General features: G+C 46.0%; 2 protein-coding genes and 1 long non-coding RNA gene across 7 annotated transcripts; 2 read left to right on the forward strand and 1 right to left on the reverse strand.

The window, feature by feature from the left end:
* The first annotated feature begins 25,390 nt into the window (after positions 1-25,390).
* Positions 25,391-28,554, forward strand: LOC140453933 (uncharacterized). Its single transcript, XR_011952527.1, has 3 exons — positions 25,391-25,722; positions 26,704-27,050; positions 27,782-28,554. It is a non-coding gene; the product is annotated as an uncharacterized lncRNA (long non-coding RNA).
* Positions 28,555-46,690: 18,136 nt separating this feature from the next.
* Positions 46,691-80,269, reverse strand: LOC140453934 (uncharacterized). Its single transcript, XM_072548789.1, has 6 exons — positions 78,878-80,269; positions 75,209-75,338; positions 58,456-58,692; positions 56,312-56,474; positions 55,901-56,020; positions 46,691-48,708 (listed from the first exon to the last, which is right to left on the reverse strand). The coding sequence occupies exons 1-6, from the start codon at positions 79,982-79,984 to the stop codon at positions 48,522-48,524; spliced, it is 1,944 nt and encodes a 647-aa protein (XP_072404890.1). The 5' UTR covers positions 79,985-80,269; the 3' UTR covers positions 46,691-48,521.
* Positions 80,270-86,223: 5,954 nt separating this feature from the next.
* On the forward strand, positions 86,224-119,169 carry LOC140453935 (tudor domain-containing protein 10-like). Of its 5 annotated transcripts, none has more exons than XM_072548790.1 (13): positions 86,224-86,434; positions 89,358-89,388; positions 90,782-90,876; positions 92,813-92,865; positions 95,315-95,385; positions 98,427-98,583; positions 100,311-100,350; positions 104,882-104,951; positions 107,094-107,241; positions 108,934-109,073; positions 110,845-110,999; positions 116,574-116,647; positions 118,927-119,169. In XM_072548790.1, exons 1-13 carry the CDS (start codon positions 86,359-86,361, stop codon positions 119,023-119,025), a joined length of 1,209 nt encoding a protein of 402 aa, XP_072404891.1. In that variant the 5' UTR covers positions 86,224-86,358; the 3' UTR covers positions 119,026-119,169. The 5 variants fall into 5 exon arrangements, with proteins under 5 accessions (XP_072404891.1, XP_072404894.1, XP_072404895.1 ...); XM_072548793.1 differs by having other exon boundaries at positions 100,311-100,344; positions 118,927-119,168; XM_072548791.1 differs by having other exon boundaries at positions 86,244-86,434; positions 116,577-116,647; positions 118,927-119,168.
* The last annotated feature ends 5,712 nt before the right edge of the window (positions 119,170-124,881 follow it).

Raw genomic sequence — 124,881 nt, forward strand, 5'->3', positions numbered from 1 at the left:
CAAGCAAACAAGAACAAAGGACGCTGGAAATCTGAAACACAAACAGAAAAGCTGGAGAAACTCGGCAGGTCTGGCAGCATCCGCAGACAGAACACAGAGTGAATGTTTCGGGTCCTGCCTCACATCGAAACCACAGTAAGTCGAGGCCCTGGGGATGGGTCTACGGGTTTACAAACCCAGCAGCTCAAGGGAGCAGCAGCTGGGAGAGAAGAGGGGGGCCCGGTACTGAGGGGAAAAGCTAGGATGGTGGGATCCCAGTGGTCAGCTCGGTTGGACGGAGGGGGTTTCAGCAAAGAAAATTCCCAGGAGCTACTCTGCTATGAGAACACAGCACTTACACCATGGTTGATGTTTCTCTCCCCCACATAATGCAGTCCGATTAATAAGTAGAGTGTAGAGAAACACAGGAAACGCAAGCTCAATTCGTGCAGGTTGCACATGACTGCAGGCCAGCTGTGCGGGAGGGGTGTATTTTTAGATGGGCAGATTTCACACTGTTTTGCATCTTTCATTGAGACCAGGTCTCTTCTAAAGGACACAGTTTCCATCTCCTTATTTAAAGGAGGGGTGTTAATACGTCGGATGTGATTCAGAGGAGGTTGACGAGAGTGACATCTGGGATAAGCAGGTCGTTTTTAGATTAGATTAGATTACTTGCAGTGTGGAAGTAGGCCCTTTGGCCCAATAAGTTCCACATTGACCTGCCGAAGTGCAACCCACTTAGACCCATTCCCCTATATTTACCCCTTCACCTAACACTACAGGCAATTTAGCATGGCCAATTCACCTGACCTGCACAATTTTGGACTGTGGGAGGAAACCGGAGCAGCCGGAGGAAACCCACGCAGACATGGGGAGAATGTGCAAACTCCACACAGAGAGTCGCCTGAGGCAGGAATTGAACCCGGGTCTCTAGCGTTGTGAGGCAGCAGTGCTAACCACTTTGCCACCGTGCCGTTGTGAGGAAAGATCAGACAGACTGGGTTAGGAGTGTGAAGGAAGGATGACAGGGGTGATGTGAGTAACATGTCTAAGATCCTAAATGGTATTGAAATGGTAGATGCCTTCATAGAGACGTACTGCATGGAAACAGACCCTTCAGCCCAACTCATCCATGCTGACCAGATATTCTAAACTGCTCTACTCCCATCTGCCAGCATTTTGCACATATCCCTCTAAACCCTCCCTATTCACATACCCATCCAGACGCCTTTTAAATGCTGTAATCATACCCTTCTCCAGCAGCTCATTCCATACACGTACCACTCTCTGCATGATAAAGTTGCCCCTCAGGTCCCTTTTATATCTTTCCCCTCTCTCCCTAAACCTATGTCCTCTAATTCTGGACTCCCCCACCCCAGGGAAAAGACCTTGTCTATTTATCTAATGAATGAATAATAACGAATGAATGAATAAAGGCAAGCATACCAAATGCCTTCTTCACTATCCTGTCTACCTCAGACTCCACCTTCCAGGAAATATGAACCTGCACCCCAAGGTCTCCTTGTTCAGCATCACTCAGCGGGATCCTACCATTAAGTGCACGAGTCCTGTTCTGATTTGCCTTTCCAAAATGCAACACCTCACAGTTATCTATAATAAACTCCATCTGCCATTCCTCAGCCCACTGGCTCATCTAATCAAACCCCTGTTGTACTCTGAGGTAACCTTTTTTGCTGTCCACTACACCTCCAATTTTGGTGTCACCCGCAAACTTATTAACTATACATCCTAATATTTATATACATGACAAAAAGCAGGGGAGCCAGCACCGATCATTGTGGCGCACCACTGGTCACAGGCCTCCAGTCCAAAAAGCAACCACTACACTCGGTCTTCTTGCTTCAAGCCAATGTTGGAACTGAATGGCTAGGTCTCCCTGGATCCCACATAATGTAACCTTGCTGACCGGTCTAACATGCAGAACCTTGTGGGAAGGACGTTTCCTGTCATGGGTCAGTTCACAGCCAGGGGGCCAAGTTTAAAAATAAGAGGTCACCCTTTGAGGACGCAGATGAGGGAGGTTTGCACGACTTTGGAACTCTGCTTCGGACAGTGCTGGAGGTGGGGGTGGCTCCATGTTTTTAAGGCAAAAGTAGATTTATTCCTCTGCTTGACAAGAGTCTAAGGCTGTTGAAGGCTGGGGGGGTGGCGCAAAGGAAATGTCGAATCCGAAACACAAACGGATTAGTGACTGAATACCAGAGCAGGCTCAAGGGGCTGAATGGCCTCCTCATTCTTTGGATGTGCTTGTTTGTGTGGTTTTAAACCTCGCTGAGCTTCCCTCACTGGAATACCCCATCCGCCCTGCATCCTGCAGTCGATTACACGCTTGGCATTACCCCTTCAGAGTGCAAGACCCTCACCCCGACTGCTTCAAGGACCCCCCAACGGAATAGGAGGCTCAAGACCTGACTGGCCTGGACAGCGCCATCACCCACAGACTAGGCAAAGGGTGCCTGATCTTTCAACCATCTTCCCTTCCCACCTCGGCCCAGCACAGGGCTTCTGCACACCACGCTGGCTGGCAGAAGGACGTCACCATGTTGTGCACTCCAGACTTCCACAAACTCCGGCCAGCGTCACGTGCTGTGGGGCCTCAGGGAAGTCGGCACAATCAAGGCTAAATCACTCCTCTCCTCCCCCCGCTCCTTAGACTTGGAGGAGATGGCCTGGTGGTATTATTGCTAGGCTACTAATCCCAAAACTTAGTTAACGTTATTGGGACCTGGGTTCAAATCCTGTCACGGCAGATGGTGGAATGTGAATTAAAACATAGGACTGTACAACCCAGAATGCTGTACTGAACATAATGCCAAATTAAACTACACCCTTCTGTCTGCCCTTGGTCCATACCCCTCCATTCCTTTCATATCCATGTCGTAGAGTCAGAGATGTACAGCATGGAAACAGACCCTTCGGTCTAACCCGTCCATGCTGACCCAGATATCCCAACCTAATCTAGTCCCACCTGCCAACACCCGGCCCATATCCCTCCAAACCCTTCCTATTCATAGACCCATCCAGATGCCTCTTAAATGTTGTAATTGTACCAGCCTCCACCACTTCCTCTGGCAGCTCATTCCATACACGTACCACCCTCTGTGTGAAAAAGTTGCCCCTTGGGTCTCTTTTATATCTATTCCCTCTCACCCTAAACCTATGCCCCTCTAGTTCTGGACTCCCCGACCCCAGGGAAAAGACTTTGCCTATTTATCCTATCCATTCCCCTCATGATTTTGTAAACCTCTATAAGGTCACCCCTCAGCCTCCGACGCTCCAGGGAAAACAGCCCCAGCCTGTTCAGCCTCTCCCTGTAGCTCAGATCCTCCAACCCTGGCAACATCCTTGTAAATCTTTTCTGAACCCTTTCAAGTTTCACAACATCTTTCCGATAGGAAGGAGACCAGAAGTGCACACAATTTTCCAACAGTGGCCTAACCAATGTCCTGTACAGCCGCAACATGACCTCCCAACTCCTGTACTCAATACTCTGACCAATAAAGGAAAGCATTCCAAACACCTTCTTCACTATCCTATCTACCTGCGACTCCACTTTCAAGGAGCTATGAACCCCCCCCCCCCACTCACCTTAAACGCATGCCCCCTAATTTTAGACATGGGAAAAAGATTCTGATCATCAATCCTATCGGTGCATTGCATAATTTTAGAGGCTTCTATCAAATCTCCCCTCAGTTTCCGCTGCTCCAGAGGTAACAACCTGAGTTTTTCTAGCCTCTCCTGAAAGCTCTTACCCTCTAATCCAGGCAGCATCCTGGTAAACCTCTGCAGTACCCTCCCCAAAGCCTCCACATCCTTCCTGTAATATGGTGACCAGAATTGAACGCGATACTCTAACCAAAGTCTTAGAAAGCTGCAACATGACATCCGGACCCTTGTGCTCAATTCCCCGACCAATAAAGGCAAGCATCCCATACACCTTCTTTCCCAATCTATTGACCTGCGTGGCCACTTTCAAACAGTTATGGACTGGAACCCCAAGATCCGATTTTTTAAAAGTCTAGTGATGACCATGAATCTATTGGGCGGCACGGTGGCACAGTGGTTAGCACTGCTGCCTCAGCGCTAGAGACCCGGGTTCAATTCCCGCCTCAGGCGACTGACTGTGTGGAGTTTGCACATTCTCCCCATGTCTGCGTGGGTTTCCTCCGGGTGCTCCGGTTTCCTCCCACAGTCCAAAGATGTGCAGGTCAGGTGAATTGGCCATGCTAAATTGCCCGTAGTGTTAGGTAAGGGGTAGATGTAGGGGTATGGGTGGGTTGCGCTTCGGCGGGGCGGTGTGGACTTGTTGGGCCGAAGGGCCTGTTTCCACACTAAGTAATCTAATCTATTGACAATTGTTGGAAAATCCCATCTGGTTCACTAATGTCCTTTAGGGAAGGAAACGGTCATCTTTACCTGGTCTGTGGGTCTGTGACTCCAGACCCACAGCAATGCTGTTGATTCTTATCTGCCCAATAAATGCTGTCCCAGTCAGGGACACTCACTCTGTGAATGAGTAAAAAAAAGACTTAGGGTCTCGTGAGGCCTCTCACATCTACCCACGTTTGGGAGTGTTCTGAGGGATTGCAGTCTAACATCTTGTCTGTGAAAGTGCAGGGAGTAGGGGGTATGGGCTGGGGAGTGGGATTAGAAATTTGCAAAGAGAGGGGGGGGATGCTCTGGGGGAATGCTAACCCTAGTTTCATTTCTGAAGGCTGAAACCGGAGCTCAGGGGACAGATTCGAAATGACAATGCCCCAGGCTGCAGCTTTGAACTCGAGAGAGTGTGGAACAAGTGAATGTTCCAGACTTCAAAAACATTCCACAGAAGGCTGCACATCAACCAAAACAACTTAATTAGTGTTAACCCCCTGAGCACCAGCCTCAACAGATACTGAAGCAATCTGTGCCTAAATGCACCAAGGCCTGGACAACATAGGCGGGGGTGGCTCAGTGATTAGCACTGCTACCTCTCAACGCCAGGGACCCGGGTTCGATTCCAGCCTCGGGCGACTGTCTGTGTGGAGTCTGCACATTCTCCCTGTATATTCTTGGGTTTGCTCCGGTTTCCTCCCACAACCCAAAGATGTGCAGGTCAGGTGAATTGGCCATGCTAAATTGCCCGCAGTGTTAGGTGCATTAATCAGGGGTAAATGTAGGGGAAATGGGTGGGTTACTCTTCGGAGGGTAGGCGCAGACTCATTGGGCTGAAGGGCCTGTTTCCATACTGTTGGGAATCTGATCTAATCTAATATGCAGGCGTGGGCTGAAAAGCACGGCAATAACAAGTGCCCGGAAATGACTCTCTCAGGTCAGAGAGAATCTAGCCACCAACCCGTGGCATTTGATGGCGTTACCATCACCGAATCCCCCACTATCAGCTTATCAAACCCGAATTGCATTAGCCAGAGTAACAGAGGGCTCAAAAGAACTGGTCAGAGGCTGGGAATCCTGCAACAAAACCTCATTTCCTGTTTTCTTAATGCCTGTCCACCATCAACAGGACACATTATCAAACATTTGAATGGACATCTTTCATATGAACGTTGATCTCTGTCTCTCTCTGCACCTTCTCAGCAGCTGTGATGCCAGATCCTGCACTCTCTGAACTGTTACCCTGTTATCCTGATATAGTACTGTCTGCTGACAAAGCAAGACAACACTGTTCACTGTACCTCAGTAATAAATCAAATCAAGAGCAGATGAATGCGCGGCTGAGGAACCGGTGCAGCGAAGAAGGATTCACATTTTTGGATCATGTGACCTGTGTTAGTGCACCTGACCTGGAAGGGGACCCATATCCTGGCGGGGAGATTTGCTACTCAGGAGGCTTTAAGCTAGTAAAGGCAGGCCCAAAGGGATAGTCAGAAAAGAGATCAGTCTGAGGCTGGTAGAGTTGAGAAGAGGAGCAAGTCAAATACTCTAGGAAAGCAAGTGCAAGGCAGAGAACGAGGCAAGACTGATAAATTGAACTGCATTTATTTCAATGCAAGTGACCTTGTGAGAAGCTAAGGAAGTAATTGCTGGGTGAGACAGTTGCATCTCCGTCAGCCACAGCTGTGGTGTCGGAAGACTGGAGATTGGCTAATGTGGAAAGGTGGTAAGGAAAAGCCAGGGAACTATAGACCGGTTAGCCTTATGTCAGTGATGGGTAGGTTGTTGGCAGGGATTCTGAGGGACAGGATGTACATGTATTTGATTAGGGAGAGTCAACATGGCTTGGTGCATGGGAAATTGTGTCTCACTAACTTGACTGGCTTTTTTTAAAAAAAAGATGACAAAGGAGATTGATGAAGGCAGAGCAACGGACATCATTTGTATGGACTTGAGCAAGGCATTCACCAAGGTTCCTCATGGTAGACTGGTTAGTAAGGTTAGGTCATATGGGATCCAGGGTGAGCCAACAGGCAGCAAGGTAGCTCAATTGTCAGCACTGCAGCCTCAGCGCCAGGGACCCAGGTTCGATTCCAACCTTGGGCAACTGTCTATGTGTGAGGTGTTTGCACATTCTCCCTGGGTCTGCGTGGGTTTCCTCCGGGTGCTCCGGTTTCCTCCCACAATCCAAAAAAGATGTGCAGGTCAAGTGAATTAGCCATGTTAAATTGCCCATAGTGTCAGGTGTATTAGTCAGGAGTAAATATAGGGTAGGGGAATGGGTCAGGGTGGGTTACTCTCTGGAGAATCAGCGTGGACTTGTTGGACCGAAGGGCCTGTTTCGATACTGTAGGGAATCTAATCTCATCTAACCATTTGGCTACAAAATTGGTTTGAAAGTACAAACAGGGGGTGGTGGTAGAGGGTTGTTGTTCAGACTGGAGGCCTGTGACCAGACAGTGTACCACAAGGATCGGTGCTGGGCCCACTTCTTTTTGTCATTTATATAAATGATTTGGATGTGAACAGAGGAGGCATGGTTAGTAAGTGTGTACATGACACCCAAATTGGAACTGTAGTGAACAGCAAAGAAGGTTACCTTGAATACAATGGGATCTTGATCAGAGGGGCCAATGGGCCAAGGAGCGGCAGATGGAGTTTAATTTAGATAAATGTGAGGTGCTGCAGTTTGGTAAGGCAAACCAGGGCAGGACTTGCGCACTTAATGGTACTGCGATAAGGAGTGTTGCTGTACAACGAGACCTTGGGGTGCAGGTTCATAGTTTCTTGAAGGTGGAGTTGCAGGCAGACAGGATACTGAAGGCAGTGTATTGTACGCTTGCCTTTATTGGTCAGTGCATTGAGTACAGGAATTGCGAGGTCATATTGCGGCTGTACAGGTCATTGGTTCAGCCACTTTTGGAATATTACATGCAATTCTGGTCTCCCTGCTATAGGAAGGATGTTGTGAAACTTGAAATAGTGCAGAAAAGATTTACAAGGATGTTGCCAGGCATGGAGGGTTTGAGCTCTAGGGAGAGGCTGAATAGGCTGGGGCTGTTTTCCCTGGAGCGTCAGAGGGTAAGGGGTAACCTTACAGAGGTTTATAAAATCATGAGGGGCATGGGTAGGGTAAATAGACAAGGTCTTTCTCTCAGGGTAGGGGGTTCCAAATCTATAGAGCAGAGGTTTAAGGAGAAAGATTTAAAGGGGACCTAAGGGACAACATTTTCTCACAGAGGGTGGTGTGTGTATGGAATGAGCTGCCAGAGGAAGTGGTGGAGGCTGGTACAATTATAACATCTGGATGGGTTTATGAATAGGAAGGGTTTAGAGGTATATGAGCCAAATGCTGGCAAATGGGACTAGATTTATGTAGGATGTCTGGTCAGCATGGACAAGTTGGACTGAAGGGTCTGTTTCTGTGCTGTACACCTCTATGCGTCTCAGTCAAGAGTGTGATGGAGTACTCTCTACTCCCCAGCGCAGCTGCAACAACACAAGAAGCTCAACACTGTCTAGTACAAAGCAGCCTACTTGATTTGTACATCCATGAACACTCAGTCGCAGCAGTGTGTGCTGTCTAGAAGGTGCACTACAGGAATTCTCCAGAGCATCTTCCAGCAGGTGTATGGGAACATCAGAGCGGAGAGAGGGTGCAAGAGCGATAGCAACAAAAAGACCGAGAATAAGAGAGGGTGTGTGAAAGAGAGACACAGGTGTGGAGGCGTGTGACTGAAAGTGAGTGTTTGCATACAGGACAGACGGATAGATTTTGAGTGAGAGACAGTCAGAGAGAGTGAGAAACAAAGAGAGAGAGAGAGAGAGAGAGAGAGGGGGGGTATGTATGCATGTGTATGGAGATCTGATGCAATTCCCTAGACACTGTAATTGCTAAAGAAAACAATGATACTGAGTGGAAGGATTGCAGTCTGACACTGACTGCAATCAGCACCTCCAGTCAGTGTAGGCCACAATGCCAGGGTCTGGGTGAATGGCCTGTCCTACACTTGGAGGCATACTCTCGGGGTGCTCCATCAAGCACAGATACAGCATTAGTGCTTTCCACACATGGGCACACTGCAGGCAATACAACACTTGCATCAAAAACATATCAATTCAACCTCTCACTTACAATTTCTCTTTCAGTAACAATCTGGGAGGGTGGGGGGGGGGGGGGGGGGGGGGGGGGGGAGACAGCATGAAACACTAAGCACAGACAGCAAAGGGTTAAAAAGCTTGTTTCTGTGTGTGGGGTTGTAAACACCAGCAGGTTAGCTGCAGACAGGCCATTAATTCTCATGTGATGCTGGCTCTGTACACGCTGTTCCTCTGCTGTGCGGAAGGAAAAGGTACGGCAACCAAAAGGCTACACGCCAAGAGACACTCATGGAGGGTCTGTCTCTCGGTCAGTGAGTTGGGCACCAGGCCTCCTCGTGCTCAGAAGCTCAGGGTGATCCAGCCCAGCTCGCCAGTGCCTGTCCGGAGCTCTCACACAGAGGTGACCTTCTAACAAGCGAGTCCTGTGCCCTTCCCCTTCCCACTACCCCCCCCACTCTCTGACAGTCGCAGCTCACCAGAGTCCTTCCTGGATCACGGTGACCACAAACCGTCAGACACTTCCTCTGCTCCATGCAGCTACTAACACAGAAACTGACAGTGGGACAGCACTGCTACACACAGCCAGGGAGACACACCAAGCTAACAAAACCCTTCCCAGGCTCACTCCCTGGTCTCAAAAAGGACAAACCTGGGCACTGTTCTCCTCAGTTGAAAGTCAATAACCGGGGGGGAGAAGGGGAGAAGACAGGTGCTTTTTGGTGCAATGCCTCTACTTCTGCACCAGAAGATCCATGTTTCACCCCCCCCCCAGTTTATTGACATCCTTTGGTACTTTTTTCAATTTAGTAACATCCTATCTGTAGCAGGGTGACCAGTGCTGTACACAGTACCCTGAATGTGGTCTCACAAACATTTTGTACAGTCAGAAGGGAAAAGTCCCCATATTGTTGGGCTAAAAGGACAGCCCCCCATTAAAAACTGTCCCTTAGTTCAGAGGACGGAAATGAGAACAGAAAATATTGACTACACTGACTCCAGTGAGCTCTGAACTGTACTGCCTGGGAGGGTCGTTGAGGTGGGAAACCTCTCACCCTGCGAAAGGCACTTGGATGAGCATTTGAAGTGACATAACATTCAAAACGGTGGTGGAAAAGTGGGACTAGGGTTGCTTTAGAGCATTGATAGGCAGCGACAATGGGACGCAGGGTTTCTTCTGCGATGTAGGAGTCTACGATTCTGTGGAGAGCTACTCCAAGAATCCCAAATGCAGCTCAACAAGATTGGGATCGGATGGTTAGGGGGTTGCTTTTTTTTTGGCCAGTGTTGATGTGATGGTGTAGCTTTGCTGCAGATCTTGGTGACTTGTCAGAAAGGGCTGGCCCTAGGCCAGGACCAGTTTGCAGTCAGTCTGGTTTACGGTTACAGCACGGGCACTTCATGAACCTGGCAAACTTACTCCCCCAGAGCTAGTCTCAGAGGTTAAGACTGATATCAACAGTGGGACTCTAGTCAGCTTGCTTTCATTAACCACTTGTTCCAATACTGGCTCATTACAGGCACAGTTTAGAATGCAGAAAATGATTACTTTCTGCCCGCTTTCACCAAGGGAAATGCAAGTACCGAGGAACCTCGATTATCTGAACGCCTCAGACAGGGAGTATTTTATTCAGACAACATAGTTTAGCCAAGCATCGGGACCTTGCGATCTTGTCCGGATAATCCAAAATTCGGATAATTGCATGCCGGATAATCGTTATCTTCCAGAACTGGAGACCTAAATGGTTAGGGAAGATAAAGTCACCGTACACGTACCAGACCATAGGGCTCCTCTCTCACTGGGGACAGAGGGGGAGGGAGGCAGAGACTGAGCGAGAGAGAGAGCTGAAAATGTGTTGCTGGAAAAGCGCAGCAGGTCAGGCAGCATCCAAGGAGCAGGAGAATTGACGTTTCGGGCATCAGCCCTTCTTCAGGAGCTGTCGTCAATCTCTCCCCTCAGCTGAACTGTGGTGTCCCTCAGGTTAAATCAACACAAGTTATCTCTCTCGCTTGCTCTCTCTCTCTTGAATGAGAAGGGAGCCCTAGGGCCTGGTAAAACGATGGTAGCTAGGGAGGATCAGGTGGTTAAAGGAAATTAGTGCAAGAAAGAAGACCATAATGAAGAAATTAATCAAGCTGATAATTGATAAAATCCTTAGATCCGATGGCATGAAACAGACTACAGTTGGGAGGTGGAAGACCTGGTAAAATGGTGCACTGAGAACACTCTAGCTCTCAATGCCGGCAAAACCAAGGAACTCATTATTGACTTTCAGCAGGATGTTACTCATGCCCCCCCTACACATTAACAGCACAGAGGTGGAGGGAGTGGAGAGTGTCAAGCTCCTGGGAGTGCTCATCCATACTAAGCTTTCTTGGACTCTCCATGTGGACGCACTGGTTACAAAGGCCCGACAACGTCTCTTCTTCCTCAGGCAGCTGAGGAAATTTGGCATGACGGTGATTACCCTCGCCAACTTTTATAGGTGCGCCATCGAGAGCTTTCTGTCTGGAAGTATCACTATCTGTACCATTCAAGATCGGAGTCTGTTGCAGAGAATGGTGAACTCAGCCCAACATACTGAATGGACTCACAAACTGTTAACATTCGCCTGTCCCTGTGTTTTTGTTTTTGCCACTGTTTACCCATCATTGACTATCTATGCTACTTAACTCATGATCTGCCTGTATTGCTCACAAGACTGTGCCTCGGTACACATGACAATAAATTCAATTCAATTCAAATTGCTGAAAGCGATGGCCATAGAGATAGTTGATGCATTGATAATTATCTTCCAAAAGTGATTGATTCTCAAATGATTCCTGTGGATTGGGAGGTAACGAACGCAATGCCACTCGGTCAGAGGCTGCGAAATCTGTTCTGAGTAACTGACCTCCTGACTCCCCAAAGCCTGTCCCACCATTGACTAGGCATGAGTCAGGATTGGGATGCACTCCACCACACTTGACTGGATGGGTGCGACTCCAACAATAGAGTTGTACAGCGTGGAAACAGACCCTTCGGTCCAACTCATCCACGCCGATCAGATATCCTAAATAAATTTAGTCCCACTTGCCAGCATGTGGCCCATATCCCTCTAAACCCCTTCATATTCACGTAACTATCCAGATGCCTTTTAAATGTTGTAACTGCACAATACTGCAGAAGCTTGACACCATCCAGGACAAAGCAGCCTGTATCACTGGCACCACATTCACAAGCATCTACTCCCTCCACCACTGACGCTCAGTCACAGCAGTGTGTACTATCTACAAGATGCACTGCAGAAATTTACTGAGGTTCCTTAGACAGCACCTTCCCAAACACTGCATCCAGAAGGACAAGGGCAGCAGATACAGCCTAACACCACCACCTACAAGGTCCCCTCCATCCCGACTTGGAAATATATCACTCTTCTTTCAGTGTCACTGGGTCAAAACCCCACAACCTCCTCCTTTAATAGCATCATGGGTGTCTCTATAGAACATGGATTTCAGTGATTCGAGAGGATTGCTCGCCACTGTCTTCTCGAGGGCAACCAGGGATGGGCCATGATCACCTCCCTTATGAAAATAAAAAAAACTAATTTACAAGGGAGAGAAAACAGGGAGCTACGGACCCTTCAACCTTACATTAGCACAAGGGACATGCTGGAATGTATCATCAAGGATTTGATAAATAGACATTCTGATAATAACAATCTTTTTGGACTCAATCAGTATGGATTTTGTGAATGTTTGATGACCTTGAAATTATGGATGTGCCGAATAAAAATGATAAAGAGGAGCCAATGGACGTAATATGCTTAGATTTTCAGAAGACTTTTGATATACCCCCTCATGAGACTAGTCAGAAAAATTAAAGCACGTAGGAGATAGGAGGTAAGTACTGGCATTGATTAACTCAGAGAAACACAGAGTCGGGTCATGGTCGTGTTGGAAGGTTCTGACTAGTGGGGGATCACAAGGATCAGTACCTGGGCCACAGCTGTTCACAATAAATATCAGTGACTTAGAGGTAGGACCAAAATGCAATATTTCTAAATTTTCAGATGCTACAAAGCTGAGCGGGAATGCGTGTTGTGAGGAAGGCAGCTTCAGGAGGATTTGGACTGGCTTTGTGAATGGAGAGGCAGGAGACAGACACTATATAATGTGGAAAATGTGAGGTGATCCTCTTCGGTGACAAACAGATGTGTGGAGTACTTTTTAAATGGGAAGTGTAAATGCACAGTGAGACCAAGGGGTCCTTGCTGATAAGTCACTGAAGGCCAACGTTCAGGTGAAGCAAGCTATCAGGAAGCCTGGTGGAACGCTAGCCTTTATTGTGAGAGAGTTTGAGTACAGGAGTCGTGAGTTCTTGCTTCAATTGTCCAGGAGCTTGGTTAGACCACACCTGGAATACAGTGTGTGCAGTTCTGCTCTCCTTATCTCAGGGAGGACATTATTGCGAGAGAGGAAGTGCATCAAGGGTTTAACAGACTTGTTCCCAGGATACTAGGACCGTCCTGTGAAAAGTAATCAGCAACATTGGGCCTGGTAGTGGAGGGGGCATTGTGCTGGGTGCCAGGAACATTTGGGAGAAATCCAACCTTTGTGTTCTTTATGTACAATCTCTCAGTGCCTCCCACATATACACACTATCACAAGCACTCAGTACAACACGCTGTCTATTACACAAACTGCCTATAGCCTTACTACAGACAAACAACCTTCAGCAAGAGATTTCAAACTGAGGAAACCAAGCCAAAACATATCTAGCACTGGAGGGACCATCTTAAAGTTTGACCGAAGAGCTAAAATCGAAGGCAAGCCATGATGAAAGGGAAGTAGAGAGTTGACAGAAGAAATTCTGCATATATCTCTCTCACACATTTGAGAGAATGACTCATACAAACAATAAAAACCACTAGTGGTTTCCCCAAAGTACACGCATCAGGACATAGTGAGCCATACATTACAAAAAAAAAGGCGAATGTGAAAACGACAAGGAGAGCGAGTGCAAAAATTCAGAGCTCATCCCCTCATTCCTTCCTCTCTCGGTTCATGACAGGGAATGCAGGAAATCTGACTTCAAATGTTCAAACATAGCTCTGGTGCTGAAAAATCATATATACACACACATCCGCCCCACCAGACAGCACGCCTCTCTACATCAGAGACCAGCTTTGACCTGGCGGGTTATTACTGGCTGATTGAAGAGTATGACGCACCAGACTGCGAGTGGTGTGCGCGACTTCCAAGTCAGCAGGCAGAGACTGGACACGAAGCTGAGGCCAATCCTCCACACTGACAGTGCTAGTACTGAGTGGGGGCCTAACCAGAGACCGAAATAGAGGAACAAATTGCAGGAATGCTGAAAGGCTGCCTCTATTTCTCTCTCTCTTCCCCACAGACGCTGCCAGACCTGCTGAGTTTCTCCAGCAGTTTCTGTTTTGGTTTCAGGATCAGCAGCATTCCGCTGTTTGCATTACAGTTCTCCCCAATGTCCTGGGGCCAATGTTCACCTCTCTGATCAAAGTCACTAAAAGGAGAGAGTCTGGGTAATTACTGCATGGCGGTCTGTGGGATCTTACTGAGCACAAACTTGCTCGTCACAATTCCACAGTAACTACAGTCTCCCTGCACATGAGGCACCTGGGATCACCCGAGCCCACGCTCTCTGGTTGAGCTCTCCAACCTTAAACATGTCCTTCCGTAACACTTTCACAAACCAAGTTAATCAACGTGTTGCAACAAGGGGAACACGAGGGGACCGTTCCAGACAGGGGAGTCACAGATAAGCTGGAAGTTCAACACTACACGGGTGGTACCTGGAGGAAAACGTGGAGTGAGAGTGGGTGAAACAGGGAGCCGGACAGGAGTGAAGCAGTCTCAGGTCCATGAAGCACACGGCTGGTTTGCAATCCCTCTGTCCACCAGGTCGTCGCACACCAGCACCTGAACGGAACAGAGAGCAGGTCAGGTCAAGTCAGCGTGTTTCTGCCAGGTTGAGCAACTTACCTGGTCAGGTAGCTACTGGCCTCATGCCCATCTTCAAAATAACTTCAACCAGCGACCGGGGGGCGGCCAAGAGAGATAGAGAGGAGGAAAGGAAGAGCGGTAATGAGAGAGGGAGAGTCAGAGAGACAGGAGGAGAGTAAACGAGAAGGGGGAGGAAGGACGGAGTCAGGGGAGGGAGAATGGGAAACGAGAGCGAGTCAAACAGGGAGGAAGAGGGGAAATGAGAGAGAGTTGGAGGGGGAAAGAGGGGAATGAGAGAGTGGGTGGGGAGGAAGAGGGGAAACAAAAGAGAGAGAGAGTTGGTGAGGTAGGAGGGTAAACGAGAGTAAGCGTCTGGGGGGGGGGAAGAGTGAGTGAAAGAGAGGTGAAGCGGGAAACGAAAGTGCAGGGGAGGAAGAGGGATAATGAGAGAGAGAGACAGACACAAAGAGGTTTGAAGCAGGAAACTAAAGAGTATGTGGGGGAGGAAGAGGGGTAATGAGAGAGAGCGAGCGAGCGAGCGCGAGAGAGCGTGTGTGTCGGGGAGGGGGTGAGGAGAGAGAGAGAGATAGTGAGAGTGTGTGTGTGTGTGTGTGTGTGTGTGTGTGTTGGAGAGGGGGCGAGGAGAGAGCGAGAGCGAGAGCGAGAGCAAGAGCGCACGGGGGAGGGGGCATTCCTGATTGTTGATCTAAGACAGTAACTCGGAAGTACATTCTCCTTGCTCTGACTTGCAGCCCACAAGAGGAAACATCTCCACATCGACCCCATCAAATCCCTTTCATCACTTTGAGGATAGGTCACCTCACAGCCTTGAGGCCAATTTCAGACGTTCTGGATTGTTCTAACCACTTGCGGGTCTGATACCATCACCCCCACGCAAAAGATCAAATCACACAAAACTTTCTCTGCTTTTAATCCGGCCCAGGATCACACAGCCAGAGCGTGTATGAAATATTTCTTTCCCTCGTCCAGAGGCCTCTTCTGGATTACTGTGTCCAGTTCTGGTCACCCTGTTATAGGAAGGATATCATTAAACTGGAGGGGGTTCAGAACAGATTTACCAAAATGTTGTCAGGACTGGAGGGTTTGGGTTAGAAGGGAAGGCTGGATAAGCTGGGACTTTTCCCTCTAGATAGATGGAGGCTGAGGGGTGACCTTATCGAGGTTTATAAAATCATGAGGGTAAATAGCAAGGGTCTTTTTTCCCCTCGGGTAAAGGGAGTACAAAACTACAGGGCATTTTGATTTGTTCAGGTAAGAGGAAGAAGATTGAAAAAGGACACGAGGAGCAACTTTCTTTTTACGCAGAGTGTGGTTCGTGTGCGGAATGAACTTTCAGGGGACCCGGGTATGATTATAACGTTTAAAAGACATTTGGATAGGTACATGAAGAGGAAAGATTTGGAGGGATATGGACCAGGAGAAGGCAAACAGGACTAATCTTTGCGAGAACCTTAACGGGACTAGTTTAGATTGGGAACATGGTCGGCGTGGATAAGTTGGACCGAAGGGTCTGTTTCCATCCTGTACAACTCTATGATGTATCCTTGTACATATTGCAATCATAAAAAAAGTCTGTCTAAACGGCCTGTTGTGAGTGTCAATCCAGGCTGAGGGTAAGGCTGTATCTCATCTGTGAGTTGGCACAAAAGTCTGACATGCTTTTGTGGCAGTAAGGAGGGACAGGTTTGGAAGGACATTGGCTAGGCCACTGTTGGAATATTGCGTGCAATTCTGGTCTCCTTCCTATCAGAAAGATGTTGCGAAACTTGAAGGGGTTCAGAAAAGATTTACAAGGATGTCACCAGGGTTGGAGGATCTGAGCTACAGGGAGAGGCTGAACAGGCTGGGGCTGTTTTCCCTGGAGCGTCGGAGGCTGAGGGGTGACTTTATAGAGGTTTATAAAATTATGAGGGGCATGGATAGGATAAATAGACAAAGTTTTTTCCCTGGGGTAGGGGAGTCCAGAACTAGAGGGCATAGGTTTAGGGTGAGAGGGGAAAGATACAAAAGAGACCCAAGGGGCAACTTTTTCACACAGAGGGTGGTACGTGTATGGAATGAGCTGCCAGAGGATGTGGTGGAGGCTGGTACAATTGCAACATTTAAGAGGCATCTGGATGGGTGTATGAATAGGAAGGGTTTGGAGGGACATGGGCTGGGTGCTGGCAGGTGGGACTAGATTGGGTTGGGATATCTGGTCAGCATGGACGGGTTGGATTGAAGGGTCTGCTTCCATGCTCTACATCTCTGACTCTAATGAGGTGATTGAGGGCTGGAGCACAGAGTGACGTCTCTATTGTAATCCTATTTTCCAGCCTGGAAGCATCTAGCCTCTCTAGTGGACATAAAAGATTCTAAAGGATTCCTTATCCCCTCAGAAACAAACTCCTCCCCAGTTGCTCCTATCCAACCTCAGTGCAACAGACAAACTGTTCGTCACCACATTAGAGTTTGTGGAAGCTCACTGGGGGAAACTGGCTGTCCTGTCTTCTCTGTCACAGAAGTGACCACATTTGTAACTGGTCTGCTTTTATTTACGGAGAAATTTAGGGGTATTAAAGGATTCCTTAACATGCACTTCACCATACAGAGAGAGGACCAAGTAACATATAGAGAAATCAGGGAGGATTTTAAGCAACATCTGAAAGGAGGTGGCATTGACAGGCAGAAGGGTTTAGGAAAGGAATTCCAAAGTATGGGCTCCAGGTAGTTAAACCACAAGGATAGAACAACAGAAATCTCGGATCTGTTCCAGACAAACACACAAACCTCCAATGAATCTCTTCAGAACATACAATGTCTGCACACTGGCCACAATCTGTATTCCAAAAAGGTTAAATCGTCTATTTGTCTTCCTCAAACTACGGAAGTCCTTGCTTGATGTTCCTGGAATGATGCTCCTTTGCAAGACTGCAAATTGGCACACCCCAAAAAAAAAAACAAAACCCCTACTTCCCACCCATTTCTATCTACTCTTACCCTCAACCTTACTCCATTGCCTTATCACCCCATCTTTATGCTTCATGCATCCCCTCACCATTACCTCCCATGCTTCTCCCCTCATCTTTAACCCCCACACCATCTTTACCTCCCAATCCTGGCCTCCCTATTAACCTTGAAGCTTCCCGCACAGTTCCTTTTATCCCATCCCACCTACATTTACTTTAACCCCATCTTTTATCCATTTCACTTCACCATCCTTTCCCAAAAACCTTTACTGCCATCCTTCCCCCCATTTCCTTTTACCTTCCCTCCTCCTTTCATCCTTACCCTTCCCTAATAATCTTCACCCCATCCTTCTCCCATTCCTTTTTACCTTTGATATCCCCACTTTATGCCCATCCTTCTCTATTTCCTTTTACCTAGCTCCCTCATCTTCCCCAAGTCTTCACCCCCTTCTTCCCCACATTTCCTTTCGCCTTCTCTATCCCAGCCTCACCCAATAATCTTCACACCCCAATCTTCCCTAAACATCTTCACCCCATGTTCCCCTCAATTTACATTCCCCATCCTAACCCCACATCCACTACCCCACCCTTCCCCAATAATCTTCACACCCCTACCCTTCCTCAATAACCTTCATCCATACCCATCCCCAATCTTCCCTCTAATTTTCCCTAATTACTCCACCCCATTCCTCCCTAATAATCCACCACATTCTTTTAACTTGTCCATCCTGTTCCTTCAACTTTCATAGAAACGTACAGCACGGAAACAGACCCTTGGGTCTAGCTCATCCACGCCAGCCAGATATCCTAACTTCATCTAGTCCCATTTGCCAGCACTTGACCCATATCCCTCTACATCCTTCCTTTTCATATACCCATCCAGATGCCTTTTAATGCTGGAATTGTACCAGCCTCCACCACTTCCGCTGGCAGGTCATTCCATACGTGCACCACCCTCTGCATGAAAAAGTTGCCCCTTGGGTCCGTTTTATATCTTTCCCCTCTCACCTTAAACCTTCTAGTTCTGGACTAGAGTGAAACGACTTTATCTATTTATACTATCAATGCCCCTCATGATTTCATGAACCTCTACAAAATCATTCACTTCCATCCTTCCTCAATAGTCTTCATCCCCCCCCCCACCTTATTATGTTATCTTCCCCATCTTTCCCTCCACATTTCACCCCATCCTTCCTCAATCATCTTCACCACCCCATCAATCTCTAATAATCATCACCCCATTCTTTCCCATTTCTCTTACTGTTCTCATCCTGTCTGCCCCATCTTTCAATAACCTTTACCCCCTCCAACATTTCCTAATAATTTTCACCTTATTCTTCCCCAAATTCTTTCTCCTTCCTATCCGACCTCAATAACCTTCACCCACTCTTCCCCCATTTCGTGTACCTTCTCCCTCCTACATCAATAATTTTCACTCCCTCCAATGTTCCCTGATAATCTTGAACCCAATTTTTTTTCCCCATCCTTCCTCAATAGCCTCCATCTTCCTATCATTCCCAAATAATCTTTCCCCATTTCTTGTACCAACCTATCTGCTCTTCCTCCATTATCTTCTCATTTTACCCCGTTTCTTTTATCTTCCAAAGCCTAACCCCTCCATCCTCCCTCAATAACCTTCACCCTCTCCATCATTCGCTAATAATCTTCAGCCCATTTCTTCTACCTTCCGCGTTCTACACCCTCCATCTTCCCTCAATAACCTTCGACCCTCATGATTTCTGCATAATCTTCCCCATTTTCTTTTCCCTTTCCCAAACTTCCTCAATAATCTTTACCCACCCCATCATTCCCTAATAATCTTCACTTTTTTTTTAAAAAGAGTCCCTACAGTATGGAAACAGGCCCTTTGACCCAACAAATCACCAACCTTGCGAACAGTAACCCATCCAGGCCCATTCCCCTACCCTATATTTACCCCTGACTAATGCACCTAACACTATGGGCAATTTAGCACGACCAATTCACCTAACCTGCACATCTTTGGATTGCGGGTGGAAACTGGAATACTCGGAGGAAACCCACACAGACACAGGGAGAACATGCAACCCCCACATAGACAGTCGCCTGAGGAGGGAATCAAACCTGGGTCCCTGGTGCTGTGAGGGAGCAGTGCTAACCACTGAGCCACCAGGCCACCCCAACCTATCCCCTCCATCCTCCCTCAGTAATCTTCAAACTCCCCCAACATTTCCTACTAATCTTCACCCCACTTCTTTTACCTTCCCCATCCACCCTCAATAATCTTCACCCCCACATCATTCCCCATCCTACCCCACTCCATCCTCCCTCAATAATCTTCACCCCCACATCATTCCCCATCCTACCCCACTCCATCCTCCCTCAATAATCTTCACCCCCACATCATTCCCCATCCTACCCCACTCCATCCTCCCCCAATAATCTTCACTCCCAAATCTTCCTTAATACCCTTCCCATTTATCTTACCTTCCCTTTCCTACCCCTCTCCATCCCCCTCAATAACCCTCACTTCCACATCATTGTCTAATAACCTTCCAATTTCTTTTACCCCACTCCATCCTCCCTCAACAATCTTCATCACCACATCATTTCTGAATAAGCTTCCCATTTCTTTTACCTTCCCCATTCTAGACCCTCCATAATCCCCCAATAACCATCACCCCCACATCATTCCTTAATAATCTTCCCACATTTCTTACCTTCCTCGTTCCAGTCCTTCCATCCTCCCTCAATCTTCACCCCCACATCATTCCTTAATAAGCTTCCAATTTCTTTTACCTTCTCCATCCTACCCCACTCCATCCTCCCTCAATAAGCTTCACTCCCACATCATTCCTAAATAATCTACACCCCATTTCTTTTACCTTCCGCATCCACCCTCAATAATCTTCACTCACACATCATTCCCCATCCTACCCCACTCATCTTCACCCACACATCTTTCCCAATCCTACCTAAATAATAATCTTCACCCCCACATCATTCCTCATCCTAGTCCACTCCATCCTCCCTCAATAATCTTCACCCCCACATCATTCCCTATCCTATCTCAATAATAATCTTCACCCCTACATCATTCCCCATCCTACCCCACTCCATCCTCCCTCAATAATAATCTTCACCCCCACATCATTCCCCATCCTACCCCACTCCATCCTCCCTCAATAATCTTCACCCCCACATCATTCCCCATCCTACGTCGATAATAAGCTTCACACCCACATCATTCCCTATCCAACCTCAATAATAATCTTCACCCCCACATCATTCCCCATCCTACCCCACTCCATCCTCCCTCAATAATCTTCACCCCCACATCATTCCCCATCCTACCTCAATATTAATCTTCACTCCCACATCATTCCCCATCCTACCCCACTCCATCCTCCCTCAATAAGCTTCACCCCCACATCATTCCTAAATAATCTACACCCCATTTCTTTTACCTTCCGCATCCACCCTCAATAATCTTCACCCACACATCGTTCCCCATCCTCCCTCAATAATCTTCACCCCCACATCATTCCCCATCCGACCCCACTCCATCCTCCCTCAATAATAATCTTCACCCCCACATCATTCCCCATCCGACCCCACTCCATCCTCCCTCAATATTAATCTTCACCCCCACATCATTCCCCATCCTACCTCAATAGTCTTCACCCCCACATCATTCCCCACTCCATTCTCCCTCAATAATCTTCACCCCCACATCACTCCCCCTCCACCCTCCCTCAATAATCTTCACCCCCACATCATTCCCCATCTGACACCACTCCACCCTCCCTCAATAATCTTCACCCCCACATCATTCCCCATCCTACCCCCCTCCATCCTCCCTCAATAATCTTCACCCCCACATCATTCCCCCCTCCACCCTCCCTCAATAATCTTCACCCCCACATCATTCCCCCTCCACCCTCCCTCAATAATCTTCACCCCCACATCATTCCACATCCTTCCACCCTCCCTCAATAATCTTCACCCCCACATCATTCCCCATCCTTCCACCCTCCCTCAATAATCTTCACCCCCACATCATTCCCCATCCTTCCACCCTCCCTCAATAATCTTCACCTCCACATCATTCCCCATCCTTCCACCCTCCCTCAATAATCTTCACCCCCACATCATTCCCCATCCTACCCCCCTCCATCCTCCCTCAATAATAATCTTCACCCCCACATCATTCCCCATCCTACCCCCCTCCATCCTCCCTCAATAATAATCTTCACCCCCACATCATTCCCCATCCTTCCACCCTCCCTCAATAATCTTCACCCCCACATCATTCCCCATCCTACCCCACTCCATCCTCCCTCAATAATCTTCACCCCCACATCATTCCCCCTCCACCCTCCCTCAATAATCTTCACCCCCACATCATTCCCCATCCTACCCCCCTCCATCCTCCCTCAATAATAATCTTCACCCCCACATCATTCCCCATCCTACCCCCCTCCATCCTCCCTCAATAATCTTCACCCCCACATCATTCCCCATCCTACCCCCCTCCATCCTCCCTCAATAATCTTCACCCCCACATCATTCCCCATCCTACCCCCCTCCATCCTCCCTCAATAATCTTCACCCCCACATCATTCCCCATCCTTCCACCCTCCCTCAATAATCTTCACCCCCACATCATTCCCCCTCCACCCTCCCTCAATAATATGCACCCCCACATCATTCCCCATCCTTCCACCCTCCCTCAATAATATGCACCCCCACATCATTCCCCATCCTTCCACCCTCCCTCAATAATCTTCACCCCCACATCATTCCCCATCCTACCCCCCTCCATCCTCCCTCAATATTAATCTTCACCCCCACATCATTCCCCATCCTTCCACCCTCCCTCAATAATCTTCACCCCCACATCATTCCCCATCCTACCCCCCTCCATCCTCCCTCAATAATCTTCACCCCCACATCATTCCCCATCCTACCCCCCTCCACCCTCCCTCAATAATCTTCACCCCCACATCATTCCCCATCCTACCCCCCTCCATCCTCCCTCAATAATCTTCACCCCCACATCATTCCCCATCCTACCCCCCTCCATCCTCCCTCAATAATCTTCACCCCCACATCATTCCCCATCCTTCCACCCTCCCTCAATAATCTTCACCCCCACATCATTCCCCCTCCACCCTCCCTCAATTATCTTCACCCCCACATCATTCCCCATCCTTCCACCCTCCCTCAATAATCTTCACCCCCACATCATTCCCTATCCTATCTCAATAATAATCTTCACCCCTACATCATTCCCCATCCTACCCCACTCCATCCTCCCTCAATAATAATCTTCACCCCCACATCATTCCCCATCCTACCCCACTCCATCCTCCCTCAATAATCTTCACCCCCACATCATTCCCCATCCTACGTCGATAATAAGCTTCACACCCACATCATTCCCTATCCAACCTCAATAATAATCTTCACCCCCACATCATTCCCCATCCTACCCCACTCCATCCTCCCTCAATAATCTTCACCCCCACATCATTCCCCATCCTACCTCAATATTAATCTTCACCCCCACATCATTCCCCATCCTACCCCACTCCATCCTCCCTCAATAAGCTTCACCCCCACATCATTCCTAAATAATCTACACCCCATTTCTTTTACCTTCCGCATCCACCCTCAATAATCTTCACCCACACATCGTTCCCCATCCTCCCTCAATAATCTTCACCCCCACATCATTCCCCATCCGACCCCACTCCATCCTCCCTCAATAATAATCTTCACCCCCACATCATTCCCCATCCGACCCCACTCCATCCTCCCTCAATATTAATCTTCACCCCCACATCATTCCCCATCCTACCCCACTCCATCCTCCCTCAATAGTCTTCACCCCCACATCATTCCCCACTCCATTCTCCCTCAATAATCTTCACCCCCACATCATTCCCCCTCCACCCTCCCTCAATAATCTTCACCCCCACATCATTCCCCCTCCACCCTCCCTCAATAATCTTCACCCCCACATCATTCCCCATCTGACACCACTCCACCCTCCCTCAATAATCTTCACCCCCACATCATTCCCCATCCTACCCCCCTCCATCCTCCCTCAATAATAATCTTCACCCCCACATCATTCCCCATCCTACCCCCCTCCATCCTTCCTCAATATTAATCTTCACCCCCACATCATTCCCCATCCTTCCACCCTCCCTCAATAATCTTCACCCCCACATCATTCCCCATCCTACCCCACTCCATCCTCCCTCAATAATCTTCACCCCCACGTCATTCCCCATCCTACCCCCCTCCACCCTCCCTCAATAATAATCTTCACCCCCACATCATTCCCCATCCTACCCCCCTCCATCCTCCCTCAATAATCTTCACCCCCACATCATTCCCCATCCTTCCACCCTCCCTCAATAATCTTCACCCCCACATCATTCCCCATCCTTCCACCCTCCCTCAATAATCTTCACCCCCACATCATTCCCCCTCCACCCTCCCTCAATAATCTTCACCCCCACATCATTCCCCCCTCCACCCTCCCTCAATAATCTTCACCCCCACATCATTCCCCATCCTACCCCCCTCCATCCTCCCTCAATATTAATCTTCACCCCCACATCATTCCCCATCCTACCCCCCTCCACCCTCCCTCAATAATCTTCACCCCCACATCATTCCCCATCCTACCCCCCTCCACCCTCCCTCAATAATCTTCACCCCCACATCATTCCCCATCCTACCCCCCTCCATCCTCCCTCAATATTAATCTTCACCCCCACATCATTCCCCATCCTTCCACCCTCCCTCAATAATCTTCACCCCCACATCATTCCCCCTCCACCCTCCCTCAATAATCTTCACCCCCACATCATTCCCCCTCCACCCTCCCTCAATAATCTTCACCCCCACATCATTCCCCATCCTACCCCCCTCCATCCTCCCTCAATAATCTTCACCCCCACATCATTCCCCATCCTACCCCACTCCATCCTCCCTCAATAATCTTCACCCCCACATCATTCCCCATCCTACCCCCCTCCACCCTCCCTCAATAATCTTCACCCCCACATCATTCCCCATCCTACCCCCCTCCATCCACCCTCAATAATCTTCACCCCCACATCATTCCCCATCCTACCCCCCTCCACCCTCCCTCAATAATCTTCACCCCCACATCATTCCCCATCCTACCCCCCTCCATCCACCCTCAATAATCTTCACCCCCACATCATTCCCCATCCTACCCCACTCCATCCTCCCTCAATAATCTTCACCCCCACATCATTCCCCATCCTTCCACCCTCCCTCAATAATCTTCACCCCCACATCATTCCCCATCCTACCCCCCTCCACCCTCCCTCAATAATCTTCACCCCCACATCATTCCCCATCCTACCCCCCTCCATCCTCCCTCAATAGCCACCCCCCTTCTCCTCCACTTCCTCCTGCCTCCCCGCCACCCAATCCCTCCTCTGCCTCCCCCGCCCCCATGGGGTTCACACTTGAGCCCCCCCCCCCCCAGATGAATGGGGCCTAGTCCCTGAGGCCTTTACTACTCCCAGCCCAGTCTGGGTCAATGTGAGGTACAGTACAATTTTAAACATTAATTAAATCCACCGCCCTCACCTAATAAAACAGACGGTAAGATCAGTTACAATAAACTTTAGACCTGGGACTTTCCTCCTTCAACCACTTTTCTCCATCTTTTCCTCACCAGGCGCTTCCTGTTTATTTTAAAAAAATATAAAAATTTCGGCCCCCCCCTTTCCCCTCCCCCAACACCAAACCACGCCCCTCCCCCCTCTCTCACCCCGCGAGGCCCGACCCCGCCCACCCGGAGGCTAGCGACGCCGATTGGTCCGGCCGACCGTCCATCTGCCGGTCCGGGGGCGGCCATTGGCCCCCGGGCGCGCGGTTCGCCGCGTCACCGGAGATCCCGCCCACCCCGCGCGCGGCGGCGGCCTGGATTGGGCAGCCGTCAAGTCGGCAACGCCCCGAGGCCTTCGACGGACGCCTCGCCGGCGGTGGGTTTCGGCCCACTCAGGCGGGCGGCGGCGCTTGATTGGCTGAGACCGGGGCGAGCGCGGCGCCCCTCCACCAACTGCGGGTAGTCGGCGGCGTGGGGGGGGGGTCGGGCGGCGCCGATTGGCTCAAACCGGCAAGACCGCGACGTCCATCAATCTCTCCCCGGCTAGCCATTGGCCCGGAGTCAGGTGGCCGGACACGCATGGCTGTCCCACCCATGCCGGAGATGCACAGCGTCGATTGGCTGAGACTGGGGAGAGCGCGACGTCCGTCAACTGCCCTCGGACCAACCCTGGTGAGAGGGGGGTCTGGTAACACGACAGTCCCGCCCATTCCGGAAACGGGCGGTTACAGATTGGCTGGGATTGGGGAGGGAGGGATGTCCATCAACCTCCCACGGACCCGCCATTGGTCTATGGGCACGTGACGATGGCCGGTTGGGGACCCGCCTACGAGCTGATGATACTGCTGAATGGACAGGTGACACGTCCATCGAATTAACACCGAGGGAGCCATTGGCTCGCGTTCGTCAGTGGGTCGCGCGCCGTTGGCCCCACCCACCGGCCGTTAGGGAACTGTCGGACCGAATTCGCACAACCTGGGGTCCGTCTACTATTGCGCTGGAAAACCCATTGAACAGTCTTTCACTGTTTATTTTATTTTTTTCCCTCCGTTCTTCCCGCCCTTCCTCCGGTTCGGGATTTTATTTTCTGGTCGCCGAGCACCGCGTTTCCACCCCCCCCCGTGTCATTGTTGACCCTACCTGTCCATCAGGGCCTAACCCCGCCCCCCCTCGCATGGACCCTGCGCCCCATTGGCTACACGGTCCGCCGATCACGCGTGAGCCCGCACTCTATTGGGCGGTGTCATGCATTAGTCCCACCTTCCACGCCGCGGCTCCGAGACGCCATTGTTTGTCAGGCCCGTCCGTCGGGCGGTAGTCCCGCCTTACCACGGGCCGATCCTCCTCCCCATTGGCTGCCTGTCAAGCATTTACCCCGCCCCCGAATGGCGGGCGCCAAGCCAAATGGATTACGGTCCCGTCACGAGCGTCGCGACCCACACCCGCCACGATCTGATTGGCCCTTCCCGCCGTCAATCGTCACCCTGAGCCAATCGCAGTGGGTGGCGGTGGCGGGGGGGGCGTGGCGGTGGCGGGGGGGCGTGGCGATGGCTCCGTTTCCCCTCCCCTTTTGACATTCCAACGGCGGAGCTGATGGATCTGGTTTCAGGTCAATTACACAGTTTTTTTTTAATCTTGTCTATCTTGTTGTAGGCAAGGATACCCGGAGGCATGGTGCATTGGGGAAACCGAGCAATGGCTACGGCAATGGATTAGATTAGATTAGATTACTTACAGTGTGGAAACAGGCCCTTCGGCCCAACAAGTCCACACCGCCCCGCCGAAGCGCAACCCACCCATACCCCTGCATCTACCCCTTACCTAACACTACGGGCAATTTCCCACGGCCAATTCACCCTGACCTGCACATCTTTGTGACTGTGGGAGGAAACCGGAGCACCCGGAGGAAACCCACGCAGACACGGGGAGAACGTGCAACCTCCACACAGTCAGTCGCCTGAGGATGAATGGGCACCGCACAACAATCAGCAGACAGGAGGGTGAGAAACAAAGCTCACACACTTCAATTGTTTCAGTCCGAGACAAAATCTGAATCAGCAGCGTCCTTTGTTTTTACGCTTGCAAGAGGGTGTGATGTCCAGTGCCTCTACGGCAGAGGACATACACACACCAAATTCAATTCATGCACAATATTTATATAATTTGGTTTCTTTTGTTTTACACTTCTCCTCCCCTGTTTGCATTTTCCACTTCCCTATGACCGGCCCCCATTACCCCTGTTTATCTCTTGCCTTATCCAGCCTTGCCTGTGACAAAATGCTTATTCCTGGCCTCACGAGGCCGTCTGACCTCATCCTGCTGTAGGTCATTGTTAGGCATATTCTTTCTTCATCATTATCTACCCCCTTCATCTGTGCCTTTCCCGAGGCCGTTCTGATCCCTATGACCCTTTTAATTGTGGTTTGTTCCTGTGTTTCTGTAAAAGTGGGAAACAGATGTTTATACCTACTGTTTGTACAGGCGTATCTAGCTTAACTTCATCCCCTCACAACATCTTATCTATTTACCTGTAATATCTACCATTGTTTTGTAATCAAGTTTCATTCTGGCATACAATTTTAGCTAATACAAAAACAATTATATATTTCCTCCACATTGTTTCCATTCTTGTTGATCAGCTCTTGACTAAAACAATTACACACTGGTGTGAGTTCATTTACTTTGTAAAATGAAATTGCAGAAATAACGTTATTTCTCCCACATCCCACAGGAGGGTTCCCTCCCAGTTGGGGAACACTTCAGTGGTCCAGGACATTCAGCCTTGGACCTTTAGGTGACCATCCTCCAAGGTGGACTTCGGGACAGGCAGCAGAGGAAAGTGGCCGAGCAGAGGCTGATAGCTAAGTTCGGTACCCATGGGGATGGCCTCAACCGGGACCTTGGGTTCATGTCACATTACAGGTGATCACCATTACACTACACACACACACACACACACACACACGCACACACTCTCACATACACACGGACATAGGTACACACAGACGCGCACACAGACACCCACACACACCCTTACAGACACACACTCCTACACATGCACCCCCTCACAGACTTAAGACACTCTGCACTCGCTACATGTGTGGTGAATTTGTACTTGCAGAGTTACATTGCACTTTGCTCAAAAACTGCATGCATTCATGTAGAACTCTGTTATCTCACCTTTTAGATTAGAATCAATCTAAACATCAGGTCATAGACAGAGAACACAGGGGGCTAACACCTTCAACACATTGTTTAGCTATCACCATTGTTAACAGCTAACCCAAGAATGCAACTTTTAAAAAAAAAGGGTTTGTGATTTACACATGAAAGAAGTGAAACTGTATTCTAACAGATGAAAGGCTTAACAGACAATCAATTTTTCAATGTATAATTTCAGTTACATCACACTGCAAATTTTTGCTATAAATTCTGTGTTACGATCGAGCCCTCCACTATCACCTGATGAAGGAGCGTCGCTCCGAAAGCTAGTGTCCTTCCAATTAAACCTGTTGGACTATAACCTGGTGTTGTGTGATTTTTAACATTGTACATTTTATTTAACATCAACATCTTTGTCTTTACAAATAGGCAATAGACTGACTTTGAAAGTTTGTGAGAGTTGCTCTGGTCACTCTGCTCAGCTTCTGGTGTTTATGATTCCTTCAGCGGGGAGTCATAGAATCCGAACAGTGTAGAAGCAGGCCATTCAGCCCATCGAATCAATGCCGACCCCTGGAGAGCATTCTCCCCAGACTCATTCCTGTAACCCTGCATTTCCCAGGGCTAATCCACCCAACCTGCACATCCCTGGACACGAAAGGCTAATTCAGCATAGCCAATCCATCCTAACCTGCACATCTTTGGACTAGGAGCGTCACAGTGGCTCAGTGGTTAGCAGTGCTGCCTTACAGCACCAGGGATCCGGGTTCAATTCCAGCCTCGGTTGACCGTCTGTGTGGAGTTTGCACGTTCTCCCCGTGTCTGCGTGGGTTTGCTCCGGTTTCCTCCCACAGTCACAAAGATGTGCGGGTGAGGTGAATTGGCCGTGCTAAATTGCCCGTACTGTTAGGGGAATAGGTCTGGGTGGGTTGTTCTTCGGAGGGTCGGTGTGGCCTTGTTGGGCCGAAGGGCCTGTTTCCACACTGTAGGGAACCTAATCAAACCAGAGTACCTGGAGGAAACCCACGCAGAGACGGGGAGAATGTGCAACCTCCACGCAAACAACTGCCCAAGGTCCCTGGCGCTGTGAGGCACTGAGCCACCGTGATGCCCATCATAAGGGCGTAGGAGCAGAAGTGGTGTATTCACGTCATCGACTCTGTTCTGCCCCTCAATGAGCACTTACCGGTTTCGAAAATAGTCAAAAATGAAGCAAAGAACCACAGAAATCTGGACAAAAACCAAAACTGCTGGAGAAACTCGGCAGGTGTGACTGCAGCCGTGGAGAGAAATCAGTGAAAACATTTCGGGGTACGGCGACTCTTCTACAGAGCAGTTCTACTGGTTGGAGTTTCGAGAATTAGGCAGCGTAGTCTGACTGTTCAGGAGAGATATTAGGAAGCACTTCTCCACAGAAAGGGTCAGTGGAATTTTGGAACTTCCTTCCACAAATAGAAGTTGGCGCTAGATCTGTTAGTTTCAATCTGACATCGTATACGTTATTTTAATCCTGTAAAATTTTATGTGTTTCTGTGAATGGCAATTTTAACAGAAAGGTCTGTCCCTTTTGACCCTGATTGTGTCTACACCACCAGATTTGTAAAGACCTCTTAATAAAGTTAGGTCACGTGAGTTTGGGGAGAGCCCTCCAATTAAAATAGCAATTGACATAACAGAGAGTGGTTGTGGAGGATTGCTTTTTGGTCTGGAGGCCTATCCCCCAGCGCTGTGCCGCATGGATTGGTTCTGGGCACTCCACTGGTCACAGGCCTCCAGTCTGGAAAAACAACCCTCCACCACCACCCTCTCTGTCTTCTACCTTTGAGCCAGTTCTGTATCCAAATGGCTCCTTCTCCCTGTATTCCATGAGATCTAACCAGGGTGTTGTTGGGTATGGAAGGTTTGAGTAATAAAAAAAGGCTGGATCGGCTGGGCCCTTTTTGTTTACACTGGAGTGTAGGAGGTTGAGAGACAACCTGATAGAAGTTTATAAAGGAATGAGAGGAATAGATAGCGTTAATAGTAATTGTCTTTTTCTCTGGGGTGTGGGATTTGAAGAGCAGGGGCACATGTTTTAAGGTGAGAGAAGTGAGAGTTAAAAAAAGACATGAGAGGCAATTGTTTTACACAGAGAGTGGTGCAGGTTGGAATGAACTTCCAGAGGAAGTAGTGGATGAGAGGACAATTACAACGTTTGAAAGACATTTGGATAGGTCAACGAAGAGGAAAGGGTTTGGAGGGATATGGGCCAGGAGCAGGTAGGTGGGACTGGTTTAGTTTGGGATTGTGTTCAGCATGGACTGGTTGGACCGATAGGGCCTGTTTCGGTGCTGTATGACTCAATGATTTTGGACTGTACTAAAAATGGATGAGGATACTGCTTTAAATCAAGGCTACACCCTTATGTGTGGACAACACAGCAGAAACATACAGCTAGGAAGAGGAAGCATCTCTCTCTCTCTCTCTCTCTCTCTCTCTCCCCCTTCTCTGTTTCTCTCCCAATGTATAAAATGTCAAACTTTCGGAACACAGCCCCTTCATCAGATGAAATGAAAGGGAATTTATGTAAATTCTGTGTCTGTGTGCTTCCCCCTCACTTCATCTGACTAAAGGGCTATGCTCCGAAAGCTTGTGATTTCAAATAAACCTGTTGGACTTTTGTGGGGAGCATCACCAGCCTCGGAGTCACAGACGGGGTTCGACAACAGGGTTTATTGTACCAGGAAATACCGGAACTCTGGGGAGAGAAAGACACCGACAGCACGGTGGTCAGCTGCCAGTCTTCTCTCAACCCAGAGCACATGGCAAGAAACTTTTATACATTTTGTAATAATAGGTCAGTGATGAGGTTATTGTCTTTGTAACATGGTTTATTTATTGTGAACATTGTAGAATCGTTAATAATTTTGATGCAGTCATTGTCAGTTCCAGCACAGACATTGTCAGTTTCAATGTCTGCGTGGACGTCCATTGCTATAGCAATGGGCGCTAATCGCTTTTCCTAAGAAGGATGATTACTGCAGCCCTGGCTGTTAGCACTGTGTATTAAGTCCGTATCAAACAGTTAGCATTTCTATCAAAAGTGTTGGCTGGACCCAGAGACTTCGGCGGGCAGTGTACGCTACTCGTGCATTCTCTCCCACACCCGCCTTAAACTAATCAACTGGGTTGTGAGAGCATTGTGCTAACATTCTGGTGGGCCCAGGCAGTGTCTGTATTTGCTCTGCTGACTCTTTCCAGATTGCGGTCCGGCGGCCATCTTGTGTGTCAAGTTGGCCAACCGATGGCTCAGCGGCCATCTTGTGTGTCCATATGCCTAGTGTAACCCTGCCCCGTGCCATCTCCCACTTCACTCCCCCCTTTGTGGTCAAGGAGGTGACTTCGGAGATCTCCCGCAGACCACCCAATTCACATGTAGAGGTAGGTCCTCCTGAGGGGAATCATGGAGTGCCAGTTTCGTTGGGGACTCTTATGTAGAGACATTCGCTGCTGGTACAGTTCTCGTCAGTAGCGCCCTACAGCAGAGTTTTAAACACCCATGGCCCACACAGAATACCAGCATGAGTGCAATGAGGAGAATTATCCCATGTGCCGAATAGGGTCCCCAAGATTTACCTAGCAACCAATTTAGCCAGCTATTTGTAATTGTGGCTCCCTGTCAAAAATTAGCTAGCTGCTCTCGGATATTCTTGATGGCTTCTGTAATGCTATAAGAGTCACCAGTAACATGATTGATACGATTGTCACCAATAATTATACAAATTCCCCTTTCTGTGCTCATTGATAATCCACTGCGCAATGCGTCTGCTGTGTGTCGAGTCTGAGTTCAGCCAGCTCTGTATTAATTGCTTCCAGAGCTTTTGCGGTACTATTGCCTCGGATAGTCAGGCCACATACAAGGTAATTTCGGTTTTTAGCGCCCCCAAAGATGGAGATCCCAGGAATCTATATCCACAATGATGACCCAAAATGGTGGGAACCTGCTGGTCAGCACAGAACTCCTGGCTGATGGAGTGGCTCACTATTCTTCTCCAAACATGGCCCCCGCTGAGGCATGGTACAGAAAGGGGTGCAATTGTCCCGACTGCGAACAGGTTTGGGAGCTCTGGAGTTGTGGTTCTGTTCGCCGAGCTGGGAATTTGTGTTGCAGACGTTTCGTCCCCTGTCTAGGTGACATCCTCAGTGCCTGGGAGCCTCCTGTGAAGCGCTTCTGTGATCTTTCCTCCGGCATTTGTAGTGGTTTGAATCTGCCGCTTCCGGTTGTCAATTCCAGCTGTCCGTTGCAGTGGTCGGTATATTGGGTCCAGGTCGATGTGCTTATTGATTGGATCTGTGGATGAGTGCCATACCTCTAGGAATTCCTTGGCTGTTCCCTGTTTGGCTTGTCCTATAATGGTAGTGTTGTCCCAGTCGAATTCATGTTGCTTGTCATCTGCGTGTGTGGCTACTAAGGATAGCTAGAAACGTTTGCAACACAAACTCCCAGCTCGGCGAACAGAACCACAACAACGAGCACCCGAGCTACAAATCTCCCAAACTTTGAGCTCTGGGGTGTCTGACACGTAAGTGCCTTTAAATAGCAAAACAAATCCCTTCGCTGCTCGGTAACATACATTGTCCTGTCTTTCCATCTGTCTGTCCATCCACATCGTCCCTGATCCCCTGGGTGCCCCCCCCCAAGCTGGTGAGTATTGAACGGGTATGTCCATGTGACAGAGCTGACATGGGTGCCATTGCACTGACCACATATGAATTGTCTGCCCGCGGTCACATTCAAGCAAGCCTGCTCACTGCAGGTGCAGGTAAACTGTCCCCTGGTGACCATACAGTGCTGATAAGTGCAGTGTGACTGGAATCTTTGAGTCATTTTTGGGAACCAGGGCAAAAACGCATACCCACCTCTGCCCTGTGAAGCACATTGGGTTAATTACCAGGTTTTAAATGGGTCTTCCCCTCCCCAGGCTGGGGGGGGCCTGGCGCCATGGGCCGGTGGTCCTGTCCAGCTGCACACATCTACCCTGGAGTCCCCATTTATATTTTCCTATCTGCCCTTTACACGGCCCTCCCGAGGTGTCTACTCAATACAGGTCACAAGGGATCCACACTGGAGTGGCCGCGAATAGGGATTCTACTGATCGCGCCAGTGGGTAGCAGACAGTTCGGTCCCCAGGCAAACTCAGGTGGGTTTTATAGAAGAGGTTATCCTCAAATCCTGACATGCTCCCGACAAGTCGCAACACTTAAAACACAGTGAAATACGTACAGGTTTGCAGTTAAAATAAAGTTATCGGTCAATGTCTTTGTTTTCGTCAGGGGGTGCAGTCGTGCTGCTGTGTGGTTTGTTGGGTTGTGTTGTCGGTTCTCCCTCCGGGATGACCATCTTGTCCACCATTTCCTGTCCGTGCCTGGGGAATGGCCAATGGCGTGAGTTTGGTCGCAGGAGCCTCTAAGCGGCTTTAGTTGGGTCCAGTTCTTCCATGTGCCTTTTCCTTTAATGTCTGGGCAGGCCGAGGTGTCCCACTTATTACACCGTCGTACGGCCCATTCTATTTCGGGGCAAAGACTGGGTTTGTCGGGCTGTGCTCACGCCGAGCTTCCTGCAGTTGGGACCTCGGGCAAGATTCCGAATTCCCCTGCCCCGTCCTTTTGTTTTTTTGGCCTGTTTGCCGATTACAGATTTCAGCATCCCTTTCAACTGGGCGCTTAATTCTATCGCGGACCGCCGAATTTAGTGGGCCCACATGCGATTATTGACACTGGCAATTGCATTGCTCGGCCGGTCATTAATTCATTTGGTGTTAGCCCGGTTCCCTGATGGCTCTTAATCTCATTAGTACGGCTGGCAGCACTTCAGCCCATGTTCTCCCTGAGGCTTTGCATAGCCTCAGCTAAAGCATTTTTGAGTGTCCTATTCATTCCCTCTGGGGGCGATGGGGGATGTGAAATTTTTGTCTAATGCCGAGTAATTGGCAGACGGTCTTCATGAACTTGTCTGTAACATGCGTCCCTCGGTCGGAGTCGATCTGGAGGGGTATTCCCACCCCCCCCCCCCCCCCCCCCCGGATTAACTCCTCCCGGAATATTCTGGCTGCAGTGGTTACAGTGTAGCTTTTGGTCAGGAATGCTTCTACCCACTGGGTGAATTGGTCTATGATGACCAGGCCAGTACGTTTTCCCACAGGAGTATGGTATTGACCCTATAAAATCTACCTGAAGGTGTTCCCAGGGTCCCCTAGGTCTGGGCTGGTGTCCCAGCCTAACGTTTATGGGTCTCCCTGGGTTATGTTGTGCCCAAACCATGCATCTGCGGCAGTACGTGGCCACATCTCTCCCCGTTCCCTCCCACCACCACTCTCTCCCTAGGCTTGCTATCATGTCCTCTCTATCCGTACGGGAGAGCGTGTGGTGCTGCTCTGTGTACGTGCTGGTGCTGCCACCTTGCCTGTTTGTCTCCAGACACCATCCTCCCCTTTGATTGCTCCCTACAGTCTCCATTGCTCTCTCTCTCATCCTGCAGGGTGTCCTCCTGGAGCTGCCGAATTTGGATAGCGTCTTTTGTTAATTCAATAGTGGCTATTGCAGCCTCGTCAATGGTTTCTTGTTCTAGGGCTTTCTGAGCTGCTGCCTGGTTTCCTTTGAATTTTAGCCAACCTGGACTCTGCTGGATCCTTGTGATGGGCTTTTATTTTTATTGCTACAGCCTCTTTTGGCCTGCATTAGCGCCTGCATTTTTAATTGGTGTACGATAGGGGTTCCCCTCACTGCTCCCCCCCTCCTTTTACCCCATACCACCATGTAGTCATGGACTACACCAAAGGCATATTGACTGTCCGCATATATATTCACGGTTTCTCCTTTTCCTAGTTCCCATTGTTTTGGTGAGTGCTACCAGTTCTGCTCCCTGTGCAGACGGACTTCCATCAATCCTTCCCAAACATAACTGTTTCTAACTTATCGTTTACCACAGCCCATCCAATCGGGGCGACCCTGCTACGTATTTTTGTGACCCGTTCATGAAGAGGGTCTCCTCGGCTGTTGTGTCTGGGCCGGGGGGGGGGAATATCTTTTACTGGTCCCCCTATCTTCATCCCCATCTATATTCACACAGTTGTGCGGTTCCCCTGTGTCCAGAATTCCCTCAGCTGGGTTTTCTCCCATATCCCTAACTATTGCCACGGACCGACTTGGGAGTAAAAGAACTGCCTCCCACATTGCCTTTCTCATATTGGAGACAACCCTCAGTTTCCCTGTGTTTAGCGTCTCTACTTGGGTGTGTTTAGTGTGGAGGATGACATTCCTTGTCATCACTAAGGGCTCGCTGACTCTAAGGGCCCAAGCAGCACAGTCTAATGCACCTGGGCAACCCCGGTGACGACTGGCCCTTCTGTATTTGAGTAGTATCCCATGAGCTGTCTCCTGCTACCATGGTCTTGGGTGACCACCGTGGAGTAAAACCCTCCCTCGTTATTACAGTGCACATGAATATCCTTGCTGGGATCTGGCAGCCCTAGCCCGGTGGGGGGGGGGGGTGGGGTGGCGGGAGCCGATATGAGTTGGGTTTTAAGCTGCCCGTATACCTCCTCCTGTTCTGCCCCCCCCCCCCAAGGTTACAGGTTCCAAGGCGGGCCTGCCTCCTTTAACTTACATCTGGTTCAGTTCAGCCAATTTTGCGAACTCGGGTGTTAAGGTCCGACTGTAGTCGAATAGCCCCGTGACCTTTCTGACTCCCCTGACGGTGGCAGGTCGCGGCCCCTGTTCGATTGCCTTCTTGAGGTCGTTGGCCATTTCTTTGAGTCCCTGGGATACGAGGCGTCTCTGGATCCTTTTCCAAATCGTGCCTTTGTGGGGCTAACTTCTTACCCTGTGGCTGCCAATTCCTGCAATACTAGACATAAAGCTTCCTGGTGTCCTGACTCGGATTCTGCGGCAATTAGGATATCACCTACATACTGGAGGGCAGTGCTGCCCTCTGGTAAATCTAATCTCTTCAGAATGTTGCTCATCACCCCGTGAAAAACAGTGGGGCCTTGGCAGGCGAGTCCAAGTGTACTGCCTGTCCCTTACTGTAAAGCGAATTTGTTCTGGGACTCGAGGTGTAACGGGATAGAGCAGAAACTGTTGACTCTGTCTAAAACTGTAAATATCTTGTGCTCACCATTTTAAAATAGTGGCGGGCTGTGCTACAATGGGTGCAATTTGGGGGTGACCTTATTTAGTCCTGTATAATCAATGGGGAGCCTGACGCTCCCCATCAGACTTTATTACTGGCCACATCGGGGAATTAGTTGAACTTGTGATTTCCTTCAGGATTCCCTGTCTCACTAGTCCTTTCACTATCTCCATAACTGCTTTTTCTGCTGCGGGTTCTATTGGGTATTGCTGGTGGGGCTAACGCTCCGGTCTGGGAACCCTTATCGGGTCTGTGTTAACTTAGACCTGTATTTAACTTTGTTTCTGTCCAGGCTCTGGGTACAGAGGCGTAGATGGCTCCGAATCCCCCCTTTTCCGAGGTTCCAGTCCCTACTGGTGGCTGTAGCCACTTTGATTCAAGGTGATTTGTAAGTTTCCCAATCTCGGTCTTTCAACTGACCTGTCTGGGCCAAATCAGTTTCCCTTTTGCACCATCGGTTAGAACTTTATATTCTTTCAGGAGATCATTGCCCATTACGGTGCCCTCATTATTTTAGCGTACATAGAAATTCATGGGGATAGATATTGTTCATTTCTACGAGGGTAGTTTTGTTTAGGTAAGCTGGCGTTTTATCCCCACCTACCCCAGATAAGTGAATGTTTATTTGTGTGAGGTAAGGGTAAGAGATTGTGATGGATACAGCTGCTCCTGTGTCTACAAGCGTCTCAAATTTCCTCCCTCCTATTCCTGCAGGTCCGTAAGTTCTCCCCTCCCCCTTACCCTCACGAATGGGGGCAGCTGGTTGTCAGGTTCCGTGGTGTTCCCTGTGGTGTTTGAGGGTGCCCCATGCTTTTCCCCGCACACTGCTTCTATGTGTCCTGTTCTTTTGCAGTGGCTGCGTTATTGTACATTGCTCCCTGGTCCATCTCCTGCTCCTGGGGCCCGACACTCTCCAGCAAAGCGTCCCTGTTGTCCACAGTTGTGGCAGAATCAGTTTATTCTACTCTCCCCTCCATTCTGGTCGACTGCTTTGTCAGGTCTTGCCTTTGTTGCAGGAACTTCTGCCTTCTGCACCCCGCTAGCCTACTCGACTAGGTCTTCTTAATCCTGGGACATTATTACTCCCATTTTCAGGATGGCTTGGTTGGTGTTAGAAAGCCCTTCTTAAAAAGCTTGGCTGAATGCCCGGTTCCCCTCCAATCTGGGATCACTTGCCCTGAGCATTCCTGATAGACTCTAAATAATCATTTCCCATATTCAGGGGCTCCTTCCCCTTTAAGTTGCTTAGTGGTCATGATCTTGCTCCAGTTCATGGGAGCATTTCCTAGCACCCTCCGGATTTGCTCTTTAAAGTTGGCGAAGGGCGCTTGCTGGGCATCTATCTCAGCTGCAAGGGTGACAGCACATGCCCACCATCCTCCCCCATAGTCTCTGGCTGCTGTGGCTTCGGGTCCGTCTGCTACCTGTCCCCATTTGTCCACTGGGCGGGCTGCCCAGCCCAGCTGGTCTATGTCCCTCAGGTGTAGTTGGTCCTCCAACCCATACACTATCCAGCTCTTCCCAGAACCTGGTGTTTGCGCTTCAGGGCTGTAATTTGCCCAGTGAGGCCATAATTTGCTGCCTCTCCCCTGGGGTGAAGGGTTTATAATTCGCTTTGGGCTGTGAGTCTGTTCCTCCTCTGGTATACACTTGCACGGTTCGTCCAATAGAGGGAGCTGGATGGTTTCGTAGGAGGGGGGAGAGTCAATCTCCTTTTCCTCTTTTACTTTTTCTAATCTTCGCTCTGGCTCCTTTATCCTGTCCTCCAGCTCCTCAATTCATTCTTGGCCTTTTCTCCATCTGCTAGTGGAGGCACCTACTTGTTCAATTGGGCCTGCTAACTGGTGCACTAACATTACCCCTACCTTTTTAGTTTTATTTCATTTCTGCTAATGTCTGGGATAGATCCCAACCACTTTTCTACATTTGCTTGGTCAACCCTTGTATTTCTCAATAAGAGAACCTGCAATACCCCCCCCCCCCCTCAAATGGGGCGGTACGGTGGCTCATTGGTTAGCACTGCTGCCTCACAGCACCAGGGACCCAGGTTCAATTCCAGCGTTAGACGACTGACTGTGTGGAGTTTGCACGTTCTCCCTGTGTCTGTGTGGGTTCCCTCCGGGTGCTCCGGTTTCCTCCCACAGTCCAAAGATGTGCAGGTCAGGGTGAATTGGCCATGCTAAATTGCCCATAGTGTTAGGTGCATTAGTCAGAGGGAAATGGGTCTGGGTGGGTTACTCTTCGGAGGGTCGGTGTGGACTTGTTGGGTTGAATTGTCTGTTTCCGCACTGTAGGGAATTTAATCATCTAAAAACAAACTTTGATCTGTCATTTAGCAGATTGTGTACTCCAGGATATTACTAACAGTAAAATGTACCCAATCCAGTGGGGATGTTTCTACCCCTGGCCACTAATACTGTCCCAACACCATCCATCCAGCTGTAGCAGCCTCCTAACAAGGTGTGCTCTCTACCAGTGGGACTTCTCTACCCTCCCGGCCACCAATGCTAGTTGGTACCTACCGGTTGGCTGGGAATGCTGGCTCAATAGGGTGTGATCTACTGGGACACCTCTACTGACCCGACACCTCCCGATAGGCCCAGAAGCCTACCTCTAGCCTGGTATGCTCTCTACCAGTGGGACTCTTTACCCTCCTGGCCACCACCACTGTTCAAGCTCTGTTGTTCTACTACGGACTGACAGGGTATCACGTTTACTCACAGTGTCCGCGCTCCCTACCTCGGTAACCTGCGCTCCACTAGTCAGAGTGGCTTTTGGTCAAAGCGATCAGCTCCTCTTCCTCACCACATTGGAAAGTACAACCACAGACAGCACCCAACTTTTAACTTAAAGCGTTGTTCGCCTGACTTTGCCACTTGTGCTTCACAGCTCCGAGTGCCCTTGGCACCTCAATTCCCATCACGTTTGGAGGGTGGCTACCCCTCTTAACAACCGGTTTAGGGCAGAGTCTTTAAGACACGCACAACATTGTCCTCTGGCTGTTTCAGCACAAGCAGCAGGTTCTTACAACAGTTAGCACAGTTAAACACTTATTCTCCACAGACATGCACTTAAAATTTTTAATTCTGTACTGGTGCAAATTAGACATTACAACCGGTATACCATTTAAACTGTGTCCTTGGCCCAGTCTGACTCTTCCCGATTGCAGGTACAAATCGGTTCTTACCCCAGTTCCCCAATCAAGGGTGCCAGTAATAAGAACCCTGCTCGCAGCGCCAGTTGCTATGGGGAGAGTGACCAGCCTCAGAGTCAGAGTCGGGGTTCAACGACAAGAGTTTATTGTACCAGGAAATACCGGAACTCTGGGGAGAGAAAGACACCAACAGCACAGTGATCAGCTGCCAGTCTTCTCTCAACCTGGAGCACATGGTATTCATTTTGTAATAATAGGTCAGTGGTGAGGTCATTGTAACATGGTTTGTTTATGGTGAACATTGCAGTTAATAGTTTCGGTGCAGTCATTGTCAGTTCCAGCGCAGCCTTTGTTAATTTCAGCACGGCCGTTGTCGGTTTCAGTGCAGATATTGTCAGTTTCAATGTCTGCGTGGAAGTCCATTGCTATAGTATTGGTCACTAATCACTTTTCCTAAGAAGGATGATTACTGCAGCCCTGGCTATTAGCACTCTGTATTGAGTCCATATCAAACTGTTAGCATTTCTATTAAAAGTGTTGGTTGGACCCAGACACTTCGGCAGGCAGTGTACGCTACTCATGTGTACTCTCTCCCCCACCCTTCTTAAACTAATCAACTGGGTTGTGAGTGCATTGTGCTGACATTCTGGTGTCCCCAGGCAGTATCTGTGTTTGCTCTACTGTCTCTCTCTCCATATTGTGGTCCAGCGGCCATCTTGTGTGTCAAGTGGCCAACTGATGGCTCAACAGTCATCTTGTGTGTCTAGTGTCACCCTGCCCCATGCCACCTCCCACTTCAAACTATAACCTGATGTCGTGTGATTTCTGACTTTGTCTACCCCAGTCCAACACGAGCAACTCCAAATTATGTGTAAACTGCAATTACCTAACAGCTCCTCCTCTCCCTTTCTCGTTGTTATTCACACCGCAAAAGGGCAAAGCCATTTTCAGAAGCATGGAAAGGCATATTCCAGGGGTAACTGTGGCCTTATGATCAACAGAGTTAGCATAATTTCCCGTCATGCATGTCAGAATAACTTTATATAAACACCAGATCGGCTTACTGTAAAAGGAAGAAGTAAAATCAGACTGTTTACCAGTCAAGTGGCTGAGGCTAAAGGTTATTCAACCTCTGCGGTTGCAAAAAGGGATAAAATAGGACTGATAAGAGGAACCATGAAAACAGGTGTCTCCTGTTCACACGGGTCTCAGAAAAATGAGCCCAGAACTATGAGGGTCTTGTGCAAGGGTGGCATGACATTGACCAGTCTTGAAGACGGGGAGAAACATCTAGAAGGAGGATCAGAGACATCTTTTGTGAGACAGAGCATTGTGAAGAGGAGACCTGAGTTCAGAACATAGAGACAAGTACAACTTGTTGGAGTGAACCAGCCAGTTCATCTTGCATGGGTAGTATCTAGACTTGTCAAATAAATAGTATGTAGGTTGTGTACTTACTAAGAATTAAAGAGTTACTAATAAACAGGAAGTTGTATTAAATTCTAATTTGGCTGTCCTTATCTGTCATGAAATTTGAGAACCTAATGGAAAAGAGGTCAACAGTCATATCGAATGGTAGAGCAGGCCTCAGGGGCTAAATTGCCCACTTCTATTCCTAGTTCTTATGAAAAGTTCTTTGTGGAGGCACAGTGGCTCAGTGGTTAGCACTACTACCTCACAGTACTAGGGACCCGGGTTCAATTCCAGCCTTGGGCGTCTGTCTGTGTGGAGTTTGCACATTCTGCCCGTGTCTGTGTGGGTTTCCTCCAGGTACTCCGGTTTCCTCCCACAGTCCAAAGATGTGCACGTTAAGGGTGGATTGGCCGTGCTAAATTGCCTATCGTGTTAGTCAGAGGGAAACGGGTCTGGGTGGGTTACTCTTCGGAGTGTCGGTGTGGACTTGCTTGGCCGAAGGGCCTGTTTCCACACGGTAGGGAATCTAATTTTAAAAATGAATCCTCAATTGATGAGTGAAAGACTGAGAAACAGTGTATTTGCACCATTAGTAAGGAGTCGAAAGATAACAACTCATTGACATCTGTGACCCAGACTGGTGCCAGAACTTTATTTCTCTGTTTTCTTTCTTTCCCCACCCATGTTATTCATGTCTTGTCTCTTTATGTTTGTTTGTAAGTGTTTGGGAATTTTGACAAAGAGGCAGAATTTAAGTTATTGTATTAGAAATGAGCAATTTAATTGTTTTGTTAACATTTTAAAAAATTTGATTGATTAATAATGGGTTTTCTTGTTTATGAAGAAGACCTTGTGTGCACATCTCTTTAACCTGAATCAAACAGATAAAAATCTGACAATTCAGTTGTTTCATCAAATTTTCCATTGCAGACAATTCTGGAATTAGTGGGGCTTGATTACAAGTGAATTACTTCAGCAAGCTGTGACAGACTGCTGACTTAATGTCAGTCATGGATAAAGTTTAACTTCCTCCAGCTCAACAATGAGAAGACTTAAGCCATTATCTTTGATCCTTACCACGATTTTCAATTCCTTACCAATACTTTTAAACTCCCTCCTCATCTTCAGTCGGGCTCATGGTACTGTTCAATCCTGAGGTGAGCTCCCTATTCCAAATCCTCTCCATTACAAAGACTTCCACGTCTGCATAATCTGCCTCTCTACTGTGCCTTGGACTCTCTACAGCTCAGGCATCTCCAGATTTACTAACAGTAGTGTTGCATTAACTACAGATTGAAAGGTGAGGTCAGAGATTTCATAACTTAAAAAAACAGTTAGAATGTTGTGGAACTGTCTGCCAACATCTGTTGATAAAGCACACATTTACAGGACCTTCCAGAAAAGACTTGCTTGAAAAACAATGCATTGTAAAGTGGGTAGGGAACTCAGCCGAAGAGTTAATGAGACAACATGGCTTATATGGGGTAAACACTTGATAAGTTATACCTTCTGTTTCTGTGCCAAAAAAGGTTTATGGTTCAAATTGTATGGAGCGTAAGAGAGATTTGCAACGACTGAGCCAAGTGTTGTCATAGCGAGTCTGGACACAGTAGACAGGTGAAGACAGTTTACTGTTCGTACAAAGGTCCAAAACTAGAGGGGCATCACGATTAGGTGTTTGAGAAAAGAAGCGATGGTTATCTGATAGTTAATCTTTATATACAGTGAGTACTTTAGATTCAGAATGCCCTGCCTGATAGTTTGTTGGAAGCAGGTTCAAAGAAGCCTACAGAAGGAAATTTGTGATAACTGTAAGAGAGAAAGAAACTTGCAGCGGGTGAGTGGAATTACAAACATATGAATTATGAGTTGCTTGGCTACTTGAACCTGCTCTAACTGTAAATAAGCTCATGGCTGACCTGTCTGTGTTTCAAGTTCCACCTTCCCACCTATTCCTGAAAGCCTTTGATTCCTTTGTCTAACAAGAATATATCTACCTCTAAAAACTAGTTGATTACTTCACACCTGCCATCTTCTGAAGCAGAGAGCTCCAAAGTCATAGAACCTGCTGAGAGAAAACAAATTATCTTCATCTCTATCCTAAAAGGCAGCTCCTAATATTTTTAAATAATGCCCCAAGTTCTAGATTCACCAACAATAGAGTCATAGACGGAAACAAACCCTTTGGACCAAGCCGACCAGATAGCCAAAACCGAACTAGTCCCATTTGCCTGTGTTTGGCCCATTACCCTCTAAACCTTTCCTATCCATGTACTTGTCCAAATGTCTTTTAAATGTTTAATTGTACCAGCCTCCACCACCTCCTCTGGTAGCTCATTCCATACACGCACCACACTCTGTGTGAAATAATTGCCCCTTAGGTCCCTTTTAAATCTTCCCCTCTCAACTTAAACTTATACTCTATAGGATTGGACTCTCCTACACTGGGGGAAGGACCTTGATTATTCACTTCATCCATGCCCTTCATAATTTTATAAACTTCTGTAAATTTACCCCTCAACCTCCTATGCTTAGGGAAAAAAGTCCCAGCCTATCCAGCCTCTCCTTCAAACTCAAACCCTCCAGTCTTGGTAACATCCTTTTTTGCACTCTTCCAGTTTAATAGCATTCTTCCTATGGCAGGGTGACCAGATATGTACAACTGTAACATTTTTAAAAATTTGATTTAAATTATTATTGTCAGATGTACCTAGGTACAGTGAAAAGTTTTGTTGTGTGTTGCGATAACATGACATCCCAACTCTTGCACTCAATGCTCTGACCCATGAAGGCAAGTGTATCAAATGCCTTCTTCACCACCCTGTCTAACAACGATGACATTTTTGAGGAACTATATACCTGCACCGCTAGGTGTCTCTGTTTGAACAACAGGGTCGAGACTGTGGCGCTGGAAAAGCACAGCAGGTCAGGCAGCATCCAAGGAGCAGGAGAATCAACATTTCGGGCAAAAGCTCTTGGGCCCTGCCATTAAGTGAATAAGCCCTGACCTGGTTTGTCATAGCAAAATGCAACAGCTCGCATTTACCTAAATTAAATTCCATCTGCCATTCCTCAGGCCACTGGCCCAGTTGATTAAGATCCTGTTGTATCCTCAGATAATTTCCTTCACAGTCCATTGTACCACCAATTTTGGTGTCATCCAACAACTTACTGACCATGCTTCCTATACCCTCATATATAAATGATGAACAACAGCACCGATCCTTGAGGCACACTGCTGGTGATGGGCCTCCATTCTGAACAACCCTCTACCACCACCTTCTGTCTCCCACTGTCAAGCCAATTTTGTATCCAATTGTCCAGCTCTCCCTGGATCCCACGTGATCTAACTGTACTAAAGGCCCTGCTAACGTCCATGTAGACAACATCTACCACTCTCCTTCATCTACCTTCTTGGTCATCTTTTCAAAAACTCAGGTGATAGTGAGGACTGCAGATGCTGGAGATCAGAGTCAAGATTAGAGTGGTGCTGGAAAAGCACAGCAGGTCGGGCACTATCCAAGGAGCAGGAATATTGATGTTTTGGGCAAAGGCATGAATGAAGGGCTTTTGCCCGAAACGTCGATTTTCCTGCTTCTCGGACGCTGCCTGACCTGCTGTGCTTTCCAGCACCAGTCTAATCTTTTCAAAAATTCAATCAAGTTTGCGAGAAGTGATTTCCCACAAGAGGAAGCTTACATCCAGCTTGTTAATTGTCTATGCTTCATTCAATCACACCTCGCTCTTCTAAGCTTCATTAGAAACAAGCCCAGTTCATCCAACCTATCCATCATAAAACAACTTTCTCATTTCATGAATCAACCTGGTATACCTCCTCTGAACCTCCTCCATCCATCCTTAAATAGAGAGACCAAATCTGCATGCAATATCTGAGATGTGTTCTCACCAGTACCCGGTACAAATGAAGCATAACTTCCTTATTTTAACATTCAAGTAACAAAGGATAGCATTCCATTTGCCTTCTTAAATACTTGCTGTACTTGCACGCAAACTCATATACCCATCCAAATTCCTCTCAAATGTTGCTGGTACAATTGCAGCATTTAAGAGGCATTTGGATGGGTATGTGAATAGGAAGGGTTTGGAGGGATATGGGCTGGGTGCTGGCAGGTGGGACTAGATTGGGTTGAGATATCTGGTCGGCCTGGACAGGTTGGACTGAAGGGTCTGTTTCCATGTTGTACATCTCTATGACTCTATAACTCTTTGGTTTTCACCTTATCCCTCTGCACCTTGCAATACTGCAGTTATTCCCCATTTAAGTCATACTTTGCTTGATTACTCTTCCTCCCAAAATGAAATTCACATTGTCCTATATTTTGCTCCATCTGCCAGAATTTTGCCCATTCAACTCAACCTATTTATCCACAATTTCCTTCTGATCTTTTTGTAACATATTTTCCCATCCTATTGTGTCATCAGCACACATAGCTACCATGCTTTCGCTCCTCTCATCTAAATCACTGACATAAATTGTAAAGAACAAACTGAGCTGATTAGATGATTTGGAAATGCCGGTGTTGGACTGACGTGTACAAAGTTAAAAAGGAGCAGTGCTCCGAAAGCTATCCTTCCGATTAAACCTGTTGGACTATAACATGGTGTTGTGTGATTTTTAACTGATTAGATGAGTTGACCTTACAAAGAGCCAACATGAATCAGAGGGTTTGAGTCCTTCTGTTGCAATCATTTTATGATATGGTAGTCTGGATGGGACAAAGATTCACATTCAACTCCTGCTCTTTTCTGCATTATCTAATTTCAGACTGGACACCAGGTTATTAAAATTGGCCTCAGCATTGCAGAAGGTGGAGGAAAACTTACTGGCCTACCAATTAAAAATTGAGTTCACATCCCTTTCTGGAAGAATTTAATTTTTTGTAAGAATATTAAAACACTGTCCATTTATTAAATGCTTTAATATGTTTTAAACAAGATATAATATTCAATCATGGCAATTTCTTTGTATGTCACTGCCTTTAATATTGTATTTTTTCAATAAAGAAAAACACATTTTGGAATGTCAAAATTTGTTTTTTAACCTTCCAGTGAAATGTCCTGGGACAATGTATGATGTTAAATGCACTGTATAAATAGAAACTCTTGCTGTTCTAAGTGAGTGACAGACTGCAGCAACACGAAGGTAATGCCTGTATTAATTTCACCACTTACCTTGTCAAATATACCACAGAATCATGAATCAACATGGTATAACTCCTCTGAACCTCCTCCAGTGAAAACGAGCAACTGTTGTCAAGTAGGAGTTAGCTTGTTTATTTATACATTTTTTTGCTGATTATATTGAGAGTTGCTGTTGCTGGGAAACAAAATTCCTTCCCAGTAAAATCATCATGCACTCCTAGAGTAAAGCTCTCTCTACACTGTCCTGGTCAAACACTGCCAGGACAGGTACAGCACTGGGTTACATATAAAGTTCCACCCTGCCACCCCCCCAAACCCCCAACCAAACTCCCAGGATAGGGACAGCACTGGGTTACATAGAGTGTAAGGATTTGTACACACTGGTTCCACCACCCCCCCCCAACTCCCCAAACCAAACACTGCCAGGACAGGTACAACACTGCGTTACATATAAAGATCCCCCCCCCCCCACCCAATCAAACTCCCAGGATAGGGACAGCACTGGGTTACATATAGAGTAAAAGATTCATCCACACTGGTCCCCCCACACCCCCCCCCCCCCCCCAAATCAAACACTGCCAGGACAGGTAAAGTAAAAAAAAACAGGAAAACCCACTGAGATTGGGTTGAATCATCATCTTCATTGTCCCCAGTGGCTGTGGAGATTCCACCATCGAGAATGTTGAAGACTGAATTCGACAGATTTCTATAAAAGATGAAATGTACAGGAGATAGTGCACAAATATTGTTGAAATGTAGGTTAAAAAACAATGGGTGGCACGGTGGCTCAGTGGTTAGCACTGCTGCCTCACAGCACCAGGATCCCAGGTTCGATTCCAGCCTCGGGCAACTGTCTGTGTGGAGTTTGCACATTCTCCGGGTGCTCCGGTTTCCTCCCACAGTCTAAAGATGTGCAGGTCAGGTGAATTGGCCATGCTAAATTGCCTATAGTGTTAGGTGCATTAGTCAGAGGGAAATGGGTCTGGGTAGGTTACTCTTCGGAGGGTCGGTGTGCACTGGGTTGGGCTGAAGGGTCTGTTTCCACACTGTAGAGAATCTAATCAAATCACAGTGTTCTTTCTCCCGATATAGGGACAGCACTGGGTTACATATAGAGTAAAGATCCGTCCACACTGGTCCCCCGTTCCCCCCCACCCAAATCAAACACTCCCAGGACAGGTACAGCACAGCGTTACATATAAAGTTAAGCTCCATCCACAGTGTTCCCTCTCCCTCCTCCATCAAATACTCCAAGGTAAGGACAGCACTGGGTTACATGTAGAGTCAAGATCCGTCCACACTGTTTCCCCCCGCCTCCCCCACCAACCTCAAATCAAACATTCCCAGGACAGGTACAGCACTGGGTTACATGCAGAATAAAGCTCTGCCTACACTTTAAAACTAAAAATAATGTTTCCTCATCAGACACTCAAAATATAGCTACAGCACTGGGTTAGATTGAAACTCCCTCTACACTGTCCCTGTCAAACACTCCCAAGGTTGTTACAGCACAAGATCAAAAACAGAGTAAAGCTCCCTCTACACTGTCCCCCATCAAACACTCCCAGAACAGGAGCAGCACAGGGTGAGATACAGAATAAAGCTCCCACTACACTGTCCCTATCAAACATTCTCAGGATAGGTATAGCACAGTGTTAGATTTAGAGAAAAACTCCCTTCACATTGTTCCATTTAACACTCCCAGGATCAGTGCATCAGTATTTGATATTCAGTAAGAACTTTCTATACTGTCTCCAACAAACAATCCCAGGCCAGTACAGTACAAGTTAAAACGTTAAGATCCCTTCACTCATTTCACACAACGTGTCTGAACCGATTGTCAAAATGCACCTTTTCCCCACTTTCCACTTTGCCTCTTGGATAAATTTAGTGAAAACAAAGGGCTTCGGTCCAGGGTACTGTAGATTCATTCCACACTCAGTCAACACAAGAAGAGTTTTGTCCTAGCATTCTGGGCCGAATTTGAAACCAAGTCCGAGGAATGAATTGCGAGTATGTACCAACCATGCCCCCCACCTCATGTCTAATTTGATTCCAACATCTTTGTCCCATTACGTTCTCCCTGGGTTCCAGCTAGTTTTGTGATTCTATTATTTCTTCTTCCATTATTTTATCAGAAGATCAGATCCCTGGAGTCCTCCCTCTGCACACCTCTGCTGGTTTGAAGGCCCAAGGTATAGTGTGCAACCTGTGGCTACACTGTCTCTTCTCGTACCTGTAGGTTGGTTTGAAAGCTGTCTTTCATGCATAAGACAAGTGCTTTGTGCAATATCTGGCTTCATCCTATCCTCCCAAATCTTCCTCTATCTCTCTCTGTCCTCTTTGTTTGTCAATCGGTGTTGATTGGGAGGCCACGTAGACTGTTGTACAGATTGGCAGTTGCAGAAATTATTGCTGTTTATTGTGCACAGGATAAAGAAGAGTCATGTGTTCTGCATCCTTGAATGGCAGTTTTTCATTGCAATAGTAATGCACCACCTCTGGAATACTGTCAAAGAGGGCACTGTTCTGATTCAGTGTATACTTATTGTCCTTGGTCTGGGCCAGAATGATGTGAACACATCCTTGGCTGGTCCTGTACAAAGTAGACAAATCACAGGAGTTAATATCAGTACCATCAAGATGATATGAAATAAAAGCAGGATAACAACATTCACCCACTCAAACCATTCAATAAAATCACAGCTGATCTGATTATGACCATAACTCGACTTTCCTGCCTGTCCCCCTTAGTCCTTACAGATCAAAAACCGGTTTAACTCAGATTTGAATATAATTTCATTGCTTTCTGTGGAATTGTAAAAAAAAACCATCAAAGAGGCATTTATAACTCAACTCTGGCTTAAATGGGAGACCCCTTATTTTTAAGCTGTGCCCCCCCCCCAAGTTTTAGATTCCACCATGAGTGGAAGTATCTTCTCAGCATTTAGGTTGTCAAGCACCCCTCAGTGGTGAGCTGCCTTCTTGGACTGCGGCAGTCCATACAGTGTAGTGACACCCACAAGGCATTTTGAAAGGGAGTTCTAGAGTTCTGACCCAGCAACACTGCAAGACTGGTGAGATAGTTCCAAGATGTGTGGCTTTAAGGTGGACTTGCGAGTAGTGGTGTTCTCATGTTTCTGTTGGTCTTGTCCTTCTAGCTGAAAGAGATCGCATGTTTGGAAGGTGCTGTCCAATGAGTCTTGGTGAGTTGTTGCAATGCATCACATGGTATACATTGTTGCTACTGTATATCATCGAGTCATAGAGATGTACAACATGGAAACAACGCGTCCATGCCGACCAGATATCCCAACCCAATCTAATCCCACCTGCCAGCACCTGACCCATATCCCTCCAAACCCTTCCTATTCATATCCCCATCCAAATGCCTCTTAAATGTTGCAATTGTCCCAGCCTCCACCACATCCTCTGGCAGCTTATTCCATACACGTACCACCTTCTGTGTGAAAAAGTTGCCCCTTGGGTCTCTTTTATATCTTTTCCCTCTCACCCTAACCTATGCCCTCTAGTTCTGGACTCCCCTACCCCAGGGAAAAGACTTTGTCTATTTATCCTATCCATGCCCCTCATAATTTTGTAAACCTCTATAAGGTCACCCCTCAGCCTCCGACGCTCCAGGGAAAACAGCCCCAGCCTGTTCAGCCTCTCCCTGATCCTCCAACCCTGGCAATATCCTTGTAAATCTTTTCTGAACCCTTTCAAGTTTCACAACATCTTTCCGATATGAAGGAGACCAGAATTGCACGCAATATTCCAAAAGTGGCCTAACCAATGTCCTGTACAGCTGCAACATGACCTCCCAACTCCTGTACTCAATACTCTGACCAATAAAAGGAAGCATACCAAAAGCATTCTTCACTATCCTATCTACCTGCAACTCCACTTTCAAGGAGCTATGAATCTGCAATCCAAGGTCTTTTTGTTCAGCAACACTCCCTAAGACCTTACCATTAAGTGTATAAGTCCTGCTAAGATTTGCTTTCCCAAAATGCAGCACCTCGCATTTATCTGAATTAAACTCCATCGGCCACGTCTCAGCCCATTGGCCCATCTAGTCCAGAATCTGTTGTAATCTGAGGTAACCCTCTTCGCTGTCCACTACACCTCCAATTTTGGTGTAATCTGCAAACTTACTAACTGTATCTCTTATGCTTGCATGCAAATCATTTATGTAAATGACAAAAAGGGAATGCTGGATGAGTAAAGAAATTGAGGCTTTAGTTAAGAAAAAGGAGGCATATATCAGGTATAGATAGGATAGATTGAATTAATCCTTAGAAGAATGTAAAGACAGTAGGAGTATACTTCAGAGGGAAATGAGGAGGACAAAAAGGAGACATGAGATAGCTTTGGCAAATAGAATTAAGGAGAATCCAAAGGGTTTTTACAAATACATTAAGGACAAAGGGTAACTAGGGAGAAAATAGGGCCCCTCAGAGATCAGCAAGGGTGTGGAGCCATAGAAAATGGGGGAGATACTAAATGAGTATTTTGCATCAGTATTTACTATGGAAAAGGAAATGGAAGATATAGAATGTCGGGAAATAGATGGTGACACCTTGCAAAATGTCCAGATTACAGAGGAGGAAGTGCTGGATGTCTTGAAATGCATAAAGGTGGATAAATTCCCAGGACCTGATCAGGTGTACCCTAGAACTCTGTGAGAAGCTAATGTAGTGATTGCTGGGCCTCTTGCTGAGATATTTGTATCATCGATAGTCACAGGTGAGGTGCCGGAAAACTGGAGGTTGGCTAACGTGATGCCACTGTTTAAGAAGGACAAGCCAGGGAACTATAGACCAGTGAGCCTGACGTCGGTGGTGGGCAAGTTGTTGGAGGGAATCCTGAGGGACAGGATGTATGTGTATTGGGAAAGGCAAGGACTGATTAGGGATAGTCAACATGGCTTTGTGCGTGGGAAATCATGTCTCACAAACTTGAAAGAGTTTTTTGAAGAAGTAACAAAGAGGATTGATGAGGGCAGAGTGGTAGATGTGATCTATATGGACTTTCGTAAGGTGTTCGACAAGGTTCCCCATGGGAGACTGGTTCGCAAGGTTAGATCTCACAGAACACAGGGAGAGCTAAGCCATTTGGATACAGAACTGGCTCAAAGGTAGAAGACAGAGAGTGGTGGTGGAGGGTTTTTTTTAGACTGGAGACCTGTGACCAGTGGAGTGCCACAAGGATCGGTGCTGGGTCCTCTACGTTTTGTCATTTACATAAATGATTTGGATGTATGTCCACTTTGGTGGAAATGAATTTATCAAGGTGGTGGATGTTGTGTCAGTCAAGCATGCTGTTTGTCCTCCATTGTACAGTATCAAGCTTCTTGAGTGCTGATGGAGTATTCCATTACATTCCCCACTTGTGCTTCACCAATCATTGACAGGCTTTGGTTGGTCAGGCGGTGAATTACTCACTTTTGGATTTCTAGTCTTTGACATGCTTTTGTAGCCACAGCATTTATATGATCCAGTCCAGTTTCTGGACAATGGTAACCCCCAAGGGGATCAAGCTATGGTAATCACATTGAATGTCAAAAGGTGAGGGTGAGATTATTTCTTTTTGGAGATTGTCATTGCCTGGAATTCATGTGGCATCAATTTTCCTACTTCTAGGCCAAAGCTGCCATTGTAACACCCAAAAGTTGAGATCAGCTGTAAGTCTCTGAGACCTTTGCTGGACACACTTAGTACCGTGTTGGGTAGTGCTCTAAAGTACTGACTAAAGGTGGACTATTCATTTACAACCATGATGAACACCATTAATTTGTTGGCACTGAACAGGTTCAGTTCTGTCTGAGTGAGATGGATGTCTGGGACTTTTGTTGCCGAATTAGGATCACCTCTGGTGATTCTGATCATCTTTGCATTAAAACAAAATAATCTTGTTCAAATCTCAGATTCTTTATTGGTGGGAGACCCTAATCACAGGCCAAGCATTTTCTAATACTTGAGATGACTTGTGATGGCTTCATATGGCACGTATATAGTCATTTAAAAAGGCAATGGATTCCTTTGTTACAGCCAGACACATAAAATGGAAAAGTGAGGAGGTAATGTTAACATCATACAGGACCTCACATTCCTGAGGAACTTGTATTCTGTACATTTCATCTTATCAAGTTCATGGAAACATTGAAAAATTAGTAACATCGATTCAATGGGATGTTACAAGTGAAAGGGAACATTCAGTTACAAAGTAAGTTTACAAGGTTTAGTCATTTAGTAGGTAACATAATAGACTAGCATTAAGTGGTCCTCACTAATAACTTAGGGAAAATGTAGAAATAGGAGTCCGAGTCCATTAATTGCCAAGGAAGTGATTGGATTGTCATGAAGGACTGATTCGCTCATCCTTCAGAGAAGAAGACCTGCTATCTTTGCCTATAATGTGGCTCTAGTCCCCACTCCAGTATGGTCGATTCTTAGCTGCTCCCTGAAATGGTCTAGTGAAGCATGCAGTTCGACCAAACCTCTCACCTTGACCATATAGACTGAAATAATTCAAAAAGGTCCAGCAGAAAAATAGAGGCCGGCATTAATTGCCAGGCTCACCAGTAGCACTCCTGTTCTGAGAATTCATTTGAAGAAAAAAAATTAAGATATTAGGCAGTTCACGTGAGCAAAATTGCTCTGGAAAGGCTAAATGGGAGTCAGTTCTGAAAGGTAGCAAAACTGCAGGACTGGTCAGATTTTCTGCAACATCTACCCTGACTTACACGTTGGGCAGTGAGGAAGCTTTCACCCTATCCCTTGATCTTACAACCATATCCCTTCGTAACTAAATAAAACAAAGACCGGCAGATGCTGGAGTACTGAAACAAACAAAAGCAGGTTTGAACAATGGTCACTGGACTTGAAACATTAATATTGTTTTCTCTTCACAGGTGCTGCCAGACCTACCAAGTTTCCCCAGTAATTTCTGTTTTTGTTTTCCTCAGTAACTACCATAAGACCATAGACAATAAGGTATAGGAGCAGATCGAGTCAGTTCCACCATTCGAGCATAGCTGAAATGTTTCTTAACACCATGCTCCTGCTTTCTCCCCATTGACTCTATCCAGGCTTCTCAGTATTCCAGAAATTTCCATGAGGTTCCCCCTCATCCTTCTAACTCCATACTGTATAGACCTAGCGTCCTCAACCGCTCCTCATGTGACAAGACTTTTATCCACAGAATCATTCCTGAAAACCTCCTCTGGACCTTGTCAAAGTCCAGCACATCCTTCCTTAGATATGGGGCCCAAACCTGCCCACAATATTCCAAATGAGGCCTGACCAGGGCCTTATACAGCCTCAGCTGTGTATCTCTGCTCTTGTATTCTAGCCCTCTTGAAATCAATGCTAACACTGCGTTCACCTTCATAACTGCCTAATGATCTCACATCTCAAAGAATCTCAAATTCAGACTCCTCAGTCCTTTTGTGCTTCAGATTTCCAAAACCTTTTCCCGTTTAGAAAATAGTCTTCACCTCTATTCCTCCTTACCAAAGTGCATAACCTCACACTTTCTCATATTCTATTCCATCTGCTGCATCTTTGCCCACTCTCCCAGCCCGTCCAAGTCCTTCTGCAACTTCTGTGCTTCCTCAACACTACCTGCTCCTCCATCTATCTTTGGGTCATCTGCAAACTTAGCCCGTTTCTTAGTCCAGATCATTAATGTATAACATAAAGTTGAGGTCCCAACACTTACCCAGGCAGAACTCCACAAGTCACAGACTACTATCCTGAAAGAGAACCCTTTATCCCTACTCCCTACCTTCTGATAGTCAGCCAATCCTCCATATATGCCATTACATTGCCCCTAATATCATGGATTCATCTTATTTAGCAGCCCCCTGTGCAGTACCTTGTCAAAGGCTTTCTGGAATCCAAATAGATCATGTCCACTGCTTTGCCTTTGTTTAATTTGCTCATTACTTCCTCAAAGAATTCTAACAGATTTGTCAGGCATGACCTCCCCTCAATGAACCATGCTGACTCAGCCCTATATTACCATGCACCTACAAGTACTCCGCGATCTCGTCTTTAATAATGGACTCTAAAATCTTATCAACAACTGAGGATGTGCTAACTGGCCTGTAGTTTCTTGGCTTCTGCTTCCCTCCTTTCTTAAACAGGGGGTCAGCCATTTTCCAACCACTGGGGGGCCTTTCTAACTTTAAATGATTCCTGAAAGATCACCACCAATGCCTCCACAACCTCCTCAGCTATCTCCTTCAGAACTCTGGGGTGTAGTCCATCTGGTCAGGGTGCTTTATCCAGACCTTTCAGCTTCCCCAGCACTTTCTCTTTAGTGACGACCACTACACTTACCTCTGCCCCTAACTTTCTTGAAGTTCTGGTATGCTGCTGGTGGTCGTGCACTGTGAAAACTGATGTAAAGTACCTGTACAGTTTCTCTGCTATTTCTTTGTTCCCCATTACCACTTCTCCAGCTTCATTTTTCAGCATTCCAATGTTTGCTTTTCCCTCTCTCTTATATATCTAAAAATCTTCTTTTATTTTGTTAGCTAGCTTATCCTCATATTTCATCTTCTCCCACCTTATTATGTTTTTTGATTATCCTCTGCTAGTTTTTAAAGACTTCCCAATCCTCTGGCTTCCCAGTAATCTTCACCACATTGTATGTATTTTCTTTTGTTTTTGTGCTGTCCCTGACTTCCCTTGTCAGCCACGGTTGCCTCATCCTCCCCTTAGTACATTTTTTCTTCCTTCGGATGATTGTCTGCTGTGCCCTCCAAACTACTCCCAGTAACCCCTGCCATTGCTGCTCCACCATCTTCCCTGATAGACTCCCTCTCCAATTAACTCTGGCCAGCTCCTCCCTCATGTCGTTGTAGTTACCTTTACTCGGTTGTAACATGGTTACATTTGATTCCAGCTTCTCCCTCTTAAACTGCAGGGTGAATTGTTTCATATTATAGTCATGGCCTCCAGCGGTTCCTTCACCTTGAACTGCCTAATCAAGTCTGACTCATTACACATTATCAAATCCAGAATTGCCTGTTCCCTAGTGGGCACTACCACAAAGTGCTCCACAAATGTCCTTCCACTAGCATTCTTCTGACCCTGGTGTGCCATCAGTCTCCGACCCTAATCACACTATCTTTATTGGTGTCCTAATCTTTCATCAAAACCACCCTGCCCCTAACCACAATGTTTCTGATTCTCTGCCCCTCAAATCTAACCCTGTTCCATGCATGCCACTTGTCTGATTTGGGACTTGGACAATGATGTGAACACCTGTTTGCTTAACGGCTTGCTCAGAATCCCAGAGTGTCCTACTTCACCATTGATCCTGGGAACGCGAAAGAAATGCCTCCAAATCACCCTGACATTTAACGTTAAAGACCAGGAAGAGTTTCCTACCAATCATTCAGAAAAGAAACAATATATTCATCAAGTTGCATCACAATACTTTAATGATGAGTTGGCATGGCAACAGAGATGAAACAAATGCAGCATTCTGAATCTCACTTCCTCATTGAATATCCTGCCCCATGTACCCAAACATCTGTGGATCAAGGATTAGCTCTGTTCAGTCACATGAAGAGCTATGGTAGAAACTTGGAACCCTGCATAGACATCATCCATAAATCAAAGAGCAGCCAATCACAAGCACACCCCAGTACTGCACACGGGTCCAGCCTCAGGAATGAGCAAACTCTGTTTAACTGCTGTTGGAACAAATTTCAAGTTACAAACCGATGCCCTGCACAGTTTCCTGAAGCCCCCCCCCCCCTGAAAACTTACTTTAAAGCAAGGGAATATTTGCTGTTTCCTGACTCGCTGTTTCGTACCAGGTAACTGGCCTCCTTGCAGGCCTGCAGACGAGACTCTGCTTCCAGCCGGGTGATGGGGCCATGATACCACCTGCAGGGAAAGGGAAACACTCGTTCAAACTATGTGAAGTCTCAAGGCTCATAGCAGTGGAGAAAATACATAGTATATCAAGAAGTGATGGCTAGATTACACTATTCTGGGGCCTTAAAGCTATGTTAATTGGAGGCAGAACCACAGAAAGGAAAGGAATTGCACAGTTTGAAGTCAGAAAAGGAATGAGTTACAGTTGGGTATGGCACAACAGTTTTATATTTCAGCTCAGCGAGGACGAAGGAAAAAGGAAGAAAAATGTGTAGAATGAGTGTGGTTGTGGTCACTTACACTTGTTTTTCTAAGGGCACGCTTGGGTCCACCTTCTCTCCCATTTCGCTGCCCTCTGGGCTCTGTTGCCTCAGGACTTTCTGAGTCCAGCTCGGTTGCCGATGGTGGTGTTTGACGTTTTCTTCTTTGGGTGGAGATGACATCTCTGCAGAATCAAACTGGACTGAAAGGGGCAGACAGAAGGTTACAAAATCTATTAACGTATCCAGCAAGGGTCCTTATTTCCATATCTGCTTTAGTATGCAAATGTGTCTTTGCAGAACAGTAGACCACATCCTTTTAGTTTTAGTTCATTTTTCATATGCTGATATCCTGATCTGAGAGGTGAAAGTGAGTACTGCAGATGCTGGAGATTAGAGCGGTGCTGGAAAAGCACAGCAGGTCAGGCAGCATCCAAGGAGCAGGAAAATCAACATTTCAGGCAAACGCCCTTCATCATGAATAAGGGCTGATGATGGGCTTATGCTTGAAATGTCGATTTTCCTGCTCCTTGGATGCCGCCTGACCTGCTGTGCTTTTTCAGCGCCGCTCTAATCTTGGTCCTGATCTGAGAGCCCTCTCGTGCTTCACCTGATTCTTTCAAATGTGAATTTTTACAGGTTATTTGACCTAGAGTCATGTTGCTAGATTTGATGCTCCCCTGCCAATTGAAGACAGGTTTGAAGGCAGGAGGCATATATCAAACCTAATAGATAATCTCCTCCTGTCACCTATCCCAATCTGTCTGAAATTATACAGCAGGTGGGAGAAACGTTGGGTAGCCCTTGGGTCTATTGAGTCCCTTAAGTGGACACTTGTACCCACGGCTGGAGAAACCCATTCTCTGCAGGAAGTACAACAGATTGAGCTGTTTCAACTGGTGCCAGGCAACACTGGCAGAAGATTAAATAAAAACAGAAAGAACTGCGGATGCTGTAAATCAGAAACAAACCAGAAATTGCTGAAAAGTCTCAGCAGGCCTGGCAGTATCTATAAAGAGAAATCAGAGTTTAACATTTCAGGTCCAGTGACCCTTCCTCAGAACTGATGGTAGCTGGGAAAATGTCAGTTTGTATGCAGAAGGTAGGGTGAGGGGAAGGGGGTAAAGAGTAAAGGATAGGTGGGGATAGAGCCCAAAGTGAGAGAAAATCAGTTGGACAAAGGATTGGATAACGATCTGGCTAGGAGAGTGAATAGCTGTTAATGGACAGTGTTAATGGCTAACAATAGGCAGTGTGTACTGGCAGACTGTGTGATAACAAGGCCTGGTGTGTGGGGTTGGGGGCTAGGACATGGGAGAATTCAGGCCCTAAAATTATTGAACTCGATATTGAGTCCAGAGGGTTGCAGGCCGCCCAAGCGGAGAATGAGATGTTGTTCTTCCAGCCTTCGCTGAGCTTTGCTGGAACACTGTGTTGGAACACACTTACTTCCCACAAGTGCCCATTCAATTTCCTTTGGAAATCATTGACTTTCACAATCCCTGTAAAATGGAAATGTCCAAGTCACTATCATTTCCTGCATAAAAACATTCTTGCTCACAATCCTCCAGCAGCTTGTCTAAAACTTAAACCCATGGTCCCCAGCGCTTGTATGAACAGCAAATGGGAATAGATGTTCCTGGTTACCTTATGAAACCTGTCATTGTCCTGTAGACCTCCATCAAGTCAAAATCTCTTCTCAATCTCTTTTGGTCTGAACAGAACAATCTCACTTTCTCTATTCCCACCTTGTTCTGTTTGGACTTGATAGGCCAAATAGCCTTCTTTTGTGCTATAATAGTTGTTTGGGCTGGACTTGCCAAGTTGCCTGTTGTCCCCCACCATCTAAAAGACCAAGGGAATCTATTCAAGTTCCCGCCAACTGCCCTGCAGCACTTTTATAACCATATTGATAAATCTTCTCTGTACCCTCACAGCCTTCCCCAGAATGTGCTGACTGCACCTTTTCCAATTTCTTTTTGAAAGTATTGATTACAATTCTGCTTACATCATCCCTGTGGGCAGCAGTTTGCCTGAATCGAAATCTGGTGAGGAAACACCAGCCCTTCCCGTATACATGCTTGCGTTTGGATATGATTGAGAGCTACATTAGCTGATCCTTTTGTTCTTCTGAACCTCTTGCACAAACAGAGTTGTTCTAACCACCAGAGCTTCCTGCCATACCTGCAAGTGCTTTCACAATCTGTTCCGTCTTCCACTCCCAGGGCTGCTCGTACTCTGCTGCGGGGCGTTCATCATTCTCCGGCAGGCAGCTGTCGATTGGCCTGTGGTTTCCCGTCTTCTCGAGGACAGAGTTCCCAACTAACTCCTGCTTTGACCCCATTTCCGTTGGTTCATAGGGACTGTCATACAACAGGGACTGCTTCCCGAGTGGGTCCTTTGATCCTCGCCTTCGGATTTCTGCATGGAGAAAGTAATCAGTTTGTACAGGAACTGAAAAACATGCTGGAGGGTAGGGGATCTGATCTGCTTAAGGATCAGATAAATTATTGCCAGTCTGGAAACTAATTGAACAATGTGTGTTCAATTAATGTCGGTTTCGAGGACGGTGAAAGGAAAAAAAAACGTTGAAAGAAACCTGTCACGAGCAATCTAAAACATTCAACAAAATCAACATGAGAAGCAATTTTGTACTCCGTTAAAAATCACACAACACAGGTTATAGTCCAATAGGTCTAATTGGAAGCACTAGCTTTCAGAGCGCTGCTCCTACAACAATCTGATGAAAGAGCAGTGCTCCAAAATCTAGTGCTTCCAATTAAACCCGTTGGACTATAACCTGGTGTTGTGTGATTTTTAACTTTGTACACCCCAGTCCAACACCGGCATCTCCAAATCAGTTTTGTATTCTGCTTTGAACAGCACTCCCATTCCTCAGATGGTTATCAGAACCCTCAGCCCAGGTGGAAAGTACAGGTTTGCCATTTCAAATGTGAACTTGCTTGGTTATAATACCTGACTTAAATAGTTATTAACACTACTGCTAATTAGTTGCAACATAGGTGAAGGAAAGGGAGGGTGGCACAGTCAGTCCAACAAGTAGACATTGCCTTCAAGAAGAAAGACAATAAAGGGCATATGTTAATTCTGCTGACATCAAGATACAAGGTAGGGAGCAGGAAAATGACATTAAGCTTGTGTTATATGTACAATGATGGAGGAGGCTCAAAGAGCTGAATCATCTACTAGATGAGGTCAGCAGAGATGCCAGTGGCCAGTGCAAGGAAACCAGCGACTGGCTGCTGGAGTGGGAACACTGGTAACCAGTGACCTGGAGCAGGGACATCGGTGACCAGTGGCTGGAGTGGGGATGCCGGCGACCAGCAGCCTGGAGCAGAGGCACCAGTAACCAGTGGCCCTGAGCAAGTTTGTAAGAGACCAGCGGCTGGAGTGGGGACACTGGTGAACAGTGTCTCCGAGTGCAGACACCAATAACCATTAGCCTAATGAGGGGAAACCAGTGACCAGTGGCCCGGAACAGGGACGTCAGAGACCAGCGGCCCGGTGCGGCGACACCGGGAATCAGTGCCATGGAGCAGGGAACGCAGTGACCAGTTGCACTGAGCAGGGACACTGGCAGCCAGCGGCCCAGAGCAGAGACAATGGTGACCTGCGGCCCAGAGCTGGGACACCGGTGACCAGCGGCACAGAGCAGGGACAATGGTGACCAGCAGCCAGAGTTGAGACACTGGCGACCAGTGGCCCAGAGCAGGGACACCAGTGACCAGTGGCCCAGAGCAGGGACACCAGCGACCAGTGGCTGGAGTGGGGATACCAGCGACCAGTGGCTGGAGTGGGGACACCAGCGACCAGTGGCTGGAGTGGGGACACCAGTGACCAGTGCCTCGGAGTGGGGACACCAGTAACCAGTGCCTCGGAGTGGGGACACCGGTGACCAGCGGCTGGAGTGGGGTCACCAGTGACCAGTGCCTCGGAGTGGGGACACCGGTGACCAGCGGCTGGAGTGGGGACACCGGTGACCAGTGCCTCGGAGTGGGGACACCAGTGACCAGTGCCTCGGAGTGGGGACACCAGTGACCAGTGCCTCGGAGTGGGGACACCGGTGGCCAGCGGCTGGAGTGGGGACACCAGTGACCAGCGGCTGTAGTGGGGACACCAGTGACCAGTGCCTCGGAGTGGGGACACCGGTGACCAGCAGCTGGAGTGGGGACACCAGTGACCAGTGCCTCGGAGTGGGGACACCAGTGACCAGCAGCTGGAGTGGGGACACCAGTGACCAGTGCCTCGGAGTGGGGACACCAGTGACCAGCAGCTGGAGTGGGGACACCAGTGACCACTGCCTCGGAGTGGGGACACCGGTGACCAGTGCCTCGGAGTGGGGACACCAGTGACCAGCGGCTGGAGTGGGGACACCAGTGACCGGCGGCTGGAGTATGGACACCAGTGACCAGTGCCTCGGAGTGGGGACACCAGTGACCAGCGGCTGGAGTGGGGACACCAGTGACCAGTGCCTCGGAGTGGGGACACCAGTGACCAGTGCCTCGGAGTGGGGACACCAGTGACCAGCGGCTGAAGTGGGGACACCAGTGACCACTGCCTCGGAGTGGGGACACCAGTGACCAGTGGCTGGAGTGGGGACACCAGTGACCAGCAGCCCAGAGCAGGGACAATGGTGACCAGCGGCCCAATGCAGAATGTGCTAGTGGCCAGTGGTCAGACCACATGGAAGCCCACTGCGTCAGGCTACTATGGATAGCCCTTTGAGAGAGACTGTGATGTTTGTCTTTGTAATTGTGTTTCTCGTTCTTCTATCCTATGGTTATACTGTGTATAGCTGTAGTGTAACTGTCCTATGGTTATACTGTGTATAGCTGTAATGTAACTGTCCTGTGGTTATACTGTGTATAGCTGTAATGTAATTTCTCTATGCTGTAACTAAGGACTGTACCTAGGTACCTTTGTACCTAAGAAGGCACTGTAACTGGTGACTTATAAACAGTGACAATAAAGCTAATTCAATTCAAGAGACACAGGTATGGTGCAGGAAAATGACATTAAGCTTGTGTAATGTGACCAGTAATGATCTACAAACATCTAATGGCCTACTCTTGTTTCTAGGTTCTTATTTGCTCTACACACCAAGAAGCTGAGTTTCTGATTTCAAGAAAAAGGCTTTCCATAGCCAGAATAAAATAATAGGTTTATTTTGCTATGATTTGGAGGTGCCAGTATTAGACTGGGATGTAGAAAGTTATAAATCACACAACACCAGGTTATAGTCCAACAGGTTTATCTGGAAGCACTAGCTGGTGGACTATAAACTGATGTTGTGTGATTTTTAACTTTATTTTGCTAAGCAGTGCAAGAACCTAGCAAAACCCAATTCAGTTATGTTTGCAATCGGTTATGCCAATGGCTTCTAGGCGAAAATGAGGACTGCAGATTAGAATCAAGATTAGAGTGGTGCTGGAATTGCACAGCAGGTCAGGCAGCATCCAAGGAGCAGGAAAATCGACGTTTTGGGCAGGAGCCCTTCATCAGGAATGCATGATGAAGGGCTCCTGCCTGAAACGTCAATTTTCCTGCTCCTCGGATGATGTCTGACCTGCTGGGCATTTCCAGCACCACTCTAATGATGCCAATAGTTTCTGCCCGCCCATACTCTGGGGGCCTGCAGTGTCTGCCACCACAAGCAGCTGTCAGGCAACCTGAAGGAGTTTCAGACAGCAGGTCAGAAGGCGAGGTTATCACTGGTCCTTTCCAATATAACTTTACCACACATAAGTAGTGCACAATTTTCAAAAGATGTTGTTTCAGTCAGATCAATGGAGTAGCAACTGAAATCAGGTCTCAGGATCTGTACAAATATCTCACATCTGAGACTGCAGCATACAGCAGAAAGTAGAAACAGACAGCAAGACCCTCATAGAGTCATAGAGATGTACAGCATGGAAACAGAGCCTTATCTTGGGTGGAAGCATCTGAATAACTTTATTTTGCTTTGTCTATTTTTTTCCCTTCCTATCCCGAAAGTATTGACTTCTTTTCAAATATGGCTGTCTGAATACTGAACACCTCTTCTAACCCCTCACAGCTCAGACACACACACACAGACACACACACACACACACACACACAAACAGCAAGATCCCAAAAGCAGCAATAAGATGACTGAATGTTTTTCATGGTCCTGAAATGAGGAATGTTGGCCACTGGGTGAAAAGCACCGCACTCCCTGCAATTGCTGTCACCAACACCACCACCCCCCTCCACCCACCCATCCACTCTCTCCACAACCCAACATACTCCTCTTCCTGAAGAGGCATTTGGGATCTCAGAATATTGTCTCATTAAATGGACACCACCTCTAACAAACAGCAACCACGCTCTGTACAACACTGCAACAGAAGGTGAGTTCACATAGTCATGTCCAGTAGTGATGCCCAAACCTATACCCTTTTATTGGGAAGGAGAAAGTGAGGACTGCAGATGCTGGAGATCGGAGCTGAAAATGTGTTGCTGGAAAAGCGCAGCAGGTCAGGCAGCATCCAAGGAACAGGAGAATCGACGTTTCGGGCATCAGCCCTTCTTCAGGAAGAAGGGCTGATGCCCGAAACGTCGATTCTCCTGTTCCTTGGATGCTGCCTGACCTGCTGCGCTTTTCCAGCAACACATTTTCAGCTATACCCTTCTATTCACAGGCAAGCTGAATGAACATAGATTAATGGAAGATCCATGTGTTTTTTTAATCTGTATGGTAAGCAGTGTTTGGCAGGAAAATGGTTAATTCTATGTTCTCGGAAACCTGTCTCCTGTCCAGAAGATTTCCAAATGTGGATGTGTTGTATTGTTTCCAGGGTGCAGTTTCCTCAGCATGTTTCCTCCCTCTCTCTCCCACTTCCTCTCTGGGCTGCACATGCCACATTCATACTGAGGAAAGGAAGTCTTCGTTTGCAGCAGTGGGATTGTTACTGTTAGCCCGGCATCGCCCTTGCTCTGGCGACACTGGGCTCACATGCTCAGGAAGCCGTGCTGTGACGAAATAATCCTGCAGCCACCCAACAAGCCACAGTGCATCACTGCACAATTATCAACAAGCACTGGTTCAGGACCACAGACAGGTGGCTGATAGTTGAGGAACAAAAGTTGCCATCTCTAAGCCCTTTATAGCAAAAAGGCCATGAGTCCACTTCCTGCTCCATGCTGAGTTATCTGATTCCAGCAGGGAAAACAGAAGGAATGCTACAATGGAACTCAATGCCTATGGATTACAGAAAGAGAAAGTCACAATGTGTTCCTGCTTATGATACCCGTCCAATAATGTCTGCTGGCAAGGGGTTGTAAATGGATGTCAGATGACGACAGAATTGCATGAAACTTGGATTTCTCCTTCTCTGCTTCCTCATAACTCAGTTCCAGAGTTGTTGTTAAAAATATCTAAACAAGATGTGCAGAAGTACACTCAATTTGCACAGTTCCCTGTTTTCCCTGCTGCCTCTCTTTAGATGTTTCTGGGCTAAGTGCTTTCTGTTTACTGTGGCTCAGATGTTAGCATTCTTGCTTCTGAGTCAGAACATTGTCAGCTCAAGCATCACTCCGGAGCCTTGGAAAGAAAGTGTAGGCTGATACCGCAGTACCACATTGCATTGTGTAAAATGCTGTCTTTTAGAAGAGATCTTACATCAAGGCCCCGCGTATCTTTTCAAAAGAGGTTAAAGAATCAGTGGTAACTTTGAAGGAGAGCAGGGAAGTTCACTTTGGTGTCCAGATCAATACTCTCCTCAACCAACATCACCTGTTAATGTTAATTATCTAGTCATTATTGCTGTTTCCGAACAGATAATTCTTCAATGAAATATGACATTAGTTTCAGGTTGTTTTTTCCTTATCTTTGGCCTAGAACATAGAAAAGTACAGCACAGAATAGGCCCTTTGGCCCACGATGTTGTGCCGAGATTTAATCCTAATGTAAATTATAGTAACTTAACCTACGCACCCCTCAACTCACTGCTATCCATGTGCATGTCTAGCAGTCGCTTAAATGTCCCCAAAGACTTTGCTTCCACCACCTCAACTGGCAACGCATTCCATGCATTCACAACTCTCTGCATAAAGAAGCTACTTCTGACATCTCCTTTATACCTTCCTCCTAATATCTTCAAACGATGACTTCTTGTACCAGTCAATCCTGCTATGGGGAAAAGTCTCTGGCTATCGACTCTATCTATTCCTGTCATTATTTTGTACACCTCAATCAGGTCTCCTCTCTTCCTCCTCCTCTCCAGAGAGAAAAGTCCGAGCTTATTTAACCTCTCTTCATAAGGCAAGCCCTCCAGTCCAGGCAGCATCCTGGTAAACCTTCTTTGCATCCCCTCCAAAGCCTCTGCATCTTTCCTATAGTAGGGTGACCACAACTGGGCACAATATTCCAAGTGTGGTCTCACCAGGGACTTGTAGAGCTGCAGCAAAACCTCGTGGCTCTTAAACTCGATTCCCCTGTTAATGAAAGCTAAAACTCCATATGTTTTCTGCACAATCCTATCCACTTGGGTGGCAACTTTGAGGGATCTATGTACTTGCACACCCAGATCCCTCTGTTCCTCCACACTGCCACGAACCCTGTCTTTAATCCTATATTCAGCATTTGAGTTCGACCTTCCAAAATGCATCATTTTGCATTTATCCAGGTTGAACTCCATCTGCCATTTCTCAGCCCAGCTCTGCATCCTGTCTATGTCACGCTGCAGCCTGCAGTAGCCCTCTGTACTATCGACGACACCTCCAACCTTTCTGTCATCTGCAAATTTACTAACCCACCCCTCAACCTCCTCATCCAAGTCATTTATAAAAACTACAAAGAGCAGGGGCCCAAGAACAGAGCCCTGCGGGACCCCACTCAACACTGACCTCCAGGCAGAATACAACCACTCTCTGCCTTCTGTCAGCCAGCCAATTCTCAATCCAGATAGCCAAATCTCCCTATATCCCATACTTCCTGTAGTCCTGTAGTCCTGCCAGTCTTGTTTTAAAATATCTAAACTCGATAATACACATATACATTCCAATGAACAATGAAGACACGAAAGCTTTCAGTGATCACAAATCCTTCATCTGTTCTGTTCAACATCTATGATCCCAGTAACGAGAGGATGTAGGTGGATTTTAAATGGTTCAGAAATAATAAATACTGTGTTGGAAGTTCCCATTGTCAATTACGCTGGAATCAAGAACCATGCACCAGAAAAATTATAGCAGTAGGGTGTAAGGGTGAGAAAGAGCTGGAGAGTTATAATTTTGACTTTGTGCAATAGTGCATTAAAGGCCACAGCCCATTCCACACCTTTCCTGCTTTTAATTTCCATTGTAATAATTTTCAAAAGCAAAGGATAATGTGGGCATGTAATGACAAGACTCTAAAGGGCTATCTTAGCATCTCTTTGACTACACAGCAATGAAATCACATCCCCAGGCATTACTTGGTGGAACACACTCCTGCAATATTCACAATGATTAGACATTTTTCATTACTACAGGATGCAGCAACAGGAACCTTGCCTGACTTTTCTCCCCATTCCAGGTTTAGGGTAAAACGAGATCCCTGACTGCCCCTCTGAGACTTTCTGTTCATCTGAAGTGACATGATCTCCACATTCAGCCAGACCCACAACCCACCTGCAATCATTCACATCCCAATGTAGAAATAAATCACACTTTAGCCATACAAAATACTAGTTAGGTCACAAGCAGACTTCACCAGGAGGAAAGACAATGTAAATTAATTTAAATTTAATTGATCAGCTATAAGGCAGGATTTAATACTCCCTGCATTTTAGAAGGTTGAGGAGTAATTTGATTCAAACTTAAGATATTAAGGGAACAGATAAGTTAAATAGAGAGAAACTATCCGTCCAAGTTTAGGAATGGAGGACTTTCTTGAAGTCCAGGCAAAAAAACAGAATCGGTTTTCAGTAATATAATTAGGATACACATATCAGACAAAAAGAATGGCACAAGTTTACAACTCTTTTTCACAAACAGCAATTGATGCTCGATCAATTACTAATTTTAAAATCTGAAATTGATAGATTTCTAACAGCCAAAGCTACAGAAGAATAAAAGGCAGAAGTTAGTACACTGGGTTATGTCACAGATCAGCCATGACCTCTTATAAAAATGGCAGAACAGCCCTGAGGGATCAAATAACCTACATCTGTTCCTACACTCCTACGTTTACAAATTGTGTTTCTAGCTCAGTTTGTACAACAGGATCAATATTAAGGAATTTTTGCACTGCTGGATGAAATGTTAACAAGGGTTAATAGGGGTTAACCATCTCCATCTGCCCTCTCAGGAGGATGTAAAAGATCTTACATACACTGTCTCAAAGAATAGGAGAGGACTATTGCTGGTGTCCTGAGTCAATTTTTGTTCCTTAACAAATTTGAACTTGTATGTTGGCGAAAGGTGTCGTAGAAATGCAAATCTTCCTTTTTCTGCTGCTAGTTTGAGACATTATGCAGCAGATGATGGTTTGCATGGGGTTAACATATTTAAAGGTAAATCTTAGAATTACTGTTCCATAAATATCAGTGATCAGGAACTTGGCACAAACAACAGGCAAAAATTACATTAATAAAAAGAACAAAATCTTTTATTCTGGTCTTCCGCTGGCTGCCTGGTGACTTCCTGACATTCTATGCAGCTGGAGAATTATTAACTCTTTCCAGGACAGACAATGAGCCCTCCTTCCCTAATGTTTGAATCTCTGGCTAATTTTCTTTCTTTCCCATCTGAGGACACTGAATCTCAACGGGGTTGCAGTCCACAGGCTATGGCAGTCCCACCTCCCTTAACTGGTAACCTTCATTGTGTCTGAGCCTGAGCAGCAAATGTTGGTTTGACTGGTCTCAGCAAAAATCTTACTCTAGGCTCTACCGAAATCCACGAACCCATAATTGGGCAGCACAGTGGTTAGCACTGCTGCCTCACAGCACCAGGGATCCAGGTTCGATCCCAGCCTCGGGCGACTGTCTGTGTGGAGTTTGCACATTCTCCCCGTGTCTGCGTGGGTTTCCTCTGGTGCTCCGGTTTCCTCCCACAATTCAAAGATGTGCAGGTCAGGTGAATTGGCCGTGCTAAATTGCCCATGTTGTTCAGGGATATTAGTCAGGGGGAAATGAATCTGGGTGGGTTACTCTTCGGAGGGTCGGTGTGGACTTGTTGGGCCGAAGAACCTGTTTCCACACTGTAGGGAAACAAACCTAATCTAGATGCACACTATTCAGTCGGAAAACAACTTGTATTTATATACAGTCTTTAAAATAAAATGTCCCATTTAAATTCCACACTGAGCCACAGAAGGCAATATTAAGTTGGGTGACCAAATGCTTGACAGAAGTAGATCTTAAGGACCCCATCTTAAAGGGGGAGAAATGGATAGATTTAGGAAGGAAATACTTGCAGGGCCCAAGAAGCGTTAACGTAATCCTCCTTCCAAGTGATGGAGCAATGGAAATCAGAAATGTGTAAGAGGTCACAAAAACAGAGATCTTGGAGGGTTGCATGGCTGAAGGAGACCATAAACATAGGAACTGAAGCTATGGAAGGATTGTTTAAAAAGAATACAAGAGGCATATCAGAATCACTAGCTGGAATCCTCCCTGACATTCATGCCCTAGTCCAGGAGACTAGACATCTTACTGCTGTCGGTAAGATATGGCTAGTGAAAATAACAGTAAATATGAATAAAAGCAGTAAAACTCATTTCACAGTCAAACAGTTCCAGAAACATGTAATCATATGTGGTTACTGATGCTCCTCATTTACACAGAATTTGGAGAAATGTTTGAAAAGGTAAAGGGATCAGAGAGCTTCATTAAAATAGACAGATTTAACCAGAAAGTGGCAAATGTGAGGACTTTATGATTGAAAATTTATCCCAAAAATAAAGTGCACAATTTAAATCACAGTAACATATCTCTCTAAAATATCCTGAAGTACCTCAAACACAATGGGCCAAATGTCATTCTTGTGATTCTACATGGTATACTTTGATCTCAGAAAGTTCCTAATCATAGCAATTGGACCTTCTGGCCACCAGAAATGCATTAACACGAATGCCCCCTATCAAGGTAACAAACTCTGTGTTACACAGTATACCTCTCCTCACATTACAACTCACCCTCATTCTTGAGATACATAACAATTCCATAAGTACATAGAAGCATTGCGATCATGTCACTGTTTGAGGAAACCACAGGCCTGGACCAACAAGTTGGAGACTTGAGTTCAAATCCAATGACAGCAGTTGGAGAATATAAATTCAATTCATTAAATAACTCTAGAATAAAAAGCTAATTTCTGCAATGGAGGCCACGAAACCAGCTGATTGTTGTAAAAGAAAACTAGTTCATTTAAGTTCTTGGGAAGGAAATCTACCATGTTTTCCTTGTCTGGCTTACATGTAACACTAGAGTCACAACAACGTGGCTGAATCTTAAGTGACCTTAAATTATCTTAAATATGGTTGAGCAAGTCTCTCAGTTGAATCAAAGAAGGCGACATCTCAATGTCTTTCCAAATGCAAATACAGAGGAGCAATAAACAGCAGGCCTTGCCAAAAATGCCCACATTCCATGAATGAATTAAAAAAGAGGTCAGAATAAAAACAGTATCAGATGCCTCTCTCTTTAGGCTTCCAAAACAATTAATAAGCAATTATTGTACCAGCGTTGTAGCAAGGCTCCTGAAGTTGTAGTTAAAAAGCACTGCAAATATTAATGTTGTTGAATTTGGATTTAGTATTATTAAATTGTGAGGAACATGCCACATTGAGACAGTCTCAATCTTCAATGGATTACAAATGAGACTGCTTGGATGAGCAATGAACACGGCCGCTCTTTGGCACTGAAAGCTACAAAAGGAATAATCCAGTCAGAAATGGGAGGCAACCTCTACTGCAGATTTAAGGAAAAAAGTTGGAAATTTGAAAGTACCATACAACATTGCTCAGATCAGAAACAACTCAAACTCTTTCACATGCAATGAGGCACTTTGAAATGTAGAAAACAGTTATGTGCACTATTGGAAAAGAGCAGAGAATTGGGAATAGTTGTGTATCTCTTTCAAAGGATAGTCATAGGCATGTCATAGGTTGGGGCTGTTCTTCCTGGAGACAAGAAAACTAAGAGGAGATCAGATCATCTTTCAAAATCATGAATAAGGTTGATTAAGTAGATGGGGGGAAACTGCTCCCATTAGTGAATGGATCAAGAACTGGAGGGCACCAATTTAAAAAATGATTTGCAAAAGGAGCAAATGTGTTATCAGGAAAAACTTTTTCACACAGCGAGTATTTAGGGTATGGAATGCACTGCATTGAAGTGTGGTGGAAACAGCTTAAATTGAGGCATTTAAGAGTGTAATTGATGATTATTTGGAGAGAAATAACATGCAAATGTAATGGGAAAAAAGCAGGACATTGGTACTAAGTAATGTTGCTGATTTGAAGAGCTGGTGCAGACATGGATGGGCCAAATAGCCTCCTTCTGCACCTATTGGGATTTGATTGTCACACAATGCGCCAAATGGCCTTCCTCTGCGCTGTAACAGTCTATGACTATACAAACTAATACAGCAGCTATTTCCTATGCTGCAAAGTCACAGAAGTAATGATATTATCAGTTAATTTGGTTTTTGGTCAAGGGAAGTATTTTGCTAGGATCCCAGAATGCACTGTTGGTCTTCATATGGAGTAATGGGTGATTATCACACAACTGCACCAGCAGAATAGGCAAAAAGATCCTTGGGTTAATATTTTATCCAAAGATCAACATCTGAAAAAGCAAAACACCCCCTTGGTACGGCAATAGAATGATATACTGGATTACAAACTCTCAAATCCTGGACTGGGATTCAAAGCGGCTAGGCGAAAGTGAGTACTGCAGATGCTGGAGATTAGAGTCGAGAATGTGGTGCTGGAAAAGCACAGCAAGTCAGCCAGCATCCGAGGAGCAGGAAAACTGATGTTTTGGGCAAAAGCCCTTCATTAGGAAACTGCAGGAAATTCCTGACGAAGGGCTTTTGCCCAAAACGCTTGACCTGTGTGCTTTTCCAGCATCACACTCTCGACTGGGATTCAAAGCCACAATCTTCTGATATGGGGTGAAAGTTCCATCAGTAGAGACAAGTTAAAAAACACAAAGGTACCCTGGTGAGAAGTAGGGATTTATTTTGAAAAAATGAGGAAAAGAAATTTTATATACTGATTAAGACATTGCTATCCAAATCAGCTGATCCAAAGCTGCCTCCAGCAAGTAGTAAACACCTGAACAAAGTGGATGAGAAACAGAACTAAGTTTATAAGAATCCTTCATATTTTGAGAATGTGGAAACAGATATGAATGCAACTTTCTTCAGGCAATCTCAGCAGGAATGTGGGGTGGGTGGCGATGGGGACATTTTTAAAGAGACTTCATGGGCTGTATAGTAAATCAGTATCTGACTCACTGCAGCTGGGTTCAGAAGTCATGACCTCAAAGGTCAGCACTGACCTTGTCATTTCCCCCTCCCCTGGCGTCCTTATCTCTCCTTCACACGAGGGCAGGAAAAAAAAACTTGCCGCCTTCCGCCAGCAAGGCGTCGCTTTCTGAAAGCCACCCCTGACCCGGTCACAGGAACTGGGCTGCAAGGAAGGGAACGTTTGAAGGCTTATATCAATGCCAGCTTTCTGTGATTTGTCTCATCAACACGGTATCCTCCCTTTTTCATGGGATTACAAGGCAAATTTACAGTGCTCTGTTCATACCAAGGACTGGGTCCAGATGCTTCTGTTTAATGCACATCTGCACTTTAAAGAGGATTGTCCTCCTTGAGAATTGAGAAATGAATGATTCACATTACAGAATACCCAAGTTAGTAAGAATGGAAGAAGAAGCAAAACAAATCAAGATGGAGCAACTAGGTAGAGCCACAATAACATTTTAAAAGCCTGCAAATTCATTGTGAGTGACAGTTTTCAGATCCTGTGGCAGATTAAACTGAAATTTCCTAAAGTTTTTGTTCTCACTGTTACACCTCCCTCTTTTACCCCAAGAATGTAGGTCTTGTTAGCGTACACAGGAAAGTTGCTGAACTTTAACATACTTCAGGATGTGGAAGTTTAATCTGTGAATGTCAACAGCTTTTCTCTCAAAAGGAAGCAAACTGTCATCCTCATGTGTGTATTTTGAAGTAGGAACCCTGATCCAACCCATCACTAATCCAGGGGTTACAATAGTAACTACAATGTCTTCAGAGCTGAAGGACAGAAGATCAGAGAACATTTCCCTAATCATTCCGTTCAAAAAGTAAAACAGAAATGGTTGGAAATACTCAACCAGTCTGCAGCATTTGTGGAGACAGAAACGGAGTTAATGTTTTGAGTCCCAAACGAATCTTGGACTCTAAAGAAAAGTCATATTTGATTTGAAATGTTAACCTAATTTCTCTTTCCATGGATGCTGCCAGACCTGTTGGGCTTCTCAAATCCTTTTTTTCATTTAAGATTTCCAGCATTTGTAATATTTTGCCTATTTTTGCATGCTTCAGGTTGTTCAATTAGTAAAATTTACCATACCATAGGGAAACCACCAAGGAAGGAAGAAAAATCCATGGAATTTTTAAAAGAGAAAATAAAATTCAGTGATCAACATTTATGAAATTTCACTCATTAGGGCAGCAATGTGTGGCATCACTAAGTGGAATGTTGCAAGTTAATTCCTCCCCCACATTCCCAAATTCAGAAGCATGGGATAAATGTGAAGGGCCTATTCTATCAAGCTTCTCTTACCCAGTAATTAATCAAGAAAAACACAGATAATGGTCTGACAAGGAAAATAGGATACTATTTCCATGATAGCTCAGTGGGTAATTACACAGTGTGATGTGGTATCAAGCCACACAGCTTAGGATGCTCCCTGTTTGTGTCCTTGCCTGTGCTGAATTTGCTGACCTCAGCCAGATAGGGCTTGGATTCCCACTTTCAGTTCCATAGGGACTGGATCAGGGTGTAAGAAACAAGGCACCAGTTAGATTCATAAACCTAAGCAAGAAGATTTCTTCACATCAAAGTCCTACATGGCTGAACCTTTATCCAGAGGTATGGGACTTGATGTTAACTCACTCTAAACTCACCCACTTAGACAAAGTTAAAATGGAACCTTATCACCCTAAACTCTCTAAGGAGAAAGTGAGGATTGCAGATGCTGGAGATCAGAGCTGAAAATGTGTTGCTGGAAAAGCGCAGCAGGTCAGTGAAAATGTGTTGCTGGAAAACACATCATCTATTGCATCCGCTGCACCCGATGTGGCCTCCTCTATATTGGGGAGACAGGCCGCTGACTTGCGGAACGTTTCAGAGAACATCTCTGGGACACCCGGACCAACCAACCCAACCACCCCGTGGCTCAACACTTCAACTCCCCCTCCCACTCCACCAAGGACATGCAGGTCCTTGGACTCCTCCATCGCCAGACCATGGCAACACGACAGTTGGAGGAAGAGCGCCTCATCTTCTGCCTAGGAACCCTCCAACCACAAGGGATGAACTCAGATTTCTCCAGTTTCCTCATTTCCCCTCCACCCACCTTGTCTCAGTCAAATCCCTCGAACTCAGCACCGCCTTCCTAACCTGCAATCTTCTTCCTGACCTCTCCGCCCCCACCCCACTCTGGCCTATCACCCTCACCTTGACCTCCCTCCACCTATCGCATTCCCAACGTCCCTCCCCCAAGTCCCTCCTCTCTACCTTTTAGCTTAGCCTGCTGGACACACTTTCCTCATTCCTGAAGAAGGGCTGATGCCCGAAACGTCAATTCTCCTGTTCCTTGGATGCTGCCTGACCTGCTGTGCTTTTCCAGCAACACATTTTCAGCCCTAAACTCTCGAACTAATGGAAACAGCCTCTCAGCATCTACCTTGTCAAACACCCTATACTTTTATATGTTTGAATTAGAACACCTTTTAATCTTCTACATGCCAGCCCATTCTACTTAATTTCTACTCACATTACAACACTCTCATCATAAGACTCAATCTGGTAAACCTTTGTTACACTCCCTTTAAAGCAAGTATATCCTTTCTGAGACATAGAGACCAATATTGTTGCACTACAGGTGTGCATTAACCAAACACAATTATACCAAGATTTTATACTGTCATACACCTACCCCTCTCACATTCTTCATTGTCAAATAATTTACTAACATTGACTATCTAGATTTACACACGTAGGTGCCTCGCTGCCACCTTCTCAATGAGAATTCGGAAAGGATAGCAAACACTATCCTTGCATAAGTCCCATGAATGAATAAAACCAAGAATAGTTGCTAGTTTGAGGTAAAAACAATGACTGCAGATGCTGGAAATCAGATTTTGGATTAGTGGTGCTAGAAGAGTACAGCAGTTCAGGCAGCATCCAAGGAGCAGCGAAATCGACATTTCAGGCAAAAGTCCTTCATCAGGAATAAAGGCAGAGAGCCTGAAGCATGGAGTGATAAGCTAGAGGAGGGTGGGGGTGGGGAGAAAGTAGCATGGAGTACAATAGGTGAGTGGGGGAGGGGATGAAGGTGATAGGTCAGGGAGGAGAGGGTGGAGTGGATAGATGGAAAAGGAGATAGTCAGGTAGGACAAGTCCGGACAATTCACGGGGACAGTGCTGAGCTAGTTTGTGGTACCAAGTGCTGCTGCAAGGATGACCCCATAATTCCTTGTCTGGGTTTGTCCTCTGTCTCAAAAATTAACCAACGCCTTCAGGAGAGGAGGAGAATGAACTGTGTCTCAAAGAAAGGACATAATTTCAAAAAGTAAATGAAGTAAGTGCCTTGTTGGTATCAAAGTCAATTTGGGTCTTACTGTAGTCAAATTTATGAGACTGCAAACTGTTGTTGGAGTGAAAATACATTCCAATAAATAACATAAATACTACAGTGCAATCCTCTAATAGATCCTGCAAGTTTCAGAATAGGCAATGAAATATATCTGTCTCTAGTAGCGCAGAGCAAGGGAATGTATTTCACAAATTATTACAATCACAAAGTATTTCTCGCAAAGAAACAGGCTTTTCAGTGCAGCAAATTAGCCTCTTCTCACTCGCCTCAGCTCAACCCATCAACATATCCTTCGCTTCCATGCTCAACCATCTTCCTCTTAGACAGAATTACATGATGCTAAACAGCACAATCCTTCCTATAAGATCCCAGTCTACCAGGTTGGCGAAAGTTTAACAGTAAGCAGAAGTCTCATGTTTCTTCACAGAAAATGAGGAAACTTGACTGAAGAAAGGGTTTGCACCAGGTTGTCTTTACACGTCTTGCTTACCCACAAGAAGATCCTTTTATCAATTTCCTCGATCATAAAGTCATATAGCACGAAAACAGACCCTTCAGCCCAACCAGTCCATGCTGAACACAACCCCAAACTAACCAGTCCCACTTGCCTGCTCCTGGTCCATATCCCTCCAAACCTTTCCTATTCATGCACTTATCCAAATGTTTTTTAAACGTTGTAATTGCACCCACATCCAACACTTTCTCAGGAAGTTCTTTCCACATACAAACCACCCTCTGTATAAAACAAATTGCCTCTCGTGTCATTTTTAAATTTCTCTCCTTTCACCTTAAAGATGTGTCCCCTAGTCTTGAAATTGATCATCCAAGGGAAAAGACAACTACTATTAATCCTATCTATATACCTCATTATTTTATAAACTTCTGTCAGATCGTCTCTGAACTCCTACAGTGCACTGAAAAAAGTTCCAGCCTATCCAGCCTTTCTTTATAACTCAAACCTTCCATATCCACAGTATGCATAACAAATCTTCAGCACACCATGCCAGCTGCGATACAACTTCTTGAAACAAGCTTGATCCTGGCTTAGCCAAAGTAAGCTGTCCCACCTGACAGTTTAGTCACCCTACCTGTGATCATCTGTTGTGCATCATATGGTTCCATGTAGCCATCATTTTCCCCAACTCGTTCTGCATCATTTTGTCCTGTCTCTCGTTTCTTGGCATCATAGGGATCTGCATAATCCTCTACAATGATGACCTGTATGGAGAGAGGTTGAGTCAGATACATAGTATTCAGAGTGGAAGAACTTGACTTCATTAACACATTAGTTTTCTGTGATGTGATCCATTTTTAGTTGACATGTTTCATCTCTTTAAGACTCTATGTGCATATCTGCTCCTCCTCCTCTGCAAAGCTCAAAGAACAACCTAACATGCGCTTCAGTTTCCCTTTCCTTTGAGCAGGGGAATATTTACATTCTGCTTAATGCCTTTCATGGAAGAATTGGTCTCCTTTTGTTCCCAGATGTGTGAGACTCACCAGCTGTAGCGTCATAGCCACAGGCCGAACTACCAAGCCTTTTTTGATTGGGATTGTGGTTGACGCCTAAATTATGGCAAACTTTCTCTTAACTGGCATTTCTGGGACCAGGAGTGTGCCAGTTGATCAAATACTCTGGATAATCGAGAGATCCACAAAAACAAGTAATAGAAACATAACACAGGGCAAATACGCGTCACTGTTATATTTTACTGACAGCATAAATCACGTAAATAATAAGGCAACTTTGCCTTAAATAAAATTTACCAACAAAGAGTCTTCTCACTTGCACCCTCAACTGACTACTCATACATCGTGGTATTTGAGACAAATTAACTTAAAATTGAATCAACTATTGATATTTCGTGCGTCCATTTGTTTGAACAACAAGTACATTTACTTTGAGGTTAATACGTTAAAAAAAACTATAATAATTGAACAGAACAATACACTAAACTTCACTCAACTAAATTTGAAGTGTATCATTTTTTGCAGGTTTATCAAGAGTGCCGATTCATAAGATAGCAGTTAAAATGAAATTTGCTGTCATGTATTTTCTTACGCAGGATTGAGCACAAGTTTTGTGCATAACCTATACATTTATCAGTACTGTAATTAGCAATGAAGAACAAGTGTGGAAAATACAACCCAAAACCTGTGTTAAACTAACTGATTATCAGAAGAATAAAATTTAGCTGAGCATGCTTCTGCAATGAACTGGTTCAGAATTTGATGCCTGAGACTCCCACATGGTGGGATAACAATCTCTCCAAAAATCAATCTTGCAATGGAGAGGGACCAGGAAGAAAGGGAAAATTGTCAGGAAGTGTGGCATTGGCATTACTTCCTGTCCAGTATACTTTTAGGATTGAGGTGCACATACATGTGAAACAAGTGTATCTGGACTCGTACGATTGTGAAGCTGCTTTGCATACTCATGTATGTGGGAGCTTTGTTATAGTTTGTAAACTGGAAGGTAATGATCCCATTTTCAATTATGAAGATTCCATTAAAAGCTAAATCATCTACTAAATGCCAACTAGGGTTCAGTGGGTAGCATGCTCATCTTTAGCCAGGAAATTGTGGTTTCAAATCCCATGCGGTGACTTGAACATAAAATCCCAGTTTACTGTCTCAGTGTAGTGAGTACTACATTGCCAGAGATGCTAATTCCCAGAGGAGTTGTCAAATCAAGGTCATCATGTTGCATCTCAGATTCCATGGGACAATTTCAACAAACAGCAGGGGATCTCTCACTGGAAGCCAAAATTTATCCCTCAGCCATATCTTTGAAATTGATCATCTAGTCACGACTCCACTGGCACTTGTGGGATCTTGCTATGTGCCTGTGCGCCACATAAATTGCCTTTTTCCTCCATTGCAACAAAAAGTACCTAACAGGCTGTGAAAAAGCTAGGGTCTTCCTGAGGATGTGAATGGTGCTGTATGACTGCAGTTGAAGGGTGACCTTATGAGGTTTATAAAATCATGAAGGGCAGAGACAAGGGTTTTTTCCCTCAGATGAGGAAGTTCAAAACTGGCGGGCATATTTTTTAAGGAGAAAGATTTAAAAAGGACATGACAGGCAACATTTTTACACAGGGAGTGGTTTGTGTGTGGAATGAACTGCCAGAGAAAGTGGTGGATACGGGTACAGTTACAACGTTTAAAAGCCATTTAAGTTTATGAATAGGAAAGGTTTGGAGGGAAATGGGCCTAGCACAGCTAAGTTGGACTAGGTTCGTTTGGGAACATGATCAGTGGGAACTAGTTGGACAAAAGGTCTGTTTCCATGCTGTATGACTCTCCAAGTCGATTTTTGTTACTGATTGGGAAGTAACAATAATTAGGTTTCCCTAATTTCTCCTCCGCTCCTTTTGAGGCCAATTCTTGGTGGGGTATGGTTTTACAACTCACCTGAACCTTATTCAACTGGCTAGTCTTTACGTTTTAATACTGGAAGAGAGTATTAAAGGCTACTCAACTGTGGAAGGCGTCTCAGATACTTTCCCAACCCACTTTCTACACAATACATAGCCCAGCAAGAGTCGCTCATCAAGAGCAGTTTCTAGATTAGATTAGATTTCCTACAATATGGAAACAGGCCCTTCGGCCCAACAAGTCTACACCGGCCCTCCGAAGAGTAACCCACCCAGACCCATTCCCCCTGACTAATGCACCTAACACTATGGGCAATTTAGCATGCCAATTCACCCGACCTGCACATCTTTGGATTGTGGGAGGAAACTGGAGCACCTGGAGGAAACCCACGCAGACACGGGGAGAACGTGCAAACTCCACACAGACAGTTGTCCAAGGCCGGAATCGAACCTGGGTCCCTGGCATTGTGAGGCAGCAGTGCTAGCCACTGTGCCACCACTCATGGATTTTTCCTTCGTGGATATTGCAGATCACTGCAGTGCAGCCTTAGCTTAGATAGTACTTGGAGCCTTCCTGCTCTTATTTAGCTCAGCAGCAAACCAAACATCCCACTTACTCACTGAGCCATTGAATGAGCACTCACAACCTGTGTTTCTCACAATAAAATAACTGGCTCAATACAAATCTGATATCCTTTTCTCATTTAGTCTCTGAGCTGAAACGTCCATTCAAGTCCCATTCCAAAACCTTCAGCACGAAAATCTAAGAAACCACTTCAGTGAAATACTGAGGGAGTGCTGTCAGAGATGTCACCTTTCGGATGAGCTGTTGAACCAAGGTGCTGTCCTCCCTCTCAGCTTAAGATAAAATACTCTGCAAAAGGATCTACAAATGAACAGAGCATTCTCCCCAAAGTCATGCACCAATATTTAATCCCTCAACCAAATAATTTAAAAAAAGCTGATTCCATTGGTGTTTTTTGGGTGTTTGCTGTGCACAAATTGGAAGCTGCTTTTTTAACATGATACACTGGTGATTGCATTTCATTGGCAGTTAGGAACTCTGGAGTGTCCCATGGTTATGAAAAGTGCTATAGAAATTCATGGTTATCTATTATTTGCAAAAAATCGAGGTCCTACATGTCAATCCATACGGAAGAACTGAAGGCACAAGAATTCTGCTGTCCGAGGCAAATTACTCCCTCAACCTGCACCACCACAAAAAACTATAAATCACCATTCATCTAAAGCCTTCTGTGGGTTATTGTTCATGCACAATGTATTTGCTTCCATAACATGCCATTGTACTTTAAAAGTAGTCCAACCTGTGATGTGATAAGTTGCTGTATAAAGTTAAGGTATTAAGCAGTTCCTTACCGTGTCTTGTTTGGCTTTTCCATTTTCTTCATTCTCCACTGAATTCTGAATCCTATTCATCAGGTTTTTCCCATTTTTCTCTTGATTTTCCACTTTGATCAGTCTGTGTTTTGGTAAAATGTAGCTGGGTCCTGACAGTTTTCCAGGGTTTAGTCCTGCTTTTCCAGAATTTGTCCCAGTTAGTTTCCCCAGGTTCAATCCAGTCTTCCCTGGACTTTGTCCTGTTTTCCCAGATTTCAGTCCATTTTTCCCAGTGTTTGTCCCAGTTATTTTTCCAAGATTTAATCCTGTTTTTCCAGGATTTTGAGTGGGTGTTTTGCTAGCCTTTGGGTCAGGTTTCTTGGTTTTCAAATCAGGCATTTTCCCAGTTTTTGCTTCAGGCTTCGCTGTTTTCAGATCTGCCTTCCTGGTTTTCATGTCTACTTTTCCACTTTTTACATCAGTTTTCCCTGTTTTTGAGTCTGCTTTGTCAGTTTTTGAATCCGTTTTCCCAGATTTCTGTTCAGGTTTCGATTCAGTTTTGACTGGATTCTTCGCAGTAATTTTCCCTGGATTCAAGCCAAGTTTCCCAGAAAAACTTTGTCCTGACTTAATGGGATTTTGTCCCCGTTTTAACGATGGGGTTTTGACTGTTTTTCCAATTTCTTCACCATTCCCAGGATCAACGTTGGAATTTTTGCTGTTTTTTCCAGGGATACTGTTTCCAATTTCCCCAGATCCTTTGGGCAGTTTCCCGTTATCCTTCTTTATCGTCAATCCATTTTTTATCAGTCCTGTAGGATTTTTCCCCTGAATTAAATTTTTCTTCGATTCAGTTTTCCCTCGTATTAGTGTGCTACTGCCTGTCTTTCCTTGAGTCCCCACAGATTTTCCCTGCATCCCAGCATTTGGTGCTTTTCCGAGTTTTCCCAGCTCTGACTCATTGTGTCCTCTCTCTACAGCCCCTTTTGCCTCTCTTCCAACTCCCCGAAGGTTCACCTCACCTTGAGTGGCACGCCGGTTCCTGTTTGTTCCCTCACCGTCTGTTCTGGTCCGGGTTGCACCCATGCCCTCTGGCTTTGGTCGGGTCTTCAAGCTCAGCTGGAAATCCTTGAACCACTTTGCCATAATGAGCAGCAATAGCACAACTTGCGCGGCCACAGGCTTGGGTTCTTATCAAGTACAGCGCAACTGGTCCTGGAAGTCTCCAACCTTAAACTAAAATGCAACTCAAACAGAGGATGCAGCAAAATCTTGGCGTTTTCAAAAGTGTGAACCTAGTCAAAAATAAATGTTAAAAACATTCACGGTTTTTAGATCAGCACAGTCTGTTTTTCATCCAGCAATTACATTTTTTTCAACTCTGTGTTTTCCTGGGATTCCAGTCCAAAAGCTCCCTCTCTCCCTCTGAAGATCTCCACTTGTTGTAGATGTGGGCTATTCCACACAGCTTGCTCCTCTCATTAGCTTTCAAACTCCACCTTCCTGCCATTGTGAGTTTGAGTGATGACACAAGTACAGCCACTTCCACTTCTATGGACACCTGATAATTCAACAGTGGCTGAAAAAAAAGCCACGCAAACATTTTCCATCTCACTGCCATTGTACTCATTCCTGTTTGAATTGAACACAATCAGTCTGAGAATGAACATTCATGGCAGGAGCCAGCTGACACCTTTTTGAAAAGTTTTCAGACACATCTTTTATTAACTTAAAATACAATAATTCGTATCAAGCTATGAATCATAATTCTGCCCAATACTTTTATCTACACAATTGTGATCTCCGTGTCATACGGTACAATAAACTGATTGTTAATCCCCAACCCTGCAAAACAACTTCTGCACGTAGCGTTCCACAACTTAAAAGTCTCTTGCCTTTCAAAATTGTTTCTTCATGTGTAGTACAGCCATTATTTCCACATCATGTTCCATACTTACATGATCCTAATATGGAATAAATAGGTGATTTTGCTTATATGAGTGAAACTTTATTTTCATTCTTTCAGAGGATATGGGTGTCACTAGCTAGACCAGCATTTATAGTTCATCATAAGTTGCCCTTGAGAAGGTAGTGGTCAGCTGCCTTTTCAAACTGCAGCAGTCCTTGTGGGTGTACGATATCCAGTGTTTATAAGGAGGGAATTCCAAGACTCTCACCCAGCAACAATGAAAGAATAGCGATATGGTTCCAAGTCATGGTGGTATTGTTGCTGTCAGGTTTGGCTGGCACACTAGGACAATGCTATTCTCCCTCCATTGCTTTCTTCCCAGCCTTCCAGCTGCCGTCTTCCCTTGAGATTAGTGTGAGAGTTTAATTGGCGTGGGACCTGATATCTGACTACCCCTGATATCTGTCCTAAATCTATTACCCTCAATTTAGAGCTACGTCCCCTTGAGCTAACCTTCACCATCTGAGGAAACAGGCTCTCCCTGTCCACCCTATCTAACCCTCTGATTATCTTATATGTTTCAATTAAGTCACGTCTTAACCTTCTCTCCAACAAAAACAGCCTCAGTTCCCTCAGCCTTTCCTCGTAAGACCTTCCTTCCATACCAGGCAACAACCCGGTAAATCTTCTCCGAACCCTTTCCAAAGCTTCCACATCGTTCTTATAATGTGGTGACCAGAACTGCACGCCGGTGTGGCCTTACCAGTGTCCTGTACAACTGAAGCACGACTTCGCGGCTCTGCACCTCAATCCCCCTACTAATAAACGCCGACACAACATATGCCTTCTTAACAACCTTATCAACCTGGGTGACAACTTTCAGAGATTTATGCATCTGGACACTGCGATCTCTCTGTTCATCTACACTGCCAAGGATTTTACCATTAACACAGTACTCTGCATTCCTGTTACTTCTTCCAAAGTGAACTACCTCACACTTTTCCGTATTAAACTCCATTTGCCTTGATGGTGTTTTTCTTTATATATACATGTTTTGTAAAAGATTTTAAAAAGCTTTTCAATAAAAATATTTATTTTAAAAAACTCCATTTGCCACTTTTCAGTCCAGCTCTGCATCTTATCTATATCCCTCTGTAACCCACAACATCCTTCGGCACTATCCACAACTCTGCCTACCTTAGTGTCATGAGCGGGTGCTGAAGAGCTCACGCTCGATACATCGACTCTCCTGCTCTTCAGATGGTGCCTGACCAGCTGTGCTTTTCCACAACCACATCCTTTGAAACTGAGCATTACTAACTTTCTTTCATTAAAAAAAAAATTTAAGGTTGGGAGAAAGGCTCTTCTAATTTCCTTATCTTGCTGTGATTGAATATGGCATAGGATATGGTCTTGAGTGATGCAAATCAGAACATCCCTCCCTAATGGCACGGTGGTCTCTCTTCAGCACATTGTCTGCAGCTGTTCAAGAAAGTGCCTCACTACCACCTAATCAGGTGCAACTGGGCACAGATGATAAATACTGGCCCAGCCAGCAATTGCCTACATCCCATGACTGTTTTTTTTAAACATCCAAGGCTCAATCCCCTACCTGTATCAACTAGGATTGTAGGTGGTGCACTATAAAGTGAACTTAGTCACTAGCTAGAATACAGAAGTTAGAAAGGGTTCGCATTCTAATGTTTAGGCAACAGTGAAGAGAGGAGGAAAAACAACAGTAAAACATAGGAGTGATATTTACCAGTCCAAATCATCCTGTATACCTCAAAATGGAGCTCAGTACAACTGGCATGTTTGTTCCCAAGTATTATTGCTTTTTTTCCCTTTGGATGGGGTATAGATAAAGACAGAAAGGAAGTGAGAGAAAAAGGATAGAAGGAGAAAAGTCTTTTGTATCTTTTATCACCTCAGGATCTCACCCAGAGCCAATTAAATGCTGTCATGATCTACACTGATGGTAGTACTGGACAAGTCAGATTCCAAAGTAAAACCAGGCTCAATGGACAATAAGTTTAATTTTACTTTTTAGTGTGGAGATCAGTTATTGAGCATGATCACTAGATACAACCAATGTACATTAAACAAAATGTAAGAGTTTCTCACTCAAAAGGGGAAAGCACCAACGACATTACAGGGACTATTGAAACTATTTCATTACATCAGAAAGGAACATTCATCCCTTTTTATCACAATGATATCCTTAGAGATACTCAGTGAAGAGTCACCCTTTCCTTGATGCGAGAACTTCTAGTACACCTGGCATGGCTGTAATCATAAAGATTGGATGATAAAAGGAAAACAAAGAAATATAAAATAAACAGAAAGGGAAGACATGATCATGCCATTTAGGATCTTCAGCAGCTCATTTGTTGGCTGCTTAGGATTACATAGAATATACAATATAGCAATTGGCCACTCAGCACAATCAAACCATGCTGGTGTTTATGCTTATCCTAAGGGTCCTCTTGTTGTTTCATCTAAATTTACCTATTTCCTTCTCCCTTGTGTATTTATCTAATTTTCTCTTAAATGTATCAATCCCATTTCCTTCCACCATTCCCTGTACTACAGTTCCTCATTCTTACCACGCTTTAGATAAAGAAAAGCCTTCCTAATTCTTCATTGGATGCATTAGTAACTATCTTGAAAGCATTGGTAATGCTCTTACCCACAAGGGGAGATATTCCCTTATCTGTAACAACTCTATCAAAACTGTTCACTGAGCTAGACAGATCACTGATTGAAGAGGGAGTCCAGAATTATGGATAGCAGGTGGAAAAATGGGGTTAAGGTCAGAATCAGATCAGCCATGATCTTATTGAATGGCAGAACTCCGAGGTCCACACACAGCAGCAGCTTTTAGGAAGTAGCGGCTACACATAAGCATGCCATTTGGTGAGCATAGGTCCCAGTGATGGTCCTTAGAAGGAACAAAAAACTGAAGAACTGCAGATACTGGAAATCAGAAAAAACTCAGCAGGAGAGAACCCAGAGTCATTGTTTCAGGTCCAGTGACCCTTCTTCAGAATGGATCTGTGTTCTCTCCACAGATGCTGCCAGACTTGAGTTTTTGTCTTACAGGGAATGATGGATGGATGCGGGGAATTAAATGAACAGTGATCTTTGCTTTGCCTAACAGTCTTCGAGATGACAAAACAAACCCAATTTAAAACAGTGGAGAAGGCTTGAGGGCTGAATGGCCTAATCCTGTTCATGTTCCTTATGCTCAATAAGTAAAGTTAACTTTCATTGCAACAGGATTTAATTTCAGAAGTAGAGATGTATTATAGCAACTTGATGAGACCACATCCAGAGTTCAGTATGTTGTTTTTATCTCCTTACCTAAGTAAAGTTATACTTGCCAAAGAGGAGGTGCAGCAGTGATCCACTTGGATGCTACTGGGGATGGCAGTATTCTCACTGTCCTGTGAAGAGAGATTGGTTTGACTGGATTCAGTAGAGTTTATAAGGATGAGGAAGGATCTGATTGAAATGTTTAATGATAGCATTCCTACATCTGAACCAGGAGACCCTGATATAAATCCTACCTACTCCAGAAGTATGTAATAATATATCTGAACAGGTTGTTTAAAAATATCTAGTATTCTAACAGGACTGGGCAGACTAGATACGGGGAAGATGTTTTCCTGATTAGGGAGTCTAGAATCAAGGGTCACAGTCTCAGTATATGGCAAGACCATTTAGGACTGAGATTTCTTCACTCAAATAATAATAGACCTGTGGAATTCTCTATCACAGAAGGTTGTGGAAGCCAAGTCATTGAATATATTTAAGAAAAAATGATCATTTTTAAGATTGGGGTATGGGGAGAAAGCTGGGAAATGGCATTGAGATAGATGATCGGCCATGATTCTATTGAATGGCTGAGCAGACTTGAAGGGCCAAATGGGGATATAATGACCTAGTGGTATTTTTGCTGAACTATTAATCCACTGATGCTCTGGGACCAAGATTCGAATCCCTCCAGAGCAGATGGTACAATTTGGTTCCAATAAAAATCTGGAATCAAAACTCTAATGCTGACCATGAAATCCTGACAATGGTTGAAAAACCCACCTGGTTCACTAATGCCCTTTTGGAAAGGAAGGTGAGAGTGAGGACTGGAGATTAGAGTTGAGTGGGCGGTGCTGGAAAAGCACAACAGGTCAGGCAGCATCCGAGCAACAGGAAAATCGATGTTTTGGGCAAAAGCCCTTCATCAGGAATGGAAGTCAACAGTCCTTACTCAGTCTGGGCAATGGGGTCTGACTCTTTCTTAACAATTAAGGATGGGCAACAAACACTGACCGAGCTGGCGATGCCCACATCCCACCAAACAACAATGGAGGAAGTGCTTAATAAGGAAACTCCTGCTCTCATAGCATCATAGACCTATACAGCAAGGAAACAGACCCTATGGTCCAACGTGTTCATGCTAACTAGATATCCTAAGTTAATCTAGTCCCATTTACCAGCATTTGGCCCATATTCCTCTAAACCCTTCCTACTCATGTACCCATCCAGAAGTCTTTTAAATGCTGTAATTATACCAACCTCCACCACGTCCTCTGGCAGCTTGTTCCACACTCTAACCCTTTGCTCAATTACAGGTGACTCCAGTCCCCATTGGGGCATGCCTTCTTCACTCTAACCCTTTGCTCAATTATAGGTGACTCCAGTCCCACTGGGCTCTGCCCCACTTCCCTTCCAGAAGTAGGTCGTAGCAAAGTGGTAAGGTAAGCATCAGCAACCGGCCTTACCCAGCCGGGACAGGGGAAGATGAAGAGGCGGAGAAAGCCTGGTCAAGCCAGGACCGCCATGAGCCTCGGGCTCCATCGCGCCACGTGATCCCCTCGCACGCGCCCACGGCCACTGAAAGTAGGCTCCTCCACCGGATGTCCCCCTCCCCGCTCTGGGCTCGGCGTGTGTTTGTGCCCATGCACCACCCTTTGCATGGAAAAGGTTGACCTTAGGTCTCTTTTAAATCTTTTCCCTCTCACCTTTAACCTTTGCCCCCTAGTTTTGGACTCCACTACCCTGTGGAAAAAGATTTTGCCTATTCACTCTGTCCGTGCCCCTTGTGATTTTTGTTAAACTCCTATACAGTTCCCATGTTTCGAAACACAAAAACGGGGAGACAGAGAGAAAATAAAAGCAGAATAATAATATAGAACAAAGAACTACAGCTGGTGCTAAAGATGTGAAGCATAAACTGCTGGGAAAAATCTGTGGAGGGAAAGCAGAGTCAGCGTTTTCAATGAGGTGAGAGGATAATAATGAAATTTAAGTAAAGGTTAGATAAATAAGGTTGAAGGGGTTAATGGGGAGCAGCTGCCATCGACCAAAGTGGGAGCCAATGGCACAAGATGGCGACGGTCACCCCACGCGCGCGGCTTTCCCGCCCTGACTGGGGGCGGGGACGGCCACCCGCTGTTCCAGGGCCGCCTTGCGGGGCGGAAGTGGGCCCCCCGAATCCGCCAACCGCTGCGGGGCGCAAACACACGCCGAGCCCAGAGCGGGGAGGCGGACATCCGGTGGAGGAGCCTACTTTCAGTGGCCGCGGGCGCGTGCGAGGGGATCACGTGGCGCGATGGAGCCCGAGGCTCATGGCGGTCCTGGCTTGACCAGGCTTTCTCCGCCTCTTCATCTTCCCCTGTCCCGGCTGGGTAAGGCCGGGAGCTACGGCCTACTTCTGGAAGGGAAGTGGGGCAGAGCCCAGTGGGACTGGAGTCACCTATAGTTGAGCATAGGGTTAGAGTAAAGAAGGCATGCCCCAATGGGGACTGGAGTCACCTATAGTTGAGCATAGGGTTAGAGTGAAGAAGGCATGCCCCATTGGGGACTGGAGTCACCTATAGTTGAGCATAGGGTTAGAGTGAAGAAGGCATGCCCCAATGGGGACTGGAGTCGCCTATAGTTGAGCATAGGGTTAGAGTGAAGAAGGCATGCCCCAATGGGGACTGGAGTCACCTATAGTTGAGCATAGGGTTAGAGTGAAGAAGGCATGCCCCAATGGGGACTGGAGTCGCCTATAGTTGAGCATAGGGTTAGAGTGAAGAAGGCATGCCCCAATGGGGACTGGAGTCGCCTATAGTTGAGCATAGGGTTAGAGTGAAGAAGGCATGCCCCATTGGGGACTGGAGTCACCTATAATTGAGCATAGGGTTAGAGTGAAGAAGGCATGCCCCATTGGGGACTGGAGTCACCTATAGTTGAGCCAAGGGTTAGAGTGAAGAAGGCATGCCCCAATGGGGACTGGAGTCACCTATAGTTGAGCATAGGGTTAGAGTAAAGAAGGCATGCCCCAATGGGGACTGGAGTCACCTATAGTTGAGCATAGGGTTAGAGTAAAGAAGGCATGCCCCATTGGGGACTGGAGTCACCTATAGTTGAGCATAGGGTTAGATTGAAGAAGGCATGCCCCATTGGGGACTGGAGTCACCTATAACTGAGCATAGGGTTAGAGTGAAGAAGGCATGCCCCAATGGGGACTGGAGTCACCTATAGTTGAGCGTAGGGTTAGAGTGAAGAAGGCATGCCCCAATGGGGACTGGAGTCACCTATAGTTGAGCCAAGGGTTAGAGTGAAGAAGGCATGCCCCAATGGGGACTGGAGTCGCCTATAATTGAGCAAAGGGTTAGAGTGAAGAAGGCATGCCCCAATGGGGACTGGAGTCACCTGTAAGGACTGAGCAGAGGGTTAGAGTAAAATAGGAATTCCCCAATGGGGACTGGAGTCACCTATAAGGGTTGGGTAGAGAGGGAGATCAGAAGGAGTCAGAAGAAGGATAGGGTAGAGACCAAGGGTGAAGAGGGGATGCCCCAGTGGGACTGGAGTCCCACTGGAGTCACATATAGGGTTTAGAAGTTCAGAAGGATTCAGGAAAAGGATTCGGTAGAGGGTTAGGGTAACAAAGGCATACCCTAATGGGACTGGAGTCACGTGTAAGAACAGGCAGCAGAGTTAGGGGGATGGAGTGGGTGTGTCTACATGGAATTGGAGTGAGCCTAAAACATTAGGAGGGTGTTGGGGAGAAATGTGTAGCTATGGTGCCCCAGTGGGGCTGAAATCACATGTAAAGTTTAGGCAGATGTTTTGGGGTGAGGTTGGTGGTGTTGCCCTTATAGGACTGGAGTCATTTATAATGAATGGGTGAAAGTTTAGGGAGATGGAAGGATGCCCCAATGGAACTGGAGTCACTTATGAAGAAGGTTTCTACATGGAATAAAAGAGCACCCGGCAGTGAGTTATACACTGGAATCTAATTGAGGGGTTCAGGGGCTTTATATACAAAATAGATGTTCAGGAGTGAGTTAAGTTAGGGAGTGGATGGGGGACTGTGGAAGAGAGGTTATAGGCACCACAAATCTCTGCCTCACGTGGTGTTGAGGGGTCCATTGCCGACTGAACTGACACAGTAAGCTGCATGATTGCATCCTGCTTTGCCTAGTTCTTGCCTCCCAACCCTTCTGACTGTGAAACTTAGTGGCTGGTAGGAAAGGCCCTCCATCAGATCCAGGCTTTTAACCCCCTCTCGGGGTATCAGTTTAACTGTGCTTTAATCCCTTTGATGCAATTCTACCAGGTTCTGGAGATCTGTGGAATTCCATTATTCCCCTCTGTCAGATTCCAGTCTGTAACTCCTTCCTGAGTAACTTATTCGGTATATAATTCACTTGAACCCTTTGATTATGTCAGCTGGGAAATCACTCCTATCTTTGTTATTCTCTGTCTAAACTATCCTCACACCCCTTGATTATATTCTAATCTGTAACTCTCCCCTAGTATGTTATTCTATATATAAATCATCTGAACCTCTTTATTAGATCCTCGGTATCTGTTTTCAATATATAAATGCCCATTTCCCCCAATCCCTACACTAGATACCAGCCTGTAACTCACTTCTGAGTATCAATTCTATATATAAAGCCTCTGAACCTCTCAATTAGACTCCAGTCTGTAACTCACTGCAGGGTGTTTTTTATTTTATGTAGCAAAGCTTTGAAGCTCTTGACTATATTCCAGTTCATCTCCCTGAACCCTTGATCAGATTCCAGTCTGTAAACCATTGCTGAGTATGTGTTATTGAATATATAAAAACCACCCGAATGCCTCATTTGATTCCTGTCTGTAATTCACTCCCAGGTATCTTATCTAAACATACCTCTTCTTCTACCCCCCCACCCCCCCTGATTCTGGAACCTCTAGATTAGATTCTAGTCTTTAACTCACTCCTAGATATCTGTTATTCTATCTATAAAGCCCCCAAACCCCTTGATTAGATTCCACTCTGTAACTTACTCCCATTTATCTGTTATTTTGTAGATAAGCCCTCAAATGTCATGATTAGATTCCAGTCTGTATCTCTTGTCTGGGGTTATACCCTTAGTTTAATGTACTTATCGCTTGTTCTTTTCCAATAGATCGTGTATATTAGTTCAACAGCACTTTCAGTGAGCCCTGGGGTATTATAAGCTAAATCTATTGAAAGTTGCATCGTTTAATTCTGCAGTTGTTTAGTTGGTGGAACTTCAACTGCTGGAACCTTTGCTCAGAATTGAAACTAACTGGCTGCTTGAATTCCTTCAGGTCTTCGGAAGCCTCTGCAGAAAATGAAAATGTAAGTTTCATGCAGCATTATTTTATTTCCTTATGGACGTATAATCTTGGGTAGGGAGATTTAATGATGTTTACAAACAGAAGTAATTAGTTGCCAGCCATGCCTCGTGAACTTCCTTCACCATTCAGCAAGATTGTGGCTGATCTGAGTCGAACTGAACTGGTAGATCTGTGGGTTTTGGGTTGCTGATGGACTCTAGAGTGCTGGCCGCATGTGTTTCCATGGTGATATGCCTCACTGCCCATCTCTCATGTGGGAGCAATGCAGTCGATGTGGATGGATTGTTTGCCTGTAGGGGGTGTCACAGTTGAGTGATCTTGGCTTGACGTCCAGTTGTTACGGTGGAGTTTGATTAGATAACCTGCAGTATGGAAACAGGCCATTTGGCCCAACAAGTCCACACCCACTCAGACCGTTCCCCTACCCTACACTTACCCCGGACTAATGCACCTAACACTATGGGCAATTTAGCACGGCCAGTTCACCTGACTAGCACATCTTTGGATTGTGGGAGGATACCAGAGCACCCGGAGGAAACCCATGCAGACAATGTGCAAACTCCACACAGGCAGAGGTGGGAATCAAACCCGGATCCCTGACACTGAGGCAACAGTGCTAACCACTGATTCACCGTGCTGCCCTATTGAACCCATGTCACCAGAGCATTTTCCCAGGTCTATGGATTACTAATCTAGTGACAATACTGCTATGGAACCATCTTGCCTCTGTTCATTGAATTGAATTTATTGTCACATGTACCGAGGCACAGTGAAAAGCTTTGTCTTGCGAGCAATACATGCAGATCACATAGTTAAGTAGCATAGATAAGTAAATACTAGGTAAACAGCAGAAACAACAGAAACACAGGTATAGGCTTCATCTGACTGTACTCCCCAGTGTTCAGGCTTTCATAGAATTATACAGCATGGAAACAGACCCTTCAGTCCAACTTGTCCATGCTGACCAGATGTCTAAAATTAATCTAGTCCCATTTACCTGCATTTGGCATATCTCTCTAAACCCTTCCTATTCATGTTCCCATCCAGTTGTCTCAAATGTTGTAATTGTAACAGCCTCCACCACTTCCTCTGGCAGCTCATTCCATATACACACCACCCTCTCTGTGAAAATGTTGTGCCGAAGGTCTCTTTTAAATATTTCCCCTCTCACTTTAAACCTATTCCCTCTAATTTTGGACTGCCCTACCCTGGGAAAAAGAGCTTGGCTATTCTGGGCTCTTAAACAGTTAATTGACCTGCCATTAGCACAAAATGCTAAAGGAATGCAGGTTACAGGCAGTTGAATTACTAAGAATACTGCTGTCTTATCAGTCATTAGTGTGCTTCTGGAATTGAAACAAGATTGGATTTGTCTGTTCCTATATTGATCCCAGGGCGACAAATGAAAGCAGTGAAAAGCAGGTAGCAAGGAGGATGATTCACCGTGAAGGAGCTTCTAACAGAAGACAGGAACCAAAGAATTCGAAAGGTACGTGGAAAGGGTTAACATATATCATTTTTTATTCTTCAGATATTCTCCTCCCAAGTCTTCAATGAACAAAGAGATTTGTCATTTTGGGGCAAGAATAAATGAGCAGTCAGAAATACTGTATGACGTCTGGTAGAGTTTTGAAAAGAAAACTTTATTAAAATTGTTCTTGGAGTTATGCAAGGCCAGCATTAACTACTTTTCGTTTTTGTCCACTTGAGAAGGTGTGAACTGCTGCAGTCAATTGGTAGCGGAGTTGCTAGCAGGCTATTACAGAGGGCAGTTAAGAATCGACCACATCTTTGAGAGCCTGGAATTGGCGTGTAGGCTGGGCTGGGAAAGGATGGCAGATTACCCTCCTAAAGAAGCAGCTTGGTTTTTCTGGCGATCCAATAGTTTCATGATCATTTGTATATTTAAATTTCCACCGATGTCATTGCTTGGATCAGAACGCGCGCCTCTGGATTATCAGTTCAGACATTTTATTGACAAGGTCAGTGGCATTGCCACTTTCAAGTGCTATTAAGCCCTTCAGGCCTGTGATTTCCAAAGCTCTCTATTGCTGGGGTATTTTTCACCTCTGGTCTTGTCCGACAAACAACAACAGACGGGAAAGGATGCTTGAAGTCACCCAGCCTGTCCACGTATGTATTCATCTGCAGGAGGTGTTACAATTCCATTTAATGTAGATATATGAACATCCATACTGTCCTGACGGAACTTGGGAGAGCTGAGCCCATTCAGAGCTCAGAGTAGTGAGCTAGTTCTGGATATCTCGTGTCAGACGCGCAGAGAATGTGGCTCATTGACCATAATCAGTGCCTCAGTGCTGGGAATTTTGGCTGGAGAGATGACAATGATGTTGGAATGCCAAACCTCAGTACATTTGCAGGATTTTGCACCTGGGATTAGCAGGATGGGAGAGAGGGAATTAAGGGTGGACCATGGTTTTTTTCTTTCTTCTAACAGTCACCTTGTTCCATTGCGGGGTGGGGGGGGAGGGGGTGAAGAAAATCCAATTTGGAAACTTGAATTGGACAGTATGATCTTTGGCATTCACCCAAGTTGAACCTGGGAAGTTCCTAGTTTCATCCCTATTTTATGGTGAGTTTAGTAATCCAGGTAAGGGAGGTGCCTTGGGTCGAACTGTTTCAGCTCTGCCTCCCTTGGCTATGGAGCACGGGAGAATGTTGCCTGAGTTCCTGCTGTAGTCACTGATTCCCGTGTGCAGGGATCATATGGAGTTGGGGGTGGTGTGGGGTGGGGGCTTGCTTACTAGTGATGCATCCCCTTGTCTGAATTTCCTATTGATTCAGCTAATGTACTAGTGGAACTCTGGATCCCAGAGGAACCACATCCTAGCTGGATTGAACAGATGTGGTAGTGGGGGGGGAGGGGGTTGGGCACCTTTAAACATATATGGGAATGGCTTTGTATTATCACTAGACTATTATTTTAGGTAAGGTTTGAACCCCACTGCACCTGATGGAATTCTTAATTCCATAAAAATCTGGAATTAAGAGTCTAATTGTGTTCATGAACTCTTGCCAATTCGAGTCATGGAGTTAGACAGCATGGAAACACACATGTTGGTCCAATTATCCATGCCAACCAAGATTCCCAAACTAAAGTAGTCCCATTTGCCTGTGTTTGGCCCATTTCCCTCTAAACCTTTCCAATTCATATACTTGTCCAATAGTTAAATGTTGTAACTATACCTGCGCCCACCACTTTTTCTGAATTGTAGGCAAATAATGTTTTTTAGGGAAGGAAGTGTTTTGTCCTCACTTGGTTTAGCCTCTACATAACTCTAGGCTCACAGCAATGTGATTGTCCATCACTAGTTGAGATTCAGTAAATGCTGGCCCAGTCAGTGGCACTGTCATCTTGTAAATGAATAAAACAATTAACCCTTTTTAAACTTGTTTTTCCATAGGACCCAGAAAGAAGGGCATCTACATTGGGAACCTTCCATCCGAGATTGCGGAGGTGCGTCGGGACACAATGATTCCATCCTTATTAAGACCTATGGTTTTGAATGATCAGCTTTGCTGTGTGCAGGAGCCTGATCTAGATTCTTTCAACCACACATGATTGTTGATCACGGGAGAGAGAGTTTGTGTTTCAGTTATTATCCCCATTGTATATTGTCCTCGCATAATGGTTACTGTAAACCTACTGTTCACAGAGTATTTGGGAAACTAAACCTAGAGAGCATAATTTAATCCCATTAAATCGGATTTTTGTTCTCTCAAAGTCATGAATCTATGGAACACAGTTTCTGGAGATTGCTGAAGGCAGAGTCATTGAATACTTTTAAAGCTGAGTTAGATTCTTGATTTGGAGAAGGCAGTCAAGGTAGAAGACAGAAGGTGGTGGTGGAAGGTTGTTTTTCAGACTGGAGGCCTGTGACCAGTGGAGTGCCACAAGGATCAGTGCTGGGTCTACTACTTTTCATCATTTATGTAAATGATTTGAATGTGAGCATAAGAGGGAAAGTTGGTAAGTTTGCAGGTGACACCAAAGTTGGAGGTGTAGTGGACAGCAAAGAAGCTTACCTTAGATTACAACGGGATCTTGATCAGACAGACCATCGGGCTGAGGAGTGGCAGATGGAGTTTAATTTAGATAAATGTGAGGTGCTGCATTTTGGGAAAGCAAATGTTAGCAGGACTTATACATATAATGGTAAGGTCCTAGGGAGTGTTGCTGAACAAAGACCTTCAACAAAGAGTTCAGGTTCATAGCTCCCTGAAAGTAGAGTTGCAGGTAGACAGGATAGTGAAGAAGGTGTTTGGTATCCTTTCCTTTATCGGTTGAAGTATTGAGTACAGGAGTTGGGAGGTTAAGTTGCAGCTGTACAGGACATTGGTTAGGCCACTGTTGGAATATTGTGTGCAATTCTGGTCTCCTTCCTATTGGAAAGATGTTGTGAAACTTGAAAGGGTTCAGAAAAGGTTTACAAGGATATTGCCAGGGTTGGAGGATTTGAGCTACAGGGAGAGGCTGAACAGGCTGGGGCTGTTTTCCCTGGAGTGTCGGAGGCTGAGGGGTGATCTTATAGAGGTTTATAAAGTCATGAGGGACATGGATAGATAAATAGACAAAGTCTCTTCCCTGGGGTCGGGGAGTCCAGAACTAGACTTAGGTTGAGAGTGAGAAGGGAAAGATATAAAAGAGACCTAAGGGGCAACTGTTTCACACACAGGGTGGTACGTGTATGGAATGAGCTGCAAGAGGAAATGGTGGAGGTAGTACAATTGCAACATTTAAAAGGCATCTGGATGGGGACATGAATAGGAAACGTTTGGAGGGAATTGGACTGGGTGCTGGCAGGTGGGGCTAAATTGGGTTGAGATATCTGGTTGGCGTGGACAAGTTGGACCGAGAGGTCTGTTTCTGTGCTGTACATCTTTGACTCTATGACTCTAAGAGTATGCGACAATAGATAGAATAGTAGAGTACATGGTCAGATTAGCCATGATCAAATGGTAGAGCAGGCTGAGAGAGAAGGGAGAGAAGGGAGATTGGACAGAGAGAAAATGAGTTATGTTTGCTGCTGAGGGCGATAGTTTGTACTTTACTCCAGCCATCATTCACTATTACATTGTTCCTGGCTGCATAAACTCCAGAATGTGTTGAAACGCCAGCTGCAGTGGGCAATGAATTTGAGTCCTGGTGCCAGGGGAAGGAGAGAGAGAGACCTAAGGAGCAAATGATGGACACACCTGAGTAACTCAGCCACTAACTCTGGATGGAGAAACAGTTAACACCAAATGCTTGCCTTCTCCAGAAACATGTGCTGCTTGAGTTGCTGAATATTTTTAGCCTATGCTGATTTCACTTTCAATTTCTTGCATCTGCAGTGTTTTTTGATTTAGTTCACTGGCATTTCTCAACTAAAAAAAGTCATCTGCTCATTCTGCTTTTCTCTCCAGTTTTGACAAAGATTTCTCTCTCTGCCCCTACCTCTCTCTCTGCCCTGCTTCTCTCTCTCTCTCTCTCTTTTCCCCCCCCCGCAACTTCACTCCTTTTACTCCGCCCTCGCTCGTTCTCTCCCTTTGCTCACCCTCCCTGCTCTCTTTCTCTCTAGCTCTGCCCTGTCTCTCTGCCGTTTCAAAAAAGAATCTGTTGCCCTTATCCATCTGGCCTACAGCAGTGGGGCTGTCAACATCTGAAATGGCCAAATGAGTCATTCAATTAGAGTGCAGTTAGCAATGGGCAACCAGCTTTATTTTTGCTGGTGAACTCATTCCCACGAAGAGTAACAGACTCTACTTGTATTTTATCTTGTGTTTGGTTCCTAGAATAGAAATGAAGGAAATGGGTGAGGTATGGGGAAATTGGGGTTTTGGCCTCGTTTCTTCTGCTCTCATTAGACATTGTTTGGAAAGGGCTCGGAGATGTGATGTCTGACCACAGTTTCCATTTCTTCCAGGAGCAGATCCAGAAGCTGTTTGCTGCATTTGAGCCTGTGACAGTTCGCAAAATAGTGTCAGGGCTGAAGTGGTAAGCTGCAGATTGGTGGTTCGGGAACAGCTTGCACTTAGAGAGCATCTTTATCCTTTAGCGTAGTAAGACATCTGGCAAAGTTTCGCACGGAGAGAAAATTTGCGGACAAAATTTGACCAAGAGGCACCAAGGAGGTAGAAGGATCAGGCTGTATGGAGTTAGGGAGAAGTATAGGGGCTGAAGGAGATTATAGAGGTGAGGATATAGAGAGGGTTAAAAACGACTGCTCTCCTATTCATTTCTGGCTCTTGCACGATGAGTAACAGCCCGCTCTAGTGTTCTCAGCCAACAGATTCATAGCTCCTTGAAAGTGGAGTTGCAAGTAGATAGGATAGTGAAGAAGGCATTTGATATGCTTTCCTTTTATTGGTCAGAGTATTGAGTACAGGAGTTGGGAGGTCATGTTGCAGCTGTACAGGACATTGGTTAGGCCACTTTTGGAATATTGCGTGTAATTCTGGTCTCCTTCCTATTGGAAAGATGTTGTGAAACTTGAAAGGGTTCAGAAAAGATTTACAAGAAGCGTTGGAGGCTGAGGGGTGACCTTATAGAGATTTATACAATCATGAGGGGCATGTATAGGATAAATCGACAAAGTCTCTTCCCTGGGATGGGGGAGTCCAGAACTAGAGAGCATAGGTTTAGAGTGAGGGGGGTTGGAAAGATATAAAAGAGACCTAAGGGACAACTTTTTCATGCAGAGTGTGGTGTGTGTATGGAATGAGCTGCCAGAGGAAGTGGTGGAGGCTGGTACAATTGTAACTTTTAAGAGGCATCTGGATGGATATGTGAATAGGAAGGGTTTGGAGGGAATTGGGCTGGGTGCTGGCAGGTGGGACTAGATTGGGTTGGGATATCTGGTTGGCATGGATGAGTTGGACCGAAGGGACTGTTTCCATGCTGTACATCTCTATGACTGAGCAGAGTTTGCACATTCTCCCTGTGTCTTCATGGGTTTCCTTCAAGTGGGGGGTGGGATGGGAAGTTGGGGTGGAGGGGAGGGGAGTGGAGTGGTGTTCACTGTGATGTGGAGAAAAAGCAGGACGAGTGGGTGACATGGAGTAGTAGAAATTGAGGACTGCAGATGCTGGAGATCAGAGTCGAGAGTGTCGTGCTGGAAAACCACAGCAGGTCAGGCAGCATTTTAGGAGCAGGAGAAACGTCGTTTCGGACATAAGCCCTTCATCAGGAATGTAGGGGAGGGCTGAGAGATAAATATGATGGGGGGAGGGGTGGGACTGACAGGAAGTTAGCTGGGAAGGTGATAGGTCGATGCAGGTGGCGGGTAATGGTGATAGTTCAGAGCGGATAGGTGGGAAGGAAGATGGACAGGTAGGACGGTTCACGAGAGCAGTGCAGAGTTGAAGGGTTGGATCTGGGATGAAGTGGGAGGAGGGGAGTTTAGAAAACTGGTGAAATTGGTGTTGATGCCATGTGGTTAGAGGGTCCCAAGGCAGAAGATGAGGTGTTCTTCCTCCAGATGTCAGGTGACCAGGATTTGGCGGTGGAGGAGGCCCAGGACTTGCATGTCCTTGGCAGAGTTGGAGTTGGAATTGAAGTATTCAGCCACAGGGCGGTGAAGTTACTTGGTGAGTGTGTCCCAGAGATGTTCTCCGAAACATTCTGTGAGTTGGCATCCTGTCTCCCCAGTGTAAAGGAGACAACATGAAGAGCAATGGATAAGTAGATGAGGAGTTTGGGTGTGCAGGAAAATCTGTGCCGATGTGGAAGGATCTTTAGGGACCTTGGATGGAGGTGAGGGAGGGAGGTGTGGGTGCAGGTTTTACACGTCTTGCAATGGCAAGGGGAGATGCCAGGAGTGGAGGGTGGATGTGGACCTAACGAAGGAGTCGTGGAGGGAACTGGTCTCTGCAGAATGCTGATAGGATGAAGAAGGAAATATATCTCTGGTGCGGTCTGACTGTAGCTGGCAGAAATGGTGGAGGATGATGCGCTGTATCGGAAGGTGAGGACCAGGGGAGTTATATCCTTGTTGTGGTTGGAGGGTTCAAGGGCAGAGGTGCGGGAAGTGAAGGAGATGCACCAGAGGACATTGTTGACCAAGTGGGAGGTGAAATTGCGGTCCTTGAAATAGCAGGCTGAATGGAATGTTCTGAAGTGGAATTGCTTCTGCTGGGAACAGACCTGTCAGAGGCGGAGGAATTGGGAGTAAGGATAGTGTTTTTAGAGGAGAGGGGAGTGGGAGGAGGTGTAGTCCGGGGAGTTGGTGGGTTTGAACTAGCTATCCGTGTTGAGTCGATCACCAGAAATGGAGATGGAGAGGTCCAGGAAGGGGAAGGAGGTGTCTGAGATGGTCCAGGTGAACTTGATGTCAGGGTGGAAGATGTTTGTGAAGTTGATGAACTGTTCAACCTGCTTGTGGGAGCACGAGGTGGCACTGATACAGTCATCAATGTAGTGGAGGAAACGGTGGGTATGGTGCTTGTGCATCTATGAAAGATGGAGTGTTCCACGTATCCAACGAAGAGGCAGGCATAGATGGGGCTCATGTGGGTGCCCATGGCTACTCCTTTTGGTCTGAAGGGAGTGGGAGGATTGAAAGGAGAAGTTGTTCAGCCAATCGAATGAGTGTGTCAGTGGAGGGGTACCGGTTTGGTCGGCGGGAGAGGAAGAAATCGAGGGCTTGAAGGCCTTCGCTATGGCGGATGGACGTGTACAGGGACTGGATGGCCGTGGTGAAAATGAGGCATTGGGGGCCAGTGAAACAAATGTCATGGAGGATGTGCGCCAGGGATCCTGCTAGATTGTGGAATCAAATTCCAGGTTTCATCTGAACAAAAATTAGCATGAAAGTGGCAAAAAAGCACCAATGGGTTCACTGAAAACGAACCCTTACCTGGTCTGTCCAAAATCTTAGACATGGGTAACTTAGCAAGTTACTGTTGTATTGGGTATTGTCGGCAACCTCTTCAGGAAACCTTGGGATGGGCAGTAAATGTGAGAGTTGTGGTTGTATGATTTTTGGAGGTGATAGTTGTTCTTGCAACATTTCCGATGTTCCCATCCTTTGTTGGCAGCTACGCTTTTGTTGACGTAGGGGATGCTGAAAATGTGGCGCTGGCTATCAGTCACTTGAACAACACCATCTACAATGGGCGACGCCTGGTCGTGAGAGAGCTGTGCGAGTCCCGGGGCAGTGAAAGATTGACACAAACAACAGAAGTTGAATTGCCGGTAGGATTTGGTAGCTTGCCATGGATGGTGGCAGTTTGCACTGAGACGGTCAAGCCTTCTCTTTCACCTTGCAGACACTGTCATCAATAATGCATAGAGTTGCCAACTCTCCAGTTTTGCAATGGAGTCACCAGGAATTGTAGATTAGCTTTATGGATAATTGTTGTGTGCAGACCCATGAGAATAACAACACTGAAGAAGCTTTACACCATCCAGGATAAAGCAGCATCTTGACTGGTACACTACTCGCCATCTTCAGCGTCGACTCCCTCCACCCTGATACTCAGTCACAGCATTGTGCATCATCTACAGTAACTCACCAAACTCTTACAGCACCTTAATTAGCTGAGCAGTTTTCCCTTCCAAACCCCTTCACCATCCTGACTTGGAACTAGATCAGCCATTCTTTTTAGTATCGCTGGATCAAACTCAAGAGTTGTATAGCATGGAAGCAGTTGGATCCTTTAGTCCAATCTGTCCATGCTGACCAGATATCCTAAATTAATCTAATTCCATTTGCCCCATATCTCTCTAAACCTTTCCTGTTCATGTATCCATCCAGATGCCTTTTATATGTTGTAATTGCACCAGCCTCCACCACTTCCTCTGGCAGCTCATTCATACACATGCCACTCTCTATGTACAAAGGTTGTCCGTCAGGTACCTTTGAATCATGGAACCCCTTTCCCTAACAGCACTTTGGCTGCACTATTCCCCAAGGAGTAGAACGGTTGGAGAAGACAGCTCAACACCAGCTAAGGATCAAATGGGGATAGGCAATAAATTGCAGGTCTAGCCACCGACACCCACATCCTCTGAACAAACCTTTAAAAGAATGCAAGTAATCCACTAGCACATCAAAACACACATTCATTGACTGTTTTTGATTTCAGTGATAGGAGTGTTGGAAATGGGGAGGGGTGAGGTTTCCTGATACTGCAGGACTGTTGGCAGTGGAAGGCCATGACAAAGCTAGTTGGTAGCCTTGGGAGGGGGTAGAATCTAAGTTGTTTGGGAGAAATGGGCAGGAGGCTGTCTTGGAGAAACCATCTAAGCCCTTGCTTTAAAAAAAAAACCTATTCTTGGGAAGTAGTCAGTTTCAGCAGTTGCCCCTCCCCAGTTGTCCCTTGAGAAGGTGGCAATGAACTGGCTGGATCCTGTAGTGCAATGTAGGTGCATCCATCATGCTGTTCAGGAGGCAGTTCTGGCGAATAATTATTTCTCGGTCAGCATGGTGTGTAGCTCAGAGGGAAACCTGCAGTTGGCAAGGCTCCCACTGTATCTGCTGCCCCCACTGTATCTGCTGCCCCCACTGTCCTGTCCTCTGTTGGAACGTGTTGTAGATTGAAGCAGAGCTTCAGGCTAACCAGCCAAAGAGGATGGGTTGCTCCCATGACCACTGCCCGTTGTGGCGCTGAACTCCAGAGATCTGAAAGCTCCCATCTTTCATTAGCCTAAACAAGGAGGGAGGGTTGGATAAAAGAATTGAGGGTCAATACTCCTGATCAGTCACTTATTGAGAAATGTTTTATTTTTAGTGAGGTGTGATTCTGACCCGGCATTATTGAGGCTTTGATTATACAGCCTACTGCTGATCCCTAGGAAAATAATGGAACAACCAACTCCAGTGGGGCTCTGTCAGCTGGAAAGTGATTCAAATCTAAATTGTGCAGTGCTTCCATTGACTGTTATTCTAATCTTGTACCCTCTCTTTATTTTACTCACAGCCTTTGGAGAAGATTGACAAAGACCTCAGTCTAGGTAACAGTAAGTACTTTCTCTGGCTTTATCTCCTGCATTCTTTCACTCCCTCACCTTCCCTTCTTCCTTCACTCACTCATTCCTACCATCACTCACTTCCCTGTTTCCCGGTTCCTTTCTTTTCATTCTCTTCTTTCCCTTGTGTGCATACGAAAACACATGCAGACAGATACGCGCATGCACACGCTTTCTCGTGGGTCAGGTGGAGACCATTTATTCCTTTTGAGCCTGCATCACAATTCAGCTAAACTGGCCAATCATCACTTATCTCAAGTGCTTTGGGCTTTGGAGCAAAGTTCAACACACGATCCCCCACCTGCAACCCCATGGCCCCACTGAGGGTGTATATCTTACAGACAATAGATTTTGACATGTGAGCCACACCTGAACCCTGTAAACATGTTATGGCTGACTCATCACTGCTGGCTGGGTGGGTGTCAGTGGTTAGTCTGGCTGTTTTGTATTGTCTGGTAGTTCCACATCACCACCTTGGGTGTCTTAGTCATTAGGAACAATTACATTTGTTGAATCTATTCTTGCCTTTCAATGGTGAGTCAGTCTGCGCCTGACCTAATTTTCAGCCTTTACTGATTTATGGGAACAGGAGGAGGCCATTCCATTACATCATTGTTGATCTTGCACTTAACTGAGTCCCATTTAGCAGCCTTCACTCAATATGCCTTGTTGTGGATCAGTCCAGAACCATTCGGTGTCATCCGTTTTGCACAGAAATAAGGAAAAATTGTTTGAGGATTGTGTAACTTTAGGAGTCTGCACTCAGAAGGTGGCAAAGGAAGTGTCATTAGCTTTTTTTTTAGGGTGGAGTGGACAGATTTGAGTGAGGCAAGGAAATTGAAGATTGTTGGGTGAAGATGGGATGGTGAAATTCAAGACACAAACAGATCAGTCATGACCATATTGAATAAAGCTCTGACCTCTGGATTTTATAGCATTTTGTGGGAAAGAGGGTATTGTATTTTCATTAATCTTTGTGTGGAGGTAAAAGTGTTCCACATAAATTGCCTCACTCCAGTTTTTAGATAATGTCCACAGTCTTCCACTTCTCCACTGTAGAAAGTTGTTTCTCTGTGCCTACGCTGTCAAATCTTTGGAACGTTTTAAACACTGATCTCCAACAGTCAAGGGAGCTTAGTTGAGGTTTAATAGACCTATCTTTGAATCTGAACCCTTTAAGCTCTCGTGTCAGAGGTCATCGGGGTTGATGGAAATGTGTGTGTAATCAGATTAGTCGTCATTTTATTAAATGGTGGAGCAGACTTGAGGAGACAAATGGCTGATTCCTGCCTCTAACGTGTACTGTTCAGATAAACCTGTACTTCACCCTCCCCTCTCCAAGGCCAATAAGTCATTCATGAGATACCATATCTGTTGATGGCGTTACCTCTCAGATATCCATTTATCTGAAGTTACATGTACTGAAAACCCTTCCACCTTGAAGTTCTTGATGTTCAAACCTAGACTATGAAACCCACGTTCCTCCAGCATCTTAATATAGCAAAGTGCACCCCCCACCCCCATTAGATGCATAATTAGATGGAAATTGATGATCAGTAGCTTAAGGGGACATTGACATGATTTGATTTATTATTGCCAAATGTACCAAGATACAGTGAAATAGAATCATAGAATCCCAGCCATTCAGCCTTACAAGTCCACACCAACTGTTTGAAGAGAAACTCACCCAGACGCATTCCCCTACCCTATTACTCTAAACTTACCCCTGACTAAGGCACCTAACCCACACATTCCTGAACACTATGAGCAATTTAACAAGACTAGTTCACCAAAACTGCACATCTTTGGATTATGGGAGTAAACTGGAGCACCCGGAGGAAACCCAAGCAGACATGTGGGGAATATACATATTTCACACAGTTGCCCGAGGCTGGAATTGAACCCAGGTCCCTGTCTCTGTAAGGCTGCGGTTCTAACCACTGAGTTGCCGTGCCACCTTCAACAAAAGTATTGTTTTGCATGTTAATCAGACAAATCCTTACCTTGCATAAGTGCGTCAGTGTAATAGAACAGAATGCAGAAAACTGTGTTACAGCCATATGTGCCCAAAAGCTTAGTGCCACTGGTAGAAACATAAAAATAGGAGCAAGAGGAAGCAATTTGGTCCATTAAACCCACCCTGTCATTCAAAATGATCAGTCCTGAATAAGATTTAACACCCAAAACATTGATTTCTCCACTTTCTGATGCTGCTTGGCTTGCTGTGTTCTTCCAGCCTCCAGCTTGTTTACATTCAAAACAATCATGGCTAATTGGATCACACCTTGAGCTGTTCTGATCCATCCATCTTTACCCACTATGAGTCTATTTATTTATTTCTTAAATAAAGTCAGTAATTTCATCTCCATAATTTCACCACCCATCCAAGTGAAGAAAAGTGTCCTCATCTCAGTCAGAAATGGCCTATCCCTACGCTGTACCCGGAGACCATGATCCATTGTTATGAATGCCTTCCAGCTAGGAGAAACACCTTTCCCGCATCCAGTCTATCCAGCCCTGTTAGAACAATATATATTTCATAGAGTAATAGAGGTGTACAGCATGGAAACAGACCCTTCGGTCCAACCTGTCCATGCCGACCAGATATCCCATCCCAATCTAGTCCCACCTGCCAGCACCTGGCCCATATCCCTCCAAACCCTTCCTATTCATATATCCATCCAAATGCCTCTTAAAGGTTGCAATTGTACCAGCCTCCACCACTTCCTCTGGCAGCTCATTCCATACACGAACCACCCTCTGTGTGGAAAAAGTTCATCTCATATTTTATATCTTTCCCCTCTCACCCTAAACCTATGCCCCTCTAGTTCTGGACTCCCCAACCCCAGGGAAAAGACTTTGTCTATTTACCCTATCCATGCCCCTCATAATTTTGTAAACCTCTATAAGGTCACCCCTCAGCCTCCGACGTTCCAGGGAAAACAGCCCCAGCCTGTTCAGCCTCTCCCTGTAGCTCAGATCCTCCAGCCCTGGCAACATCCTTGTAAATCTTTTCTAAACCCTTACAAGTTTCACAACATCTTTCCGATAGGAAGGGGACCAGAATTGCACGGAATATTCCAACAGTGGCCTAACCAATGCCACAGCATAACTTCACAACTTTCAATAAAATATCTTCCATTCTTCTAAACTGCAATGAATACAGGCCCAGTTGACCCAATCTGTCGTCCTCCTACAAACCTGTCATCCCTGGAATCAGTCTAGTGAGTCTTCTCCGCATTTCCTGTTTGACAGTTATAGCTTTCCTTAGGTAAGCAGAACACGTGGGTGGCACGGTGGCTCAGTGGTTAGCACTGCGACCTCACAGCGCCAGAGAACCGGGTTCAATTCCCGCCTCAGGCAACTGTCTGTGTGGAAGTTTGCACGTTCTCCCTGTGTCTGCGTGGGTTCCCTCCGGGTGCTCCGGTTTCCTCCCACAGTCACAAAGATGTACAGGTTATGGTGGATTGGCCATGCTAGATTACCCACAGTGTTAGGTCTGGGTGGGTTTCTCCTCAGAATGTCGGTGTGGACTTGTTGGGCCGAAGGGTCTGTTTCCACGCTGTAAGTAATTAATCTATAACTGCATGCAATCCAAGTGTGATCTCACTAAGCTCCTGAACAGATGCAGTAAGACTTTCCTTGCTCCTGTACTCAAACCCTCTTGCAATGAAGGTGAAACATGCCATTTGCCTTCCTAACTGCTTGTTTCACCTGCGTGCTTGCCTGGTTCACCCTGACATCCAGATATTTTTGTACATCAAGACCTAGTTCTTGTCAACATACTGGAAATATTCAGTTTGATTTCCTTGCCTAAATCTTTGGAATGTATTGTGAATAGCTGGGGCATAAGTACTGGTCACTGGGGTACCCAACTTTCCGCTCTGAAAATTACCCACTTATTTATATTCTCTGTTTCCAGTCTGCAAATCAGTTCTCAATCCATGCCAGTACATTAGCCCAATCCCACGTGATTTGATTTTGCACCATAACCTCTTGTGTGGGACATTATTGAAAGCTTTCTGAAAATCCCCACATACTCCACATCCGCCAGTTCTCCCACGTCCATTAACTCGTTATATCCTCAGAAACGTAGGTTTTCAGGAGTCTCTTAAAGGAGGAGTGAAAAGTGAAGAGGCTTAAGGAGGGGACTGCTGGGTGGGTGTTGGAAGCGTGAATGGCTGTAGGCGCAGCCACTAATGGTGCAGCGAAAGCACTAGAGGGTGCAGGTGAGGTACGTTAGAGAATGGCCAGAAGTGGTTAAAATGTTGCTAGGAGGCAGTCCTTGGAGGAATGAGAATGTGAGAATGTACATGCTAAATTAGAGATGTCAGAACCATGGAGACCACCAGTACAAACACATGTAGGATTGCCTGTACAAAATGGGCAGGAGAACACTGGCTGGCTTCTCTCATAAACAAAGTGGGGATGGAGAAAGAGAAGGGGCCATTTTATAAAGCGTTGCTTCAGTCTATTTTATGGTACTTATTTCTTCCACACACTTTGTTTTTCTCTCCTGCAGAAACCTTGTGTATCTCTCGGACAGTTAAAGATGGAAATCGGATCAGCTACGCGATCCCTTTGGAGATGAGGTACTGACGACAATTTTCCTTCTCTGCCGTGCCTCCAGGCCGAGTGGATGCAGGAGAAGAGGGTGTCTAGACCTAGGGCAGTCTCAGATTTAGGAGCAGGCAATTTAGAACCAATGAGGAAAGTTTTCACTTAGACAGTGGTGAGTCTTTGGAATTCTCTAACCCCCCAGAAAGGCTGAGGAAGCTCAATCTTTGAACAGGTTCAAGATCAGAGATCAATCAATTCCTACACACCCAGTAACATCACAGGATGTGGGGAGAGTGCAGGGAAATGGCATTGAGGTGGATGACAGTCGTCATCTGCAGCAGTTCATTTGAATCGAGGGTTACATCTGTCAAGCTGGTTGAGCCTTTGGATCACTGTGCAGTCAGTATCAGATCCGCAAGTTTTTCTGCAGTGGGAGCACATAGATGCAAGAGATTTATAACCTCAGGTTGGCTTTCTGTTCTTTCCTCTGCTGCCATCATTCCACTTTGTAGTTGAGTTGTTTCTAGGTGGTTTGTGCTTAGAGGATCAGTAGGAGCTATGTTGACAGCTTTTTGGTCCCAGTCTGTGGTAGAGGGTCGGCCATGATCTAAGATAGCAGGGCAGGCTGTTTGGGGCTGAATGACTGCCCCCTGTTGCTGTGTATCTATGTTTTTATGTTCCCATTGAACGTTCTTCCACTTTCCCTTTGGTTCGTGTGTTTCAGATCACAACTCGCTGCTTCAGGTTTTTTTTTACACGTTCTCCTGGTTACCCATCTAGTTGCTTTGTCAGTCCACTGCTTACCAAATCTTTCCACCTTAGTCAACTGGTGCAATGATCGATCATTAGTCTATAGGAACAGAAGTAGGCTACTCAGCTCATCGAGTCAACTGTGCCATTTGATGAGGCCATGGCTGATCTCTCAATTCTCAACTTCACTTTGCTGCCTTTTCTCTATAACCCATGATTCCCTTTCTGATTAAAAATCTATCTATCTCAGCCTTGAATATACTTAACAGTGATCTGCGGTAAAGAGTTCCACGGGTTCAGTGCCCTCTGAGGCAAGAAATTCTTCCTCATATATGTCCTAAATGTGCAACCTTTTATTCTGAGATTATGCCCTCTCGTCCTAGACTCTCCCACCAGGGGAAATAGCGTCTCCATGTCAACCCGACAAGTCCCGTAAGGTTCTCTAGTATGTTTAAAAAAAAAAGGTAGTCTTTCATTCTTCAGGCTTCAGGAAGGAAGCAAAAGTGAAGGAAAGGTTCTCCTCTGAGAAGGAACAGTTATGTTGGCTAGCTTGGAGAAGTTGAAGCTGTTCTTCTTGGAGAGAAGATCTGATCGAGATATTGAAAATCATGAGGGGTCCAGACAGATTGGAGAGGAGCTTTTCTTGGTGGGAGGATTGAGAACCATCAGGTACTGATTTAGGGCGATTGGCAGCACAAGGAGAAACTGTTTTAAATGCAACAAATGTGTATGATTTGAACTGTGCTATCTGAGGTTGTGGTAGAGGCAGATTCATTCATAGAGTCACAAAGCACAGAAACGGACCCTTTGGTCCAACCAGTCCATGCCAAATATTATCCCAAACTAAGCTAGTCCCACCTGCCTACTCCTGGCTGACACTGTTCCAAATCTTTCCTATTCATGTATATATCGAAATGGCTTTTAAAAACTGGGATTGTACCACATCCACCACTTCTTCGGGAAGTTCATTTCACACGTGAACCACCCTCTGTAAAAATAAAATTCCACGCGTCTTTTTTTTAAATCTCTCTCGTGATTATCTCAAGGGAGATAATCCAGAAAAGTTACCTGGCTATGGGGAAAAGGCAGGGGTTTGGGAATGAGCAGGTTGTGCTTCCGTAGAGCCGGCATGAATCGGGTGGACTAAACGAGCTTACCCTGTGCTGTCTCCATTCGAGAATTTTATCTGATCTCAGTGGCAGCAGAGCAAACGGTAAATAGAAGGATTTATTGATGTGGTGATGTGGAGAGAGATATGGGAAGGGGAGGTATATGTGTAGAGCAGAAATACTGACATAGACCTTGTGGGCGAAATAATCTGGTTTTTTTTCTGCTGCAGAGCAGCCTTTGAGTGACAAAAAGCCCACTTCTGCTCCTCTGTCTTACGGATTCTGTGTAATTCTCTGCAAAATGTCTTTGTCCAGGAGTTTGGCCTTGGTGCAGATGCTGACCAGCTGTTTCAAGGACATTGGCTGGATGGCAGAGAGCAGAAAGGTGCACGGGGACGTTGGGCTGATGGTCATGGACACATTCCCCCACATGCCTTATTTCTGGGCCATGAACCTGATTCCGGTAAGGGATTAGGGTGATGGGTAAAAGCACATTTAAATGACTTGTTGCCGTTTGTGGGACTGTTTGAAGATTGGGCTAGGCTATGTTTGCAGTTCCGAGGGAGCGCTGCATTGTCTGAGGGGCTCCTTGTCTGCACTGTTATGCCAGCCACTAATGAATTGGGTTATGGGGGCCAAACTGCACAGACTAGACCCATGTTTCCTCCAGTTTAGATCACTAAAAGGTGTTGTAGCTGAACTGTTCAAGATGAAATATAATAGATAAAATAGATAGAAACTGCTCCCTCTAGTGGTGTGACTACAGGGGGCATGGTAAACTTTGTTGTGCTGTAAACGCTAGATGATAATTTTCCATTGACACCAACTTGAGGCTTGGGGATCCTGCCATGCACCCGTTTGGAATTTTGTCACTCAGCAGGTGGTGAATTCCTTACTGTCAGTGTCCCAGGGAAGGGGAACAGTTGCCATTGACCAGAAACTGAAACAGACAATAGCAATATAAATGTTGTCCTGTAGCAAGTAATTTATCCCTTGCATCTCCCCAAGGCCTGTTCACATTTAACAAGGCACAAGTCAAGCGGGTGATACAATGCTCCCCAGCTGCCTGGATGAGTGCCAGTCCACAGGAGGCTCACGGGCACCCCATCCATCTCCTTCTGTCACCAACGATCAATAACAGCAGTGTGCACTGCAGCAACTCACAAAGGGTCCTCGACAGCACCATCCAAGCCATCTTGAAGGACCTAGGCAGCACATATATGGGGACACCATCACTGGCAAGTTGTCCTCTGAGCCACCCACCGTTTTGACTTAGAAATGTATCACCATTCCTTCATTGTTGATGGGCAATAATCCTGAAATTCCCTTCCTAGCAGCACTGTGGGTGTATCTGCAGCACTGTGGGTGTATCTGCAGCACTGTGGGTGTATCTACACCACGTGGACAGCAGTGGTTCAAGAGTGCAGCTCACCATCACCGCCTCAAGGGCAATTAAAGATGGGCAATAAAGACAGTGACACCCACATCATGAGAGAAAACTGTCCCAGGCAACTATTGAAACTCGATCTGGAATACTTAAGATGTGAAGGTGCCGGTGTTAGATTAGGGTGGACAGAGTTAAAAATAACACAACACCAGGTTATAATCCGACAGATTTATTTGGAAGTACAAGCTTTTGGAGTGCTGCTTGTTTGTCAGGTAGCTGTATGTCATATGATACTTTGATCATTTACTTGCAAATTCTGTGTCCTATGTATCCTGTCCCACTAGCTTCCAGACGAAGGAGCAGCGCTCCAAAAACTTGTACTTTCAAATAAATCTGTTGGACTATAACCTGGTGTCGTGTGATTTTTTAAATTTAACCTTGTGTATTTAAGGCAGAAGTTAATCTCAGTGTTATTTTAAGTTAAAGGTAATGGGGATAGTGCAGGAAGATGGTGTCAATGTAGATCAGCCATGATCTCATTCAATGCTGAAGCAAGCTCCTAATTGTTCCCACTTATATTTACCTACATGACACCACTGTGGGTGGTTTTGAGACCCTACTTTAGAGCTGCATGTTCATTGGTTGTGCCTGATGATGAGTCGAGGATTGGTGGTGGGTTGGAGAGGTGGAGATATACAAAGGGACACAGGAGCAGAGGTCAGATCTGTTGGCCTTGGGGTTTAATGAGACTGATGACCCTTGTGACAGGAGACCTATGTGAAGATGTGCCAGCTGTTCAACACACTCTCTGTGGTCACCCAGGAGCAGCCCTTCCTCAAGGAAGAGGAGGTACGGAGGGGCCAGCGCTGTGTGGCGGAGTTCCCAGGAGAGGGCGGAGAATGGAACAGGTCAGTGAGCTCCTTTATTGCTTCCCGAGCAATAAAATTGACAACATGCGCGTTGCTTTGATCCCAAAGGGATTTACATCCTGTTACATCCTGCCCGGTTGATGCTGGAGGCATGTCATTTGAAAACTTGCCAATGCTGAACCCCCGTTGTAGAATTACCCAGCACAGGAGGAGGCCATTTGGCCCACTCTGCCTGTGTCAGCTCTTTGACAGAGCAATCCTCTTAGACCCCTCTGCTTCCCCCCCCCCCCCCCCCCAGGATTGATGTAATGAATGCATGACGGGGCATGACGTGAGCTATGCATTTAAATATCCTTTGCACCTTTACGATATCCATTAGCAACGTCTCTAAATCTCACTCGTGTCTCAAGCGTCAGAAAGTTGGAAGGTTGAGTCCCACTCCAGAGGCTTGAGCCAGCACTGAGGGAGTGTCATGTTGTTGGAGATGCTGTTTTGTGGGCGAGACAGTATGTGCAGATCTGTTCACCGGTGTGCGTATGTGCACATACCCACTTCAAGAGAGGAACAGGCATGTTCTCTCTGGTACGCTGGACCATTTTAATCGTTAAATCGCCAAGGTGCTGGGGCCAGATGTGCTCCTGAATCTGTCTGAACTCCAGTTGGTTCCTGCCTTGTTACTTGCTCCCGTTCACCTTTAATGTGGACAAAGGTAAAAAATCAGACAACACCAGGTTATAGTCCAACAGGTTTATTTGGCAGTATAGCTTTTGGAGCGCTGCTTCTTCATCAGGTGACTAGTTAACTTTGTCCACCCCGGTCCAACACTGGCACCTCCACAACATGACCTCTTATTGTGGGGTCTGGTGCAGCCACTGATGCACAGTGCCACCTGCAGCTCCAAATCAGTATTACCAATCAAAGTCTTGGTTGGTCATTCGGAAATGCCGGTGTTGGACTGCGGTGGACAAAGTTAAAAATCGCACAACACCAGGTTATAGTCCCAACAGGTTTATTTGGAAGCACTATCTCTCCGAGCACTGCTCCTTCATTAGGTAATTGTGGAGTGACTCCACAACCATCTGGTGAAGGAGCAGTGCTCCGAAAGCTAGTGCTTCCAAATAAACCTGTTGGGACTATAACTTGGTGCTATGTGATTTTTAACTTGGTCAACGTAGACACATCCCGAAACCCGGGTGGGCCTGGACAAAAAGAATCTCTGGTCTTGCTGTCGTCAGCCACCTCTGGGTGGGCAAGTTTACAAAAAAATCCACCCCCAGGTCAGGTGTTGGTGTTGCCATTGCCTTCCAGAGCTGATCAGCTAGCAGACGCGCCATCAGCTGCCGAGGTCTGGAGTTATTTGAGATGGTCCTTTTAAAACTGGCCTGTCTGACTGAGTCTTTGGTCACCTGGCCCCAAACTGTCCTTACCCAGCTCAGTTTTTATTTTTGTTCTGATTTAAGCTCCCAAGAGTCACCCCGTCCAGAAGCAAGTTCTTGCACACCAACTCATGGATGACAGTAGCATTCATTGAGATTGTTAGCATCTTTAGGGACTTGGAGGTGGTGAGTCTGGCTAAAATAGAAGCCTGCGATGATTGGGAGGTGGGGGAAGAGGTTGCTGGAGACAGCAGGACACTGCATACTGGTCTCCCTCAGTCCCATCCAGCGATGCTTGAACATCACAACCACAACAGATCGCACTTGACCTTGCTGAATGTTCTCTCTATTTGGTACTCTCTCTCTTTCCCCTCAGTGCTCCAAAAAAAAGAGGATTATATCTCATTGCCCACCTTGTTCCTTTCTGTCTGTAGGTGCTGGATCGTGGATGTGGTGGAGAGTCGGGTCATCCTATTTTATGTGGATTCAGGGAGTACAGCCTGTGTCCCAGCATCATCCGTGAAATCTCTGGACAGCGATGAGTTCTGGACCATCCCGCCTCTCGTCCAGCCCTTTGTCCTACAGCAAGGTGAGTCTCCTCGTCATGTTGGCTTTCTGTTCTGGTTGGTCTTCGGCAACCATCCCACTATACTGTCCTCACCCCCCCCCCCCCCCCATGGCACAACATAACAAGCAGGGCATTTCACCCTCACCAATTTGTCCTTCAATCTGTGATGCAACGGGGATGGTATGGTGGCTGAGTGGTTAGCACTGCACTCTCTCTCCGCCAGGGACCAGGTTCAATTCCAGCTTTTGGGTGACTAGAGAAAGTGCAAAACCTGACCTACTGTTGGGAAATAAGGCAGGGCAGGTGACTGAAGTGTCAGTGGGGGAGCACTTTGGGGCCAGTGACCATAATTCCATTAGTTTTAAAATAGTGATGGAAAAGGATGGACCAGATCTAAAAGTTGAAGTTCTAAATTGGAGAAAGGCTACTTTTTGGTAGTATTAAGCAAGAATTTTCAAAAGCTGACTGGGGGCAGATGTTCGCAGGTATAGGGACAGCTGGGAAATGGGAAGCCTTCAGAAATGAGATAACGAGTCCAGCAACAATATATTCCTGTTAGGGTGAAAGGAAGGTGTAGGGAATGCTGGATGACTAAAGAAATTGAGGGTTTGCATAAGAAAAAGAAGGAAGCAAATGTAAGGTATAGGCAGGATAGATCGAGTGAATCCTTAGAGTATAAAGGCAGTAGGAGTGTACTTAAGAGGGAAAAAAGGGGACATGAGATAGCTTTGGCAAATAGAATTAAGGAGAATCCAAAGGGTTTTTACAAATACATTAAGGACCAAACGATAACTAGGGAGAGAATAGGGCCCCTCAAAGTTCAGCAAGGTGGTCTTTATGTGGAACCGCAGGAGATGGGGCAGATACTAAATTAGTATTTTGCATCAGTATTTACTGTGGAAAAGGACATGGAAGATATAGAATGTAGGGATATAGATGGTGACACCTTACAAAATGTCCATATTATAGAGGAGGAAATGCTGGATGCAATCACTTTCCTAGCTTCTCAGAGTTCTAGAGCACACCTGATCAGGCCCTGGGGATTTATCCACCTTTGTGTTTTAAGACATCCAGCACTACCACCTCTGTAATATGGTCATTTTTCATGATGTCACCATCTATTTCCCCACATTCTATATCTTCCATGACCTTCTCCATAGTGAACACTGATACCAAATACTCGTTTAGTATCTCCCCCCATCTCCTGTGGTTCCACACATAGGCCACCTTGCTGATCTTTGAGGAGTCCTATTCTCTACCTAGTTACCCGTTTGCCCTTAATGTATTTATAAAATTCCTTTGGATTCTCTTTAATGCTGTTTTCCAAAGCTATCTTATGTCCCCTTTTTGCCGTCCTGATTTCCCCTCTTAAGTGTACTTTTCTAAGGATTCACTCAATCTTTGCTGTTTATACCTGACATATGCTTTCTCCTTTTTCTTGACCAACTTCTCTAGCCCTCCAGCATTCCCTACATCCACCAGCGTTTCCTTTCACCCTAACAGGAATATACTGTCTCTGGACTCATTTTATGTTTGAATGCTTCCCATTTTATAGTTGTTGCTTTATCTGAGAACATCTGCTCCCTGCCCCCATTAACTTTTGTAAGTTCTTGCCTAATACTGTCAAAATTGGCCTCCTCCAATTCAGAACTTTAGTACAATCCCAATAAGGTGATCATCCCTTTCTAATTTCTCAGTTCCACCCAAATAATTTCCCTGGACGTACTCCCAGGAATATCCTCCTTAAATACAGCCATAATGTTATCCCTTATCAAAAATGCCGCTCTATCTTTCCCATAGCATTTGTATCCTGGAACATTAAGATGTCATCCATGTCCATCCCTGAGCCACCTATCTGTAATTGCTGTGATATCCCAGTCCCATGTTTTGAACCATGCCCCGTGTTCATCTGCCTTCCCTGTTAGGCCTCTTGCATTGAAATAAATACAGTTTAATTCATCAGTCCTACCTTGTTCTCTGCTTTGTTTTTTGCCTGCCCTGACTGTTTGACTTGCTTGTTTTCCCAACTGTACCAGTCTCAGACTGAGCTCTTTCCTCACTATCTCCCTGGGTGCCAAACCCCATCTTACTAGTTTAAATCATCCCAAGCAGCTCTAGCAAATCTCCCTGCCGGTACATTAGTCCCCTTCAGGTGCAATCTGTCCTCCTTATACACGTCACTTAAACTCCAAAGTGTAGTGCTGAAAAAGCACAGCAGGTCAGGCAGCATCTGAGGAGCAGGAGAATCGACGTTTCGGGCATAAGCCCTTCATCAGGAATGAGGCTGGTGGATCGGGGCTGACAGATAAATGGGAAGGGGGGTGGGGTTAGGGGGAAGGTAGCTGGGAAAGCAATAGGTGGATGACGGTGAGGGAAAAGGTGATATCAAAGGGGGGGGGAGTGATGTAAGGGTCTGGACAGTGGGGTGCCAGGTTGGAGGCTTGGAGATGCAAGTAAATTTCTGATGGATGTGGAAGCATCTGTTCCCAGGATGACCAATTCTATCTCAGAAAGTCCCAGATGGCCTCCTGCTTCCATGATCGCAACTTCCCTTCCCACGTGGTGGTGGTTGATGCCCTCCAGTGCATCTCCTCCACTTCAGGTACCGCTGCCTTTTGAACCCAACCCCTCCCAACTCAACAAGGACAGAACCCCCCCCCACCTGTTCTTCACCTTACACCCCACCAACCTCTGCATACAACGCATCATCCTCTGCCACTTCCGCCACCTCCAAATGGACCCCACCCCTATCAGCGTTCCAAAAAAACAATTCCGTCCACAATTCCCTCGTCAGGTCCACATCCCACTCCTGGCACCTTTCCTTGCCACCATAGGAAGTGCAAAACCTGCGTCCACACCTCCATCCAAGGCCCCAAGGGATCCTTCCACATCCACCAGAAATTTTCCTGTGCTTCTACTAATGTCATCTACTGCATCCATTGCACCCAGTATGGTCGTCTCTACATCGAGGAGACAGGACGCCTTCTTGCGGATCGTTTCAGAGATCTCATCTCTGGGACACCCGCACCCACCAACCCCACTGCCTTGTGGCTGAATACTTCAAACTCCCCCTCCCACTCCGTCAAGGACAATCGTTACCACCCAACACCTGGAGGAGGAACGCCTCATATTCTGCCTTGGGACCCTACAACCACACAGGATAAATGTGGATTTCAATAACTTCCTCATTTCTCCTCCCCCCTATGTTATCCCAGTCCCAAGCCTCTGACTCGGCAATGCCCTCCGGACCCATCCATCACTTCCCCTCTGACCTATCACCTTCATCCACCTATCGTTTTCCCAGCTGCTTCCGCCCGCCCACCGCCACCCCCAAACCCACCCCCTTCCTATTTATCTCTCAGCCCCAATCCACAAGCCTCATTCCTGATGAAGGGCTTATACCTAAAACGTAGATTCTCCTGCTCCTCGGATGCTGCCTGACCTTCTGTGTTTTTCCAGCACCACACTCTCGACTCTGAGCTCCAGCATCTGCAGTCCTCACTTTCTCCTTCCACTTATACTCCAGAAGAGATTCCAGTGATCCAAAAATAATAACCCTTGCCCCTTGCACCAGCTCCTCAGCCAGGTATTCATCTGCTCTATCCTCTTATTACTACCCTCACTAACTCATAGCCCCGAGAATAATCCAGATATTAAGACCATAGGAACAGAAATCAGGTGATTCGGCCCATCGAGTCTGCTCTGCCATTCTGTCATGGCTGATAGGTTTTTCAATTTCTTTTTCCCACTTTCTCTCCATATCCATTGATTCCCTTGGCAATCAAGAACTAATCTATCTCTGTCTTAAATATATTCCATGACCTGGCCTCCACAGCCCCCTGTGACAGTGCATCCCACAGATTCCCCACTCTCTGGCTGAATCAGTTTCTCCTTATTTCCGTTCTGAAGAGTCTTCCCTTTACTCTAAGGCTGTGCCCTTGAGTCCTCGTCTCTCCTGCCAACGCAAACATCTTCCCAATCTCTAATCAAGGACTAACCTTGAGGACCTCCCTTTATAAATTCCTGCCTAACTTCCTATATTGCCCCTTCAGAATGTCGTCCTTTTCCTTTCCTGTGTCGTTACTTCCAATGTGTACAACAACCTCCTGCTAGACCCTCTCCCCTTTTGAGAACATTCTGCACTCTCTCCAAGCTATCCATGATCCTGGCTCCAGGGAGGCAACACACCATTCTGATTTCTTGCTGTTGGCCACAGAAATGTCTATCTGTGCCTCTGACTGCAGAGTGCCCTATCATAATTGATCACTTGGAACCTGACGTACCCCTCATTACAATAGAGCCAGTCTCGGTATCAGAAACTTGGCTGGTCATGCTACATTCCCCTGAGTCCATCACTCCCTACATTTTCCAAAACTGCATACTTATTTGAGGTGGGGATAGCCCCAGGAGACTCCTGGACTACCTGCCTCCCTCTCCTACCTTTCCTGGAGGTAACCCATTTACCTGACTGTATCTGCAGTTTCTCTCCCTTCCTGTAACTGCCATCCATCAACCCCCCCCCAGCTCTTGTTAATTCCTCACTGCCGCTCCAACCTATCTGATAGAATTCGCACTTCCTGCAAACATAATCATCAGTAACATGGAGACTCCCTCTAATCCCCTACACCCTGACAGGAAGAGCACGTCACTCTACTGAAGGCCAACTTTGCACCTTAACAATGTACAGACCCAGAAAATAGCACAGTCTTACTGCTCCAGGCTAACTTAGTACCTAGGTTTTATATTAAAATTTAATCAAGAGTCAGATCTCAATAAAAACATATAATTTAAAAAAACCCACTCTATTTTACAAAGAAAAAGAACAGTATAGTTACACTTAAAAACTTAGTTGCTCTTGGGCTATGAGCTCTCCCACACAGGTTCCTCCAAGGTCAGCTATGAACTTTGCTGTTGGTTAGTTTTTGGAGTGCGTCTAAGAATGTCCAGAAAGACTGGAACTCAAACAGCAAAGGCAGTAACTGTGCAGATTCACTGCTGTCTCTTTCTCATTTGATTCACTGACCATGTAGTTCCTGCCTTAGTGTCTCTTTGTCCTTTTTGAAAGTGCAGTTGTTTTGATCTCCCCTGCCTCCCACCCCCCAAAAAAGTTCCAAAACAATGCATCAGCTTGTAAAACACTAGTTACTGTTCCTGTGACTGGCACAAAGTTGGAGATCAGCTTTTACAAATGCCTGCCAATCCAGGGACACCTTTCTCGAGCAACCGTCATTAGCTTCCTGACAAAGCTCAAATCTGCCCACTTAGAGCACTTGTTCCACAGGTAGGCGTACTAAAGTGGGTTTAACCAGGCCTGTCATTTCAACACACAGAATAAGGGGTCTTCATACTTTGTAAGGAAACCTGAATCCAGTACAAGATGTTTTGCCTTGTGCAATGTGGCATTGAGCATTTGAAGTTAAGAATGATACAAATCTGGGATCAAAAGTGAAACATTTGCCGCGTTTAGTGGTCACCAAGGATGGAAGGATTGTAGGTGAAATTTGCAAACTCGGATACAGTTTGTTTTAACTTGGCCAAAGATCTGACAGTTAAATTCACCGCCATAAATCAACTTAACTTTTCTTTTTAAATAAGCAGGTGTGATGGGCAATCGCAAGATGGACGGAATCATTCTGAAAGGAAGGATTGTTGGATTCCACGAGGCAGAGGTAAATTGAAGAAAAGCACGGCTGGAATGAAATATGGAATTTTGAGATCGTCCCTATCTCGCGCTCTCCCTCCCCCTCTCTTCCCTGAGGCACTGGCTCCCACTGTAGGATGGCTGCCTGCTATCTGGTCCCTCACCTGGGCAGGTAGGTGACCAGGCTGTAGACAGAGTCCCCTCCTATCTGGGGTCTCTTTAGAATCGCTTGGCACCCTTTGGAGGAGAACTTCTTGCTTTGTCAAAAAAAGGCAAATCTCCTGGTTCTCGTTGACATAAGTAGGGAAGATGTGTTGCATAGGCTAGAGATTATTAAGCTGGACAAATCCCCAGGACCGGATGGGATCTATCCCAGGTCGCTGTGGAAGGCGAGAGAGGAAATAGCTGGGGCCCTGACAGATATCTTTGTGCCATCCTTAAATACAGGTGAGGTGCTGGAGGACTGGAAGGTTACTAATGTTGTCCCCCTGTACAAGAAGGGTCGTAGGGATATTCCAGCTAACTACAGACCAGTGAGCCTGACGTCGGTGGTGGGAAAGTTGCTGGAGAGGGTACTGAGGGATAGGATCTATTTATATTTAGAAAAGAATGGGCTTATCAGTGATAGGCAACATGGTTTTGTGTGGGGGAGATCGTGCCTTACCAACTTAGAGTTCTTCGAGGAAGTGACCAAGTTGATAGATGAAGGAAGGGCTGCTGATGTCATATACATGGACTTTAGTAAGGTGTTTGATAAGGTTCCCCATGGTAGACTAATGGAGAAAGTGAAGTCACATGGTGTGCAGGGTGTTCTAGCTCGGTGGATAAAGAAATGGTTGCACAACAGGAGACAGAGGGTAGTAGTTGAAGGGAGTTTCTTGAATTGGAGAAAGGTGACTAATGGGGTTCCACAGGGGTCAGTGTTGGGGCCATTGTTGTTTGTAATATACATAAATGATCTGGAAGAGGGAACTGTTGGTATGATCAAGTTTGCAGATGACATGAAGATTGGTGGAGTAGCCAAAAGCACAAGGGACTGTCAGAGAATAAGGAGGATATAGATAGACTGGAGAGTTGGGTGGAAAAGTGGCAGATGGAGTTCAATCCAGACAAATGCGAGGTGATGCATTTAGGCAAGTCTAATTCTAGAGCAAATTATACAATGAACGGAAGAGCCTTGGGAAAAGTTGATGAGCAGCGAGATCTGGGAGTGCAGGTCCATTGTACCCTGAAGGTTGCTGCACAGGTGGATAGAGTGGTCAAGAAGGCATATAGTATGCTTGCCTTCATTGGTCGGGGTATTGAGTATAAGAGCTGGCAAGTCATGTTAACATTGTACAAGACATTGGGTCGGCCGCATTTAGAATACTGTGTACAGTTCTGGTCACCACATTACCAAAACGATGTGGACGCTTTGGAGAGGGTGCAGAGAGGGTTTACGAGGATGTTGCCTGGTATGGAAGGTGCTAGCTATGAAGAGAGGTTGAGTAGGTTAGGTTTATTTTCATTAGAAAAAAGGAGACTGAGGGAGGACCTGATTGAGGTCTACAAAATCATGAAGGGTATAGACAGGGTGGATAGAGACAAGCTTTTTCCCAGGGTGAAGGATTCAATAACGAGAGGTCACGCTTTCACGGTGAGAGGTGGAAAGTTTAAGGGCAATACACGCGGCAAGTACTTCACACAGAGGGTGGTGGGCATTTGGAACGTGTTACCAGCAGAGGTGGTAGAGGCAGGCATGGTAGATGCATTTAAGATAAATCTGGACAGATGCATGACTAGGTGGGGAGCAGAGGGATACAGATGCTTAGGAATTGACCAACAGGTTTAGACGGTGCATTTGGATTGGCTCAGGCTTGGAGGGCTGAAGGGCCTGTTCCTGGGCTGTAAACATTTTGTTCTTTGTTCTCCCTCAGTACCCCCCCCCAATGTTATGAATAAGTCGTAGAGGGAGAAGAGGATATTGGGACAAAGATTCAGATCCTGGCCTAGGGGAAGAAGGTTAAGTTTACCAGCAGGAAATGATGGTGTGTTGATGGGAGAGGGGATGTAAGACTTGCTGAGAAGGAGCCTGGTCCAGCTAAAACCTCCCTCTTTGGGTCTCTGAATTGCCAGATCTTCCAGGTAACATGTTGCACCTTCTGAGCAGAAGATCTGGTGAGAGAGAGAGGGGACGAGAGGGGTGTGGTTGGTGGTGGAGCAGAGACGGGGAGGTTCAGGGAATAGTCACAGATTATCTGAGTTGTCGACCCACCTTGCACCTTCTGTGGAGTAAGACTGTCTTATTGTTTTGTTTTTAAATGAAAGCCTCACATCCTGAGATTCTCCATCACAGATGAGGACGGAAGGCAGCCTAGTCACACGGGAACAAACCTGAACACTGGCGAAAACAAAAATAAAGTTTAATTGTCACAACCAGATTATATGCTAATCGACCACCGATCTTTAGAGCGCTGTGCTGTAGAGGGATAGGGAAGGGGGAATAATTGCCACAGCACTGAATAAAAGAATAAATGTATCACTAGAATGAGCACATGAAATGAATCAGTGTGTCAAGGGATTATTTTTGTCTATGCCTGATATCCCCAGTTCTTCTCCAGAATAAGGGGATGCTTGTTTAACACTGAGATGTAGAGGATTTCTTCTCTGGGAATAGTGAGTATCTGGAAATCCCTATCCTTGAGAGTTGTGGAGGCTAGATCATTAAAGAAATTTGAAGAGGAGGTAGAAGACATTGGGGAGCTGAAGGCATTGAGGAGTTCAGGCCTGGGGTAGATCAGCCATGATCTTGCTGAATAGTGGGGCTTCCTTGAGCTGAACAGTTTACTCCCAATCCTCTTAAATTCTTATGCCCTTCTCTGGGTGACGGTACTGGTGGGAGAAAGGAGTAACTTTCCACCTCCTCAAAACCCACGGTATCAATTTGCTATGGTCTTCTCCCTTCGCAAAACAGGGGATGTCCTCACCAAAGTGCAACTTCCATCCTGGCAGAATTGGATTTACCCTTCACAGGAGGGATGGTGGGTAATGGGAAACCCCTGCTGCTTCATTGTCATTGTTTACATGCACCCCTGACATGTTGTAACTCTTCTAAAGTAGCTTCAAAATGCAGGAAACGAGCTGAAGTGCATCTTCAGTGAGTCAGTGAGGCCACAATGAGCTTAAAGGACTCGTCTGTTTAAAAACAGCCATGATCTAGAAAATGCTGTAAAACTCTCTTGTCACTGTCCCTACCAAATACTCACAGGACAGATACAGCACGGAATTACTACAGAGTGAAGCTCCCTCTGCATTGTCCCTCTGCATTGTCCAAATCAGGACAGGGACAGCATGTGATTAGATACACAGTACACCTCCCTCTGCTATTTACACTCTCCCAGAACAGAATCAGCACAGAGTGACGTACTGTGTTAAAGCTGCTTCCACACAGATGGTGCAAGGAAGGTAGAGTAAAAGCCAAATGGGTAAGCATGCTCTTTTTAATTATCAGGAACCGAGGAAACAGCTATTTTGCAAGGCTGAGAATAAAGTTGAACTGAAGCTTGTTCCCATTGGTGCCCAGCTGAGGGAACCTCTAGGACTTGGAACTGTAGAATTCTCAGCACAAAAGCAAGGCCCAGTTAATCAGAGTTATCAATCACAAGCCTCATCAACATTTCCTATTCCTCTCTCTCCTTTGTATTATCCAGCTTCTCCCTTAAATGCGTCTCTGCCATTCACCTTGACCGCTCCCCCAATCTTCCCACTTCCCAATAGAACAAGTACTCTATTCTCCCCACATTCTGGGAGAAGGTATTGCTTTTTAATTCCTGGTTCGATTTATTAGTGAGTTGACTTGTGTTTATAACCTCTGAACATTTCACCTTAGCTGGTTAGTTCCAAGTTCAACACATTTCCATACTGCTTTGCTAAACATCTACCTGGTTCCCTCTTGACTAAAAGCACTCCAGGTGAAAGTGAGGACTGCAGATTAGAGTCAAGTGTGTGGTGCTTGGAAAAGCACAGTAGGTCAGGCAGCATCCGAGGAGCAGGTATTTTGACGTTTTGGGCAAAAGCCCTTCAGGAATCACTCTATTCCAGATACAATTCCAACTAACTAAATTGTAGATCCAGCGCACAACTGAGGGAGGACAAGACTGTCATTTTGCTGAAATAGTAAAGCCAAGAACCCAGTCCTTGAATTATATTGCTGAGGAGAGGTGGGAAAGAGAGGCAAGGATAGTGTTGGGGGCAGGGATTTATTCCCTCCCCCCGCCAAGCTTTCTCCTGTGGCCCAATAATTGTCCCTCACAATCTGTGTCAAGGCAGATTGTTTGGCCATTCCCATGTTATTTATGGGACCCTGCTGCGCAATGAATTGGTTACTGTTATTTGTGGCCATGCTACAGAACACTCCATTGGCTGAGGGGGGACTGCTGTGAGATGGTGAAAGGTGCTAGAGAAATGCACATCATCCTTTTAGGGTCTGCCACATTTTTATGCAGGTTTCCTCTGCCCCATCAAGCAGCACACTTCAGATTATAACTCTGACAAGAGACGGTCTTGTCTCACCTTGCTGGTCCTTTTGATGAACAGCTTCAATCTGCATCCATCTGGTTACCAACGCTCCTGCCTGCAGGAATAGTTTCTCCTTATTTATTATCTCCAAACCCCTTCATGATTTTGAACACTTCTGTCAACCTCTTAACCTCCCTGCTCTAAAACAGGCTACCCTATTTTGTCTCAGTCACTCAAGTCCCTCATTGTTGCTGCTGTTCCAGTAAATCTCTTGTACCCTCCAAGTCCTGCTCCTGTCACAAAGGTTTCAATGAAGAGATTGTGATTATGTCTCGTTCATAAACCCTTCCACCACTGCACATGGTTGATACATTCTTTCTCCAAAGAGTAGGCTATTCAAACCAAGCTTGTTCTTTCATTCAGTCAGACCATGGCCTACACAGCTTAGTCCATTAAAAAACACAATTAAACCAAAGTTTGACAGATTTAATTTATTTGGAAAAAAAAATAGAATTCCACATTTGCATTTGTATGAAAATGCTTCCTAAAATCATCCTTCAACAGTCTAATTCCAACTTTAAAGGTTATTTTCCTCACCTAAAAGGATCTCATCCAATCTACAAAATCCTTTAATCATCATCTTAAACTCCTCAATTCGATCAGATTCCAATCTTCTGTACTTGGGGAATACAAGCCCAGTCTGTATTCGTAACCTTTCTTGAATTGTTCTGGTGTATCTCTGAAAGGCCAATATATCCTTAACAAGGTGCGATGCCCAGCACTGAATGTGGTTAGACTAGCTCGGGTCCACTAGAACTTTGCTAATGACCAGCACATTCACAATAACTGCATCCTTTTGCCTGGGAGCAGTCCAAACTACTCCAGTGCTGACCACAGAAATACTTAGTGTACAGACACACCCACTCCGACTGATCTGCTGCAACTATCATCTGTGTCTTTATCTTGCATTGTTATGGGTGGTATGGTGGCACAGTGGTTAGCACTGCTGCCTCATCGTACCAGCTCAATTCCCACCTCAGTCTGTGTGGAGTTTGCACATTCTCCCTGTGTCTGCATGGGTTTCCTCCCACAGTCCAAAGATGTGCAGGTTAGGTGAATTGGCCACGCTAAATTGCCCATAGTGTTAGGGGTAAACATAGGGGGTTGCTCTTCGGTGTGGACTTGTTGGGCTGAAGGGTCTGTTTCCACACTGTAAGTAATCTAATCTATAATCTAAATAGTCTTAAAATCGTCTTTGTCCTCCCAAGCTCTTCTGGCTGGCAGACACAGTGTACTAACTTGCACCAGGCTCTATGTGTGCAGCAGCTTCTGTGCTCAGTGACCTAGCCTCTGGCTCTCAGTCCTGCAAGACCCCTTTAAAATCCTCAGTCTCTCTGCTTCCTCCCCCTCCAGTTCTGGCCTCTTACTGTTCCTTGACTCTTTAGGTACCACTATGCGTAGCCAAGCTGCCGAGTTCCAAAGTTCTGCAATTATCTCCCTAAACCCCTCTGCCTTATTCTCTGCTTAAACAATTTAACCACTCCTAGTTATCATAACTCCAATGCCAACAGAAACTTAACCCCAAAGAGCTCTTATCAACATTGAAGTAACATCTGGGATCATGTGACACTCCAGCCGTTCCAATATAATAGATTCTACATGCTTTCTCTTGACAGACGTCTGCTGCCTTCTTTCAATTAAATCTTAAAAGCCTGCTGTACTGTAATGTCCTTTATGTTTGTCAATTTTTATAATAACTCTGGTTACACTCCTTGATGTGTGACGACATCAAAAGGCACAATATAAGAGGAATTGCTGTGACTTCTTACTAGTGGCACATTCACTGAGTCAGAGATGTACAGCACGAAAACAGACCCTTCGGCCCAACCTGTCTATGCCGACCAGATATCCCAACTCAATCTAGTCCCACCTACCAGCACCCAGCCCATATCTCTCCAAACCTTTCCTATTCATATACCCATCCAAATGCCTCTTAAATGTTGCAATTGTACCAGCCTCCACCACATCCTCTGGCAGCTCATTCCATACACGTACCACCCTGTGTGTGAAAAAGTTGCCCCTTAGGTCTCTTTTATATTTTTCCCCTCACCCTAAACCCTCTAGTTCTGGACTCCCCGACCCCAGGGAAAAGACTTTGCCTATTTATCTTATCCATGCCCCTCATAACATTGTAAACCTCTAATAAGGTCACCCCTCGGCCTCCGACGCTCCAGGGAAAACAGCCCCAGCCTGTTCAGCCTCTCCCTGTAGCTCAGATCCTCCAACCCTGGTGACATCCTTGTAAATCTTTTCTGAACCCTTTCAAGTTTCACAACATCTTTCCGATAGGAAGGAGACCAGAATGGCACGCAATATTCCAACAGTGGCCCTAACCAATGTCCTGTACAGCTACAACATGACCTCCCAACTCCTGTACTCAATACTCTGACCAATAAAGGAAAGCGTACCAAACGCCTTCTTCAGAGAAAGAGGCAATGCAAGAAATAGGAGTGGACGTAGGCCATTCAAACCTCCAAATGCTGCACTATTTACTGAAGAGAATTTTCTTCAATCTTCTGTTTTCCTCAGACTCAATTCCCTTAGTTACCACAAACTCAGCCTTCAACACACAAACGATTGAGCAACTATAAGTCTCTGCCACGGAGGATTTCCAAAGATTCAGAGGGCCATCTTCAGAGAGGGGAAAGCATTTTGTTTGAGATCAAGCTATAGAGTTCATAGGCAGTCAATACAATGGTTCTTCATATAACAATCCCAGGAATTTGTCTTGTAAACTATGCTGCTGTCCTAAAAGTCTTAACATGTTCATCCTTGGGAAAGGAGAATAAAACTAGACATACTCCAGCTGTGATCTTAGCAAGGGCTCTGTACAATTGCAGCAAGTTTGTTTTTCCCCCCTCCCTCACTGTTGCAGTGATGGAAGACTAACATGCCCTTGCTTTCTGGACAGGCATTTTAGAATCCCTACAGTGTGGAAGCAGATCATTTGGCCCACTGAGTCCACACCCACCCTCTGAAGAGTTAATTCTGAGATTAATGTACAAGGACAATCCCTGAATAGCAGAATCTCCCAGTTGCCACAGTGTATTAAGAAAAACAAAGCTTGCTTTTCGGTTTTCCTCAAATGGAAAATTGCATGTTTGCATATGATATTCCACCTGCTCTTGTTCATTCATTGAATCTATGCAATTCCTTCTACATCCACCTCCGTTTACATTCCTATTTGGTTTTGTATCACTTGCAGATTTGCCAATGTCCAGATCAACAGAAAAATGACTTTGTTTCTCTACTCAAGTTCTATTATACCAATTGATGTTTTTAGGCTGCCTGTTCAATTCTGTTATAAGATATCAATGGATTTAAACCCAGGCCTTCTGGCCTAGAGGTATGAACACTACCACAGCAACAGTGCCTACTTGTAGATTAAACACAAAGTAATGCAGCTGCTGAAAATCTAAATTACAAAAGTAGTGCTGGAGGAACTCAGCAGGTCTGGCAGCATCTGTCTGATACAACACCGTGAACTATTTGTCTACTTTTGTTTAAAAATCAACCTATTTGGGTGTGTAAAGCAGCACCTCTGGAGCAGGGCCTTCTGGCTCAGAGGTAGGGACACTACCACTAGAGCAGGAGATCCAAATAATTCAGGCAGGTTGGAGCCATGGCTGGGATGATTGGGACTTGAACTCTGACATGCTAGAGGGAGACGCTAACACTGCACCTATAAATCTTCACAAGTTGCAT

The sequence above is a fragment of the Chiloscyllium punctatum genome, chromosome 28 (assembly GCF_047496795.1).
Source record: "Chiloscyllium punctatum isolate Juve2018m chromosome 28, sChiPun1.3, whole genome shotgun sequence".
Classification (NCBI taxonomy): domain Eukaryota; kingdom Metazoa; phylum Chordata; class Chondrichthyes; order Orectolobiformes; family Hemiscylliidae; genus Chiloscyllium; species Chiloscyllium punctatum.

Bases quoted from the DNA above. Each gene is read 5' to 3' on its own strand.
- LOC140453934 (XM_072548789.1), bottom strand. From the start codon at position 79,984: ATGGCAAAGTGGTTCAAGGATTTCCAGCTGAGCTTGAAGACCCGACCA. The intron at 58,693-75,208 runs GTAGGGTGACTA...TTCTCCATGCAG, and splicing joins TGCACAACAGATGATCACAG to AAATCCGAAGGCGAGGATCA. The intron at 56,021-56,311 runs GTAAGTGACCAC...CTTTCCCTGCAG, and splicing joins GTGCCCTTAGAAAAACAAGT to GTGGTATCATGGCCCCATCA.
- LOC140453935 (XM_072548790.1), top strand. From the start codon at position 86,359: ATGGAGCCCGAGGCTCATGGCGGTCCTGGCTTGACCAGGCTTTCTCCG. The intron at 98,584-100,310 runs GTAGGATTTGGT...TTTTACTCACAG, and splicing joins CAACAGAAGTTGAATTGCCG to CCTTTGGAGAAGATTGACAA. The intron at 107,242-108,933 runs GTAAGGGATTAG...CCCTTGTGACAG, and splicing joins GGGCCATGAACCTGATTCCG to GAGACCTATGTGAAGATGTG.